A 144179-nucleotide genomic window follows, 5' to 3' on the forward strand; every position below is an offset into this window, starting at 1 on the left:
AAGTGTCAGGAAACCCACCTTCTCTCCCCAATCCTTTCCTTTAATGACACTACGAATGAAAGAAGAGCATCCCACTGATACAAGGCACACGTACTTTGAGGTCAATCCCCTTTGTGGGTTGTCCTAGATCTCTCATGTTCTAGCAATAATGATCAGTTGAAGGTCATTTAGGGACCCACAAAGAGGACTAAATCAATCTGTAATTTTTAACTCTCCAAAGGGGAATTGGAATAATAATGCCCAAATGATGTTAATTAATAAGTTCATATCCCCTGGAAGAGAAGTCCCAGATGTCACCATATGATTTTATCCTTTGCTTGGATCTCAGGAAAATAAATATAGATACTTTTGGTTCCTGAAAGAATCAGGAACCAAAAAGGTACTGACAGGAAGGAGTGGCGAGCCAACTAGCACAGCATTAAAGGAGACAGTGATACATGTAAAAATCTGTAGCTGAGGTTCAAGAACCTGATTCTAAGGGGTATGAATCCAGCACACATGTCTTAATGATGGCATATGCAAGAGTCATCTGAGTGAAAAAGAAGACAATGTGATAGTCATGTAGAAAGTAAGTTCTAGTAAATGGAAGAAGGTGATTATGATTTGCTCTGATTTGGTCACTGACACTCACCACATGGAGAAACAGAGAGACAAGCAAGTGGAAGCAAGCTCAGAAGGATGGCTAGGGTGGTGACGGGACTTGAAACCATGTCATGCAAACAGTCAAGAAACGAAGGGTACTTGGACTGGGAAGACAAGACTCAGAGACATCTTAGTGTCCAGCCAAGAGGCTGTTAATGTGAAAGTTTACTTTAACTTGTTCTGCTTGGCTCCATGTGGTTGATGATGAAAAATGAATAGAGAGAAACTTGGTTTACTGTAAGAAAGGGTGTTTCATAACTGTAATGGCTGATCTGAGAGGAAGTAAATTTTCTGTCACTGGGGGTATTTATGAATAAGCTGAAAGATCAACGATAGTAGGGATTTAGGCATAGGAAGTATGGTTGCATTAATAACCTCTAAGCTCCTATTGAAACTGGAAATCCTGACCATGTGATTCTAACGTTTCTGTGTCTAACTGAACATTTGGTACTTGTGAAATATTGGAATCAGCATGATGAAGAAGGCCCAAACTCAAATTGCGGCATATGAGATTTAAACATTGATCTGGGTAACGTGGCCCAAGATGGTTGGTAGTGTGTAATGTGCAATGGGATTGTATTTTATTGTGGTGGTTCTGCGTATGAGCTGTGCAAAAGTATGCCGGGACCAGTTCACACCAGTTTGTGAGAGTTAACTGTGCACATTTCTTCCCAACTTGGCACAAAGAGACTTCATGTTGGCAGCTTGAAACTGGCCATTTCCCCCACGGAAAGTGGAAAACACTACAAATCAGGGCATGTTGTGCTCTTTGGAAAGCTGATTGTTAAACATTTGTCAGTAGGACCATTAAAACATATATTTTTATATAAACTCTAGTGTATAAAACAAAGGAAGACTGAGTTAGGGGAGTGGGGTCCTAAGCCATACCCTCTTAGCTTCCCCCTTCCTAGTGCATGTCCTTTCCCCATAAAGGGCTTAAAGGCATCTCGGTGGCACCCTATAATTCCATAGGATTTAAAAACCTCCGGGAAAAAATCCTTTCTGCTCACGCTATGACTGTATTCTTCTAACCGTTATTTTCCTTTTTCCTAGACCTAAGAGTACAGACATAAAACAGCAGGATTTCCCTCGGTTTTTATGAGATTGTTTTTAAACTGCAATGCCAAAGGGATCGGTCTGAGAGCACTGGAAATCTGATTCCTAGATATACGAGAAGAGACGTACATAGGAAACAGGGAGCTTCCTCACTTTGTAAATGTTCTGAATGTAATTGTGAATTGTCCCCTGTGATGCAGGCCAGCCCTGTGTGTAGTCATAAGTTTACATGTTGTGAAGACACCCCAAAACTTCCTATTAGCACGTTACTTTTTTAGTTTGTTAGACTAGAAACCTGAGACTCGGAGGGAGTAAGACTTGCTGGGATGTTGCAACGTGTGGAGGGTAAGTGTTACTGAAAGGCGGGTTTAAATGATCAACAGACCTTTGGGTGGGCTCCTAAAAAGGAGAGGGGCCATAAAAGGGTAGCTACCCAAGGGCAAACTTTGTCCACTTGCTCTTTTTTCTTTCGTACTGCAGTGCGTATTTCCTGCAGTGGCTGAAAATGGTCCTACGGGGTCCCACAGAGGCTCTCGGGGTGCTGGGACATCAGTTCTGGCATCTTTTCTTGATATGCTTGAGGTGACTGCGATGTTTTCAGGGTGTCCATAAGTCGGACAATAGGAGCATGAGTGGCACGATCTGCTGCAAAACTTATGAAGTCAAATTGACTCTATCACTGATGGCAGGATCCCTTTTCTTCTCAGAAGAAGTGACATCATATGTGCATATGTTATGTCGGATAATTTCAACTGAATTTCTCTTGTGCTCTGAACTCTGATTGATTTCATCTTACTCTTCCCATTTCCCCAGAATCACAATGGCTTCTTTCCCCTTTCAAGGTCTTTCCTTGACTTTGCCCCTGGTTTCCCTTATATCAGGCTCTCATCTTCAGAGGGAGAGGCCGACTCATGGCTAGCTAGAGTGTAGCTCTTATCTCTTTACCCACACTCCTTCCTGTTCCCTTCTCTTGCCAAACTTCCCTCTTCACTCTGCCCTCTCAGTCCCTCAGCGGGCTGTGGGCTCGAGCCTTTTCCCACCCTCATGCTAGAACCTGTCTTCTAAAATGCATTGCCAAGAACGTTCTCCTTCCGCTGTCTAACCCCTTTCCTTGGGTTCACACTGCTATCTTGTCTTCTGCAGGCTGAGATTCAATCTCGGTTTCTCACCTGATATTTGTGTCTTTCACTTAAGTTAGCTAAAGGAAAGGCTTTTACATTTGCACCAGAGCTATGTCGCTTTCAGATGTTAAGCACACATTGTAAGATGAAGTAGAATGCCCCTTTCTGTATCTTTACAGTTAAGTGGTATGGACTATTTTGGTTTTGAAAATGCATAGAAAAAAAACAATTTAAAAAGTCCCAAATACTTAACAAAAATTGACTTAGACTTATGAAAAGCAAATATTATTCTCTTCTTAGAACACAGATCAGAAGTAGGGGCTGCCTGATTATATTGCCCCAGTCCACAGGGACAACCAAGACAAGCAAAACTCCCTTACCATGCAATGCAATTTTGCAAAGAATTTAGGAAGATATATATATATATATCTATATATCAAACAAAAACTGTGTTCATCAGGCTTAACTTTTCAAATCTAATGATCTGACACCTAGTGTTAGTTTTGAGTACTGCTAAATTTTCACAAAGCATGTTAAGCGAGTCTCCATTTTAAAACTTCCACTTCATTTTCGTACATACTCTGTGAGATTTATTCAGGTTATGGCATAGTCTCAGGATAGATATAACTTACTCTTTGGTATTTAAGTTAAACAGTGGGACTTACAGTCAGGAGGCTGGGCTCTAGTCTTGGACCTGACTAGCTCCTGTGACTTTTGTTAAGTTTGTTTTCTTCTTCGAGTCTGTCTGAGAGTTATCTTTGTTAAATTGTGAAGATCTTATTTATTTTTGGTCTTTTCAAATTTTAGCACCCTATGAGATATCTTTTAACAGATGTATATGCAAGCTCTATTTTGAAGTTTGGAATATGTTGTTCACTGAATAAACTAGCAAATAAAAACAAACACTTATTAATTAAAGAAGCATGGTTGTTATTATTTTTTTTTGCTAAAATAAACCCCAAAACTGATGTTACAGTTATAACAAGGAACTAAAAGAGAATTTTAATGACTTATTCAAAGCCTAACCCTCACAATTATTTTTGTAAGTTAATTTTGTACATTTGAGAGTTTGGTTAAAAAAGAAAGAGCCAGGAGTCTCATAAGATACTGAAATACATTTATTTTTCTATTTATTATGCTGTCTAAAAAAATAAATGCTTAGACAAGTTCTTTCAATTGTATTTAACTTAAATTTTAGCTTTCTTAAAGTCTACCCTGAAAACTCAAGGATTTTTGATAGAAACCTCATTCCATTTTATTCCTTCCAAATTATTTATTATTAGGTATATTTTCATTTTTTTAAAATATATTTTTATTGATTTTAGAGAGGAAGGAAGAGGGGAGAGAGAGAAACATCAATGATCAGAGAAAAGTCATTGATCAGCTGCCTCCTACACGCCCCCTACTGGGGATTGAGCAACTTGGGCATGTGCTCTTGACCAGAATGGAGCCCAGGACCCTTCAGTCCGCAGCCTGACGCTCTATCCACTGAGCCAAACCAGCTAGGGCTTTAGGTATACTTTCTTTTGTTCTCTTGCAGTTAAAATTAAACCCGCTAGTCTCTTTTATTAGCACATAATTTGTCTTGATTTCTTGGCAACGTAGAAGACACTTTCCATTTAACCCCTATTGCCAGATAAACAACTCTTCCAACAACAACAACAACACACACACATACAGTATATACACTCACGTACATATACACAGACATGTTCACACACAATTACTAGTTACATATACATTCATACACATCACATCTCTCTAAAATGTAAGGTGACTGAAAGCAATTTTTTAGTATTTTGGTGTTGAAAAGGCCTCACTCAGCAAGGTGCATATGCATAGGGGATCTGGCCCAGAATGAGTAGAAAAATGACAGGTGACTTATAAAGGTTGGTTTTAATACCTGTAATGAATTTTATCTTTTCCTCACCTACGCCTATTCTACTCCTAATTTCTGCTTTATTTTAAAAGTACTATGCAAAAGCCTTGTCACTCCCATATGTATGTCAAATAATCAGAACGAGTTACTTTGTACATTAAAAATGCAAAACCCATGTGTGTTTCTGTCACCCAATCAAAGAACAGCACTTATCTCTCCTGAGAAACAATAGGTCAAAGCTCAATAGAGTGTATTGTTTACAACACTGTATAAAGGTAATTATTGTTTTCCGTAATGACTGCAGGGCACTATAAAACACTGAACTGCCTTCTGAAATGAAGATTGAACTTTACTCATGAAAAGTTCAGCATTGTGACTGTAATTGAGTTCAGTTCCTTAAAAACCAACAAGCTTCTGTAAACGCATAATTGTATACATGTGCATAATTTATTGTACTTATTTTTAGAATGTGATTAGATAGATTGTCCTATGCTGCAACATTTTGGAAGAAGGAGTTTCACATATCTACCTTTAATATACCACAGGGAGCATAATATGAGTTATCTCTTTTCTCTGACCATATCAAGTTTGAAAATTCTTTTGCTAGCATGAATGCCATGTTTCTATATTCACCAGAGTGGAAAACAAACATTATTCTCTGCAGATTAAAATGAAAAATCCTTAGTAGTATTTCCAGAAAGAATATTGCTGTACTGAATATCACATTGATTTATTCTATGCATCCATCCAGATTCTTTTCTTTATTATAAAAATTACATCTGTATCATAATTTTCTTCTACAATCCTGCTTTTGTTATTAAATACTAGTAGTTTAACTATTGTATATCCTAAGTGTCCAGTAGATGGCAGTACATGCACTATGATCCACAGAACATTGTCTTAAATCCTAAGAGCAGTTACTCTTTTTTTTAATCTGCATTTTGGAAACTTTGATAAAGTCTCACATAGTGATGTGAAACACAATGTTAAGCTATTTTGCTCTTAATTTTGTCTTTAAAGAACCAATATAAATGGAACATATATTTGCCTTTTGGTTCAGGTTACTTGAAAAAGATTTTGGCACAATAAAATAAAAGAAATGATTAACTTAAAACATCCACAAGCCCTGATTGATCAAAGCAATGAACCAATTTTCTGTCCGTTTTCTTAGTGTTTTAAAGAGGAGCAGACTGGAGGATGTGATTTGCAGCTGAGATGCTGCCCTTCAAATGTGACCAGCAACATACCAGGGGATGCTTTGTTCTTAGAAAGTGTCATCTCTCTGTTGAAGAAACAACTGATGAGTGATTGTAGGAATTTGTGTCAATGTTAAATACTGCAAAGTGGCTGTTACACAAACGGCCAATCTGATCTGTTGAAGGGGAAATATGGGGGCTGGGGGAGGGACCTTTGCCTGGGCAGTGGTTTGTTTCTATCTCAAAAGACCCAGGCAGGGGAAAGAACCTATCCTTGTCCACTGGAGAGCACAGAGAAAGAAATCACTGCTTCCAGGTGTCAGTGCATTCCGAGGTCTGTTGTGAAACAAGCAAGTGTGAAGCTGCTGGAGGCGGGGAGGCTGCCCTGAGTGGGAGGAAGGTGGAGGAGAACCGCTCCTGGTCAAAGAATCAGGGAGGTACTCGGAGAGGTCACGGATTCTGTTGGAAGCCAAGGGGAGTGCGGCCTGATGGAGAAGAGCAGGCAGTAAAAATCAGGGAAAGTGAGAGGAGATGACTCAAGGTTAAGTCTTCCCACATGCCATTAGCTTGATTCCAAAGGCTCTTCTCCCCTCCACTTTCCACCAGGCCAGCATAGTCTCAGTCTTCATGTCTCAGCCTCCTAGTAAATATTTATTCGATCAGTGAATGAATGATCGTGCATAGGAAATTATTGGACTATCCCAAGACTAAAAGTGTGAAGATACAACAAGGCAGCAAGTACAACCAACCATGGTAAGAGAGAGCAGGGGAGAGCTTGTCCGCAGAAGGGGTAGCCAGCTCTTGCCACCCTGAGAAAAGCCGTGGAGTCTATGTGGCCCACCATACGGAGGTCTGGAGGTCAGGATAGGAGCTTAAGAAGAGATCAAGAAATTCCACGCTGCATGTTTATCCAAAGGACTTGAAAGCAGGGTTTTGAAGAGATATTTGTACACTCGTTTTCATAGCAGCAGTATTAACAATGGCCAAAAGGTGGAAGTGATCCAAATGCTTTTAAAACTTGGGTGAATAAACAATGTCTGGTATATATGTAACCATGATCATATACTGCATTTTTATTTACTTACTTATTTGAATTGTTTTATTTTTTCTCTATTTTTTTTTATTGTGGTAAAATCCACATAACGTAAGATTTACTGTCTTAACCATTTTAAGTGTACAGTTCAGAGGTATTAAATGTATTCATAAACTTGTACAATCATCGCCATCATCCATCTCCAGAATATTTTTCATCTTGCAAAATGGAAACTCTGTGTCCATTAAACAACACCTCCCCATGACTCACTTCCTGCAGCCTCTGGTGAGACCACCGTTTACTCTCTGTTTCTGAGTTTTGGTTTTTTATTAGATTCCATCTGTAATGAATCATACAATACATGTCTGTCAGTATCTGGCTTATTTCACTTATCATAATGTTGTCCCCCAGTTTCATCCATGTTGTCACAAATGGTAGAATTTCCATTTATTGAGGCTGAATAATATTCTGTAGTATGTTTATACATTTTCTTTATCCATTCATCCATTGATGGACATTTAGATTGTTTTCATATTATGGCTATTGTGCATAATTCTGCAATGAACGTGGGAATGCTGATAGCTCTTTGAGAGACTATGTTCATTTCCTTTCTTTTTAAAACTTTACTGTTGAAAGTGAAAACTTTACTGTTGAATCCCCCCACTGGACCCTCTCTACCCTCTCCAGCCTTCCCTGCACTATTGTTTGTTCATAACTATGCATATATGCATACTAGGGGCCCAGTGCAAGAATTCGTGTACCTTGAACTGTGGGCCTCAAGGCTACAGTGGGCACAGGGGCGGGTCTTGGCCCATCCTCTGTGCCCCCGCTTGGCCCCTCCCGCCGTGGCCTCCAGTCCCCTGTCTGCTGGAAGCCCTGCTCCTGCCGCTGCTGCTCCCACATGCTGATGGTGCCGGCCCCGCTCGCACCCACAGACAGCGCGGAACGACTGGGGCTGGCTCCAGCAGCGGGTGCGAGTGGCGGCTGCTGGCCCCGATTGCCCCTCAGGAGCAAGGGGAAGTGGAGAAACCCTGAGGGGCGATCAGGGTCGGCAGCTGCCGCTCACACCTGCTGACAGCACTGAGCAATCAGGGCCGGTGCTGGCGCCAGCAGTGGGTGCAAGCAGGGCTGGCACCGGCAGCAGGTGCAGGCACTGGCAGCAGGTGCAAGCACCTGGCAGGACTGCGGGAGTAAGGAATTTTCAGTAACCACCAGAGGCTCGCCCCGATGACAGTGACTGGTGCCCTGCCTTGGTCTCGCGCCCTCACTCACCTGCTCCACAATCCTGCTGCAGCCGATGCCTGCCATGTTCCACACTCTGCTGCCTGCTGCCGATGCCCACCATGTTCTGCGCATGCCCCCTGGTCGTCAGTGCATGTCATAGCAACCGGTTGTTCTGTTGTTCAGTTGTTCCACCGTTCCATCTATTTGCATATTAGGGTTTTATATATATAGATAAGTTCTTTGTTTAATCTCTTCTTGTCCCCACCTCTGTCTGAAATACGTCACTCTGTTGCATGTTTCAATGTCTCTGGATCTGTTTTGTTCATCAGTTTATTTTATTCACTAGATTCCACATATATGTGAGATCAACGTGATACTTGTCTTTAACTTGTATAGGACTAATAATAATAACCTCGGTTAGAATATAGAGGTAAAGGGGATCCTAACATGAATTTAGTTATAGCAGAAAGATATTTTAAACCACATAGGACAAACTATGTTAACTTCAGGAAAAACTAGAAGAATCAAGTGGAAACTTGATTCTCGAACTTCATTCATTCTGGAAGGCTGTTCGAGAAGTGATTTGTTCGAAAACCAAACCATTTTTCCCCCATTAGAAATAATGTACATTGAATTAATCTGTTTCAGATGCCCAAATGATTCTCTATTTTAACCTTTCTCAATTGCCTGTGGTTGTTATTTCATGAGCACGTTCATACTCTGAGCAACATCCGCACTCCTGATGGCTTCTTGATGTTTTAAAATGGTGCTAATTTTTTATTTTGCCATGCCATACTAGGTGGCAAGATCAGACACATGAACACCTTTATCATACTTGGCAATTGTTTCTTTTTAAAGCTCTATCATTGTTGTCACAACTTTTCTTTTCACTTTGCTGCCACACTGACCTTCTTGGGACCCATGGTGACTTACTGTACATATTTAATAATAAGAAGAAGCAACAAAAGTAAAAAAGCATGAAAATATTCACAGCATAATTTCCTGAGATGTTAACAAGTAAACTGACTCATACTCTCACATTCTCTCCTTTTTTTTGTTGTTGCCTGAGAGACATGTGACTAATCACACAGGTATCAGCATGAAAGGGTTGTCAGATTCTTTTGTTTGACAACCGAGACATTTTTTCCCATGAACAACTTCGTCAAGAACCAAATTGTTCGAGATGAGAACCAAGGTTTGGCTGTATTAACTTGAGTCATCTAGGTTCTTGCAATAAAATATGAAAATTTTATATTATTCCAACTAACTATAAAACAAGAACCAGAATAAAATGCACGAACACAACCAAAACTCATAAAAGGGAAATTTTATACTAAGTTTGTTTACAAGCACATTGCAGGATTCAGAGTTCCAGTTCCCATATGAACAAGAAATTGCCTGATCACACGATTCCTGCTGGCACAAATCATCCAACTACAGAAATTCATCTAATGCTGGCTAGTTCCAGAATGCTGACATTAAACATCTATATTGGGACCACCAAGAAGACAGCATACCTGTCTGCATCCCCTTACTTCTACCCAAGAATCACTGGCTTGACCTTGATGTTAAGATGGGCTTTGGGACGGGAGTCTGCCATCTTCTCAGGTCACCAGAACATGAATAAACCTCTCTCCTCACCAGCACCTGTCTCACACATATTGGCAGCAGGCAGCTGACCTAGGATTTGGTAACAGATACACGTAATAGAATAGCATTCAGCCTTAAAAAGGAAGAAATTCTGACACATGCTACCACACGTGTCTTTTGATCTTGGTAGAGTGGCCTTATGTAGCAGGTGTCCTGTGGGACCCAGTGGCACAGTCTTCCTGGTCACCTGAGCGGAGTACTCCAGGGGTGTCCTTGTGTGGCTTGTGTGTGCCCTACTGTGTAGCTGAGTCTGGATTGCTGTTGGCACATCAGTGGGTGGGGTTGGCCCTCTGGCTGACTGTCTGTGAGAACTGGCCATGACTATAGCACGTAAGCTGTTGTGCAGGGCCTGATACCAGGGAGCAGGATTTGCTTGGGTGTGTTATTTGTGGTGCTAATTGGGTGCTGTTCTGGTGTGGTCTGAAACGGGCCACTAGGTATGTTGGTTCTGGGGCCTCTCGGGAGTGGTTCCAGTGCTGGTCAACGTCAGCCCCTACCATTGTCCGGCCCGGGGCCACATGGTAGGAGCTATAAAGTGATCTGCAGTTATTAGCAGCCTGTGCTGGCAGTGGTTTTGCTGTGAGATTGGCTTGGGGCCACTTAGCAAGAGGTGGGGTTTGTGGACCTTTTAGAGAGTTTAGGAAAGGTCACAGTGCAGGCCCAGGCTGGCTGCTTGTGTGATTTAGCCTCCAAAAGAGGTTTGTGAATTGGTGGGGCAGGGTCTTGGAATCACCAGGGTGGGGCAATCAGTGTTAGCCAGGTTAATGGAAACTCAGACCTCGTGCCCACCTGCACTTGCAGGCTGTGTGGGGTACGCCTCAACAAAGGAACACTGGCACCTGCCAGGACCTTAGTCCCCTGGAGGGCTGCCCCTCCAGCCCTCTCACTGAAGCCAGACAATTCAGCTCGTCCCCACATGTCCCTGGTGCTTTTCAAGATACTGTTCCTTCTCTGGAACTTAGGGCGAGTGTTTGTGAAGAAGTAAGACTGTGCTCAACCTCTTTAGGAGGACACCTGGATCTACAGCAGTTCTCTGTCTCACCTGGATTGTCCCTACTGATTTTCACAACCAGATGTTGTGGGACTCCTCTTTACAGTACTGGTGCTATGGCTGGTGAGCCTAGTGTGGGTCTAGGATTCCTCACTTCTCAGTGGGAACCTGTGCTGCCCAGATAGTCCTCCTGATTCTCAACTGCCACACATGTGTGGGGGGAAACCCTGTCACATCGTCAGCCCTCCTACCAGTCTTCTGGCTTCTTCTTTATATCCTTAGTTACAGGAATTCTATTAGCTAGTCTTCAGGTCGTTCTCAAGGGGACTTGTTCTATACTTTAGTCATAACGTTGTGGTCATGGGTGGAGGTGAGCACAGCATTTGCTGGTTCTGCTGTCTTGATCAGAAGTCCCACCTGGGGGTCAGAAGCACTGCACTAAAGCCCACTTTTCTAATAGCTACTCAATTCTACCTTCAGACGATAGGAAGAGCTGGGGAAGTAGGACTGAGAGCAAGGATAGAGAGATGAGAAAAGGTACTCAAGTGATCGCCATGGACATAGCCCCAGGCTGTTGCTCACTTCTACTGGTACTGATTGCAGGTGGTCAGATAGGGTTAGAAATGCCACTGTCCTGCTTATTGTCTTTTGACATCTTCCGCTGCTGTCATGTTTACTTACATATGAGGCTTGCTGTGCTCAACTCTCTGTACCTGCCCTTCACAACTGGGCTGGATCAAAATCAGGTCCTGGTCTCTTCCAAAATTCTTGTCTTATAAAAGTTATCCTGACCTAAAAAAAAAAAAAAAAAAAAAAAAAAAAAGACTTTTCTTCTTTCTCACCCAACTCCATGCTTTTTGCCCTATGAAAAGAGACATTTTTATTTATTTATTTTTTAAATATATTTTATTGATTTTTTACAGAGAGGAAGAGAGAGGGATAGAGAGTTAGAAACATCGATGAGAGAGAAACATCAATCAGCTGCCTCTTGCACACCCCCTACTGGGGATGTACCCGCAACCAAGGTACATGCCCTTGACCGGAATCGAACCTGGGACCCTTGAGTCCGCAGGCCGACGCTCTATCCACTGAGCCAAACCGGTTTCGGCGAAAAGAGACATTTTTAGATTTATAGTAACTTTCTGTTTCCTAAATAGAGTTTGAGTTAATAATCCTGTGGGGCTGATAGAAACCCAGGGAAAGATTCATTGACTCTTGCTTGGTGTTCCTTGGCCAGGAGAGGGTTTTTGAAACAGACTGCTCAGCTGGGGTATGGGGACACCTCTGGCCATAGGACAGGGGGAAGCCTTGGATAGGGTCTGAGAGCCTGGCCTCCCCAACACTGGCTCTGGCCACTAAGTCCGGGGTCAGCAAACTATGGCCACGCCACCCACTTTTTTCTAATAAATTGAGTTTTATTGGAACACAGTCAATGTGTGGAATGACAAAGTTGACTAGCTGGGACAAAGACCATATGTTCTGCAAAGCCTAAAAATATTAACTATCTGGCTCAGAAAAAGCTTGCCAACCCCTGTCTTAAGTTATTCACAGATTTAGAAGATAATTAGTTAAAAAATATTCAATTTGTCTCTAAGGTATTTTCAAGACCAAACCAAAACAGGCCACCACTTGAATGTGGTGCCTCTGCAATTTGAGTCAGCCCCTCAAAGGCGGCGAGACAGTGCTGGTCTGTAGTCGGCACTCACATTTTCGTTTGGCAAACACTCATTATAAAAATGGGCTTGTGTTTTTCAGAACACATTGGACATTATAAACTAGTGCTTGGTTCAATTTGGATTTGTGCTCTGGCAAAAAAATAAATAAATAAATAACTTAGTGGAAGCCTTCTGGAAAAGTTTTCCAGGACCTTCATATTTTTATTTAGCCTGCAGTAATGCTCAACTGTTTCCTTTATTATTATTACTTTTTGGAACTCTCTTGTCCCCATGGGTCTTATTGTTCTCAAAAAGATATATTTTTTTTAAACTAGTGAGTCAGAGCCTAGCTACAATGAGTAAAACATTTGGTCTCACAGAACTTTGCTAGCGTGAGAGATGACGCTGAGGTGCAAAGATGTCACAGGGTGAGCTATATATAGGGCCTGCAAGGCCTCCCAGGCCCGGCCATTTCTCTGCAGACAGAGGCCTGCTCCATGTCATGAGCCTCCTCCCCTTTCTCGGCCTTGTGCCTTTTGCACTACTCTGAGGAATGTTTCTCCTCAGGGCAGAGCCGAGGAAGCAGTTCCTAAATTCCCTGCGGGAGCTACGTGAACTATCCACTGGAGGAAGCAAGCTGGCTGTGGTGACCAAGCACAGAGTAGGGAACCTCAAGACATCCTGTTAAGACATGTTTTTTCCAGTTTTTAAACTAATTTGCTATGCATTTGGATGGCAGCACTTAGCTGCTAAGTGTGGTGACACCATAGGGTGGTACTTTTTAATTTGTTTCTTTGTACAAAGGGATTGGACAAGGCAGTTTACAGATGGAACAATGAGGATGGTGCATTTTTAATGGCAAGAAAATACTGATGAGATAAAGTCACTTGGCTGGGTTAGAGAACAGTCCTATATTTAAACTAAAAAGGGATTATCCAGCTGATTTCAAAGGGTTTTCTTCTTGTATGTTTTTATTGATTTCAGAGAGAGAAGGGAGAGGGAGAGGGAGAGAGAGAGAAACATCCATTTGAGAGAGAATCATCGATCGGCTGCCTCCTGCATGCCCCCTACTGGGGATCAAGCCTGCCACTTGGGCGTGAGTTCCCACCAGGAATCAAAGCAGCAATCTCTTGATTCATGGGTCGACATTCAACCACTGAGCCACACCAGCAGGGCATGTCCAGCTGATTTTAAACTTCCTTACTTGTTGGAGGTTGGTGGGCTTAATGTCTCCTCAATGTTCTATGTTGGAAGGTAGGATCCTGGTTTCATGACCTTTCTTGTGATTGGTTCCCCCACTCCCCTAAGCACAGATTCTAGACCCCATTTTGCATTAGAGAGATAGCCCTGCAGAGGGAGAACAGGAATCTTTGCTTTGCCTCTGACTCACTGTGACCATGGAAAATTCTGATTACAAACCACGGAAAAGTCGAAGTTTTTCCCTTGAGAAACATTTTCTTGATGGTGTCTCCTACCCATCTGCACACCCTTAGGAAGTCAAGAAAGCTGGGACCTCCACAACTGCAAGTGAGAGACAGGGTGCAGACACCCGGGGAGTCAACTTGGAGGCAAGCCTCGCCTTTGTCATGGTGGCTACATTGGTTAATGTAAGTGCCGTTGCTGTAACAGATACATCCTGAAATCTTAATAGCTCAGCTTTTACTCATTTAAGTGTCCATTAGTGTTGGAGATTGGGGTGGGGCATGGCATTTTCCTCTACACAGTCTTTGGAGGATCCAAGCTGAGAGATGCTTTGCCATTTGAACACATGGTTTTCATAGATGCCCATGGTCTAGACATCCAGCCAACAGATGGAGAAACACATGGGAGGTAATTATGACTCAGACCTGGAAACAAAGCATCTAATTTCTGCCCAAATTCCAGTGCCAGATCTGAGTCACATGGCCATGCAAGAAAGGCTGGGAAATGTAGTCTAATTGTATGTCCAGGAGGGAAGAGAAATGAGTTTTTTGTACAAACTAGCCAGTCTCTGCCCCAGTGACCGAAGTCCACTCTCCAGTAGGGCTGGTGTTGATGTCAGGGATCTGGTGGGTTCAGCGCAGATGCTGGTCTTCAAGCAATGGGGCGTCTTGGAGTAAGATGGTAAGCTGTGTCTGCTTCTAAGAGTATAGGTTTAGTTTGAGGAGGCGAGTGGCAGAGACATGGAGAATAGGGCTCAGGCCCCTGTGGATGGGAGAGAAGGCTTAGAAGAGCCATGCAGGGCTGCAGGGTGAAGATCACAGCCAAATGCTCTGAACCCAAATGGGTTTCAGTCTCAGCAGAAGCCAAAGTGATCTCAGGAGATCCAAGGTGGAAACTAAGTCAGGATTTCTTGGCCAATACAACAAATTAGGAGAAGATGTTGCCTGGGCCCTGGGTAGGTGCTCAGGGTCTGGGACAAATGTTCTGGCATTGTGACTCAGTCCACATGGATGAGCATAAATAGAAATATGGTCTATGAAGACACACTAGAGAATGGCTTAAATGTGTTATGAAGAGCAGGACAGTAACGCAGAGGCACTAAGGAGAATGACAGGGTGATGGAGTAATGGGCTGTCTGTAACTTTATTTTTTAAGATTATTGTATTTTATTAATTAACTAGAGGTCCAATGCATGAAATTCGTGCAAGAGTAGGCCTTCCTTCCCCTGGCTGCCGGCACCGGCTTCCCTCTGGCACCCGGGACCCGGGCTTCCCTCACAGGCCCGGCTTTGTCTGGAAGTTCGTCCGGAAGGATGTCCAGTTTAATTAGCATATTATGCTTTTATTATTATAGATTTTTTTTCTTTCTCATTGAATTTATTGGGGTGACATTGGTTAATAAAACTATATAGGTTTCAGGTGTATAGTTTTATAATATATCATCTACATATTGTGTTGTGTGTTTACCACCTACAATTCAAGTCTCCTTCAATCACCATCTATCCCCCCTATAATTCCCACCAGATGTGGCTCTGTTTTAGGCATTTTCACATTTTCATTTGAACCACAATCTAATGAGGTAGGAGGTGTTATGGTAGCTAGTTTAAGTGAATATATGTAGTTATGAAACTTATTCAAGGTTATACAGATGGTTCTGAGTTTGGCTGAGGACTTAATTACAGGTTCCTGCCTCTAAGTTAAAAAAAAAATTGTTTTTTCTATAGGATGGCTTGTTATTTACATTTATTATTGTTTAAGATTGAGGGTGAAAGATCTAAAGAAATTGTCCTAGCCCAATGTAGATACTGAAGGGTTATATTCTATTTTTAAATTGCCTTGAGCAATATTTGACATCATCTGGATATTTTTCCTAATGCCCAAAACTTTACTGTTAAATTATTTCCTCCACAGGAATAAAAATGACATTACTAATTTTTTCCTACTCATTCCACTCAAATTATTACTCATTACTGTTAGAACTGAAGCTTGAGTTTGCAAAGCTATTATATATTTTAATTGGTATTTATTCATGGTTTTTATAAATATTTTCTGAGTTTGGTTATCTCAGTTGAGAATGCATCTTCCAAAACACTATTGGAACATATTTGAGTGACAATCACAAAAGCAAGCAGTGACATTTCATTTAAGATCTAAGTTGGTATAAAATATGCATTTATTTCACCAATTCACTCAATGTTTTTTTTTTATTTTATCGATCAATGGTTTTAAAGTTTTCTTAATGATGGAACTATATAGTCAAAGACAAAATGATGATGAAAATTAATATGAAAAGCGATTAAAATGGGGCTTGTCTGTTTGAAGGAAAGTGGTAGATGCTATTTTTCTCATCTCTGCCCCTAGCCCATCTCTGTGTTTTAGGGGAGTTAGTTATTATTTTGGGTTTCTTTTTTTGTTTTAAATATTTTTTATTGACTTTTAGAGAGATAGGAAGGGAGAGGGAGAGGAAGAGGGAGAGAGAGAGAGAGAGAGAGAGAGAGAGAGAGAGCGAGAGAGAGAGCGCAAGCGAGCATCCTGGTGATGTTGATCGGTTGCTTCCTGCACACCCCTTACTGGGGATTGAGCCCTCAACTCAGGCATGTGCCCTGACTGGGAGTCGAACCAATATCCTTTAGGTGCATGGGACTATGCCCAGCCAACTGAGCTACACCAGCCAGGGCCACTTTTAGTTTCCACAGGGCATAGTTTTAAAGCTGCTATAATAAAACCATAACATTTATTGTCAATAGTTTTTATTAACCCTTTCCTGGAGTTGCCTTCATTGATGCTTCCCGGAGCTTCCTGAAGACAAAGGCCTTTGTCTTACCCATCTTTGTCTTACCCACTTTTCTTTTCTCTACTATGCCAAATAGTTGCTCCATAAACACCTGTTGAAGGAATAAAGTGAACAACTCTGTGAAAAGAACCTTGGATAAGGAATACATTATTTGCATGCATGGCTTTTTACCATTTACTGGGTGTGTTTTTTTCTCCTGAATGACAAACAATGCTTTTGTAAACCTTTCAGATGTTCCACATTTTCAATTTCTCTCAAGAGCATAGTGAGTTTCTTCATAAACAAGAGCTTTGGAGCTAATACTAGTAGTCATGGATGTTAAACTTGCTGGTTAACCTTAAGTTACTTAACTCCTCTAAGCTTCTATTTTCTGATCTGAAAACAGAATAATGGTGTTCATTTGATTTAGATAATTACACGTAAATCATAGGGCTGTTGTTAGGAGTATTATCTGTAAGATGCTTAGCACACAGCTTGGCATAAGGTGTGTGCTTAGTAAATTAAAGCTATTTTTATTTTGAGGGCAACATGAATGCAGTGAAGCAAAGAACAAAATCGTGGTGAAAATGCAGTCAGTGTCAAGCCAAATGGGAGCCGTCAGTGTGAACACTGTGCTGTGCGCTTCACGGGACACTCACCAGTGCTGTGCAGTGGACAGAGCTTCCTGTGGTAGAGTTGGCAGCTAACCACATCCGACCTTTTCTAAGAGGCTGTGCAATGTGACGAAGGATTTAAGAAATAGCCTTCCAAAAAGCGTTTTGACTAATGCCTCGGATCATCTCATTAATAGTTGTCATCATATTAGTAAAAATGAAGGCGAGGAGGTTTCTTTGTTACCCATTCACAGAGTAGCTCGGACTAGCAGCTGTTGCCTTTTATACTAAAACAATAACAACAAAAATGATTGCCTTCTTCCTGTTGCAAATGCCCCACCCTCTATGCCACTTTTCACATGGTGTTTTTTTTTTTTTTTCTCCAGTTGTTCTGTTAAAGTACTAGGAAGGTGTACAGTGATTTTTTTCTTTGTTTGTTTTTTCATTTGACATACAAATTATTTAGCTTTCTATAGCATCAAATTCTCATTCCAGTTGATTTTATTCACTTTGCCAGGTCTAACTCTTCCCACTCCTCTCTCATCACAATAAAAACCTCCTTCTTCCTCACTTGTAACGTTTAACTGTGGAAGTTTGAGTGACTCATCACATAGTGGAACTGGTGAACCCAGCAGCTGCTGGGAAATCATTTTCCCTCTTAATAACTGTATTAACATGTGGTTGCTATCATTCAAGTAAAAAAAAATATGTATGTCAAATATCCATGGTAGTCTTTGCTAAAGTTTTTATTGGGGAAACACATGTTTTGACATATAAAAATATTCAAATGGGTACTATACAGAAGGTTTTGATGGGGGAAAAACATCATGGAAAAATAAGGTGAAGTGGGAAAAAAATGGCAAGTATGTTGTTGCTAATGCTGTGATTTATTTCAGAATGGGTTGGTGACTTTCTTCATGACACTCTTAGTGCTAAAGCAGGAATTTGTCACTTCATGACTTCGTAGTTTCTAGTATAGTCTGACCATCAATCCATTCATCCATCCATCTAACCATCCAACAATTTTATTTTTTTAACTCTCCTCACACAGCTGTAGTCCACTCTGCCCTCCTTCCCCTGGAGCTCAGGGCGAGTGGCTTCAGATGAGGTTTTGTGTACTGGCCCTTCAGTAGGGCGCCTGTGTCTCTAGCAGACTCCTGTCTCTCTCTGGCGGACAGACTCCCTGCTGATTTTCATAGCCAGATGTTACGTGGGTGCTTCTTTCTATCTCTGGTGCTTTGGGTTGGGGAGCCTGGCTTGGTGGGAACCCCCCCTCCCTCCCCCCCCACACACAGCTGAGATATCCCTCCAGAATCTCAGCCCCCTGTCCCCAGCCCTCCCCACCCCCACCCGTGGGAGAAGGGCCAGCCCTTTTCCCACTTCCACCTTTCCTACCAGTCTTGATGTGTTTTCTTCTGTAAATCCTTGGTTATAAAGCTTCTTTTCAGCTAGTCTTCAGTTTGTTATTTAGTTTGCTTGCTCTGTGTTTCTGTTGTAATTCTCCTTTTGTCCTGGGAAGAGGTGAGTATAACATCCACCCACTCAGCTGCCATCCTGCCATCTTATTATTTTGTTTCTTTCCATGATTGAAATGTCTGTCCTGAAGTCTGTACATTAAGTTGTCACTTGGTCATTTTATTGTCCCAAAAGTCATTAAACTAAAATGTGATTGAATGTACACTATTACAAAAACACATTTTATGTTTTAAAAATTATATTTAAATTTTTATATCAAAATTTGGGTTAATCTGTGAGAGAAATTTGATTTTTTATATTTTAAATGTAAAATGTTTTAATTTGCATTAGTTGTTCTCAGTAGAGACACAACTTGCTTTCTGGTTGTTGGCATTAATAGTAATTCTGTTGTTGATTGCTATGGTTCAGATTCCAGACTCTGAGCCAGTCTCCAGGTCAATTACTGGCTGTGTGACCTTGGGCAAATTATTTGACTTCTCTGTGCCTAATTGTCCTAATGCCTCAGACTGACCGGTTGACAAGTCCCAGCTTAGAGGGCCCAGCCCTCTTAGCATAATTAAGCTTGACCTTATGACTCTCCCTAGATCCTATTTGGGTAGCTAATGGGCTGTGGGAGGTGCAACAAGTGCTGCCAAACAAGTAAAACTCACAAGAACATTGTAACTATGGTGACCACTACCTTGTTTACCTCTGGCTATAAAATAAAGGCTCAGCTGGCCATCTGGATCTTTCTCTGTGGCCTTAACCATACACAGGAGATCCACGTAGACCCAGCTTATTCTCTTTGTCTATCTTTTCTTCAATCCTTCGCCACCCCCACTCAGGTTCACTGAACCCTTGGCTGTGCTGGCCCGGCACAATAATACATGCCACATAGGGTTATTGGGAAGATTAAATGAACAAATATATTAAAGTATATAGAATAATGCTTGGCATGCAGATATTATTCTGTTTTAACTATTATGTAACTATTGCTAAAGTTTATTCTAATTCTGCTCACAGTACTTGCTGATTATGATTCCACAAGCCAGTAGGAAAAGGAAGCCTTAAGAAGAAGAGGCAAGCTTAGGGCTCAGAAATCACTGGGCAGGAGGATCGAGAAGAGGAAGGATCGGGGCTTTAGTCTCAGACTCACCTGGATTAAATAAGAGCTCCAATGTTTATTGTATGTAACTGGTGATCTCTAAGTCTGTATCTCATTTGTAAAATTAGAACAGCAATTCCAGTTTGAAATCTTGTATAAATGACATAGCGCCTAGAAAGTGCCTGTTGGGCTCTTGGAAATGATATAATGATTCCTCCCCCCTCCATTTGTTTTTAAACAAAAAAGTAGCAGCATATTTCACATACAATTTTTAACTTTACTTTTAAAGTTAACATTATAACATAAACCCATGGACACAGACAATATAGTGGTGAAGGCCTGGGAGGGGCAGGTGTGGGGTATAGGGGATCAATGGGAAATAAACAAAAGGGACATCTATAATACTTTCAATAATAAAGATAAATTAAAAAACATGTAAAAATAAACATATTCCTATGCCATTAAATATTCTACTACATAAAAACATTTAAAAGCCTATTTAGTAGTTTATTAAATGTATATACCATCCTTTATTTAACTGTTTCCATATTTCTGAATATGTTGTTTCCAATATTTCCTACTATTGACAATCAACTAATGAGCATCCCTGATGATGAACCTTCGTATGCCTCTGTTATTTTTAGTAAGTGACATTGTTGGATCCATCATGTGTACATTTAATTGTTCTCCAGAAGACTTGCACAATTGTACTCACCAAAGCACTAATGAATGTGCCTGCTTCCCTGCACCCTCACCAATCTGGGTATTATTTTTATTTTTGTTCACTGAAACCTTAGGCAAAAATTATATCTCATTGCTTTGATTTTTATTATCTCACTAAAGGCCCAATGCACGAAATTCGTGCAAGGGGCTTGTCCCTCACAGCCCTGGCTTTGTCTGGAAGGTCGTCCAGCTGTCCAGTCTAATTAGCATATTATGCTTTTATTATTATAGATTATTAATACATTTTTTTCATAAGATTGCCATTCACTCTCTTGTGTTATGTTAAGTGTCCTTCTTTACCTCTCCTCTCCACTCCCAATTTTATAAATACGAATTATAATTTATAATCCAGACATTTAAATATCAGCACCTGCATCAGAGAAGGTCTGAGTCAGAAGTACATGTCCACACTGCATACTAGAAATGGATTTTTAACATAAATGCCAGACAGGGTTACTAAATAAGCAGACTTAGTGCTTTCTTGAGAGCCCAGCGAAGAGCGGGGACTGCATGAAAGAAATTTCTGGGTGAGAGGAATTAGATCACCTTTGCAAAATTGTGTTTGGAAACTGTGACGATTAATTATGCACGTGGACTAGGATGCCAAGATATCTGGTCAAAAATTATTCCGGGTGTTTCTGGATGAGATTAACTTTTAAATCACTAGACTGAGTAAAGCAGATTTCTCTCCTTATTGTGGGTGGGCCTCATCCAATCAGTTGAAGGACCGAATAGTACAGAAAGGCTGATCTTTTTCTAAGTAAGAGAAATTCTTCCTGCCTGACTGACTTTGAACTGGAACATTGTGATTTATTTTTATTTATTTTTTTTATTTTTTGCTGCATTTGAACTAACACTGAAACGTCAGCTTCCCCTGGGCTGGCGCATGCCCGCTTTTGGACTGTGACTGAGTCTCCAGTGTGTTGACTCATCCTGCAGATCTTGGGCTTCTTCACCTATGTAAATTGTGCAAACCAATTTCTTATAATAAACCTCTTTAAATACATACTATTCCTTACATATTTGTATACATTTTACATACATACATTTTTTATTGGTTCTATTTCTCTGGAGAACCTCGACTAATACAGAAACTCTGTTTTTAAACTTACCCAAGACCAAAAAATAAACTGTTTCTGAAATATGCCTTTTAAAGAAATTCTAGTTACGACGGGGCAAAATTCAAGGCATACCCCCCGAATGCATCATTTACTAAACGAGAATATTAATATCCAGCACACAAAGTTATTAGGGGCTCAAATTAGATGACATATAATAAAGCATTGGGTAAACTGCTAAATCCATTTTTAGTATGCAGTGTGGAGATGTAAATCTTTCTTATGAATTATAACTTTTCTCTAAAGTAACTCATGAAAGGCGATGGCCTTAGGAGAAAGATTCCACTTAAATGACTGTAATATTTGAAAAGTGGCAGACTACCCCCTCCCACAAACACCCTACAAACATGTACACACACTATGTACTACACAGACACGCACACAGGCCCTGACATGTATGCATTTGTTTCGGGGGGCGGGGGGCGGAATAATAAAAGCTGACTGCAGAACTGTTAAACATTTTTATTGTGTAGACTTATAACCTTTACAGGCCATGCAGATAAAAAAGTGTAAAACATATCAGTAAGCATATAAAAGTTCAGCCATCTTTCAGGCCAGTATTTGATTTGCACAGGAAACTAAGCATATATGTAGAACAGACATGTCTTGGGACACACAGTTTACAGGTTGAATCACAAAGCCATTTCCCAAGTGATCTTCCTCACATAAAGATAAACATATCTTTACACTTAAAAAGTATGCAGTGTAGTACATCTTCAGTATGTACACAGATTAAAGGTAAAACTATGTCCATGCCAGTGTCTGTTTTAAATGCAAAGCATCAAAGTCAGTAACAAGTTGGTAAGTAAAGTGTCAGGAAAACTGGAAGAGGCAAAAAAAAAAAAAAAACACCAACCAACCAACAAAAAACCATCAAGCAGAGTTCCCACAAGTGTATGGAACTAAAAGTGAAAGCATACCTGAAGGTTAAACATGAGTTCCCCAAGGGCAGAATCTAATATGAGCAGGAGGAATAGAAAGCTTTCGGGTGTACCAGGCCGTTTGGCATGACTCAGGTTTACAGGTAACATTCCTCAGTTTGAGTTTAGAAGAATTTGAATTTATTCCAGCAAAACGATCCCAATCTTTTATTACTGCCTCCTCCCCCATCTTCTCTCTGAGCAGAGTGATGCTTGGATTAGGCCCAAAGCTCCTGGCAGGTAGAGGGGCCATGTGTCACAGCACAACAGGCGGTTGCCAGTGCTTTACTTCGAAGGGGTCACGTGTGCAACAACTCTGACCGGCTCACACAATGGCCTCCATTTTATGAGCCTTTCCCCGGAGGCCCCCTGATCAGCTGAAAAGGGAACACAATGTTCGGCCACTAAAACACCCAGTGATGGATTAGTTTGGAGTCAGGAAAAGCGTGATTATTCTTGGAAAAAAACGAAGCTGAATAGACATGCTGACCTCATTCAGCTGAAGAGGCAGGAAAGCTGGCTTCCACGCCTGCCAGTCCAGAGAGGACTCGGCCCCATTTGTCCTCCTTAATTCATCTCATTGGGCTGAGATGGGCCATTCTCGATATGGATAACGATGGTGTGTGATCAAGTGCAGACAGGAACTTCATCCGACTCTGTGCTCAGAGTCAGAAACAAGTGTGGAGAACTAGGTAATGGATTTTCTAAATTTGGTCTCCAGAGAGGTTGCTGACTTAATGAAAACTGACCAGCGAGACCCCATTTGAGAAGGAAAATATGATGAACAGGAAGGCACTTAAGTCTCATTATCTGTGTAACAGGAACAGAGAGTCTCACATTTTCAGAAGGGTAAGGCAGTCAGACTGTGTGAATGCAGAGTAGGTTTTCTAATTTGATAAATACCACTAGATCCCATTGGGTCATTAAAATGAGTGACAGCAATCCACTAACACTTCAGATGGTAAGGGAAGAATTTGTTTAAAACCAGCCACATACCTGTACAACAAATGGCCATAGCCCGGAATTCTTCCCTTACCATAAAATGATCAATAGGCAGTTGAGGTCACTGGTTCTTCATATTTCTCTCATTCATATCTCAGGCAATAAAACAATGACCCCACATGCAAATAAAAATGCAAGGAAAACATTTTAAATGGGTTTAAAAATTTAGACCAAAAAAAAAAAAATAGATGAAATAGCTCAGAAGAGACACATAATAGTTATGAAAACTAAGAGAGTGATTTCTTTGTTATGAACCAAGAAAATTCACTCATATATTGTTGCCGTACTAGCAACTTAAAACTTGATATTGGCACCAAGAACATTCAAAGGAAAAGAAAAGAATCAGGTATACTTCTATCCTTGAAATGTCATTTATATTTCTTTCTGTACACTGATGCGGACATTGCTGAATATTTTGCCAGTAGCCTCAAACAGTGGGTCAAAGAGGGTGTGGATGCAGATGGAATAGATACGGCTGAAGCACTGAATCTCAATCAGGAAACTCTTAATGTATGGTACAACCACCCAGATGTGCACGAAAGAAACAATGGCGAAGTAAATGCCCCAGAGAAGGGCCAGTGGGATGCCCACGAGGGCCGACAGCAAGCGGTAAAACCAGTATTTCGTCACAGTGAAGGTGGTGAAGCTGGCCTTCCAGATGCCATCGAAACTGTGTATTCCTTCTGGTTCGGCAATCACATCTTCAAAATCAATCTAAAAGGAAGAAGTGACAGAATGTGAGGTTGAAATGGGAGAAAAGAGAAAAACCGCACTACTGAGTATCCGTAAGTATAGATTAGCTTTAATGTACAGCGTGAGATGCTTGATAGCACCCAGCCATAGCAGCAGCAGCAGCAGCAGCACTTCGAACTTCTTGGAAAAACAGATACTTGGGTCCCACTCAGATCTTATTGCATCTCTGGGGGTGGAATCCAGGAGGATTTTTAACATGTTCTCCAGATGTTTCTATCCCAGGTGAAAGGTTGAGAACCACTGCTGTAGGGAAAACCAAATGGATATTATACATTCCTGCCTTCAAGTAAAAACTAGCAACATGGATAAGTATGCAGGGCCCTCAATAAACGATACTATTTAAGTTAACCTTATTCTGAGACAACTATACACAAAATATTAAGGGGTAGTTAGTTAATTGATTATTAACTTTTTGAACACTCCACTATTAGAATTTCTTTGTTAAATGAGATCACTGTGAACAGTGAGGGCCCAAGAAATCGTAATGGGGTGGTGGGTCCTGAGCTGGGCTTAGAAAATGGGGTATGATTTGGAGAGGAAGGAAGCAGGGGCCTTGGAAATGGTGTGAGCAAGAAGGCAGGAATGAGGAAGGATAATACAGTGAGTGTCACAAGCAGATAGACCTGTGTGCCCACGGCTGGGAAGGCATGTTGAGGCCAGATTCAATACTTTTTACGTACAGTGTGGGGATGGGAAGTCAATTGAAGATGTTGAGGTGGGAGAATGTAGCCTGCAGCCACAACCAGTGGTCATTTATCAAGATTGATTTGATAGCCGTGTGGAGGCTTGGCAAAAGGGAAAAGAGACTTAAGGCAGAGAGATTGTTGCTGTGTCCCAAGTTTGAGATGGTAGGCCCCAAACTGGAATAGTGGCTATGGAGGAAAAAATAAAAAAATAAAAGAAAGAAAATGATGAATTTTAGGAATGTAAAAGGAAGAATGCTCAGGACCTGGTTACCTCGAGGTTGGGAAAGAGAAAAGCCTAAAGTGAGCTCTGAACTTTCAATTTGCCTTCTAGGGAGAACAGAGGTGACATTCACATCAAGAAGAAAGCGAGAAAGGAAGGCAGTTAAAAATGTTAAGAAGGAGCTTCATTTTTGAACTATATGTACTTTATTTGGCAGGTAAGGGAACAATAAAGTTTAAGGACAGATGCAAATATCAGTGGTCCACACCAGATGGATCCTGAGGTAGTCCTTTCGGTGCCACTGGGTAGTAATCAAATGAGTTTGCAGTCACGTGGCCCTGAACCGTTACCGAGTGCTACTCCATTGTTTCCACGTGATCTGGTGTCTCAAACCAACGTGGAAAGGTAGGTTGTCCTATCACAAAGGTGGGGCCAGAAAGCAAACGTGGCCCCTTTCCCAATAGCATTCTCTCCCACAGCACATGTTCACATAAGCAATGAATTCTCAAGAGCTTTTATCCCTCTGGAAGGATTTATATAAACAACAACTGAAGCACTGGGGAAAAATTACTCCCCTAAGTGTGAGACGGAGCCAGCTCAACTGTTTGGTGTTGGCAGATGTATGAAGAAATCTAAAGTAGGTCCCCAAACAAGTGGATTACCGCTAGCAGCAATACAGCCAAGCTCAGGATTAGGTGATTCCACGGAGCCTCTCCGTGCCAAGGAGCCACCTTGAAGTCAACACTTTTGAAAGAAGTGCATGCTTACTAATAGTTAAAGTATGTTTTCTACAACATCCTGTTCCTTGATCTATTGTCCAATGTCCTAATGAGGTAATATGTAAAAATGGTATGTCCACAATTATGTAAATGAACTTAGATTATCATCCTGATTTTTTTCTTTGCTCATTTAGATATAGATTCAGCAGTAAGCATTAACTTGTGTGTTTTAAAAGGTTGTACAAAATATGTGGCAAGTCAGATCAATCCTTCAATGAAGTTTCTGTGCAAATTTACTTAATTGTCTACTATGGGGTTTTGTTCTAACACAGATTTTCCCAAAGCTATTAAAAATAAAGGCCAGGCCTGGCTAGCATGGCTCAGTGGTTGGTTGAGCGTTGACCTATGAACCAGGAGGTCACAGTTAGATTCCCAGTCAGGGCACATGCCTGGGTTGTGGGCTCAGTCCCCAGTGTGGGGCATGCAGGAGGCAGCCGATCAATGATTCTCTATCATCATTGATGTTTCTATCTCTCTCTCCTTCTCCCTTCTTCTCTGAAATCAAGAAAAAATATATTTAAAAATAAAATATTATTAAAAAAATAAAAATAAAGGTCTGTAGTTTTCCTTCATGGAACTGCATGATACCAAAAGAACTTTATTTTTAAAAGATAACCTTGTTTTGTAAGAGGATATGGTGACATCAAAATTAATACATTAGAGCAGGCATTTTTAATTTGGGTCAAAGGATGGGCAACGGTGGTCCATGAATGCTCTGAAATGGGTATACGTGTTTTGAGGGTACAATGTACAAGAGTACAATACATTTATTTGAAAATAACGAGTCTATTACCAGTGGAGTTTGGGAAGGACTTTACTGAAGCAGAGGATTCCTTGCTCTTTACAGAACAGACTTGAAGCACATCTTCCTTGAGATTCTTTTCCAAGAGAGGTTACTAATATTTGCTGACTGGCTGTTAGGATCAGACACTGTTCTCATTTAACCTTTTGCACTCGGATGTCAAGTGTGACTCGACATGGTTAGCATTAGAATAAAGGAATCGAGAAAAAAGCAAGCGAGTGCAAAGGGTTAACACACAGAAACCTAGTAATATATCATTTCCATTTGATAGAAAAACTAGTGGCCCGGTGCACGAAATTTGTGCATGGGGTGTGTGTGTATGGGGGGGGGGGTCCCTCAGCCCAGTCTACACCCTCTCCAATCAGGGACCCCTTGGGGGATGACTGACCACCGGTTTAGGCCCGATCCCACAGAGATCGGGCCTAAACCGGCGGTCGGACATCCCTCTTGCAATCTGGGACCGCTGGCTCCTACCGCTCACCTGCCTACCTGCCTGATCGCCCCCAACTACCCTCCCCTGCCGGCCTGATCACCCCTAACAGCCTCTGCCTCAGCCCCCACCACCATGGCTTTGTCCAGAAGGAAGTCGGACATCCGGAAGATGGCCGGTCGACCTGGTAATTAGCATATTACCCTTTTAGTAGTATAGATAGATTATATAGGATAGGATTGCTTAAATGGGGGTGGGGGGGAGAGACTTTTTCATCAGGAGGAGATGCTCTTGGCAAACAAAAGTACATAATCCCTGTATCTGGACTGATAGCCAGCCATATGCACTATACTGCCAAACCGATCATTAAAAAATTGAACTGCTTTCTTACACCTTACACCAAACAGCTGTTGCCCTTAAAACCCCTCCTCAGCCCCCACCTTAGGTTCTGCCTTTGCAGTTCACCCAGATGAGGTTCTGATTGGTCGGTTTCTATGCCAGTCAGCGTCAAAAGCTTTGCCTCCTAGGCAGCCATTGGCTCCTCACACTTCACCCAGATTTGGTTCTGATTGGTCAGTTTCTATGCCAGTCAGTGTCAAAAGCTCTGCCTCCGAGGCAGCCATTGGCTCCTCACACTTCACCCAGATTTGGTTCTGATTGGTCAGTTTCTATGCCAGTCAGCATCTCTGGGCCTATCAACGGCCTAATCAGAGATGCGGGGCTGATCAGCAGCCTCAGCGGAGGCCCAAGAGAAAAAGAGGCACAGCTGCTGGCCAGGCCCGGAGCAAAAGAGAGAGGAAAGTGCTGATCAACAGCTGCCATGGAGGCTACGGATCAGACCCTGCTTCTCTCTCTAGGCCTCTCTTTGGGCCTGATCTGCAGCCCCCTTGGCAGTCAGTGCTGGGTCGCCATGGCAATCCAGCACTGACTTCCGGTCAGTCCAGCCTTCAGTCATTTTGGATGTTATGGATCCTGGGTTTTTATATATTAGGATGGGAGGTTCAAAATGTTAAATTGTGCTGGTAAATAAGAGGATTTGAGTGTTGAATCTGGTCTGAAAAAAAAAATTCTTTCTTTAATACCACATTGCTTTAAAAAATACTTATAAAAGTTTCTCTAAGGCAATTATAGTATTTCACAACTAAAAGCACATTAACAAAAAGTTTGCTGAATTTAACCCTCCTGGTAACTTAGAATTCTGCAGCAGGGCATTTGAGGACAGCATCATGACAAGGTCATATACATCATATACACAATTGATTATTAGTGAAGGTCTACAAGCATATGCCTGTGCGTAAGAGTTCTTGATAATAACTCTGTTTTTCTAAGCATAAATATAAATGCTGTTTTCAATGAACATAATGGAAATTCATAAGCTTTTAGTTGCTTAGAAAATTTCAGGGTGGCTGTTTTTCCAGTGCTTTCCAGAAACTGCCAGTGAGCACGATTTATCCTCACATATCCAAGTGAACTTAGAGCAGGTCTCCAGGGCTAGACAGCAACATGACAGAAATAACATGTTATTATAAATGTATTCAGTTAGTTGCTGCTTTAGTCTTAAAGGTGGCTTAAGAGAACATGAACCGCCAATTAGAAAGAACAGCTGAGAAAAAGAAAGCAAAGCTGGTGAAGGAAACACAGTGGAGCCAGAAATAACGTTTAGCTTCTCTCTACTTCCATTTCTGCAACAGGAACAGTGATAGGTTTTTGTGAGGAGTACATGAGATCATTTATATAAAGTGCTTAGCATGGGGTTAGAGCATTGCTATATAGTAAATGCTCAATATATAGTAACATTAAAAAATTCCTTCTGGGTGACTAAGATAGTCTGGGCAATAATTGTAATAAGAGAAATAAGAGAAACGACCAACAGCAAAGTTCATAGTGGCTGTGAATTCAAACCCCACCAGCGGCTCAGAAGAATTAACTTGCAATTGTAATCATCTTTACCACAATCCTCTGAAATGAATGCCATTATTCCTATTATACAGGTGACAATAGAGCGGGAGGGTAAGAAATTACTCAAGGTCACACAAGCCTGATCTCTTTTTAATTATGCATTCACGGGGTGACAAGCCCTTATGATAGACTTATTTGCTTAATTTTCACCCAGATAGACATACTTCCTAAAACATTCACATTTTGATTATTAAAGGAATTGGCCTTGTTGACATTTCCATTTTAAGTCAGGACATCTGGTAACTAGGGTGTTTTCCATTCTTGGGACTGGTTGTATTTTCATGGCCCTGCACAGTATGTTCTCACAATCCTGGGCACCCAGCCAAAGGACTCTCACTCTAATTAGCAGGTAAGGAAACTGAGGCACAGAACAATTAAAATGGGCCTGACATTCTCAAGGTCCCAAGGGAATCAGTGGAAAAGCTGAAATTAGAGTTCTAACTTCCTGACTCCATGCCTAGGTCCAGGTCTGCTCCACACAATTTCCCCAGGAACTTACATCTCTCTCCGCATCCCTTCTCCACCTACCCCATTCCTATCTCCAGGTCGCATGTAAGTCTCTCATTGCTTTCTAAGAGACACTGACGTGAAAGCTATCTTTGTGTGAAGTGAGGAGAAATGTCCCTTTCACAGCATGAATAGGGACGTTTCCATACATTTATGCAAGGTGAATAAACAGGAGGGAATTATAAAATATCTTCATTGTATCTTTTGACATATGTTGATAATGCACTGAACCCAACAAAGTTCTGTTAGTGATCAGTCATTCCAGGTAAAGGCAGTTAGTTCAGCATTCCACATCAATCTGAGTACAGTGGCTTCAACAGATTCATAAATACTTAAAGCTGAAGGGATCCTTAAAGAAACGGAGTCTCATTTGAGATAGAAACATTGATGGCCAAAGCTGTCAGATGACTGGATCAAGGATACTTTCCCATGTAAAGGCAGATCCAGGATTGGAATTCAGGCTTAGGAACGGTCCTGGGCTCTTCCACTCCTGCCTTGGCTAACACCACGCATCTTCCATCAGCCTGGCTGCTACCTTCCATAGCCAATGCAAAAGGCAGTGAGGCTTGCTTGCCTCTCACCTTGGACACCATCTTGTTCTCAAGGGGTCCTGCTGGCCTATTGTTGAATGGATGATAGTGTCTCTCTCTCTGGCAATCTCCAGTGTGCTCATGGCTCCCATGCAGCATTGGTGTGATTTATTTCCCATCACAAAACTATCAACCTGGAGTTCTATTTGCTCAGGAACTCACTCCTCTTATACTTCACAGGAGGGCAGGTCTTTTCTGGACCTGAACTTTACCTGCTTACTTAGATTTGGAGCAGAACAGAAATTAGAGATTTGCTCTTTAAAAACAAATACAAAAAAAAAAAACAACCAAAAAACAACATCCCCCAAACAAACAAAAACACAGAAGTGCATTGCCATTTAGTTTCTTAGAATGGGATCCCTCAGATGAGGTTGAGCTACTGGTCCAAGAACTGATTTTCTGTCCTGAAGTCTACGGAACAAGTTGTCCTTCTGGCAAGAATCATTATGTAGCTCAAGATCAAAGGCATAAATGTGGCTTTAGTGATGTCTGTGTCTTAATAGATGCTTTATAAGGAGTCAACAGTTTATATTACTAGATTTTTATAAATTACATTAAATACCTTTGTGCAACATTGACTTACGATGTTACAATTTCAGAAACATAAATTAACAAAAATCTAGCAGCAGACGTCAGGAAAAGCAATCTTTCTTGTGTTTTGGTAATACTGGGCTAATACAGTAAATCTCAGAAGATTTCATCTTGTTAAATGTATCTGATGGCAATATTTAAAAAATATTTTATATATAAATATTAAAAAACATGGGGTAATTTTTTTGTCTAAAAAATCTAGACACTTTATTTCTGAATGAGGAATTTTTTAAGAAGGAAACTTTAAGTACATCTAGAATCTCATAAGCAATGATGCTTGCAAATTCTGTTTCTATGGGAAGATACCTTTTTAGACTCTAGTGGAAATTGTGATTGTATTGGATATATGGAACATATAAATAACAACACACAAGATGTTTACCGAAGACTTGGGGGTTGTCTGTCCAACATCCACAGTTCTACTTCTTTGCCCAGAATCTTCATTATCCAAGTAATAGCAATAATTCTCTGATCTCCCAGATAAGTCATAGTTGGTTTAGATTGCTGTAGTAATGTTAGTCTCCCTCTTGAGTGATTGGTTTATGGTACGCAGGAGAGCTAGTTCTGGCCAATGGATCTAAGTGGATATCTGTTGGATGGGATTTCAAACAAAGCTTTATATTCCTTACGAAAAGAGACAGAAACATACAGTGTGGACCTTTGCTTCTTTAATCCTGCTTAGAATATGATATAGAGCCTTAATGTACAGAAGTCATCTTGTGACTTCATGGTGACATGCCTGATTAAAAGGCCAAGAGAATAAAAGATGCTATCTTTGCCATTATCAAGATGTAAAAACAATGCCAGTACCTGTTCATCTGTAGATTTTTCCTTATGTGAAATATATATATATATATATATATATATATATATATATATATATGTGTGTGTGTGTGTGTGTGGTATGTGTGTGTATATATATATATATATACACACACACTTAGTTTTAAGCCATAGCTATTCAGATTTTTAGTTACCTATAGCAGAAAGCATTCCCACGTGGTAGAGTAGCACTCTTTCCTATTGGTGTACATCTCATTTAGAAACCCGAGTTCAATGTCTAATCTCAATGAATCTTTTCAACACTACTAAACCAGTGATTTTCAACCTTTTTCATCTCATGGCACACATAAACTAATTACTAAAATTCTGTGGCACACCAAAAATATATTTTTTTGCCAATCTAAAAAAAAAATTAGGTATAATTTTGACTAATTCACACCAGACGGCTATTGTTGCATTGATTGTTGCCATTTTTAAAATTTTGACAATCCAAGGGAAAACAGGTCCATGTCCCTGACTAAATAGTCAGGTATTGCATATTTTAAAAATTCTCGGGGTACACCAGTTGAAAGTCTACTATACTAGACTTTCTTCCAGAATGTGCTGCCTGACCTGTATGAAAAAATGTTTCCTTTACGTTAACATTTAGTTTTAGCAAAAAATAAAGAGGATGACAAACTCACTATGAAAGAAACAAATGAGTGTATTCTGTAACAGCATCTAAGATGGCTCCCAATGGTTTCCCCCTCCTCCACTTCCCGGTATTCATGACCCGTGTAATGCGCCCCCTTTGAGTGTGGGCTGGTCGGGTGTCACTTCCAACGTCAGGTTGTAAAAGTCTGTGCACCCATCTTGCGTCCCTCCTTGCTCTCTAGGGAGCTTGCTCTGCTAGAAGCCGGCTGCCCCGTGGCGATTGTCCTCTGGGGAGGTCTGTGTGAGAGGGACGGAGGGAGGGCTCTGGCCAACAACCAACGGTTGAGAAGCTGAGACCCTCCTGAGAGGCCCTGAGCCAGACCACTCAGTCACGTCCACCTGGGTTCCTGGAGCACTGTCAGATGATAAATGTTTGTTTTTTTTTTCAAGTCATTCCATTTTAGGGTAATTTGTTATGCAGCTATAGAAAACTAATACAATTAGCAGAGCAACCACTTTTATTCTTAGAATCATTTCTTGTTTTCTATGTTCTTGCTCTATTCTACTAGTGGATTTGATTTTCATGCTGATAGAAAAATGTATACAACGAATGTGCTTACATACTCAGGAATGTGGTTCTGGGGCAAAGTCCAGAAATATATGAGGAGGAAATACAGCATTTTCAGCTTCCTACCATTCACGTCAAACAGAACATTAGAAAATTTTTAGGCCATTGGTAGTGCAATTAGTTCATATACCTGAAGTGGCTTGGTTGATTGTATCCTGAGATATGCACCAAAGATTAAGAGCCAGCTCCTTCTAGAAAACCCATCATGAATATGGACTTCTGACTGTAATGCACTGGCCCAGGGCCCTCAGTTCCCAGCGGCTCTCAGCAGGCACAGTGTGGCAAAGGACCAACCTTGGGCGTGAGTGGGCGGTGCCTGTCAAAATGCAGATACTTAAGCCCCATTTCAGATTCAGATCAGATTCTCGGGGGGGGGGGGGGGGGGGGGGTTGGGGGGGGAGGGGAGGAATCTATATTTTTAACAAAATTTATCCTCTTTTTCCACGCAAAAGTCGAAAGTATTTTTCATTTAGTGTCAACTCCTTTTTTTTGGTCTACACTGCTCCCTCCTCTATGCCTCCAAGCAGGTTTGTTTCCTGCTTCTTTCTGGGAGCTCCTCGTGTGCTGGATGGCATCTGGAAGTTGGTGAATAATAAATGGATATTCTCTTTGAAAAGCTTTCCCTAATTTCAGCCTATGAAGATGTATTATTGGTAAAGGATGAATGACTACGATTTATTATGAAAAACACACAAACTGGCAATAGAAATCCTGGTTCATTTTCATATAAAAAATATGCATGTTTTAAAAAAAATCAAATACGCACTTCTAAAATCCCAAGGTATGTATGCACCAAACCCAGTCAGACAGAAGGAGGGATTCGACATTTCAAACCCCCCTCGCTGTTCCCACGCATATTTCCAACATGTGGAGCAGCCTTTGAAGTCCATGGAATAAATGTGTGTGTGGGGGTGTACTAGCACAATTAAATGTTTCCAGAGCACAGAAACTTTGCTCTAATGCCCATGTGTTTACTGGGCCAAACTGGCACCACTGGGGAAAAGGCTGCAGTGTGCTCACAGCCCTGGCTGGAAACAGGCAGCCTGGATTGTGTTGTTGATGCCTGCGTTGCTTGGATTCCCAGAGGATCCTCAGGCAGCCTTAGCAAACATGGACACCTGGGTGGCAGCCCTGGCATGGTCGTGGGCTGCCTGGGGGTGGCAGGTACTAGGCAAATGGCCTTGCACAAGAGCGCAGGACTCTCGCTTGAGGAGAAAGGAAGAGGGCTGGGTTTCAAGCAGGAGAGGGTGAAATGCAGGTATTTGTCTCCCTCTGTGAGCAGGAGCAGAGGGCTGGGTGCAGGAGGAGTGGTGCCCGGGGATCTGCAGTTCCGCCTGGGCCTTCAGCTGGAAGCATTGAGTCTTGCCTTTGGACTGACCTCCCTCTTGTTGCTTTCCAGACATAACAGAGACTTTAGAATGAAGCCTAATAAATGATGGTTTACATTTATGGTGCCCACTCATCTGCTTCTCTTCACAAACTCGAGAAGTTCTACGTTAATTTCATAATAAGAATGAAAAATAGTCTTTTATTTTCCCACTAAAGAAAGATTCACTTCACTAATAAACGGCTGGACCAAACCAGAACTTGGGGCAAGTCTGTGCACTTGTACCCATCTTGGTATCCTCCGCGATACCTGGTAGTGCTATACACTATTACTTAGCAAATAAATGCTTCTTCAATATGTATAATACTTTAAAAGAGCTGTGTGTCTACTGTAAAGGCATAGTCATACATAACATTACACTAATCAACATATTATCTCTTATGAATTTTGGGCCTGGTATCTCAAGTTTACTTTAATAACTATTTTTTTTGGCATCCCATTTTATTCAAAACAACCTTATTTACCAGAGCTCTACAATACCAAGACCATTCTGACCAAACTTAAGTGGAGAGTTGGTTATCATTTAGGTGACTTGGAACGCTCACAAAAGAGGGGGAAGTTCAAATCAGAAGTCTTTACCTTTAGGGAAAGATTATTTAGGAAACATTGAGGAAAGCATGTTTTTGCTTGCTTGGGTTTTGTCCCAATGATCTGAATAACTACGGTTGTGTAGACCTGGCCCCGAAGTAGGGGGCCCACTGGAGTACGATGGGGAGGGGCCTCCAAGAGGAAACTGGGGTGGAGGTAGAGGAGCAGCTGGGCTCATCCCGGCAAGGCATCGGCAAAGCGCCCCGATGGGGAAGGGAGAGGCTGAGGAGCGTAAACTTGTTCTCTGGTGCCTCTATTCTCCACTTTTCTCACGTTTGTGTGTGTGTGTGTGTGTGTGTGTGTGTGTGTGTGTGTGTGCCCAGTTCAGGAAAGAAGGCTTACAAGTAATTTGTACTTCAGAATGCACTTGGGTGACTCTTCTCTTTCCTGGCAGGGATGCAGGCAGATGTGCAGGGAAAGGCAGAGCATCATTGCCAATTGTCCTTTTGTGTCAGTAATGAATTTTTGGCATCTGTGGGGCAGACTCTTACAGAGGCCTTCGACTCGCAACGCTTTATATTATAGGCCCTAGATGCCTTCTCGAGTTCACATCGCATCTTGTATGGGAGGACTTGGAAGGTGTTATTTCCTCCCTTTTACAGACTAGGAGACTGAGGCTCAGGGAGGCTGTAGTCAGTGACTGGATCAAACAGGACTTAGGGCTCTTCGTTCCTCATTTAGTTCTCCTGCCATCACACCACGCTTTTTAAGGCCACACCTCATTCTGTTTCTGAAACCCTGCTCATTCAAACCTCACGCAGGGGTTTCTGAATCCGCATGCTCTCCCTTGCCTGCACCAAGCTTCCCATCCAAACCAATAGAAAGTGCCTTCCCTGTCTCAGCAAATGACCATTTCTACCAGGAAAGGGTGTATGATCCAAGCAAGAGGATGCAGCTTGCCTTCTTCTACCACCAAACCTCCCTGTTCATTATTATTCTCCCTCACAGCAACGGTGCTCCTCTGGCCAGGACCCCTGGTTCATTTCACTGACCAGGGTCCCCATTGCCTTCTCATCTCTCCCTGGTTTTTCCAGGTTTATCATAATACTAGAGGCCCGGTGCATGAAAATTCATGCACTGGAGGGGGGTTCCCTCAGCCTGGCCTGCCCCCTCTCACAGTCCAGGAGCCCTCAGGGGTGGTAGGTGACCCGGCGATCAGGGGAAGGTGATGCCCCATCACACCTCTGCTGCTGCTACTGCCAGCAGTGCAAGCCTCGACCAGCCCTGGTTACCTGAGCCTCAGGCAGCCCTGGGCTGCTGGGCAGCCACCACCTGAGGCTCGCCTGTGCCTCGGGCCAGCCTTGGACGGCTGGGGGGCTGAGGGGACTGGGGGACTCCAGAAGCAGGCGCGTGGAGCACGGCCTTGCCACGCACCTGTTGCCCCAGCTGGGCTGAGTGGACTGGGCGCCACCATCTTGTGGCTGTGGGTGCCGCCATCTTTGAGGGTGTGTCAGTCAATTAGCATATCCCCTCTTTATTAGATAGGATTGTACCCTTTCCTTATTCCATTCCTTTAGGGCCACTGGTTCTGGAACATTCATATACTCAAGAATTTTCTGGAGAATATTTGTTAAAATGAAGATTCCTGGGGTTCTGTAATGTGTTCTAAAGGAAGAGTCCAGTTATCTATACCTTCTCCCCCACCCTCCCCTTTTGATTCAGGTGGTCTGGGAAGGACACCTTGAGAAACAAAAAGTTGCCTCAGCCTTTATTCTCTGCTAGATGTGAAGATCTGATGGACATAATACTAGGTTTGTTACTGTGTTGCTTCCTACTTTTTAAAAAAAGGTGTTTTTATTGGTCAGAGAGAGGAAGGGAGAAAGGGAGAAAGAGAGAAGCATCAATGGTGAGAGAGAATCATTGATTGGCTGCCTCCTGCATGCCCCCCACTGGGATCGAGCCTGCAACCCAGGCATGTGCCATGACTGGGAATCAAACCAGGACTTCCTGGTTAATGGGTCGACACTCAACCACTGAGCCACACAAGCCAGGGGCTTGCTTTCTACATTTGAAAAGCAATTATGTTGACCTGCTTGACAGCAGGAGGGCCGGGTTTGATCCCAGCTCTGCTGTGTTTTCATATGCTACTCCACCTCTCTTCAGTTTCTCATCTGTAAAATGCAGGTATAACAGTACCTACTTCATAGGGTTGTACAAAATGTTTAGGGCAGTGCCTGGGGCAATGGTTAGTGCTACATCAGAAGCTTTTGGCCTAGGTGCCTGGACCAGAAGTGGCAAAATGTCAGAGATTTCAGGAACAGTGTTGGGAGGACAGAGGAGATCTTTGGAAAAAGGAGAACCTCTTGGCATTCCTGAAATTGTTTCATGGAGGTGGCTGTTTATTTTTCATTCTACCTTTAAGTGAGCAAGAAGGATTAGCTCATCTCTAGCAAGTGGGTCAGCCTTCTGGAGTTTATTACAAACAGGAGGCACAAGGCGACCAAATGTGCCCCGGGGTAGAGGATGCCCCAGCTGACCGTGCACCTGGACATGTCAGAAAGCGGCACCAACACCCACGAGATGGCACTCTATTTGCTTTGGGTTAATTCCTTTTTGCTTTATTTTTCCTTTCCTTTTGTTTGAAGGTAACTACTAGGTTTCTCCATCATTTGTTCTTGGAAAGGAATATGAATTCCCCTAGGGTTTGAATTATACCTCAAAAATGTAAGTTAAATTTTCCTATTTTGATAGCAAAGGTATACACTCTTAGTTTACATGTAGTCATGCATTGAATTGGGTCCCCTTCTAACAGATATGCTGCAGGCCTCATCCTAATCCTCAGAGCCCCAGATGGGACAGGGTCTTGCAGGTGTAATTAGGATGAGGTTACACGGGTGTAGGGTGGGCCCCCCATCCAATGTGGCTGGCATCCTGAGGGGAAGATGGCAGTGTGAAGACACAAGGAAAAAGGCCATGAAATTGGAGTCACACGGCTGCAAGCGAGGGACATCCAAGATTGCCAGCAATCCACCAGGAGCTGGGAAGAGACGAGGAAAGGATTCCCCGACAGGTTTCAGAGGGAGCATGGCCTTGATTTTTGACCTTTAGCCTCTAGAACAGGGAGCCTGGACACTTCTGTTGTTTTAAGAGACCCGGTATGTGTTCCTTTTGAAGGTAATCCTGGGCAATGAATACGTGCGCATCCCTTTGAAATAGCTAAAAACCGTCCTCAATGGCACAATGGTATGAGGGTTCCTACTCCTTGAGTAGGCTGCCCACCTCTTCTATGGGGATCCTAGGCGGGAACCTAAAGCCACATTTGATGTACTTCAGATAAGCTGGCCCTGGGCCTTCTTCAAGAGCCCGGAACCATCTCTCCTGTCCACACAGTCTCACGTTTTTATTATCACAAAAAGTGGATGGTGCCCTTGCTGGCATGGCTCAGTTGGTTGGCCATCATCCTGTTCACAGAGAGGTTGCTGGTTCAATTCCCAGTCAGGCAACATGCCTGGGTTGTGGGCTGGATCCCCAGTAGGGGGCGTGGAGGAGGCAGCTGATTGATGGTATGCTCTCACATCGATGTTTCTCTCTCCTCCCTTCCTCTCTCTCTAAAAATCTATAAACTATTCTTAAAAAAAAAAAAAAGAAGAAGCAGATGGCTCAGTACAAAGCAGGCTGCATACCTTTTGATCCCCTTTTTAATCTTCAGTCTTCTGGTATCAATTTGGTGGCACTTGTTGATGTTGAGTGTCACCAAGCAATTGACATGGAACTGTGAACAGTGCAAAAATAGGCCACACAAAAGCGAGTGATAGCAGCATTGAACTTGAACAGGGCGGAAGGATACTTTGGGGGAGCACTTATGTTGCTCTCCTTTAGGAGAAATAACTACAGCCCTTCAAAGTTTTGAGAATTATCTTCCCAAATGGAAAAGTCCTGTATTTTTTTCACCCATTTAAAGTGTGTTTTTTAAAAAAATATATTCACAGTTGTGCAACCATTGCCACAACTAATTTTAGAACATTTTAACACCCCCAAAAGAAACCCTATACACATTATCAGTCACTCCCAGTCAGCCCCCCTCTCCCTGCAGCCCTAGGCAGCCGCATTGTTTAATGCACGGAAATCTTATTTTATCCAAACATACAATTAAACGGCTTCATCTGGAGGCCTCACGAGCTCACAAAATTCTGTGTTTACACTTGGGAGTTTGTTATTCTTTAAACTTCTGGGTGTGTCATGGGACAAATACGAATGATTACCGCACTAAAGAAAATAAAAGCTCTTTTCATTCTATCAAAGACACAAGAAATGGACATGTCCCCCCCACACACACACCCACCCCCATTTTCAGGCTACCAATTGGTCCACATAGACATCTGTTTGAACGGAGCTCTTTAAACACTTTTCACTTCTTTTCAGTTTCTACAGTTCACTTCCTGAGGACAGAGGTTGTTTCCTACCATTCAGTTAAGTCAAAGCAGGGTTACTCGTAGCTTTTGTCTTACGTCACTACTGGAATATTGTTCCCTTCAGTGCTTTGAGTTTGTTTATTAAACAGATAGAGAATGAGTGGAATAAATCTCTGCAGGTTTGAACACTGCTTTGCAAGTGAGGAAAAGGATCTACACCCAGGTTCTTGTAAGGTCTAAGCAAAGACAATCACAGCCCACAAGCTCTGCCACAGTTTCTTCCTCTGAGCTCGACTGGCCTTTCGTCGTCAGGGTGAGGGTCAGGGTGCTGTCCTGTGTGCTGTAGCATTCCTGTCCTCTACTCACTAGAAGCCAGCAGAAGCCCCTACATTTCCTCCAGATTTTGCCCAATGTTCCCTAGGAGGGAATGGGAGGTAATTATCCCAGGTTGAAAAACTCTGATCTAGAAAATGAGAATATGATGTAATGAGACAGGACCTGAAGTGTAGAAATATTTGTAGCCTAGAATGCTTGCTTGTTAATTGCAGAAATTTGTTGTTTTTAGTACATGGCCTTGTAAATTCATTCATTCATTCATTCATTCATTCATTCAGTATTTATGAAGCACCTACTTTTTGAGGATGGAATCATGAAATGAAAAAGTAGAGCCAGGACAAGGGTGATGAACTGGGTACATGTCACTGGAAAGGGGACAGTGCCAGTCACATGGAGACAGCATCTGGCGGTGCAGCTCACCCAGGAACCACACCAGAGGGGCGATGGCCTTCCCGGCTGCACTGCCTTACTCTTAAGGTCAGAGAGGAAGTCACTTTCTTGCACCTTCCCAAGTCAGCGACCTCTTAAATTTAGACCGGAATCTTGAATAATTTCTCCCGGGACAATGGCCCCAAGAACTTTCTTGCTTCAGGCCCTTCCCACTTGCTGTTGGTTTTACAAGGATCACTCCTTCCATCACGTTTCACTTGTCTGAGTTGTTTGTAATGTCTTAACCTAAGTCTTTTTCAAAGACTTCTTTCTAGTCCACATCCTTTTTCTCACCTGGACTTTTTTTTTTTTTTTTTCATCTAGTCTATCACACACATATTAATGTGATGTGATGTGTGTGTGTGTGTGTGTGTGTGTGTGTGTGTGTGTGTGTGTGTGTTTCTGCTATTAGACTGTAAGCTCCTTGGAATGTAGTAGGTGCTAAGTTAATATTTGTTGACCAAATGAATGAATTAGTGAATGTTACCATTTGCTAAGTTATATTTCCCTGTCTCATTTCCAAGAGCACAAGCCTGATAAAATCTTTAGAAAAGAAAGCTCTGAATGTTCATATCTAGCTGAAGGGTAAGTAATTGCATGCATTGATTGCATTCATTTATTTTAACCCAGTCACAGTAATTTTGGTAAAAGAGTGGACAAAAGATGACTGATTAAATGGAAGACAGATCAATTCAGTTTTTGCTTATCATGAAATTTGGATTCAAATGTACAGATTTTGACATAGCTTTGCTTAGGGAGCAGATGCGTTCCTTAAGAATGTTTAGGTGGTCTGGAATTCAAACAAATTTATGTTTACAGAATCATACAGCTGGGGTGCCAAGTGATGGGATTAAAATCATACAGGATCCTCAATGCTAAACTTTATATAAGTCAGAGAAAAACAAACTCTTTACAGCTGGGTAATAGGAAAATCTGCTCAAAGTAATAGTGTTTCTGCCCTGTAGTGCTTAGTCACTTGATCCTATTGCTCACAGATGGCCTGTTAAAAGAACTTCAGCCCTGGCCAGTGTGGCTCAATTGGCTCGAGCATCGTCCCATAAAGGGTTGCAGGTTTGATTCCAGGTCAGGGAACATACCTAGGTTTCGGGTTAGACCCCGGCCCGTACGGGAGGCAACCAATTGGTGTTTCCTTCTTACATCGATGTTTCTCTCTCTTTTTCTCTCTGTCAATCTCTCTCCCCTCCTTTCTCTCTAAAAATCAATAAACATATCCTCCGGTGAGGATCTAAAAAAATAAAAAAGAACTTCAGAAACGTGGCCCCATGAATTAGGTGAATTTGACAACTGTCAGCATTTAGAAAGTCTGAGCATTTTCTGTCTAGCTAGAGCTTTTTAAGACCATCGCTCTAACTAAAGTTGCAAGTAATTATGCATTTCTCTGTTAAGAATGTCTGATTACCAGAAAAAATACTGACAGCTTGTAACCAACTTTGATACCGATTTTCTGACCCATCTTGGAACACAAACAGCCAATTTGGAGTTAAGGGCAATAAAAGGGAAGACCACAGAGTTCTGAGCCCAGATGAGACGAGGACAAGAACCCCAGCTCTTGACCTTCTTCAGTAGCAAATGTTCATCTGTGGTATATTTGCAGTCAGCATGCATCGGTAGCTCAGTATTTCAAAGACCAGTTCATTAAGCCCAACAGTCTGAACATGAAGACTGAGAGTGACAACTGGGAAAGTCTAAGAAGAAGGTCTTTTTCAGCCTTCCATTCTGTTATGAATACTCATCAATCAGAACCAACGATTTTAGAAATGGAAGTGACCTAGAGATCTTTAGGTTCAACGTCTTCATTGCTCTAGATGCGGAAACTGCTGCCTGGAGGGTACAGGACTCTTCCAAGGCCCAAAGTCACCTCCAGTGTCTTGGAAACTTCCTCTGGGGCTTAGTTTACCCATCGGCTCTGACAAGTGACTGGCACCAGTAAAGCACTTCTCAGTGACTTGGGGTCTCTTCTCTGGGCCAGGCCCTGGAGACACGAAGGACACTTGCTTGTGCCCAGGTCCAGGGAAACTTCGTGTAGCCACCCGCAGCACAGGAGCGTTGACGCACCATTAGGAAAAACAACCAGTGCATGTTGTGAGCTCCATTCTTAGGATGCCTGAGCCATGGGCTGAGGTAGGAAAGGGGCACAGAGATGACATTCTGACACTCTAGCCATCTGCTCTTCCTCTTTGCGAATAGAAAGAATGAGAAAAGGGGAAAACAACAGGACTAGATTATATAAGGGACATGAGGTTTACCTCACATACAACAGAGTTCCAGAAAGTATTTTTTTTTTTTTTGTAATGGGAATTTGAATGACAAATATAATATTCCAATAAAAATGCTTAGTCCCCGAAATGAGAAGTAATGATTTCCTCACGGTGGCCGTTATGGTCCTGAAAGTTTTATCATGGCACATGGTTTTATTTACTCTGAGAGTCAAAAACAGACTCCATTCTGGCTGTACATTAGCCTCATCTGGGAAGCTTTCAAAACAGAAAAAAGGAAAAAGAATACATAGGCATGGGCCCCACCATAGGTCAATACAATCAGAATTTCTAGGGAGAGAGCATATACAGCACTGTATATAAACATTGCCCAGAGGATCTGCAGCCAGAGTACAGAACCACTGGTCTAAAGTCACAAAACAGCCACCTCGGCAGAAACCGCACTCTCTCGTGAGTTTAAATCACAATAGGGGTTTATACAAGCTGCAGAACTGTGTGCATGTGCAGCGTGTAGGCGTGGATGGGCACGCTGGCCATAAAGACAATGTTTCATACTGACCTTTTGGTACATACAATGCAGTGTTCTGCTTTCAGATGTTTACCACTTGCATTCTTAACCACAGTTGCGTTGCCACATAAATCGCTCTTTGCCCCAAACACACCAGGTATCTTGAGGGAATAGAGGCAAGTGTTCATACCTGTGCCTATGCTTAATTATGAGGTTGTGTGTAATGTTGTTATACACCAACTGTAATTGTGGAGATAGGATTTGAGAAGTTACACAGACAAGGAAGGGATTTTAATGCACAACTATCCTTCATAATAAAAAAGGCAATATGCAAATAACCATCACTCCGCTACGCCCACGATTGGGCGGTGGGAGGCTGGGGGGCGGGACTCGGGGTGGCATATCCGGCCATTGAGAGGCGCGGGACTCCCGCCCCCCCCCACCCCCCGCCTCTCAACGGCTGGATTGGCGGCCGCTGAGGGGGGCTGCCTCGGACACCCTGGACACCCAGCTCCGCTGCCATCGGAGGCAGGGAGCCGGTTGTCCGCACCCGGATCCCCTGCCGTGCTCCCCTTCGTCAGCGCCTCAAGCCCCAGCAGCAGCAGCAGCGGCTGGGGATGAGCTGGTGATCCCAACAGCCTGGCAGCTCAGTGGCGGCGGCGGAGGCAGCATTGGGCCTGGGGACTGGCGAACAGGCAGAAGATGGCCCTGATCGCAGGAGGCTAGGCCTAGGGACCCTACCCGCACGATTGAATCGTGCGCTGGGCCTCTAGTTACAAAATAACCTCCTGTGACCCAGTCCTTATCTGGAATCTCTTTTCCCATGTAAATTAACCCTTTAAAAAAGGGTACACCCCTTCCTCCTTTTCCTTGTCTGAATGGTGATTGTGTCTGAGCAGTATTTTTCTTGCAAGTCTCATAATAACCTGGCAATAACCATGAGCAGTTGTCATTCCATGCTCCCTTCCAACTCTTCTAACAAATCATTCAGACAAAACAGTCCTGCCCTAGCCCCAGCTGGGGTTTTCTCTCCATCCCTTATCTCCTTCCTTTTGCTCTTTCCAGCATCTCTACATCCTTCATAAGATCAAATCAGGAGCCCATTTTTAATGTCAAACCAGTAGCAAATACTAGTAAAGTAGAGAATCTTGTATATGACATTTCTTTGGATCCCAGTGTCCTTTTGATTCCATTCATTAAGGCTTCCTTTAAAATATCATTAACTTCTTTAGATGTTTCATGGTCAGGAACAATCAATAGACTTAGTTCAGGTTCCCTATTGCCCAAAGGGTAGGAAGTGTGGTGGATTCATTTAAGGGTGAATTTTAAATAGTGATTTTCACCTCGGAGATCTTGGTGTCTTGGAAGCTGTGGGATTACTACAAGGGCTTTCAATATCCATTATGCTCACGAAGCATCTTGGTTTTCCACATCACAAGCTCCTACAGAAATGACAACCCTCTTCTCATACTAGTATTTTTTTATTTTTCATGTATTTACCTATTTGCTTCCTACTTAATATCTCTATGTTTTACTTCTGCTCCTAAAGCATTATCTTACTTTGTATTAGTCTTTATCTTATTTTTATGGGCTATTTGTAATTTGTCAAAATCACTTGGATGTTTTTCTTATCACAGATACTAACAAGGTCATTGTGATCAGTGTCATTTGTAAGTTGAGAGTCCTCTTAACTTGTTCATTCTGGTCCCTGATAAAACAGTAAAGGTGCAAAAACTGTAGTCCCGGCTATATATCAGATAAGAGTCACACCTGAAATTCACATTGCGCGTCACCACCCTCTTTTGATGGCTACTTCCGAGTCCTACATATTCTTATCTGAATCCTAATCCTGATTTCCTATACTTAGCTTGTTGATACATAAACTATTTGGGGTCAAATGGACAAGCCTTACTTTTATACGTATTACAATAAACCCATCTCCTTTCATAGGAGATGAGAGAAAGAAAGACATCTGCAAAAGGAGCTAATGGTCCCTTTACTTGGCACAAACATCAATAGTGAAATGAATAATGTCTGACCCCTTTTAGAGGCACTTAAGCATTTTCACTTTTTTTTTTTTTCTGTAGAAGAGATCTGAAATCTATGTGAGCCCACCTCTGAGGTACAAAGAAACTTCTATGTTGTTGGAGTAGTGGGTTAATGGTCGCCACCTTCCAGCTAGTAAAATCTCAGAGATCTGTGTACTTAATATCTAGAAGTAGTAAAGCCAAAATAGAAGGAAAAAGAGACTCAGGGTATCAAGACTGTTGTCTCCTTCAGGCACATAGGATTTTAGCATTTTCTTCAGGGATGTCTCCTGACCTAGATGTTTGCCATTGTCTGGGGAGAACATGTCAGGGGTTCAACAGGGAGTCTGTTTATATCTCTCATGTGGCCTGAGAACCAACTCTCAGCCTTAACTCCTCTGGCCCCAGGGGGCAATGCCAAGCAGCCGAATGGCATCTCTTGGAATCCTGGGAATTTGCCTGCCTGGCCCCAAGATACTTAGGAAATTAGCCTTGACCTCCAGGCCCTGGGATGCCACCGGACACATGTATTATTCTAAAAATGGAGACTAAAAATCTTAATAAATATATACACATATTAGAACACCTTTTCTCTTTACGTTAGTAAATAGAGCAAATGCTTTTGGATTTCTTTATTAATTAATTGGATATACTTTTTCTTATAAGATTTTAAATGTGGCTTTTGTAGAGAAAAGTGGTAAAAGGAAGACACTCAATAATGAATCCCACTGTCTTTTTGCTTAGAGGAGACCTTCAGTTCCTTAAAGAAGAGTTTCAGATTACTTTCAGCAGATTCAGTTGGTTATCCATTTTCTAACGGCAGACAGTGTAGGGTCCTGGGGTGGGCACTGGGAAGCTTTGAGGAACTTAGACCTGAAGTGGGAAGAGAAGCAGGGGGGAGAGGCATGGGCAAGAGAAGCAGAATGCTTAGAAGGCTTTGATACACGCTAAAATAGAAATAAAAACATATGTGGTGGAAGCCAAGAGCAGAAGAGCAGTTCTGATGAGGCTGTCAGGGAAGGCTGACAGAGGCCCAGAAATCTGAGCTGAGCCTTGGGCGTGGCTATGGGTCTGCCAGGCAGGCTCCTGTGCAGCAGGACTCGGGCCATACTCCATGCCTAGTCCAGAGTGTGTGCTTCCTAAATATAGGATATCCCCCCATAATGTACACACACACTTTGAGTAATTATAAAGGCAGTGTTTATTAAAATACATTTCATTTTCAAAACTGAGCCATCAGCTGTTAAAGTGTGTATACATTTTTGGGGACACCCTGTATTTGTTGAATGGCCTTTCTGGAAAGCCCATGATCTGGGAATGACTCTCATTCCACCTTTATAACTAGAGTAGGTAGAGGCACTTACCCAAAATAGTTTAGTAAAGAATTTCTCTCCCTACTAAAAAGCCTGGTGCTCAGGAACAAGCAAGGAAGAGAGATCGGTGATGAAATCCAGTGAATGTAATTCCATTTTCTTGACATATTGTGGTATGCCATTTCCAGCTTTTATTATTATTGCTAGTAATATAGAAAAGGCAGCCCTAGGTGGTTTGGCTCAATGGATAGAGCATTGGCCTATGGAAGGGTCCTGGGTTCAGTTCTGGTCAAAGGCACATGCCTGGGGGTGTGCTGGAGGCAGCTGATCACTGATTCTCTCTCATCATTGATGTTTCTATCTCTCTTCTCTCTCCTTTCCTCTCTGAAATCAATAAAATAATAATAAAAAGGCAAATAGTGAGCCATGATTGACAGGACATTTTAACTGTTCTGAGAGATTCACTTAACAGTGTAAAATGCACTATTAAGTCTCTCCCTTATGTCTGGCATTTGTTTTTGAGAACAAATATGTAACAACTAGGGAGGAAGTCTAAGAGAAACTACTTTCAGAACTAAATACACATTTCTCCCAGTAGCATAAAACTAAGGTTTTTCTCAATTGTTCCCTGTTTTCACAACATATTACGATAATGGCACAGATACCTGTAGAAATCCAACAGGCAAACTGAGAAGCTGTTCTTGCCCAGTGCCTGTCAGGACCTGCTTCATTCTCTGGCACCTACCCACACTCACGCAGGATCAGCTGCGCCCCAGGTGCTGGCCACCCTAGGCAATGGGGGTGCTTTAAAAGGCTCAGGTGATCCAGCCTCTGCCAGGTGGCTCAGTTGGTTGGAGCAACGTCCCTTACACCAAAAGAGGTGGTGGTTCGATTCCCGTAAGGGCACATACCTAGGTTGCAGGTTCTATCCCATTCTGAGCATGTACGGGAAGCAACCAATTGAAGTTTCTCTCTTACATCGAAGTTTCTCTCTCTCCCTCTCTCTCTGTCTCTCTCTCAAAATCAATAAAACAAACAAACAAACAAACATATCCTCTGTGAGGACTGAAAATAAAATAAAATAAAAGATTCATGCAATTCAACCCAAGCTAGGATTGTAGCTTGTCTGGTTCTGAGAGGGTGCTCCACTTCTAATCACTGAGACCACACCCCACTCTGTACCCCACTTCTGGACTTTGGGAATTGACCTTTGCTGCCTTGTTGGGAATTCACCCAGCATCTGCATTCCTTGAGGTTTGGGGTTTTACCTTCGTCTTTACATTGGTCCTTTACTCCTTTCCCAACCCACCTGCGGGGATCCAGAGTCTGGCCTTGGAAGTGCAGGCCCGTCACTCCCCAAACAGATGACTTCTGGAATTCCCCTTGCTAAATGCTGCCCACCCACCGCAAGAAAACCGTCATTTTCCTCGATCACTGTCTGCTTGGATCGTGGCCAGTTTTAAAGAGAGGCTCTGTGGCACAGTGCTTAAGGCCCTGGGCCCTGGAGGGCGCGTCGTCTGGATTCAAACTCTGACTCAGAGTTTGACTCTGCCACCTCCGACCTGTGTAATCCTGCGCAAATGGCTAAGCCTGCGTTTCCTTATCTGCAAAATGAAGAGGCCTGGATAGCAACAAAAGCAGCCTCCTCAAAGGACCACTGGAGCAGTAAGTAAGCTGTGCCACCGAGCTGGCCTATAGGAGAGCGGAAGGAGGCAGCCCCCTCCTGTCTCCCTTCCCCCTGCATGTTTAGCGCCACGGGGTTTGCCCCACTGCACTGAAGTTAGGCCTTTTCATTGGTATCGGCTACCGCTCATCAGGTCCCCTCCTGGTCTGAAAAGAACTCTGAGCTGCTGTGGCCTGCAAGGGGACAAAGGCCTTGGTGGCGCACAGAGGCCCTGTGGATCTGGCTCCTGCTAGTGTCCCTTGCTCTGACCACACTCACTTGCCACTGGTGCCCAGAACATGCCAAGTGTCCTCCGGTCTCTGGGCCTTTTTCTCCTGCCGTCCCCTCTGCTGGACCAAACCAGGGACCCGCTTACTGCCTCCAGTGCCTGGTGAACATGTGTTTCGGCTTTGGAGACTGTTGAAAATCCTCTGCTTTCTGCCCAGTGTTGGCCTGCCCCTTAGTTACACGGCCTCACTTGGATGTGTTTACATGTGTGCTTCCCAGATAAACGCTAAACCTCTTGGGGGTAGGAGCAGTGAGTTAACACTCAGCCCACGCCTGCGTCTGCGCCTGCCCATACCCTCCCCTGGCAGCCCTATGCAAAGCAATGGGTGTGGGATCCTGAGGTTGGCATGTGAAATGTCCAGTCCCGCACAGAGCCAGAGGCAGGACAGGGAGAAGGGGCCTTGTGGATTTTTTCTTTACCTTTGCTTCCTTTCCTCCCAGTCTCCTCCTTGTTTCATGACTTGGGTCCAGAAATCAGCATACTTTCCAGTTAATCATTGTAAACGAGAAAATGTAATTGTGTTTGATACCCACAACGTACATGAGATGACCCAGTGCAATGTCTAGATGCAATTTGCCTTTTTTACATAGAATCTATCAATGTCCATTTGTATCGTAATGTCGTTGCTGGGCTCAGGAAAAGGTTTATACATTGAATGCACCTTTTACAAATTTTCCTGTTAAATTCCTACTCTGAGATTAAGCACATAGGTACACCATCAAAATGCCTGCCTCTTAATGACCTAAACAGCTCCCGTGGCTAAGGGGAAGCTCAGTTGTGTTTTTAGGAATATGCACTTCCTCTACTTTGAAATAATGACCAATAAGAGACATCTTCGCAAGTTTCGATGAAGAAAACAAGTTGTGTTTTATATCTGAACCATCAGCATGTTCCCGTGAGAGGCAGGAAGTATGTACTTTGTGCAGGTGTCAATCTGTTCTACCAGTTAATTCCCCGGGTATTTGCACAGTACATGGGTCATGCAGATTTCCTTTAAGACAAAATTAAAAAACATTTCCTCCACCCTAAACAATGGTTCATATGAAAGCAGGCCATTTTTTTGTTTCCTGAACTAACTGAGAAAGAGTTTAAACTATTTTAAACATTTTAACCTTTGATTGAGTAGTTGACAAAATATGTGATGGAAGGATGTCAGTTTAATTAAACCTGTGTTGCAAGGAAAGAAGCTAAGGGGTCGGGTTAGATTGGCAGTTAAGAGCTCCTCCTCCGAGTTCTAGTGCAGCTTGAAGGCTGTGACGATGGACAGGAGAGAGGTAACACTGGAGAGTGGAGAGGAAAGAAAACAGGTCTGGAATGTGGAAATTTTGCTCATTCAGCTAAAAAACAGTGTACTAGTATGTAGGGGCTTCCAGTGCATTCCAGGTATAGGAGTCCGTGGCAGGTCATTGCCAACCCATTTGTGACCATATAGTTTTTCTTCCAAACTTGGGCACTTCTAGGCATGAATGGGGACACTACTACTAGTTAGTTACCCAGGGCTGGCCAGTAGTAACTGGTTTATGCAGGGCAACCTAGGACATATGAACACCTCCCTCCTATGTCACCATGAGGCTCTGGGCTTGCAGTTGGCTGTAAGCCCAAGTGGCCTCAAGGGATGGAGGACCATTGAGCATGGTTGGTTTGGGAACCCTCTATGGTGTTTCAAAACTCTCCGGTTTAAATGGGCCCGACTCCCAAGTATTTTCCTGGCAGGAAGAACATCTGGAGCTATACAGGGTGACTCATCTGTTATCTTTGGGTGAAACCATCTAAGGTGTATATCTTTAAGCCAACCTTGGGTACAATTACTTCTAAACCTGACCTCACAAATGTAACCACTAGTGAGCTTTGAAAAACAAAGACTCTTAGGCCCCATCTCTAGAAGTGCTAATTTAGTAGGTCTGTAATGGGCCCAGGCATCAGTATTTTTAAAAATTCCTTTGGTTTGTCAGCTGTTCAGCCAAGTTTGGATTTGTAAAGATGCTACGAGGTTTTAAAAAGGCTGAAAATGTCAAATTTTCAATAAGAATATTAGAAATTGAGCACCAATGTGGGAAGAGAGAATTTTAGAGAATTGGAATATGGTCCATAATTTAATTGCACTTTTTATAGGGCCCAAACAGGGGCAGATTGTATAAAAAAATATGCCTCTTATTTTGCCCAAGCCTTCTTTACTGGCTCAGGAACAACTGGAGGCATTAGAGGTGAGGTGTTTTTGAACTAAACCCTGAAGGTTCTAAGGTTTTAACAGACAGCAGAATTTGGTAAAAAAATTTCAGCAAAAGTTTTCAAAGGAAACTGCATGAAGGGAGGCAAGCAGATAGCTATAAACTCTGGGTGGTGCTCCTATCTATCTTATTCCTTATTGTAGCCCCTGACACATAATAGTAGATGTATAATAATCATTTATTGAAAGGTGAATAGTTTTTTTAGGGGGACTCTATTATAGTATATGAGAATGACTCTCATTACTTTTATATAGTTGGAGAAATTGAAGCATACAAACATAAAATAGCTTGCCCAAAATATTTTTAGGACTGGTGTTTACTATATCCAAACAAGTATACTCCCTGTTTATAAACCAGATTCTCTGGGATGACTGAAGAAGAGAAATCTATTGCCCTAACATCCTTCACCCTTCCTTCCATGGTGTGCAGTACCACACTATTGAGACTCTAAGCATTCTAGCTGGAAGAGGCCACAAAAGCATTAGGCCCTTATATTGAAACCAACTGATCTGATTACTATATGCATGCATTTTCCTGACTGTTAGAGAAAAAGAATTTTGTGCCTGCATATTTAGGAATGATCATACTCAAGTTTTAGAAAAAAAAAAAGTTGCAAAAGTATCTTTTCTTATTCTGGCACAATACTCTTTCCACTCTGTCAGGGTGCCTTTGAGTACCTATGTGTTAGGGATATTTCTAGGGGCCGAGGGCTTATTTTTTAGAAACTTCTTTAAAAAGAAACATAGCATGCAAATTTTTTCTTCAGGAGCTCTGTGTACATTAATGAAGATAATATACTATTATAGTATATACAAGGTCCAGAGTATGGAAGCGTGTGTTTCTTGGCATAAACCACCTTTGTATGAAAATGGCAGCCCTGCCCTTTCCCCACTGCAAACCCCGCCAGCTGAGTCATGAAAAGGCCCAGAACCCCACAGGTGCGCACAGCCCAGGTCTCCTAGGGCCCAGTTCTCTCTCACCATTTCATCATAGAGAACTTATGTTGAAACTAGGGCAAACTCAAAAGCCGTTTCACTTGAAATATGCAAGTGTCTGTTGTTTCTATGGTCTTGAGTGGGCAGGCTGCATACTGGACTTTCCAGATGTTACAGCCATTCTTACTTTAAGCCCATTTATGTATGTATGTATGTATGCATTTACTTATTTATGTTAATCCTCACCTGAGGATATTTTTCCCATTGATTTTTAGAGAGAGAGTGAAAGGGAGGGAGGGAGAGGGAGAGAGACACATTGATTGGTTGCCTCCTACCCCCAACCACACTGGGGTGGGGATGGAACCTGCAACACACGTACACGTCCTTGACTATGAATCCAACTCAGGGTCCAAGTTCTAACCACTAAACAACACTGGCCAGGGCTAAGCCCCTTTAAAATGTAGCTGACACTGTTATTAATTGGGAGAATTACCCACATCACGAACTTTTTTACAGTTCAATGCTATTTAGTGTATCTTATCCTATCTAATAAAGAGGGAATATGCAAATTGACCATCATGCCATAACAAAAATGGCTGGGCCCACAGTGGAGGCAGGGATTCCATAACACAAGATGGCTGCGCCCACAGCAGAGGCCGAGTTCCCGTAACGAGCCTTAATGAGCAATCAGCAGGGACCTGAGGCTGCGCCCCCCCGCCTGGTAGGGCTTGACAGGGGACCTCAAGCCATGCCCCCCACCCGGTGCCAGGCCGGGGGACCTCAGGCTGCACCCCCTGTCCAGCAGGGCTTGACAGGGGACCTCAGGCCGAGACCCCTGCCCCGGCACTGGGCTAGGCGACCTGAGGCCAAGCTCCCCCCCACCCAGTGGGGCTTGATGGGGATGGGGACAGCCGGGTCTGGATCTAGCCCAATGGGGTTGGGACCAGTCGGGTCTGGGTCTCGCTCAATTTCGAGGCGCACGTGGGTAGGTGGGGACTTGACTCTGGTTCCCGTGGCACGCCCCAGACTCTGACAGGAGGAAGATTTTCATATACATTTTACTAATTTTCTTTCATCTCTGACACTTCTATTATAGAGAAAGGGCAAATAGCAATATTAAAATATTTCCTCTAATTCCCTTTTAATGTGCACAAATTTTGTGCACCAGGTCACTAGTCTTAAATAATATGACATTTTATTCACTTAGAACCAAAGTGGAGCTAATTCTTTTTTTTTTTCTTTTTCTTTTTACCACAATTAGGAGGTAGAGAATATAAAAAAGACTTTCCATAAGCATTTAAAATGTATACCACTGTTGGCTGAACTTGAAAGTGTTTCAGATTTTTATGAATGAATAATATCTCCCCATTTTATTATAGTTCTTTATTCAATGATGTGAGGATAATTTCCCACCAAAGATGACTATAATGCTCTTTTATAAGCTGGGGAATATCCATCACTATCTCCCAAACAAACACACAAACAATAGTCCCAACAGAAGATAATATTACCAACTAGAGGCCCAGTGCATGAAATTCGTGCACGAGAGAGAGAGGAGTCCCTCAGCCTGGCCTGCACCCTCCCCAATCTGGGACCCCTTGGGGGATGTCCGACTGCCTCTTGCAATCCAGGACTACTGGCTCCTAACCACTTGCCTGCCTGCCTGATCACCCCTAACCACCTCTGCCTGCCTGATGGCCCCTAATCACCTCTGCCTGCCTGCCTGATCGCCCCTAACTGCTCCCCTGCTGGCCTGATTGCCCCTAACCACCTCTGCCTCACCCTGCACCCAGGCTTCCCTACCTCTGGCCAGCTGCAGGCACCCAGGACCCGGGCTGGCTTCGCCCACACCGGCTGCAGCCACAGGGGACTGTGGGCGGGTGGCTTCGCCCGGGCTGCAGCCACAGGTGCCCAGGCAGCGGGGTGGGCAGCTTGTCCCTCTCCCAGGCTGCAGGTGCAGACATAGCCGCTGGCACCCAGGACCGCAGAGCAGGCGGCTTGTCCCTCTCCCGAGCCGGGCCGCGCCGCAGGTGCAGGCACAGCCACTGGTGCCCAGGACCTCTTGTCCCTCTCCCAGGCTGCAGCCTGGCTGGTCCCCATTCTTCTCTTGCAAGCTCATTTGTGCCTGGCTGGTCCCCATTCCTCTCTCCCCAGTGTTGAGTGTCTGAGCAGTTACAGCATGATGGCATGACGACCATTTGCATATTAGCTATTTATTACATAGGATGTGCTGAGTTCTTTGAGATAATTTATCTTTTAAAACTTATGCTTTGATTATAGCTATATCGAATAAAGTTAAAAATTACTATTATATATATATATATATATATATATATATATATATTTTTTTTTTTTTTTTTTTAATATATTTTATTGATTTTTTCAGAGAGGAAGGGAGAGAAATAGAGAGTTAGAAACATCGATGAGAGAGAAACATCGACCAGCTTCCTCCTGCACGCCCCCTACTGGGGATGTGCCTGCAACCAAGGTACGTGCCCTTGACCGGAATCAAACCTGGGACCTTTCAGTCCTTAGGCCGACGCTCTATCCACTGAGCCAAACCGGTTTCGGCTAAAAATTACTATTATATTGATATTAATTAGCAATCACCCTAGAATGATTTCAGGTTGAAAGAGATCACAGAGGCTGTTATTTTGAAACCAAAACAGATCTGATTACCATGTGCATGCCTTTTGCTGACTACTAAAAAAAATTCATGTCTATTTAAGAATCATTACATTCAAGCTTTGGAAAAGAAAATTACAAATGCATATTTGTATTTTCCAACAAAGATCTCCTCTAAGATGTCTTGATTTGTCTCAGAACTAACATCAGAATTATCTCAACTAATTTCTCTCCTCCTGACAATAGTCCAGGAGAATCACATAATCTTGTCTTTTCTTCTCTTGTGATAGATTTTAAAATATCTTTTTAGACAGTAACCATGTGAAAACATGGATAACATTTTAAACTTCTTTAGCCCTTAAATTCCTGTTAATGTTAAAAAAGAGGAAGTGGAAGTTAGCCTCATATAACCACTCCGTTCCCTTCTAATTCTAAAATTCCGTCATTTTGTGCTTATATGATTTTATTCCCAATGCTACCATATACTGTCCTCCCATTTCGTGCAATTATAGTGTAACTGTTCTCTGCTCATCCAGACTAGCTATGCTTTATTACATCCTGTGCCCTAACCAGTCATCTTCCAAAATGCCTACCTTCAGCATGCCATCCTTATGCTTGAAGGGCTCCTGACCACACTGCTGACCTGGTAAGAGTTGAAACTTATCATGTGTACTAGATTCAGGACTCTGCCACCTGGCCATGATGAGTCTTTTCATCTTATGATCAACCACTCTGTCACTAAATTCTATTCCAATAAAAAATGGGCTATGAGGCATTGCAGGCTCATGACCTTGGAGAGACATTCTCGCTCCCATGCTTTGCTCATTTAGAATGCCCCCCTTTGCTTCTCTCAGATATTTGCATTCCATTTGTCCTGTATGACCCAACTCAGACTGCATCTCCTTCATTCTCTTCTCCATTAACCTTTCTTTAGTGCATCCTCCTTCTCTTTCCCTAATGCCCTCTCCATAGTAGGGCCTCCCTAACACTTAATACCATTCACTTAAAACAAACTTTATTGAGGAATGATTAGCAAATATAATTGTATATATTTAAAGTATACAATATGATCATTTGATATACATCTACATTGTAGAATGATTACCAAAATCAAGATAATTAATACCATTCACTTTTTAACCTTTTGCACTCAGATGTCGAGTGTGACTCGACACGGTTAGCATCGGTAGCAGCTCGTATGTCGAATTGTATTGAATGTATCAATAATTTGAAATATAAAAAAATCCAAATAAATAAGTTTGTATGAAAAGAAACTCCAGTTTTTTATTCTACTGCCACACTTTGTAAAATCTGGGGTATTTAAAAAATTAAATCCCGAGTAAAATAAAGGAATCGAGAAAAAAGCAAGCAAGTGCAAAGGTAACCCTTATTATGCAATAGTCACTGTTACTTACTTTTGACTTATTATTATTATATACTAGAGACCCAATGCATGAATTTGTGCACAGGTGGGGTCCGGCCAGCCCAGCCCCAATTGGGGTGGATCAGGGTTGGGCCTGCTGGGGTGAAGGGCTGCAGGAGGTTGGCCAGGCGGCCCCACCCCCGGTTAGTGTGTGTGGGGGATCAGGGGTGAGGCCAGCTGGGGGGGGAGGGCCCACAGAAGGTTGGTTGGCCAGCCCCACCCCTGCTCCAGCAGGTTCGCAGGCCGAAGCGGACGTCATAGCAACTGGTCATTCTGTCGTTCTGATCATTAGGGCGTTCTGGTCACTGGCTTTTTATATATAGACTAGAGGCCCGATGCACAAAGATTCGTGCAAGAATGGGCCTTCCTTCCCCTGGGCCTTTTCACTCTGGCCTGGAGCCGCCTTTCCGCCTTCCCACGCTGCCTAGAGGCCCGGAGCGGCTGGGGCGGTGCGGAATGCCTGCATCACCATGGTGACAACGCAAGCATCCTGCCCTGCCCCAGGCCACTCGGCACCTGTGTATACAAATTAACCTGCCATCTTTGTTGGGTTAATTTGCATACTCACTCCTGATTGGCTGGTGGGCATCGCGAAGGTACGGTCAATTTGCATCTTGCTCTTTTACTAGTGTAGATATTTGGTCTATTTCCAAAATGATGATGAGAGAGCTTACTATAGTAACTGCATAAAACAGCATTCCAGTTGGAAATGAAAGTGAAAATTAAAATCCATATGTGGGAGAGAATAAATAACATGGGTCAATAAAACTTAAAATCTAGTTATATGTTTCCTGGCAGTCAAACCAAAAAGAATCCATTAGTTACCATGTGGCAGTGACTTACTGTTGTGATATTGTATGTGTGTATTTTTTAAAGCTTTTCATCTGTATGTATCTTGTCTCATAATTCTAATCTTTGTGATTTCTGGAAATTATTTTAGGAATTACCCTTTGTAGTATGTGTTTAGTTCAGCATATAAGACTTGAATAAGTGAATTAATTGATGGCTAATGTGATATCAGAATTATAAAATTAAAGCCATTTTATTTATCTAGAAATTCCAAATATGTACATAATAAACACATGGATGGAAATGGGAATATAAAAAGAAGACATAAAAATCTTGGAAGGAGAAGGGTCTGAAGTTGTGATCACTTTAATTAGAGGAAATTTTAAGAAGCATTCAGAGCCCACTCTTTTTAGGTAAATATCAATATAGATATCTCATTTATAGAGCAGCAAACCTTTAGTAATATAAGAAACAAATTCAGTGGAACTAAATGGTATAGGCTAATTTATGCCATTAAAACCAGTGGAATAGGTGGTAAAACACCTTGAAATAAAAAATCATGACACAGCCAGGCCAGTTCTGAGTTTCCTTCCCCTCCCTACGTGGCTGTTTTTTTGGATGGAGAGGATACTGTAGAACAAGCATGTCAAACTCAAAGGCCAACACAAGCCAAATAAACAAGCTTTAGGTTTATGTGGCGGCAAAAAAACAAAAGCTTCATTTTTCATAGAAATGTAGGTTTATTTCGATAGAGACATGCTGAATACAAAGGGCTGAAATAAATGGGTAATCATTAACATAAAATAATAGAACATTTTAATAAAAATTAATATTTTTTCTTGAACATTAACTTACCAGACACTAAATAACTGCACAAATTACTAAGTGTGACGCAAATAAACCTATTTTTCTTGTTCTCCAAAAGTGAAATATTTCCTGTTGCGCACACCAAACAAGTCAGTCCAAGACTAATGACGTGGCCATCGGCTGCTAAAATGGTGCTCTCGTGGGTAAGGTGCGTAAGGGAAATGAATGCAACACAATTATAGTAATCAGTCATTAGCGAACGTTGTACAATATCCTATAACAGGCTATTGTAAAAATTAAGTTATGAAATTTTTATTAAAACGTTTCTTACATACCATTATATTGGCTGGGCCACAAAAATGTTCCTGTGGGCCGGATGTGGCCCGCGGGCCGCGAGTTTGACATGCTTGCTGTAGATAATACTGTGCTATTCCTCTCACTGTACATCAGGGTTTAATTTCTTCTACAACCAGAGTTATTATTCTAACCTTGGCATAGGAGCCTTTTGTAAAATGCAGGGAACACTCTAGGCTGGTGCTGTCCAAATGCTCTACATCTATGCTGACCCATATGGTAGCCCCTAGCCAGTGATGGCGAACCTATGACACGCGTGTCCGTAGCCATTTCTGATGACACGCGGCCGCATGCTGAGGATGAAACATTTGCTGCTCCTGAGGATGAAACATTTGCGACTAGAGTCTTGGAGTTAGTTTTCTCCTCAAAGTGACACACTACCCGAGTTATGCTCAGTTTTTTGGCGAAGTTTGACACACCAAGCTCAAAAGGTTGCCCATCACTGCTTAGTCTCATGTGCTGGGAACTCTTTGTGGCTGGAGTGACTGAGGAACTGAATTTAAGTTTTATTTTATGTAAATTACTTAAACTTAAATTTCAAGAGGCTAAGTGGCTACAGAATTGGACAGGGCTCCTTTTACCAAGCTGCTTGCCTTTAGACCAGAACTTCCCTTACCGGATTTGGTACCTTTAATAATAGATTCAATTGATTGCTGTTTATTATCATGTGAAATTTTAAACTACCATGTATTAACAGTGAGGCTTTGGATGTCTTTATTCTTTTAAGAAATCTATGCCATCAAAATAAAATTTAGGGAAATTCATTATTTATTGTCATGGTAACATGAGGAGGATCACCCCTGTTTCTGTCATTAGGTTTATGCTTGTACTCAAAGAAAAGGACTAGGAGTCTCTGTAAGATGTAAGCACCCCTCCTCTGCCTTCTGGCACATGGCACTCTAGGTCTCTCTCCCTCTCTGCAGGGCATTCTGAAGCCCTAAGTGGGGCATCTGAGTGAGCGGGCCTCCCAAATTCTTCTCAAGGCAGATTTTTTCTGTTGGTCTTGCTTTGCTCACAGTTCTATGAGCAAGTGGGTGGGGTTTGCTTTCTCTAAGCCAGCAGGAGCTTGCTCTAACGCTCCCTTTTAATTTCTCTAATATGAGGATCCCCACGCTTGCTCTCTGAAATGCTATTTTGTAAACTGCTATTCCCTCTAACTGTTATGCCCTTTTTCCATCTGCATTGAAGTCTCTTTTCCCAGAGGGCTCTTCTTTCTCAACTTAGTCATGCTCTGTGTGGAGAGCCACATCCACACTCCTGGCCTCTCTGACTCATCGGGGAGGTTTGCCCGCTCCGGGAACCCCACTCACACTGTGGTGGAACAACAGGGAGGCTCCAGCGAAGCCAGCCCTTCCTGACTTCTGCCTCTTTTCCTGGCATCTCTCCTTCTTGCCCAAAGCTACAGGAGAAGGGGAAAAAGCAAAAAAAAAAAAAAAAAAAAAAAATGCCCTTACCCCTTTTAAGGTAATGTTTTTAGTAAATAGTTTATAGCAATTCCCATTTTCAGTTTATAAGCTACTTTGGTTATTGCTGCTACCTTTAAATATTCCATGATCTGGCTAGCAGAAAAACCTGCCATGGCTCCAAATTTCCTTTTCCCTCCACCAGCAAGCCAAGAGAGTCCATTCTGACAGCTACGTTTTCCTTCTAGTTACAGGTTAAATTGTTCCCCTTTTAGAAATCTATTATTCATGAATGTGAACAGTCTCAACTATAGCTTCCTCCATCGATGGACGGGGAGGCCCAGGGGGTGAAGTGGTTCATTCACCCCATTGACTGCTCTGGGACAGTACAGAACTGGGTCTTCACACCCTATCTCCCAGGCCAGGACTTTTCTTGGGCCTCCTGGCCCCTCCAAGAAAACCCTCTGCCAAGGATGGCTCACGCCCACGATTTCACAATCCAGATGGGTTCAGACAATAAATTCCTCTGACTTGATTTGCTAAAAGGGTCAAAGTTAAATAACATCATGAAATAAAAAAACTGACCCCTAAGTCAGATCTAAGTTTGGCCAATAACCTGTTCAATTAACCTATTTTTAATCTCACCAAGTACATCCTGAAAGCATAAAAAGTAACTGCAACGGGAATGTCCCTGTAGCTCAGCGAAAGCTGACGCAGGTAGTCACTAGAGAAGCAACTTTCCACATCTAACTTGAGGTTTCTGTGGGAGAAACCCAGAGCTGGGCATTATTTTTGACTTGGTAGTTTTGTTCAGTTGTGCACAAGTGCCATGTTTTTACCAGTTAAAATACCCTTCGTATATGCATCTATATGAGTATGTATGCATATATATTTGCATAATGTCTTTAGATGCAAGCACTTCTACCCACTTCATTGTGTTTAAGAAAATCACTTCAGTTACTTGATTTTAGCTGAGGGGAACATGCCCACTCTGTAGCCCAGCTTTGGCACAGGACCTCAGAAATGACCGCACTGTGTCAGTTATCTGTGCAGTGGGCACCACCCTTCACTAGACTTTCAACCTGGGAATGGAGAGGGTGACCATTTCACCCTTTCCAGGAGTGGGGTCTGTCTGTGGCTGTGATCAGGAGCTTCGTTTGCCAGAAGAGTGCAGTTATACGAATGGCCATAAAACTCAAGTTAGCTAAATTCCACCTGAACTAAACAGCAGGGTGGGGGAGGGGAGATCAAGCCCAGAAAACGGTGTGTGTGCGCGCTCGCGGGAAAGTGAGAAAAGAATGCACAGGCTGCTGGCCAGAAGAGAGCTGTCCGGGCCCTGACAGCGTCCCCTCTGGGGACAGACCTCCCCTTACCTTGACCACGTGGTCGTTGAGATGCTTGGGGTCACGGTTCACCAGGTCGATCTCCTTGGTATGCACGTCGTACACTTGCCTCTCGTTCATGTCGTCTGCCATGGCCTTGTTGTTGGGCTTGTAGATGTTGCCCTGCTCCCGGGTGGGAACAGTGTAGAGATGTCCCTGCAGAGGGCGGGCGGCCACGGGAGAGAGAGGGGCACCAGCAGTTGGAAGAAATTCTCCAAAAGACAAACAAGCGATCAGAAGTCAGCCTGGCGGCAGAGCAAGCCTCCGGGCTCAAAATCGAAGAAACCGCTCCCGCAGCCGCCAGCTTTTTAAGAGGATCGCGGAGAAGACACCACACCCCTCCTTACCCGGCGGGAGCTCCAGCCTCCCGCGCCCGCCGCCAGGGGTCAGGGCAACCCCCGCCGCGCACCGCCCGGCCCCCGCCCTAGCGCGCCTGGCTCCAGGCACCCCGCCTAGACCCGCGCGGCGATGGGACCGACCCCTGACTTCTCTGCAGCCAGCCCCCCTCTTCCATACCCCGGGTGCTTCACCTGTTCAATTTCCTCGTCCCCGGCCGCTCCTGCCTATCCCCCCTCTCTCCACAATTCCAGTTTCACCCTTGAGATTCAACTTGAACCCCCGGACTCATGGAATGTCCCCATTTCGTGGCTTCCCGGCTGCGTTTCCCGGGCACCTGCCCGCGTCCTCCACCCTCCTTCTGCCCTTCGCTCTCCCTCCGCCCCCCCCCCCCCCGCCCCAACTCCGCGCGCTCCAACCTCAGGGCGGGGCCGTTTCAGACCCCGAACCTCCCTAGTATCTCTCACCTGCACCACGACTCCCACCCACCCTCGGCGCAACGGCGTCGGCGTTTGGGGAAACGAAGTCTCCACACCCAGGCTGGAGGGGGGTGGACGGGGTGGTGGTAGCTGCGGGGAGGGAGGTGCGTCCCGCTTCCAGCACCCCAGCCCGGCGCCGAGGTGCGGGAAGAGCCCTCGAGGCGGCCTGAGAGCTTTGCAAAGTGCAAACACGGCGCGCGCCGCCGGGAGGGCCAGGCGCCCGGCGGGGAGTCGCCGGGACGGTCCCCCGGACGGCGCGGCGGGTGACGAGCTCTCACCCTGCGCCCCAGCTCCCGCCTCCCAGCCGGCCAGGGCCCGCCGCGGGGGGATCCCGCCGTCAGGTAGCACCTGGACCCGCGGAGAAACTTGTCCTCCGACCCAACCTCAAACCCCGACCACTTTCTCTGTACCCCTCCAGCTCAGGGCCCCCGGGTCCCCCCCCAGGAGGAAAACATGAACTACTCCTGCCTCCTCTTCACCTCCCCGCCCAGGCCCATTCCTCAGCCGCTCGGCGCGAGGGCTCTCCAACGTGGAGAGAGGGCTGGGGCGTTTGGAGAGGCAGATAGCAGAAGCAGGCACCCCCCGCGCCCGGCGCGGCGCGCACCCCCGCAAGCCTACCTCGGAGTCCACGTATTTGCCCCCAGACATGCTGGCCCGTGGCTGGATGAAGGCTCTTGAGGTTTCCCCGGGCTGTGATTTAAGGGAACAGAGGAAGAAAGATCTTGTATTGTATGGGGGGCGGGAGGGATGGAGCTGCCGGAGAGGGGGGGGGGGGGGGGGGCGGTGGCTGGGAGGGAGCCTCCTGGCCGCCCGCCCAGGGTTTGTTCTGCTCAGGGTTGGTCAGGACCTGCGCTGCGCCGGGTCTAGGCACATCCCCAAAGTTCCCGTGCGGAGGGCGGGGAGCGCCCTCGGGGGGGAGCAGAGAGCAGGGAGGAAGCGCTTCACCCACGCTGGGCGGCTGGGGCAGATATTTTAAACCCGGGGCAACATCTTCCCAGCGGGGAGCCACTGAGAGGCGTCCCGAGGAGAGCGAATGTTTTCTTGGTGCATCATCCCAGCAGGGGTGGGGAGTGGAGAGTTCCCACACGCCTGCAAGATAGATGCCCAGTAAGGGAGCCAGAGCTTTAGAAAGAATTCTGCCCTTTATAAGCCATTTCTTTTTTTTTTAAATTACTTTATTGATTAAGGTATCACATATTTGTCCTCAACCCCCGCCCCCATTCCCATCCCAAACCCCTCCACACGCATGCCCCCACCCTCCTGTTGTCCATGATCACTGGTTAGGCTCATATGCAAGCACACAAGTCCTTTGGTTGATCTATCTCCCTTATATTTCTTCTCACCGTCCATGTTCCATCGTTGCCTAAGACACTACCATCTCCTTGTTTCTCACAGAGGAAGGGATAAAAAAAAAATGGCTGGGAGCCTTTAGGTGCAGTTCACATCTAAACACAGGCAGGAACCTGCGGGCGCATGTGTGGTGTGCTTTAGTGTCTGGTCTACATCTACCAGCAGTTGCTGTGGATGGAAACTTGGGAGAAACAGGCATGCAGAATAATTGAATCTTTCCCAATCACTTCTAGAATTGCTCCCAAATAATGTGAAATATTAACCTTTTCTATAAACTTATTACAAATCTTTTCTGTAACAAAGGGAATTTATGCCAACAGGTTATGCCATAGTTATACAATATTTGAAATTGTTAGTAAAATATGTTATCTATTCCTGAATTGGGGGCTTCTCTCCTTACCTTATTATAAATCAGCAGAAGATGGATTAAACAATGATCAGTCATTTTTACTTTAGGAAATTTACTCTCCAAGAATGGAAAGGATTTTTTTAAAACCTAAGTTTCCACATGCAATCAAAAGTCAAATTATGACTTGGAATAAAAAAGTTGGAAATACACCCGAAAGGGCACATGTTACGTTAAAAGAACTGACAGTCTAGAAAAGGAACTATGGGAGAGCACAAAAAGAGGAGAAAAAGGGGAATAGAGGATGGAACTTTTAGAGCCGATTACCTAGTTGACTATCTGTAAAGTAGAACTACAAACGACAGCCTATTGTTGATAGCAAAAGGCAATACAACTTTTATTTTTAAAATATATTTTATTGATTTTTTTACAGAGAGGAAGGGAGAGGGATAGAGAGTTAGAAACATCGATGAGAGAGAAACATTGATCAGCTGCCTCCTGCACACCCCCTACTGGGCATGTGCTGGAAACCAAGGTACATGCCCTTGACCAGAATCGAACCTGGGACCCTTGAGTCCCACGTTCTATCCACTGAGCCAAACCAGTTAGGGCGGCATACAACTTTTAAAAACAAGGCAGTTTTAACTATGTGGCAGGGAAAATGTCACAAATATTGGCATGACTTTAATTATGCTGGCTAATCCTCATTAGAATACTAAAGATCTTCCAAAAGTTGTTTTTTAATTTTATTTTTTAAATATATTTTATTGATTTTTTACAGAGAGGAAGGGAGAAGGATAGAGAGTTAGAAAGATCGATGATTGATCAGCTGCCTCCTGCACACCCCCTCCTACTGGGGATATGCCTGCAACCAAGGTACATCATGCCCTTGACCAGAATCAAACCTGGGACCCTTTAGTCCATAGGCCGACGCTCTTTCCACTGAGCCAAACCAGCTAGGGCAAAAAAGTTTTTTGGTTTTTTTTTAAATGTTATTTCTACCAAATTTCATTTCTAAATTCTTTGAACAAATTGTGTATCAACAAACATGCTATGCTAGAAAAGGGTCTTGTCAGGTTCAGTGTTGTGTAGCGCCCAGTCTGTTCATCTATGTCTTCCTTCATAAATGTTAGCTGCAAAGCAGTTGGGATTCACTTCTATGGAAAAATGTGGAAACCGGTTCCCATCTATTGTTATTCAGTCTTCAGCTGTGATGAGTAATCTTGACTGTGAAAAACGTCAACAGGAACAGGGAGAGAGCATGTCCTGCATTCCAGCAGGAGATAGACTTTCTGGGGAGGCCTGTGGGTGAATGCTTAACTAGCACTGAAAGAAGGGAAAGCAGCCGGGCTGGGGAAGTCTACATCTAAGGGGAATCAACAGCCGCACACAGAATCATAATGATCAGTGAAGCGTTGTCAATGCCAAAATGAATTCCTAATGAGAGGAAAAACCACAAATCTTCATTAACCTGCCTCAACAAGAAGCTGGCACAAAAGAGAAACAGATCTTTTTGTGATTATAATAGTTGAGTTCAAGAATTGACTCCAACTTTATGAGAAATAAAAAAAAAAAAAAGATGAAGAAGAACATTGTTAGCATAGTACTAGAATTGAAATGAGTAGATGATGTAAAAACAAAACATAATGTTTTTTCTTTGATTCCCAGATAGATAACGTTAGGCTTGGAGGCAAGTTAATAACTTTCTCCAAATCATTTACTAAAACATGGGTAAATGGCAATCATTTGCCCTCTATTGTTTTTAAAGAAGCAGTCTCAAAAGTCAGCCCGCATATTATATGTTACTAAAAATATACAGCTGGAAGGGACACAGATTGTGCAAACCAGCCATCTTAGAGACGAGAAAACCGAAGTTTAAATACATGAATGTTATTTATTCTTAAGGAGTTTTGTAGGGTGTGGACAAAAAAAGGGGCCCCACATGCTAACCTGACAAGTTCAGGGAAATCTTGCAAACTCAAAGGCCTAAAGTAACCACAAAGGATGGTCTGAAATTAAAACTTTAACTAAAAGCAGTTTATAGTGGGTATCATGTCCTAGGCTAGTATCTTCCCTGACAAAGGTCAACCTTTACCTTATCAGAGCCTATTGTCTTTTTAAAAATATATATATTTTTATTGATTTCAGAGAGGAAGGAAGAGGGGAGAGAGAGAAACATCAATGATCAGAGAAAAGTCATTGATCAGCTGCCTCCTGCACGCCCCCTACTGGGGATCGAGCCCACAACCCGGGCATGTGCCCTTGATCAGAATCGAACCCAGGACCCTTCAGTCCACAGACCGATGCTCTAACCACTAAGCAAAACCAGCTAGGGTGCCTATTGTCTTTTTACATCTAAGATAACACATCTGTGAAATGTCAGAGTAACTTGAAATTTCCCTTTTTCTGGACTCCTCAGGGCACAACCAAATGCGCCTGGGCTCCAGGAAGGAGATCATAAATGCCTTCATTGTTATTGTTATCATGCTAATTGTTGACTGTGACCTATTCTGCACCCACCTACCTAAAAGAACTATGTGTCTATCATTTTACGTCTTACCCAATCCCAAAACTCCCCCCCTTTGCCTTCTCCTGCCTCCCTAATCTATCACCAATGGATTTCATGTAACCCACTTACATCTCCTTCTTTGATTGCAATGTATAAAACAGGGTGAAGAACTGCCATTCTCCGGAGCTTTATCCCAATCTGTTGAGATTCTGCTTCCTGGCAATTGTCAACAGTTTGGCTCAAATAAACTCACAAAAGTTCTTTACAGGTTTGAACGTTTTTATGTTAACTGGGGGTAATGGAACATTTTAAAGTTGATAAATACTAGCACCTGTTCACAACTTACAGGACATGGGATTCCTATGAAGTCTAGTGAGATGGTGAAGTTAGTTGCCTTTTGTGTCCCCACCTTCTCAAGGCACATGGCACAGCTTCCTTTTCCAGTTCCTACCCTCTAGGTCCTCTTCACACTTTTAGGTGGCTCCATCTAACTCCCACTTTAGGATTAGGAACCTAAGGTTTGGTCACTTAAATGGTGTTGAGGTTTTAAGAAGTAGGTATTCTTCCAATACTTCCCAGCACTCAGAAGTCTGAGGCTGCCCAAATGTGCCTTTGTTAATGAGTTCAGAAAGGAGAGTAGTTTGGATTATCAATAGGGTTATTACTATGTATAATATACTAGTAAAGAGTTAATGACCAGTCTGGCAGAGACACCCACAGTCATTCCAGACTTGGGCCCCAGCTCTGGAGCTGAGCCTTAGAATCTTGCTGGCTAGTGGCTGGCTCATTGGGAGGATGGGCACCCTTGGGGCAGGGTGAGAGGGGAGGAGGCAGAGAGTACTTCAGAGAGTGACTATTTGCATGAAAGTACACAAATGTCAATATTTTTACAATCTGTGTGTTCAGCTGAATATTTACCCTAATTACCACCATCATCACCTCACATATCTTCCTTTAGTCACCCTTATTCACTTCCATTCCATCCTCTTTCCCATCCTTACCATACTTCTTCTGTATTTTCCACTTGATACATGGAAAGATACTGCTTTCTAGATCAAGACTTGCTTGATCACCTGATCCCTTCCTCTTCCATCCTGGCTTGAATGCCCCACTGGAATCTTCCTTGGTTTGAGCCTTTCCATTTGAGTATTTGAAATGATTTTTTTAAAAAAATTGTTTTCCTAAATAAATAAACAACTATTTCTATACTTTAAAAATCTTTCTGATCAAGGTGGCTAAGAAAGTAGTCTTTTCATACTAGTTTTTTTAAAAGTTAGCTCTACTTTATAAATTTGTAAAGTGAAAAATGTAATTTACATCTACCCAACAGAGATGCTTTAAAGCACTAAAGATACTGCCTAGCCCATAACAGATAAGAATTAAGGGTATAAATTTCAGTTCACAGATTCAATATTAGAATATATACATTTTATTTTAAAGTATTTTATTATAATATAGTTCACCATCTAAGAGAGCAAATAGTATAAAGAACACCTGCCATCAAGCCTGATCAAATAATAAATTTGCTTTATTTGTTTCAGATTTTTTAAAGGTTGAAAACATCATAGATACTATTGTTCCTTGTAGGATGCAACTTTCTCTTTTTCTGTAACTGAATTTAATTTCTTTTACAATCTTGCATTCCTTCAGGTGGCAGAACCTTCTTCTCAGGCAATTCTTTATTTCTTCCATTTTGTTGAGGTTGCATCTCTACATTCCAGAGACTCCAAATTGCCAAGGAATCTCAGGGTAGGTTTGTGCAAGAGAGGCTCTTTTTTTATTGTATATCTTGGATCTGTTGATCTATACTAATAAAAGCCTATGTGGTTGCCACGCCCTCATGCCGTGATGCCCTCACACCATAACAATCCATCACCAGGAGGTTATGTGCGCAGTGGGTGCATGCGGGTAGGCGGGGACCTGATGCTGCATGTGGGGCGTGTGGCGGTCCCGTGGCTCCACATGGTGCGGAGGCGGGTCCCGGTGGGAGGCTCTACACAGAGCCACGGGGGCAGGTCCTGGCGGGAGGCTCTACGTGGAGCCATGGGGGCAGGTCCTGGCAGCTCCACACGGTGACGCTGAGGACAGAACCCCCAGCTCCAGCCTACCTCTTTGGGGCAATCCATCGAGGATCCCCAGATGGGTGGGTCAGGCCTACCTCTTTGGGGAGATCAATCGTGGGGCTCCTGCCCTGTGTGAGGGCACAGGCCAGGCTGGGGAACCCCCCGTCCCCCAAGCGCACGAATTTTGTGCACCGGGCCTCTAGTAGGTACATAATTCTGTCCTTGGTCATTGGTTCATTCATGACATTGCTACAATGTCCTTCATGCTTATTTCACAGGACCCTAGAGTTGGAGAAACTTTTGCTAACTTCTGTCTTTCCCTTGGACTCTATGCAAGTCTGAGGAATCTGAGTGGGTAGGCGGAGCACAGCATCATGGAGCCTCCCATATGAATGTGGTGTAGAGAGCAAAACAAACACCGGGCCATGGTGCAGAGAAACTCCAGGAGGTAGCTACCTCCATGGGCCCTGCCCAGGAGGAGGAGGCACAAATATCTCTGTTCTTGGATCCTTTTAACTTATCTCAGCCTGTGCTAGGGATACAGGTGTGTCAAAAATTATTTTGTTTATTTTCCCAATTTCTTCTCCCTTGAGCAGGACCAGTCAGAAATTAAACATACCGTATTTTCCAGCGTATAAGACGACTTTTTAACCCAGGAAAATCTTCTATACGCCCAGTCGTCTTATACGCCGGAAAATATGGTACACTAATTGAAATAAATAATAATTTACAGGGATTCAATAGTAGAGAGAATTCTGAGAATCAAACCAATGATTTGAACTATGAGAAAGCAAAAACACCCAATCAGAAGAGCAAAAAGAAAAAATAATCAAAAAATATGAAGACAGTATCAGGAGCCTCTGGGACAACTTCAAGTGTACCAACATCCAAATGATAGGGGTGCCAGAAGGAGAAGAGAGTGTGCAAGATATTGAAAACCTATTTGAAGAAATAATGACAGAAAAATTCCCCTACCTGGTGAAAGAAATAGACTTACAAGTCCTGGAAGTGCAGAGAACCCCAAACAAAAGGAATCCAAAGAGGACCACACCAAAACACATCATAATTGAAATTCCAAGGGCTAAAGACAAAGAGAGAATCTTAAAAGCAGCAAGAGAAAAGCAGTTAGTTACCTACAAGGGAGCGCCCATACAACTTTCAGCTGATTTCTCAACAGAAACTTTGCAGGCCAGAAGGGAGTGGCAAGAAATATTCAAAGTGATGAATAGGAAGAACCTACAACCAAGATTACTCTACCCAGCAAAGATATCACTTAAAATTGAAGGTCAGATAAAGAGCTTCACAGACTATAAAAAACTAAAGAAGTTCATCACCACCAAACCAGTATTATATGAAATGTTGAAGGGTATTCTTTAAGAAGAGGAGGAGGAAGAAGAAGAAGAAGAAGAAGAAGAAGAAGAAGAAGAAGAAGAAGAAGAAGAAGAAGAAAGAAGAAGAAGAAGAAGTAATATGAATAATAAAATGGCAATAAGTACACATCTATCAACAATTGAATCTAAAAATCAAAATAAACGAATAAGAAATCTAATGAACAGAATAAACTGGTGAATCAGAGGCATGGGAATGTAACAGACTGATGATTCTCAGAGGGAAAGGGGTGAAGGGGTGGGAAGAGATTAAACAAAGATCTTATATGCATACTAGTGACCCGGCGCACAAAATTCATGCACATTAAAAGGGGATTAATTAGAGGAAATAATTTAATATTGCTATTTGCCCTTTCTCTATAATAGAAGTGTCAGAGATGAAAGGAAATTAGTAAAATGTGTATGAAAAACTTCCTCTTATCAGAGTCTGGGGCACACCACGGGACCCAGAGTCAAGTCCCCGCCCACCCACATACACCTCAAAATTGTGTGAGACCCAGACCCAGCCAGCCCCCCCCCCCATTGGGCTAGATACAGACCCGGTCAGTCCCACCCTTGTTAAGCCCTGTTGGGCAAGGGACATAGCTTCAGGTCCCCTGACCCAGCGCCAGGACAGAGGGCATGGCCTGAGGTCCCCCAGGCCAGACTGGGGTGGGGGGCATGCATTGAGGTCCTCCATCAAGCCCTGCCAGGTGGGGGGGCGCAGCCTCAGGTCCCCCATCAAGCCCCACTGGGCTGGGGCGTGGCCTGAATTCTCCCGACCCAGCACTGGGGGAGCACCTTGAGGTCCCCCATCAAACCCCACTGGGTGGGGGGCATGGCCTGAGGTCCTCTGTTAAGCCCAGCCAGGCAGGGGGGCACAGCCTCAGGTCCCCTGGCCCGATGCTGGGTGGGGGGTGTGGCCTGAGGTCCCCTGTCAAGCCTGGCTAGGCAGGGGGTGTGGTCTGAAGTCCCCTGGCCTGGTGCTGGGGTGGGAAGCATGGCCTGAGGTCCCCCGACCTTGCGCTGGGGCGGGGGGAGCACCCTGAAGTCTCCTAGCCCAGCACCAGGATGGGAAGTGCACCTTGAGATCCCCCGTCAAGCCCTGTCAGGCGGGGGGTGTGGCCTCAGGTCCCCTGGCCTGACACTGGGGCAGGGGGTGGGCCTAAGTTCCCCCAACCTGATGCCAGGGTGGGGGGCGCAGCCTGAGGTCCCCTGTCAAGTCCTGCCAGGTGGGGGTGTGACCTGAGGTTCCCTGTCAAGCCCCACGGGGGTGGGGGAGGGTGTAACCTCAGGTCCCTGTTGATTGCTCGTTAAGTCTCCTTATGGGAACTTGGCCTCAGCTGTGGGTGTAGCCATCTTTGTGACGGAGTGATGGTCAATTAGCATATTCCCTCTTTATTAGATAGGAATACATTAACTATGGACACAGACAATAGGGTTTCAAATGCCTGGGGTGGGGTGGGAACTGGCTGGAGGGGGACAATAGGGTGAAAAATTAGGGATATCTCTAATACTCTCAACAATAAATATTTTAAAAATAAAATAACAACAACAACAAAAAACTAAATTGGGGAACATTCACATGGAATTACCAACTGCATTCCAGCTGAGGAGACCTATATCAAGGAAGGACAGAAAACACCTGGAGACTGGTAGGAATTCTGAGGTCATGAGAGGGGCGGACGCAGCTTCCACAGGGAGCAGGCTGAGCGTGAAGAGGGATCTCTCGGCTATCGGAGGGTCTTTTTCCTGAGAAGATTGTGGCCTGGATCCCAGGCTGGGCTCCACATCCTAGACTCTAGGATGTGCACATTACAAGGGGATTAATTAGAGGAAATAATTTAATATTGCCATTTGCCCTTTCTCTATAATAGAAGTGTCAGAGATGAAAGAAAATTAGTCTAGGTCCTCAAGGACCGAGAGCAACACAGCTGAGAAAAGGGGCCCACGTAACATCCAGCCATGAAAAACAGCAGGGCTTCTGGCCTCTGAGGAGACCGGAGATTGTCAGAGATAAAGACACAATGTTTGTTGTTGTTTGTTTTTACATCCAGAGCACAGGATTTTCATTTGCAGCTACTTACCCAAGGCTCCAGTGGAGGGAGAGCGGTATGGACTGAAGATGCCTGAGGAGAAGCTGGGGTAGGAAGCATTTGGGGGAGACATGGAAAAGAGGTGGCCAGGAGCCGAAACCGGTTTGGCTCAGTGGATAGAGCGTCAGCCTGCGGACTGAAAGGTCCCGGGTTCGATTCCGGTCAAGGGCATGTACCTTGGTTGCGGGCACATCCCCAGTGGGGGGTGTGCAGGAGGCAGCTGGTCGATGTTTCTCTCTCATCGATGTTTCTGACTCTCTATCCCTCTCTCTTCCTCTCTGTAATAAAATCAATAAAATATATTAAAAAAAAAAAAAAAAAGAGGTGGCCAGGAGAAGTGCATTTAGTCGCACCCTGCAAACCAAATGGCCATTTTTCCTGAGGCACTGGCCTTTCCCAGAAGCCATATCTCAGGAAAAGGAAAAAAAATCCACCCTAGGTGATTTAGCCTGCCCCACCCTCAGGAGCCCTGCCTGCCACACCAGGCATCATGACCTTTAAAAAGGAGACAGCAGCAGAGGCCACGCCTACAGGTTTGAACAGTTTCAGGGAGCGTCAGTGACTGGATTGGGGGTGGGGCTGTCCACCCCACTATCCCGGGAACTTGACTGGAGAGCTGATAGAATCTCCCAGTATCCAGCTGATCCCACTGGACTGCATACCGGGATCTCAGCCAAGCTGAGGGCAGGGATATTCTGGAACACTCTCAGGAGTAGCTCTGGCATGGGGAAACACACCCAACCACTTTCCTGAAATCTGAACATCAGCTTCCCCTCAGAGGAGACCCAGGGGGCTATGCTCCCAATTCCACCTAAATCCCTTTCAGAAACAGCCTTTTGAGTGATTAAGATTGACAGCCAGCAGGCAGGCAAAGACAGGTGGAGGTGAAGCACTGGGATCCTGGGGAAGTTTGCTCACCCACCCCTGGGCCCCGTGCTGCTAACAAATCTGCCTTTACGGGTTGGCCCCTCCCACACATGGCCAAGTCCTGTGGAGCAGACACAAATTGTGGATCACACGAAGCTTCAAACTAGTTGCTGAAAGCCAAAGGAGGAGAGTTTCCAACAGTGGTTACTACTAAGTACCTCCCAGGAAGCCAAGAATTGGCAGGCAAAATGTCAGCCACAGTCATCAGAAGAACAGGATCCAAAGGGAGCTCCCAGGAGGCACTAAACTTTGCTGAGATGAATAGCATTTCACTTTTCTTTTCCTCCCCTTTTTTGTCATCTTATTTATCTTTCTGCTTTATTGATTTGTTGTTATTTTAGTCTCAATTTTTTCTTTCATATATCTAATGTTTCTCTTCCCTTTTCTTACTCATTTAAAAAATTTTTTTCTCTCTCTTTTTTGTTTTCCTTTTCTTATTTTTGGTCTATCTACTTTTTACTCTATTTTCCTTTTCAATTTTTTTTCTTACTCTTTTCTTTTATACCATTTTCTTCTCTTATTCTTTATTCTAATTTTCCTTATTTCATCTCTGCTTTTTCATATTCCATTTTCATGCTATTTTGTTTCTCCTTGTATTTTTTCTTTATAATTTTTTCTATCATTCTTGCTCTCTTTTCTCCTTCCTAATTCTCTCTTCTTTTGTGATTGCTTTTATTGTTGTTCTTGTAGTGGCCTTGTGTATATTTTTGTTCTTTTTCTTGTTTGGTTCTGTTGTGTTTTGATCTGTTCAGTCTGTACCTCCACAACAACTAGCACAATATGGTCAGGGGTGACCCTCATAATCAGCCAGACTGAAAGGAGATTCCATCCATGAATGGAACAACAACATTCAAGACCAAATTACAACAGGAGAGCCCAAATAACTCACACAAGGGACATTCCTAGAGCACCCAACTAAAGAGATCTAAGAGATTGCACCACTGGTCTCACAAAAACACTTACTAGATAAGGCCCTCCTTATCAATGAAGATTGGGAGGAAAAACAGTTTGATATAAAACATAGAAATAAATACAAGGGAACATCAAAATTAGGGAGACAATGACACAACCCCAAAATGAAAGCAAAGGAGGAAACACCAGAAAAGGAATTATATGAAATAGAGACAAGCAATTTGTCAGATAAAGAATTCAAAGTAGCCTTAGCAGGTTTGACTCAGTGAATAGAGCACTGACCCAAGAACTGAAGGTCCTTGGTTTGATTCTGGTAAAGGGCATGCATCTTAGTTGCAGGCTCGAACCTTGGCCCTGGTCAGGGGGCATGCAGGAGGCAACCAATTGATATATCTCTCTCACATCTATATTACTCTCTTTTTCTCCCCTCCCTTAAACTCTCTCTAAAAATATTTGGGAAAATGTCATTGGGTGAAGATTAACAAACAAACAAAAAAGATTTCAAGGTAATGGTTATAAGTGTGCTTAAACAACTTAGTGATAACTACAAGAAACTTTATGAAACTAAACGGAACTTAATGAGAACTACACCAGAATGAAAAAAGTGGTAGAAACCATGAATAGGAAGCAATAAAAAATGAAGAATGACATAGCTGAAATAAAGAATACCCTGGAAGGACCCAACAGTAGCGTAGAAGAAGTGAAGGACCGAATCAGCCAATTAGAAGACAGGGTAGAAAAAGACAGCCATTTAGAGCAGCAACTGGAAAAAAAAATTTAAAAGCAAGAGGAGAGTAAGCAAGCTGTGGGACATGAAACATAACAATAGCCACATAACAGGGGGATTAGAAGGAGAAGAATATGAGCAAGAAATAGAGAATCTATTTGAAGAAATAATGACAGAAAATTTCCTTAACCTGGTGAAGGAAAAAGTCACTCAAGTTTGGGAAACACAGAGAGTTCCAACCAAGATGAACCCAAAAAGACCCACACCTAGACACATCAAATTAAAATGGCAAATGTTAAAGACAAAAAAAGAATTTTTCTTTGTTGGTTTGTTTATCCTCAACTGAGGATATTTTTCCATTGATTTTTTAGGGAGAGTGGGAGAGGGAAAGACAGAGAGAAACATCAATGTGAGAGAAACACATCAACTGGTTACCTCCTGCACAGTGGCATAAAATTAAAAATCAACTACAGTAAAAAACACTCAAAAACATTCAAACAAATAGAGGCTAAATAACATGTTATTAAATAATGAATGGGTTACTAAAGAGATCAAGGAAGAAATAAAAAACTTCCTGGAATCAAATGAAAATGAACACAAAACAACCCCCAAATCTATGGGACACATCAAAAGCATTCCTAAGAGAGAAGTTCATAGCACTACAGGCCTACCTCAAGAAACAAGGCAAATTTCTAATAAACTATCTCACCCTACAACTTAAAAAATTAGGAAGATATCAACAAGAAAGAAGTCCAGAGTAAGTAGGAGGAAGGAAATAATAAAGATCAGAGCAGAAATAGATGACATAGAGAAAAAAAAAACTATGAAACCAAGAGCTATTTCTTTGAAAGATAAACAAGATTGATGAAACTTTAGCCAGAATCATGAAGAAACAAAGAGAGAGGACCCCAAAAAAGTAAAATCAGAAATGAAAAAAATTTAACAACAACTGACACCACAGAAATACAAAGGATTATAAGAAAATACTATGAAAAACGTTATGCCAATAAGGTGGATAACCTGTACAAACTGGAAAAATTCCTAGAAAAATACAATCTTCCAAAATTGAATCAGGAAAATAACAACAAATAAAATTGAATCAATAATAAAAAAAAATTTCTAGCAAACAAAACCCTGATCTAGAGAGCTTCACAGAGTTTTACCAAATATTCAAAGAAGAACTAACACCTATCCTTTTCAAACTATTCCAAAAAATTCAAGAAAAGGGAATGCTTCCAAAGTCTTTTCACAAAGCCAGCATTATCCTAACTCCAAAAGCAGATAAAGATACTACAAAGAAATAGAATTTCAGGCCAATATTCCTGATGAACATAGATGCTAAAATCCTCAACAAAATATTAGCAAATAGAATGAAACAATATAAAAAGATCACACACCATGATTACATGGGATTTATTCCAGGGATGCAAGGCTGGTACAATATTAGCAAATTAATAAATGTGATACAACACATAAACAAATTGAAAGACAAAAATCACATGACCATATCAATAGATGCAGAAAAAACATTAGACAAATTTCAACACCCATTTTTTATTCAAACACTCAACAAAGTGGTAATAGAGTTATCTTACCTCAGCATAATAAAAGCCATATATGACAAACTTACAGCCAACAACATACTCAATGGGCAAAAACTAAAACCAATCCCCCTAAAAACAGGAACAAGACAGGGTTGGCTGCTTTCACCATTTTTATTCAATACTAGGGGCCCAGTGCACGAAATTCGTGCACGGAGGGGGGGGTCCTTCAGCCCGACCTGCACCCTCTCCAATCTGGAAGCCCTCAGGGGATATTCTACTGACAGCTTAGGCCTGCTCCCTGTGGTTCTCTGCTCTGCAGACCTGCCTGCTTGACGCCACCACAGGCCCTGGCGTCTGCTCTCTGTGGGGGCCTGCTTGCCCTTAGCCGCCGGGGCCAGGGTCAAGCAGGGCCCTGGTGTCTGCTTTCTGTGGGGGCCTTGCAGGGGACTGCTTGCCCCTCGCTGCCACAGCCAGGGACAAGCAGGGCCCTACTGTCTGCTCGCTTGCTGCGGGGGATGTTCTCACCCCGCCCCCGGCTGTTCCATGCCTGCGCACGTAGGCGTGGAGTGGCCGGGGGTCATTCTGGGACCCCAGCTGCTCCGGGCCTACGCACGGGCCTACAGGCTCAGAGCGGCCTGGCTCCCGAGGATGCCTGTCCCCGGGCCACCCCGCCCCCAGCCACTCTGTGCCTGCATATGCAAATTAACCCACCATCTTTGTTGGGTTAATTTGCATAGACACTCCTGATTGGCTGATGTGCATTGCGGAAGTACAGTCAATTTGCATATTTCTCTTATATTAGTGTAGATAATACTGGAATTCTTAACTACAATGATCATAAAACAAAAGGCATCCAAATTGGGAAGACAGATATAAAACTGTCATTATTCACAGATAACATGAGATTGTACATAGAAAACCCTGAAGACTGCACCAAAAAACTACTAGATTTAATAAGTAAGTTTGGCAATGTAGCAGGATACAAAATTAACACCCAGAAATCAATGACATTTTTATACCCCAATAATGAACTCTCAGAAAAAGAAACTAAAAAAACAATCCCATTTACCATGGCAACAAAAAAATTAAGATACTTAGGAATAAACTTAATCAAAGAGGTAAAAGACCTGTAATCATAAAAGTATAGAACCTTGAAAAAGAGATAGAAGAAGATGTAAACCCATGGATGTATATACCATGTTCATGTATTGGTAGAATTAGCATCATTAAAATATCCACACTCCCCAAAGCAATCTACAGATTCAGTGCAATCTCTATTAAAATACCTGTGGCATCTTTTACAGATTTAAAACAAACACTCCAAAAATTTATATGGAATCACAAAGACCCCAAATTGCCTCAGCAATCTTGAGAAAGAAGAACAAAGTTGGAGGGACCACAATATCAGATATCAAGCTATACTGCAAAGCCACTATAACAAAAACAGCCTGGTACTGGCAGAAGAACAGGCACTCAGATCAATGGATCAGGACAGAGAACACAGAAGTCACCCCAAGTCATTATGCTGAATATAATTTTTGACAAAGGAGGCAAGAGCATACAATGGAATAAAGACAGTCTCTTTAATAAATAGTTTTGAGATAATTAGATAGGTAAATGCAAAAAGAACTAGACCACCAACTTATACCATAAACAAGAATAAACTAAAAATGGGTAAAATACTTAAATAAGTTGTGCATTCATAAAAATCCTAGAAGAAAACGTAGACAGCAAAATATCAGACATCTTATGTTGGAGAATTCTTACTGATACCATGCCTCATGCAAGAGAAACAAAGTAAAATAAACAAATGGGACTACATCAAAATAAAAAGCTTCTGTACAGCAAAAGAAAACAGCATCAAAATGAAAAGAGAACCCACTGTATGGGAGAACATATTTGCCAATGATATATCTGATAAGGGGTTAACTTCCAAAATATAAAAAGTAGTCATACAATTCAACAAATGGAAGGCAAACAATCCAATTAAAAAATGGGCAGAGGACCTAAATAGATACTTCTCCAATGATGACATACAAATGGCCAAGAGACATATGAAAAAGTGCTCAACGTCACTAATTATCAGAGAGATGAAAATTAAAATGACAATGAAGTACTACCTCACACCTGCCAGAATGGCTACCATCAATAAATTGACATACAACAACTACTGGCGAGGATGTGGAGAAAAAGAACTCGAGTACACTGCTGGTGGGAAAACAGACTAGTACAACCACTATGGAAAACAATGTGGAGTCTTCTCAAAAATTAAACATGGAACTGCCATTTGACCCAAGGATCCCACATAGGAATATATCAAAAGAAGCCAGAAACACCAATCAGAAAGAAAATATGCATCCCTATCTTCATAGCAGCCTTATTTATAGTAGCTAAGACATGGAAACAGCCCAAGTGCCCTTCAGTAGATGAGTGCATAAAAAAGCTGTGGTACATCTACACTATGGAATGTACCATTGTGTAAATGTATGCAGCTGTAAAAAAGAAGGGTCTCTTACCCTTTGAGACAACATGGAGGGACCTGGAGAGTATTATACTAAGTGTATAAGCCAGTCAGAGAAAGACGAATATCACATGATCTCACTTATGTGTAGAATCTAATGAACAAAATAAACTGACAAAGAAAATAGATCCAGAGACATGGAAGCATGCAACACAAGGATGATTCTCAGAGGGGAAGGGGGGAGGGGCAATTGGGAAGAGCTTAACCAAAGAGCTGATATGCATATATGCATTACCAATGGACACAGACAATAGTGTGCTGAAGGCCTGGGAAGGGGGTTGGAGTAGAGAGAATGGGATTAATGGGGGAAAAAGGGGACATCTGTAATACTTTCAACAATAAAGATAAATTTTCAAAGAGTACAATTCTTTTCAGGGTCCTAATTATAATTGGTAAAGGTACTGTAAGTAATAAATTAGTGTAGATAAATCTTTACAGCTAATTAAAAGTGAAAGATGATGTGACAAACACATTTTGTCATCATATATCCAACACATTTTAAAACTGAATTTTAATGGATATGAATCAATTATTGCTACAGTAATTCAGCACAATAAATTACTACAAAACTCAGTGGCTCTAATGAGCAACCATTTATTTTCACAGCTCTATGAATTGGGTGGGCTGGGGTGTGGCTGATCTGGACTGGCTGGGCAGCTCTGATTCTCACTGCAGGTCTGGGCTGATTCTGCTCCATTTGTCTCCTATCTTGTTTTAACCAGCAAGCTAGTCGGGGCAGGTTCTTCTCATGATCCAAGAAGTAGCAGGTACACAAGAGGACAAAGAAAAATAAGCCAGGCTCCTAGAAGCCTAGATTTGGAAATGGCACACCACTAATTCTTCTCCTTTCTGTTGGCCAAGGCAAGTCACATGACCCAGCAAAAATCAAGGATTGGGAAGTGAATTCAATGATGAGACCCTGGCAAGGATGTGAAGGGCCCAAATCTACATAAAGTGTGTTGGTCTTCAGGGGCTGGTGTTTGGCTTGCAATTTTCTATATTTTAATCTAACTTCTGAGATATACCTTTTTGCCATCTTTTATTTTATCTCAGGAAGGTTTATATAGTTTTAAAAATCTTTCAATTGAACTGTGGTAACAACAACAACAACAAAATCCCTTAATTTTTATACAAATGCAAACTTTTGTATGAGGATTCTCAAATATGATGTGTGACAAGATATATTCTCTTGCCTTAAAATAGAATGTGATTTTTCAAAGTAGTTGACAATTTATCTTACTTTCAAAATTTTAGACCATCATCTTATGTCATTACAATTATTCTTTTTCTGAATTTAGAACTCAATCTGATGAAATTTGTGATTTTTCTTTGAAAATAAAGCAAAATTTTATCTGTAAAAGTAGTATGCAAAATTTATAGTCTTGCTTTTTCTTTCTTTTAAAAAATTATATTTTATTGATTTTTTTTTACAAAGAGGAAGGGAGAGGGATAGAGAATTAGAAACATCGATGGGTGAGAAACATCAATCAGCTGCCTCCTACACACTTCCCACTGGGGATATGCCTGTAACCAAGGTATGTGCCTGTAATCAAGATATATGCCCTTGAACAGAATCGAACCTGGGAAGCCAGGCTTTCCACACACCCTGGCGGGCCCAGGCCTCCACTCAAGGGTACAAAGTTTCAATTATAGAAGGTAAATAAATTCCAAAAGAAATGGCGGCAGCCACGGAGCTGGAAGAGCAGGAGGCTAAGGTTTCCCCAGGCAATGGAGGAAGCCAAGCTTCTGCAGCCCTGGATGGCTCAGGCCTTCACTCCAGGCTACAAAGTTTCAATTATAGAAGATAGAAAAATTCCAACAGAAATGGCTGCTGCCACAGAGCGAGCAGGAGGCTTGGCTCCACTCCAGGCTACAAAGTTTCAATTGTAGAAGATAAATAAACCCCAGATACCAGGGCCTCTGCTTGGGTCGCCAGGGGGCGTGGCCAGCCTGCAAACCACCACAGGCCCCTCGCCCAGGCCACCCCATGCCCCAAGGGAACCCCCACCCTGATCAGGGACATCCTTCAGGGCAAACCAACTGGCCCCCACCCATGCACCAGGCCTCCATCCTATCTAATAAAAGAGTAATATGCAGATTGACCATCACTCCAACACACAAGATGGCTGCCCCCATGTGGTCAAAGATCCTGCCCCCATGTGGACACAAGATGGCCACCACAAGATGGCCAGCAGGAGAGGGCAGTTGGGAGGCACCCGGCCTGCAAGGGAGGGCAGTTGTGAGGGACCAGGCCCACAAGGGAGGGCAGTTGGGGGCAATCAAGCCTGAAGGGGATGGCAGTTACGGGTGACCAGGCTGGCAGAGGAGGGAAGTTGGGGGCAAGCAGGCTGGCAGGAGAGCAGTTAGATATCAATCAGGCTGGCATGGGAGTGGTTAGGGGGTGATCAGGCTGGCAGACATAAGGGGTTAGGGGCAATCAGGAAGGCAGGCAGGTGAGCAGTTGGGAGCCAGAAGTCCTGGATTGTGAAAGGGATGTCCGACTGCCCGTTTAGGTCCGATCAGGTCTAAACGAGCAGTTGGACATCTCTCGAGGGGTCCCAGATTGGAGAGGGTGCAGGCTGGGCTGAGGGACACCCCTCCCCCCGTTCACAAATTTTGTGCACCGGGCCTCTAGTAATATATAATACTAGAGGCCCGGTGCACGAAATTTGTGCACAGGGGTGTGTGTCCCTCAGCCTGACCTGCACCCTCTCCAATCCGGGAGCCCTCAGGGGATGTCCTACTGATGGCTTTGGCCTTCTCCCCGTGGTTCTCTACTCTCTGCGGGGCCTGCCTGTTCCATACTGCGGCAATGGCCAAGCAGGCCATGCTGGGTGCTGCTTGCGGGCTGCGCTTCACTGCTCCCGGGTCACTGAGGCCATGCTGGGTGCTGCCTGTGGCCGCGCTTGCCTGTTCCTGGGTCGCCACGGTGAAGGCCAAGCAGGCCGTGCTGGGAGCTGCCTCCTTCCTGCTGTCAGTCTCCACAGAGGTGATGAGGTTAATTTGCATACTCACTCCTGATTGGCTGGTGGGCTTTGTGAAGTGATGGTCAATTTGCATATTTCTATTTTATTAGTGAAGATAACATGGTATGATATAATGTACTATAATATAATCTGAGATATTTACCATTTTATGTTATACTAATAGAATCTTTAAACAGCATACTAGAAGCATCACATTTTATTTTAACAAATAATTTAAACATTTCATTTTAACTATAATGAAATTTTAAAGAATAAAAATGATTTTAGCCCCTGGAATGTAACACGAAATTATATATAAAAGTTCTACTTTTTTCTTAAGTTAATGAATGTAAATATTTGGGAGGACTCCTCCACAAAAGCCTATTGTTTTGTACCAACCCATCTGGCTTTAAGTCAGAGCTCCATTATTTAACAAAGGAAACTGTCTTTCCTTTTGGCCCTTTCCCTATAAAATAAACTATTTATCAAGAGTTGCTTTGGCCTGGGGGAAATTTATCTCTACCACCACTACATTCAAGGCAATGATGATAAATTATAAAGTATTTCATGTTGTAAAAAGTATATCTAAGTTCTTATTGACTGGTCTTTAAGTGGTCTGGTCTTTATAGAGAACTTTACTTTCTTATAATCAGATGAGTTTCTTCTTTTCTCTGCCTGCAACTACTTTGTCTTCATCTCTCTCCTTGTCTTGCTCAAGCTAGTTACTTGGATTTGGTGAAATGGAAGTTTTGGACTGGAACCCAGATTTCTTTGTCCGCTGGAATCGAAGAATGAATCCACCATCAGAAAGTGGTATAGGAAAGGTGGAGATTTATTGAGGAATAAGTACAGACTCCCACATGGGGAGCGGCAAGGAGTCCCACAGAATTGACTCCCAAGTAGGGAGCGGGAAAAGGGTCCCACCGAGTTCCTTTCCCTATGGCTTATAAAGGCTGCAGATCCTGGTGCCCTGATATCCCCTCTGATTGGTCACTATTCCCTTAGACTGGTTACCATAGTAACTCCTGGGCTCAAAAGTTGAACCCCACATGGCACATGTGAGGTTCCCCCCCTCCTTCCTTTTTGTTTTTCAATTCCCTTTGGGCTTTCTTCCTCTCCTTCTGGATGAAGGGCTTCCTTCTCTTTATTTTGTACATATAGACCTTTTGCTGTTCCCAGCTCCCTCATTCTATGGAAATATACCTTCTGCTGCTCTGCAGCCCTGTGCTTCCTCCATGGTCCCCTTAATTTTCAAAATTTCTAAAATTTCCTAAACCTGTCCTCCTATTTCACCCCTAAAATTCCTGTTTCATTGGTATTCAGACTATGGTCTGGGGACTGGAGCATCAGCATACCTGGGAGCTTGTTAGAAACCAGAATCTCAGGCCCAATTCCAGATGGACTGGATCTGAATCTGCATTTTAACAACATCCCAGGTTATTTGTATGCACTTTAAACTCTGAGGATCAGTGATGTAGGGGAAACTTGAAAAGGCACATTTTCTGAAGGCATTTTAAAAGGCAGAAGTTATGCCAGCAAATACCATTGTCCTCTATAAGAACCCCTAGTGAAGACAAACTTCCCACAAATACATGCATCAAAGAGCCTTTACATCACAAGAAGAGCAGTAGAACTGCAGCCTGAATGATTTGCAGGGGAACACCCACTCCACAAGAGGAAGCAACATACTATTAAAGAAATATTTGTAAGCAAATTGATGGAAGCATCATTTAAGGGGGAACCCTACAGGCTAAGTTGGCCAAGTTGTTTGCAGGGAACTGGCAGTTCTTTTCATTTCTATAAACTGAAGGCTTCTTGGAATGTGAAATCAAGAATGACAAACTGGGCAGCAGCCAGGGTGATTTCTTGATTCTCTGAAAGGGCCTGAGCTATATTAAACGCTCACACCCTTACGGTATTGGCCCATGGCAAAAGTTGAGGCCGCAGTGGCCTCTTACTTTTCAAGAAGACAGCTAGGTTCCTTAGGCCCTGCTTCAAGGTAGCCGAAGCCCATCATGTGAAGCATTTCATGCTGGGCAGACTTCATTGCAGATTTTAGGACTTTGGGGGGGGGGGGGGGGGGTTCGCTTCTAATTCTGACTATTCCTTCAACTCTAAGAATCATAAAATCTTTCAATGAAACCCTAGTTCATTATGCCGTATAGAACCTGCTTGCATCTGAACTGTCTCAAATACATTAATGCTCAACATTCTCAAAGTTCTTCCAGGAATATCTTACAATCTTATTTTGGCCATTTCCCCTTGCTGGAATATATTTCTTATCACATTTTTTTTGTATGCTTACTCTAATAAAATGATCACTTAAGATAACTCCACTGAGGCTTTCTCTCAGAAAAAAAAAATAGTTTCCAGAAAACTTTTTTGTACAATATTTTTCGTGTCTCACGAGGCAGTTTACTCACCTTTAGAACAAATAATACTTATAACCCAGGTTCTTTTTAATCATTATAGAATTTTCCTCTTGTCTAAATAAAATGAATATAAGTCAGTTGAGTGCTCACTTGTTTCTTCTACATGATAAGATGTCTTGTGTTTATTTCTAATGCTTTATTTATGCCCCTTCCCCGACACTCCTTCCAACCCCTTCATGACCTCTACACACAGAGTCCATGAAATTGATTGAGTATGCTACATACCCTTGAGATTTTCACTTTGTTTATATTACATAACTCTAAATAATGTGTGTTATTCTGGTGACTGCCTCAGCAAAGTCATATCCAACCTGGATAGGCAAAGTTGGTTTCATTTTGTGCTTCTTTTTATATATTTCAGTGTCATGGCTTCTCGTTTTCAATATTTCTCCCTATTTTGGTATTTACTGCTGCCATTTTGTGAAAAACATGTACATAAAAAATATTTGCCATCACAGACATTTTCATTTGGTGATTTCTTCATTTTGGTGCATTGCAGTTTATAAAGTTTCAATTAGAGACAATATTAAACTAGATAATTTAAGATAAAGTTCTCAAGATATTAAGATAATATTGTGTGGTGTAATTAGTTTTTTTTGTCTCATAGCAAAATATTGTAAACCTTTACCCTTCGAAGCCATCTAAAATATTAATTATCGGCACTGAGTGAGAGCAGTGAGAGGAGAAAGAGGAAAGGGAGAGGAGAAAAGTGGGTGGATCTGTGGTAGCCATTGCCAATGATGGAAGGATGAAGTCCACGCCCTCAAGACTTTATAATGGTCCAACAGAACCACTATTGCAAAGAACAGAGAGCATTACTATTTTAGATGTGAATGAAAAATTAGAGAAAAAATGAGTATGGGCATGACAATAAAAGAGAAAAGTGTTTATTAAATTTTTATCACTATAGAAAAGTGTTTGTTAGATTTTAAATATGTAAAATGGAATACTATGATGTTCTATAACACCACCCAATACCTTAGTAAAAGATATATATGTCTATATAGACATGTACATATATGAATTTTACTGCTTTAAATTTACACACACACACACACACACACACACACACACACACACACAAATGCTGATAATTTGTAGACAAACCATCACACCTTACTATTGTGATTAAAAATTGTATGCACCTATGGCAATTTACTAATATAATTATTTACTTTAGTCCAGTTTTTCTATTTTTGAAAATTTATTATGTGCAAACTAGGGGGGGCAGTCCCCTCAGCCCAGCCTGCCCCTCTCACAGTCTGGGAGCCCTCAGGGGCGGGAGGCAACCTGGCGATCAGGGGAAGGCGATGCCCCCATCACACCTCTGCTGCTGCCACTGCCAGCAGCACATGCCTTGGCCAGCCCTGATTACCTGAGCCTCGGGTGGCCCTGGGTGGCTGGGGGGGTTGAGGGGACTGGGCACTGCCATCTTGTGGCTGTGGGCGCTGCCATATTTGAGGGTGTGACAGTCAATTAGCATATTCCCCCTTATTGGCTATGGGCGCTGCCATATTTGTGATGGCATGAGGGTCAATTAGCATATTCCCTCTTTATTAGATAGGATTATCCTATAGGAGGAAAACAAATTTGTATATGGTTTTCTCTAGTATTTCCAAAATAAAATAACTGATAATATATTAAAAGATGTACAAACTGACAATAAATTTCCAACTAAATGAAGAAAAACATAAAACAAGGCCTCTAGAAAAATATATACATAGTCTAAACAGAAATTATTACTATAATTATTAATATTTTATGTATGAAGATGTCTAGTACTGAGGAGAAATATCATCATTGTGTTTATGGTACATATTAAAAAGTCTTTGTTAAAGGCAGTACATTTTATAAAATTTGTGAAACTTGGCAATAATGGCATTTGAAAAAATATTTTTGACATTACCTGGAATGTAGGGTCTAGAGCACAGGTCATATAGGAAAGGGGTGCCCAGGAAAGTGGGGTATAGGGCTGGGGGAGGGCTCAGTATTGGAGGGGGCCAGAGTGAGGAGGGGCGCTCTCAGCACAGAGGGCTGGGAACTGACTCCATTAGAGGAAGAAAGGGAAAACAAATGCTTCTCAGAGCGTGAAAGGGGGGATGAATGAGGAGTGAAAAAGAAGGGAGAGCAAGTCATTGGAGCAGCCACACACGTATTCCAGAAATAACAGATAATCTCTACAGTGATCAAGAGCCAGAACTCTGGTGTCAGATTCTCCTGGCTCTCATCCCCGAGTCCCAGTGTGATTTTGGGAAAGTTCTTTAACTACACGGCGTCAGTTTCCTCATCTGAAAAATGTGCGTGATAATAGAACGCACCTCATAGAATTATTGTGCAGATTAAATAAATGCCCAGCAGGTAATAAATGTTCAACAATTTGTAAAGGCTATTTTTTATTTTTATTTTATTTTTTGTACAGGAGATCAGGATTCCAACCGGTTTCCTTCTCTGTCAAAGAAGCATGTTAATCCTTGCCACTTGCCTCCCTGGGAAATGGTGTGTTTATCTCTGAAACTTTCCAAGTGACTCCTTGTTTCCCTGTCCCAGTTAGCGGAGCCAGCCGTGGGCAGGCCCTGCTTACTGCCCTTCTCTCCCCTTTTGTTGCAGGCAGGTGCTCGATGACAAGCTACCCAGAGTCAGGGAGAGAAAAGAATGCTCCACCGATGACCTGCCGCTTCAATCCCTTCCTGAGCCATTTGTGTCTGGGAGAAACATTTGCCCTGGGTTACGTGCTGTTTCCCGCTCTGAGTCACAGCTCTTCCTTTCTCTCATTATTCTCCACGCCTACCTTTTCCGATAATGGCAAAATGACTTCTCGGGGTGTGCAGCCAAGCTGAGTGACCTAGCACGTCCTTGTGCAGGCAGATAGGTGTCTGTCCTATTTCTGGATGCTTGTTGAAGTGGTGTCCTCTGATTTCTCTCCCTGCTGCGTGGTCTCCTTTCTTTGCCACAGATACATTGCAACGGTCAACAGCACAAGGAAGGGAGGTGGGAAAGAGATGAACGGTCACAACCTGTACTTCACTTTTTATTTTAACTTTTGCCTTTCTGCCATTGTATTTCGGATACTGTGATTCTAGTAGAGCCCTCACACCTCTTCCCGGGGCGCTTTTTATTCCATTAGACCTTGGCGATGTTCCTATGGAAAAGTCTTTAGCCGACTTCAGCTCCCTTCGCCCTGTTTAATTCCCATTGCTCCCTGCACTAGGTGTTTGGGACAGGAGTTATCCAACAGCAAAACTGTGACGGTGACGTTTGTGTCATTGGAAACTCCTGTTTCCCCTTTTCTGTCCTGGTTTTGTTTGGTGGCATGCCTTTTAGTCAGGGCATGGTGTTCTCATATGGCTCGCAGCTCAAGGCCCTCATCCTAGGGTCCCTTATGTAGTTTTTCAATATCCCTTTCTCAGACAATCCATTCACATTAAAGTAGTGGATGACTGCCAAAAGAGGGAAATGTTACCCCACGCAAAGGGTATCTTTTCCTTAAAAAAAGCATCAAGGTATAAGGTCCCAAAGGTGGCATTTCAGATACAGTCCAAAGAAAGTAGCTAAGGAGTGGGTATAAAATATTTTTTAAAAATACAAGTGCCTCTTTTGCTCATTTGGCTATTTAGGGGTGAATGGGGATGGGGTGGGGAATTAGGTTGATTAAATTATGGAAGCCCAAATTGTTTTTATTCCTAAAAAATATAACCTGTGCCCTAGCCAGTTTGGCTCAGTGGATAGAGCATTGGCCTGTGAACTGAAGGGTGCCAGGTTCAATTCCTGGCAAGGACACATTCCTGGGGTGCAGTCTCAATCCCCAGTGGAGGGTGTGCAGGAGGCAGCCAATCAATGATTCTCTCTTATCATTGATGTTTCTCTCTCTCTCTCTCTCCCTCTCCCTTCCTCTCTGAAATCAATAAAAATATATTAAAAAATAACTTGAATATCTTGTATATCCTTATCCTGCGTTCCCTCCTCCTTCAATTCCTTCCCTTGTCCTCCCTATATAATATATACCTTGAAGGAAAAAGATATACCAAATCCTGATTTGTGATAAATTGCATTAGCCTGGTAATTTTTTATTGCAGCACTACATAATTTTTAAAAAACAATTCTTATAGTAATTTGTAACCTTGTAAAAATTCTTTAAGTTATTGTTATCTTAAATAAACATTCTAAAATGACAAAGTTTCCAGCTACAGAAATAGAGCTATTATTATTTTTAAAAAAATACATTTTTATTGATTTAAAAAAAATATTTTATTGATTTTTTACAGAGAGGAAGGGAGAGGGATAGAGAGTTAGAAACATCGATGAGAGAGAAACATTGATCAGCTGCCTCCTGCACACTCTCCACTAGGGATGTGCCCGCAACCAAGGCACATGCCCTCGACCGGAATCAAACCCTGGACCCTTCAGTCCGCAGGCTGACGCTCCATCCACTGAGCCAAACCAGTTAGGGCTTTATTGATTTTTTCACAGAGAGGAAGGGAGAGGGGTAGAATTAGAAACACTGAAGAGCGAGAAACACTGATCAGCTGCCTCTTGCAGCCCCCTACTGGGGATTGAGCCCACAACCAAGTTATATGCCCTTGACCAGAATCGAACTAGGGACCCTTCAGTCTGCGGGCTGATGCTCTATCCTCTCAGTCAAATCGGTTAGGGATAGAGTTATTATTTATATGATTTCTCTGCTCTGCAATTTAATTTGGTCTTGGTTTAAATGAGACAATGTATGGGCCTGTGTTTTCTGAAGTGTAGAATGCTATAAACACAATGCTTTAGTATTATACGTTTGAAAATGGGAGATAGGATAGTTAAAGAAATAGCAACATTCTAAAATGCAAGAAAGTATGCTTCCAAATAGTTTCTAAGTGTTAGTGTTTTATATCCCTAAAGATGCGAAATAAATTTCAGATAAGAGAATCGGGAGTAATTACTAGAATTAGTACATTTCAAACCCCTCTTGCAAATGAAGAAATTTTTGAAGTCAAAACATGATTTTGACTAGCTCTGAAATCAAGTTTTCTTTAATTATTTATTCACACAGTCATTCATTCAAAAATATTGAGTGAGCTCACTAAGTGTTGGGGCACCATTTCAGAATCGCAGGAAACGAAGATGAAGTCATGCTTTTCATTCTAACTAGTAACCAAGTAGGGTTAGTTAACAAGGGTTAGTTTTACTGTGTGGTAAGTGGTATTTGGAGTTTGTACAGGATTTGATATGAAGACACAGAAGAGGCACTTAATGAGGAGGAGTTTTAGAAACAGAAGGGGTTAGACTGCCAGGAGGAGAAGAGGGATCCTGGCCCGGGGCAGGAAAGAGCTGGCACTTCAGTGAGGGCTGCAGATGACAGTGGAGCAACAGTGAAGGCCTTGTGTACGCTGTTCAAGAGTCCGGATTTTACTGTAAGGGCGAGCACATGCAACTGATAATTTTGAGCAGGAAGTCTTGATGGGATCACTTGGTTTTGAGGGGAAGATGGATTGGAGAAGGTCATATTGAGGGCTGGGAGTGAGGCCAGTTAACAGGCTGCAGCAACTAGCTGGGCAAAGGATGAAGATAGCAAAGATTATGACAGTATAGCAGTGATCTTGGTAGAGAAACCTTCAAATAAAATAAATTTTAATTAACTTAAAATATAGAGTAACATTATTTTTTGGGAAAATGTCATAATGATAAAGACTTAAAATTGTTATAAATCTAAGAATCCCTGTCATGAAGAATCAAAGCCACATACACAGTTTCACAATCAACTGAAGAATGAAAAACGAATGCATTATGTATTATGTTTATAGCACCCAGCCCTATAATTGATAGAAAATCCATGATTTAAAAAAAATTCCTGGACTGAACAGATAGATTGGTTTTCATATGTGTAGCCAAGTCTTCATCTGACGGAAGCTACAGAAAAGAAGGAGCTAGAAAGCTCCTGAGAGATTTTTTTAGTCCAATCCTCCCCTTAAAGATAAGAAAATTGAGACCCCTGAGATTAAACCATTTGCAGTAGGTGGCACACCTCAGTAAAGGCAGTGCTGAGACTGGAATCCAGATGCTTGATCTTTTCTCATTACATCCAATAGCTTCCCAAGAAAGGCCTCTAAATAGATTCATGGGATGTGGATGACTGAAAAGAGGGACTTTCAAAGTTCTTTGAAACTATAAAGAGCATTTTAAAAAGCCAGACACCTGCCTTGTTATTAGAAGTTGGTCAATTTTCCAGATAAACTGACAATAAAAAATCTATGCTAAATCAGCAAATACACTTCACATACTCACTTTCTAGAAATAATTTTAGACTCTAGTCTGGCTTCATGGTACCAGTATCCAAGAACATGTGATTTATATTGTTTTACTTTCTCATTAAAAAAAATTGAAAACAGAATATCAGTTTATTCAGGATTAGGAAGAGAGTTTATTTTATGAAGAAGATGAAATATAGTGGGTTTATGAACAAGCTATTCCATACTTTTCATCCAATGATAGAAAAATTAATAGGAGACCTCTTTAAGTGCTGGAAAAATAAAGAATTAAATTACCAATCTCATAATTTTTCACCAATACATTCCCAAATAAGCAACAATTCATGTTTTTTAATGTATTGTGTGTTTTTAAGAAGGTAATTAGTTTGAAAAGAATCTTTATTGATCAGTTCTATATTTAATGTAAGAAAAGCAATGAATGTGTCTATGGGTTTTTAGAAAGTTTATTATGGATATTGAGAAAGTCTCCAAATCACCCACCTCTCATGGACACCCAGCTAAAGAACAAACATGTTTGCACATGTGACCTGGATTACCTTGGTACAAAATTTCAGTTTTTGAAATAGTTAATGGCAAATCTCAATAAAAATTCACTTTGAAAGTATCCAATGCTATTAAGAAATAAGGAGCTCATATTTATGATTTTTAAAAGTTACTTGGTTGTTATATGACTTTGTGTATATATTTTGATTTTAAAACTCGCCAAATGAGTGGAAATGCTTTCAGGTAATGATCATGAGTGTCTTTTCTAAGGATGCTACCATGGCCTAAGACAGCTTTACAATCCTCTTTTGAGGTTACTTTCAGAAAAATACAAGTCTCATAATTTAATCATTAATTTGCTTTGGTCCCCAATAATATTCCAATAAATCATCTTTTATTTCACCAGTCCTGGCAATTTGAAAAAATAAAATTAATATTTGAATGAAGATTTGTCATCTATGAAGATATTTAAAGGAATGTTAATTCAGGTTCTTATAGTAAACCTGAAATTTGAGCATTTCATACTTTTAAGATGTGTAAATTGTAGTAACTACTCACATAATAGACATCATTTGTGTAAGTTATCATTTTGGAATAATGAGATTTCTAAAACAAAAGCAATGCATAACATTAAAATAGGATTCTACAGTTCACAATGATAAGAATAATTCTATACTGTGTAACAAAACCCATGTTAGACAACATATGGAAAGTTTATAGCTGTTAGTGTTTAATTTATAAATAATAGCTCAGTAGCATGGACCCAACAAATTGACAACTTTCTTGGAAGTCTCTCTACATGAATCACTGCGGTACTTAAGTATAAGAAATAGGCTTTATTGTAAAATGTTATTAAATAGCACCAATATTATTTGAAGTTAAAGGGAAACATTAATAGGAATGCAGCATACTGGTTTAATTTCTAACTATAAGAAAGAAAGCATATCCTAAACAAAATAAGAATTGGATACAGATTATTTTGAGATAAACATTACTTATAAAACATTTCAGGGTTTTGCTTGTAAAGTTAGAAAGAAAAGCCAGTACATTGGTCTTTTACATTCTGTTCCCAAAGGAGACATAAATGCTTACATAATCAAGACAGTGCAATCTCAGCAGTAAAAATTCCTGTGGGAGATACAGTTACTCATTCTATATATTAGCTCAACAAGAACACAAATATAATAAAAGTGCTTTAAAGCAATCTGATTAGAGCAACATTTACATTAAGTACAAAATATACAGTAAAATGAAATTTCTTGTTAAATAGGATTATAGATTAACAATACTTTATTTAAAGGAACACATTTGCATGAATCAATTTTCACATTTATTATATTTGATAGCCCCTATCACTACCGTATGCTTTCATTTCTGCAATTTCTAGAATCTTTGTATATCTTATTGCTAAGAATCCCTATGGCTTTTTCTGCAAAGGTAATTGTATTACTTTTAAATTACCTTTAAATAAAAAATAAGAAATAAGAAAATAAGAAATCCCTTATTTTTATGGCAGTTGTGCAAAAAACCACTGTAGTATTTGAGAGAAATGTATCTTGATCATTATAAATTCATCATGATAAAAGATATACTTTTGTACTAAAGCAAAAAGTGTTTGCCTTTAAAAATAGTGTTGTCAACCTATTGTATAATTCTGGTTATAAAGTTAGATATGAAATCTGTGGTTATTAATTATAAAAGCATTATTTGAAAAAAAATTTGCCAATAAACATTTCTAAATGTGGCTTTCCATCTTAATAGTTTTCTTAATGAGCACAGTTGGGGAATGAACAGAACAGTAGTCGCTTTATGCTGTAACAACAAAGAAGTAGGACAGTATCCAAATCTCCAGACCTGGGAGCAAGTGTTCAGTCGTGGCTCAGCTGCACGCTGACAGAAGAGAAGATGCGTCCTGCGCTCATACACAATGGGGCAATGACAACGTCTGTCACACTCTTCCAGATTGTCTGCACTGAAGGCTGGATCATTAGGCAGGTCTTTATGAAAGGCATTATAATCCTGGAATGGAGGAAGAGAGATGTGTAAGGATTACTGGTGCTACCAAATAAGGCCACTGGCTCTTGCACATGCGTGAAAAGATATAACAATGGCCTAACTCACCTAAATTTGGCTGAACTTTTGAAACAAATAAAATAAAGTGACCCACATAGTGATAAGATGCACAGAAGTTGCTTAAAAAATAAACAGGCAGGTAGATGACAAACAGTAATCTTATTTCTTTTGGTGGTATGCTCTCTGAATCAGTAAAACAAAAAATAGACCAAACCGTAAATTTATCTGACTTTCACCCCTAACCATTAACCTGCCTAACCTTTCACATTTCTCTGTGGTTTTAATTCCTGGTAGCCTTTCTTGTTGCCTTATTCCACTTCCCTTCCCCTTAGGACAGGCTGGGCTGAATGCTTGAGTGTGTGTGTTTGTGCGTCTAACATATTGAAACAAACTTTAAGTTCTTTAAGTGAGGACATCCTTGATCCATAGTAAATGTTTGAGGTGAGGTGAATTTAGCAATCTGTTAACATTAATATTATTGATTTTTCACAGAGAGGAAGGGAGAGGGATAGAGAGTTAGAAACATCGATCAGCTGCCTCCTGCACACCCCCTACTGGGGATGTGCCTGCAACCAAGGTACATGCCCTTGACTGGAATCGATCCTGGGACCCTTCAGTTCACAGGCTGACGCTCTATCCACTGAGCCAAACGGTCAGGGCTATATTTTTAATTTTTCACAATAATTACATGTACTGAAAAGGGTTGTGTGGTATAGTTAAAAGAGCCCTGCAATGTCTTAGATGAGAAAAACTAGACGATATTGAAATTACTTTATTCATATGCCTTTTCTTGAAGTAACTGCATATTCTCATATTACTGTGAACGTGGCTTTTCTCTGTCACCCTGTGGAGAATGTTTCCTGCGGCAGTGGTGCTCTTTGAGCACAGCGGTGTTTGTGAATTCTCAGGCCTTGATGGCAGCCTCAGTGGAATTTTTATTATTACCTGGGTGGGCACAGGAAGTAGGGTTGATTTTCTTGGCTTGCTTTTACAATGTGACTTAAGTAAAGGTCTGTGGTACTTATTCCAAAGAGAAGGAAAGATCAGGCAACTGTCTGATTGCAATATTTTTAGAATACTGAATTATTCATATTGATTGTTTACAGATTATACTTATCTTGTGTTTTGTTCTAAGTACTAAAGACTTGATGCAATCTCGCAAGAAAATTAATTACTAGGTGTTTCAGAGCTAAAGAGTTGAATAGAAACTTGAATGATGGCAACGTTTGGCTTCCTTATTCCATTAGTTTCTCATTTTATGTGTGGCTTTGGGTAAATGACCACAAATTAAAGTATGGTTTGGAAATCTTAGGGAGTGGCTATCAGGATTATGTGCCCTTGAAATGTCCAAATGGTGCTGTCATTATAATAAATAGAACTAGTTTGAAGTCAGAATGAAAACAATTATATCAAAATAATCTCAAATTGACATCCTACAAGACTTAACTTTAGATCAGAAAACTTCTTAATCAAATCCACTTCATTCAAAATATAATTAACTTGCCTTTCTTCCTTAGGCTAAGAGATTTATCATCTTCATAACTTGTTAGATTTCCATGTCTTAAGAGGGAATTAAGCTCGGGACAAAAGTGGATTTTCCAGTTCAGCAGACTGCAGTAGCCCACACTTGAGGACGTTAGTTCATAGGATGTGCTGAACTCATTATAATGTTATTTTCTTTCAGTTGTTGTTCTCTCACTTTGGGTCAAAGAATCCAAAGATCTTCTGATATCAAACAAACTGTTTCCTCAACATCCTAAATAGTACCCCTTCAGAAACTCCAGGCAATTTGGAATAACCCAAAACTTGGTTGAGGCTCAATGTGGCCAACCTAAATACTTCAGATCAATAACTTGCAATTGCCAAATGGTGGCTACCTCAGCCTGAGCGTGGTGTGGAATCAAACCAATTCCCTGGATCCTAATGACCTGAACTCTGGCCTGGGATACATCGCCAGACTGAGTTCAGGGTTGTTATTGTTTTGTTTGTTTGTTGTTGTTGTTCTTATTTTCACTTGTTTCTTTAAAGAATTTAAAAATCAGACCCATTGAGATCATGTGATGTTTTCATAGCTTTGGTCACATACTCCCTATCAAAAGAAAAAAGAGAAGGAGCGAGGCAAGAGCGAGTGAGAGAGAGAGAGAGAGAGTGCACAAGCTTACTCAAATATGTTTGATATTCTCTAAGGTCTCTACTTGATCCATTCTTATAATGTCTTGTAAGCCACTAAAGATTAATCTATTTTATCCAGGTATAAACTAACTTTTAAGCTAATTTTTGTTAGAAGTGACTTCTCTACTTGCAATCAAAGCTGTCTGATGACAAATGTATGATGGTTAAATATTAATGTCCCACATGAATGCAATCTGAGAAGAAAGCTGAAGTTAAATAATATATTTCATGTGGCTGAAAAAGAACTGGTTTGATGATTCACCAGACACAAAAACCCCCATGGGTCTCAGGACAGCCAGGTGGAGAGAAGCATCATTTGGTTAAATGCAGTTTTACTTACATCTTACAACCATTTAGAAAATGAAAACCTTTTTGTTTTCAAGTCTTCCACAAGTGCTTTGGGAAAACCTGGCTTTGTTGGCTATGAACATGGCACTCTACATTTCCAAACAGCTCCATAGCCAGCATTTCACAATATGCTGCAGCCTCTCAGTTTTGCACATTTTTGAAAGCGAGAAATCTAACACAGAGGTTAGATGACTGGTTTTAGTTCATTAGGAATCCAAAATTTTATATGCTGAATTTTAAAAAATCCACGTATTGCCCTGGCGGGGTGGCTGTTAGTTTCAGCATCATCCTTTACACCAAAAGGTTGTGGGTTCGATCCCTGGTTGGGGTGAGTATGGGAGGCAACCCATCGATGTTTCACTCTCTCATTGATGTTTCTCTTTCTCCCTTTCTCTTTCTCTACAAAATTAAAAAACAACACCACCACACACACACAAACATCTCCTCGAGCGAAGATTAAAAACAATCCACGTGCTAATGTCAGAATATGAACTATACATCTGGCCTTCGTGGACCTGCTGATGTATAAAGGCAAAGGTTTTCATTCCTTTAGCAGTCTTGCGGCATTTTCAACATAGTTTAGTTGTTTACAATCTTTAGTGATCAAACTGAATTGATGCTCATTGTTTATCCTTTGCCTATTTGGTGAATTTTTATTTACTTTTTTTAGACTCTTTTCTCTGTCCACACAGCCTTCCCTGTGCCCCCCCCCCCTCCTCCTCAGGTTTAGGTGAGTTTTCTCAGCATCCACCTTCGTACCCAGCCAGCTGCCCTGTAGTGCTGTGAAGTAGCTGAAGGCAGACCCTGCATCTTATTCATGCTGGGCCCAGTGCCCTGCACAAACTAAGCATTCAGTAAAGTTTTTTTTGGTTGAACTAAACAGCTAGCTAATTGACTAAAGAACTTGATTCAGCTGGTAAAGGGGAATGGAGACTAATTTTTGTAACTTCTAACAGGGAACACACTATAAGTGAGGGTGCAGCAATACCATCTAAAGTGATTAGGGAAGGCATGGCGGCATCTGGGGTTACATATTTGACCAGGATGGACCTAAAGCACAAGCTTGGCAACTGCTGCCTCTCAAATAAAGTGGGTATCTTTTAAAACGACAACAACAAAACTTCTTGGTAAAATATGGCATTTTCCCTTAAAAATGTTTGATACTTAAAACTGTTCTCCAAAGCTGTATGATGCCTTTTGAGTGTGAATAAAGTTACTCAAAGTATCCTATCAATGTCCAGTAGGTTTGCTGTATATATTTTCCCTTGAACCAGAATTGCTGTTTATAAGTGAAAAAGGAACCTGGGGGCCTTGTCATTTCATTATCCCGCAGTTTGAATTTCCATTCATTTGGTCTCATTCTTGCCCTTTGCCCCTGGCAGGAAGCAGGTTTTACATCCTTTTCCAGTGACACTGTCGCTGGCATTCTGCTCCGAGATCACTTTTGTTTTACCCCAAGCATAGGTGGTGACTGCATAGACAGTGATGGAAAACACGAAGAGCCCTGCCCAAAGCCAGAGGCACAAGTCCCAACAGAGCTAGGAGAGAGCGCAGCCTGTGGCAGGAAACACGGCCTCCAGGTTTCCACCTCCACAGGCCGCAGGGGCCCAGCCTTCAGACAGAGGGACATTCCCTCTGTTTAAACTCTTAACCCAGCCCCTGCCTCTCCTCGCTCCCACCCCCACGATATTAAAGAAAACACACTTCCAAGGCCTCCCATTCTCGCTAGGGTATGAGGAGCTGACGTGCGTTCTCCCCTTGCATGCCAGCCTGGGAGAAGGGGCGGGCAGGGGCCAGGTGGCAAGGAACAGGCCCCTGTTTCAAACAGCTGGCCCACCCCCCGGGGGGCCCCCTCTCACCAGATGTGCAGACAGCTGAGGGTGGCAAAGAGAATCCCCGCGGCAAAGGCCAGGGGGATAGCCAGGAACACTGTCAGGAACTTGTAGATCACGTATTTGCTGACTTCGAAGAGGGCATGGCTGCAGATCCACACCTTGTCGAAGGAGTGCGTGGACTCGGGCTCTGCGATCACATCCTGGAAGTCCACCTGCGGAGGCGAGGCGCGGGGTTCTGAACCGTCACCCAACCCGCGCCCCCGGGAACCCGGCGCCCTCCGGGCGGGGAGAGCAGAAAGGAAGGGCTTGGCAGGGGTGCCCACCTTCTCTGAGGGTCAAGGTCGGCGCCCAGAACTGTGGCTACCAATTCCTGGCCCCGCAGGCGGCCCCGCGGCTGGCGGATTCTGGGTCCCCGGGCCCCGCAGGGCTGACCCAGTGGCGAGGGCTGGGGTTGGCAGAGGTAGAAGGTGGGGGGTTGGGGGGACCGCACCCCCTGGGCCGGGTGGGGGCTGGGACTAGCCTCAGGCCCAGGTTTTGACCCACCCCGGGCTTCACCTTGAGATGCGAGTTGAGCTGGTTGGGGTCCCGATCCGGGTCCGAGTCCACGTACTTCTCGGGGTGGGCGTAGTCCAGGCCGCTGTGGTGGCTGTAGGCGTCCTCGTCCATGAAGAGCTGCACGTCCGCCTTCTCGGTCTCCAGCCCCATCGTGGCGCTCGGCGCGCGGCGGCTGCACCCGGCGGCTGGCGAGGCGCGGCTCCGGCCGCCCGGCCGCCCCTTCGCGTCGCGCCCGCCCGGCCCCGCCCCGCGCGCCTCGCCTCCCCTGCGCGGCCGGGCGGCGGCCCTTCCCTCCCCGCTGCCCGCTCCGCCGCGGCTCCGGCTCCGGCTCCGATCCGGCACCGGCCCGAGCGCCGCCCCGCGGCCCGGCCCGGAGGGCGGAGCCCGGACGCAGCGGCACAGCTGCTCCGGCTTTGCGCGACCCGCGCCCTCCCCGACTGGTCCCCAGCCCCCCGCCCCCTGCAACCTCCCCAGCTCCGGTCCGGGAACGCGGGGAGTCGCTCCACCCCGGCAAAGGCGTGTCGCGGGGACCGGGACGCGCACCCGCCCCACGGATGGGGCCGGGGCCCGGGGCCCGTCGCGGGAGGCTAGAACCGGGGTGCGGCAGGCCTGGCCGGTTCCCAGGGGTGATGGACGTACAAAGGGGCAGCTGGAGACGAAGAGCGGGAACGGTATCCGAGGTCTGGCTTCATCTCTTGTCTCTACTGGTCACGGTGTGAGCTTCGGCCCGTCTGGGAACCCCAGCTGCCTCCCCAAGACGTGGAAGCAATGACACCTGCTTCACAGAGCCTTCGCGTGAGAACGAAAGGCGTTAATGCATGTAAAACCCGCATGCGGTCCCTAGCACACAGCAGGCTCCCAAACCGCGTGGTGTCCTCGCACTGGGAGATGAGGAGCCATCCGCTGATCGCCAGGCAACCCGGCACGTGCCAGGGGCTCTGCAGGCACATCAGCTATTTAGCCAGTCCCTTACCCACAGCGTGGAGGGTATGGGGTTGGGTAGGTGAGCCTCCTGCCCCTAGGAGTTTGCACCTTCAGACCTGGAGGGAAGGTCTGATTCCCTCCCCTCTGAATTATAACTCAAGTTTCCTTTGAATCAGACAGACCCTGTCAAAAATTCCTGGCAGTCACTTCTGTAACTGCTTTGTGGGAATCACGTAAACAACCCCCGAGCATAAAAGCCACCCGCAATGGACGAACCAGCCTGCTAACTACCCACTCAAAAGCCTTTAGAAGGGAGGGGTTTGAATGTTCATGAAGGGTCTAAGGTCTGGTGGACTTAGATGTGTGATTGGAGAGGAAGAGGAGTAGTAAAAACTTGCCAAAAGCTAAATGATGGGTTCTAGACTTGAGGGGGTGCCTGCTCAGAGCCTAAGACGCAGTGGGAACCCGCTAAAGTGTTGCTGAATATAGTGCATATGGAAATCGCTGTCCAGACCAAATCCTCTCGTGTGACCTGGATTTGAAGAATGACCTCTTCTAAAAGAAACAGGCTATTTTTGAAACAATAACAATTATAAAAAAAGAACAGGACTGCAATTGGAAAACTATTTTGGAGCCAAACCTTAGGATTTCTAATAATTAGGTAAAAAGTTGACGCACCACTACTGCTGCGCGTGGAGGGCGGCGTGGAAACACTGTGGAGGGTTAACGTGGATCTCAGGCTTCCAGGCCCCTTCTTCTCCAGGGGTGGTCCTCCTCCCCCTTCCCCTTCTTTCTCACTGTTCTTTCCCAGTGTTATTTATGTTTGGTTAATTCCAAAGTGATGAGTTAGACGTTCTATTTATTGCCTTTTCTGTCCTTCTCTACCTCCTCCATTCACCCAAGAGGCAAACTCTGAGAGCTGGGACTCTTCTAGAGATTTTTTCCCCCCCAACATCTATTTATCAATGTGAATAGAGGACTTCAATCCATAAGGAAATCTGTAATATCAATGACCAGGACGTGGAAAAGAAGTGAGTTTACAGCGAACTAACATTTTGTAAAAATTTAGTTTTCTTTAAATTATAACATCAGATGTTAAGATGTTTCATCCAAAGAAGAAAGTCATTCCTGAATGCTAGAGTGGTCTTAGGCAGTGGCTGAAAATCTGACATTAGGGCTTATTTGCTTATTGATTTTTTGTCCTCTGACCACATTTAAATTTCTAGTGGGATTAGTAAGACCTTTGCAATAATTTTCACAAGTAATTGAGTTATTATTATTACTAGAGGCCCAGTGCATGATTGAATCATGCACGTGTAGGGTCCCCTACACGCTTTCGCTTTCAATCGCGGGGGAGCTGGGTGCCTGTCCGCTGGTGCACCAGGCCTTTCAGAAGCCTCCGGCGCGGCAGAGGCTTCTGAAAGGCCTGGTGCACTAGCGGACAGGCACCCAGCTCCCCCGCTTTTGATGGTCCGCGGTGGGATGTGAGCTCGCTGCCCCAGAGGCCCCTTCTGTGCCGCTGCACAGCCATGGTGCAGAGGCTGAGCTGGCGCCACCGCTAGTGACAAGAGCTCAGCGTCCCGCTGGCCCAATCTGCTACCCGGGCCACCCCGAGTCCCGCCCCCTGCGCCTCCCACTGGCCCAATTGTGGGCATAGTGGAGTGATGGTAATTTACATATTAATGAGACAGTTTAGATTACAGACTTATTTGTAAAATGATAGCTATCTATGAAAGTGCCTCTAAAACCTAAGTTAAAAGAAACCCATGTAGGTTTGTTGCATGTAGCATAGAATTTCAAAGAGTAGGATGCATGCATGAATTCACTCATTTACCAATTTTTTATTGGTAAATGAGCACCCTGCCCGCCCCTCAGTGGGTATAGTCTGTGTGAGGTTCTTATTTTGATGAAATTCTTGTCCATTTCACCATTTTAATACATAATATTCTCGAGAGGAGCTATCAAAATGATTTTTCTTATCCTATTAGTAAACGCTTAGAAAAAATGTTAGCTGCTGTTGCTCTCAAGGAGTTTAAACCAGTGATGACTACAGCAAAGGGTATCCTATCTCCACTAACTGGAGGAGAGAACTACCAGGAAAGCAGGAAGAGAGGAGGTGGATTGGAGCTCTATGTCTGAGCACACTCTAGTATCTCTCTCCAAATAAAGCCTCTTTTATTAAAAAAAAAAAATTGCCCTATGACCAAGGGAACTGTCAACATAAGAAACATTCAAACCTGTGAAGAATTTTTGTGCGTTTATTTGAGCCCAAACTGTCAACAATTGCCGAGAAGCAAAATCTTAATGGATTGAGATCATACTCCAGAGAATGGTAGTTTCACACCTTATTTTACACATTAGTATAATAAAAAATAGAAGACGTATGTTGGTTACATAAAATCCATTGGTGATAGATTAGAAAAGTGGGAGGAAGCAAAGCAGGGAAACCTCTGGGATTGGATAAAAAATAAAATGATAGACATTTCTTTTATTTAGGTGAGTGCAGGATAGTTAACAGTCAACAACTAACTCAATAACAATGAGGGGATTAGTGGTCTGTGCAGAGCGGAGCCTGTGCTTTGAGAGGCCCGGAAAAAGGATAATTACTTTGACATTCCAATGAGATGTTATCATAGATGCAAAAAGACAATGGACAGGCACACATAAGGTAAAGACTGACCTTTGTCAGGGAAGATGCTGGCATAGGACATGACTACCCACCATAAACTGCTTTTAGTTAAAAAAAAAAAGCTTTAATTTCCATCCTTTGTGGTTACTTTAGGTCTCTGAGTTTGCAAAGCCACCATGCAGGCCTTCCCCGAGCTAGTCAGTTTAGCATGTATCCTCTTTTCGTTCACAGAAATAAAAAATTTTGTAATAAATCTATACCAGTGCATTCATCTTCTGGCTGTTATCATAGATTCTGACAAGATGGCTGTTTTTCAGATGATTTATTAATATAGTTGAAGATTAACAACTTGATAATGTTTTAGGCAGTTAGACAGACATGAGCAGAGCAAGGACCATGAGCCAGGTACAGAAACTCACCAGGGCAGACAGCCCCAGATGCCTGGCAAAACTGGGAAAACAAGAACCTCACCCCCAGGGAGACCTATCCACCCCTAGCATGTTCCTGGTCATGCGATTTGGACCCCCTGTCTTTTCGTATCACTAGTCATGCAGTTTAGACGCCCTGAACTTTTCCCCCCTAAAGATAATTCTAGGCCTCAGTTATATTTCAGCTCCAACCCAGAAAAGCAGGAAAACCAGACAACTGATGCCATGGCTACCTCAGAACCAGCTACATTGATGAATAACCCGCTGCCTTGGCACCGACCAATCAGTGGAGACCATGTCCGTGAAAGAGCACACCTGATAAACTGCTGAATATTCTATTGAGACCCTCCCCTGAGACTCCCCTATGATTTCCACCTGCAAGAGAGATAAATACGCTCAGGATGAAGAACCCAGGGCACACTCTCCCCCACGGGAGCACAACCTTGCCATTTTCTTCCACCTTCTTTCCTCCAAGGGACCCCACCAAAACTGCAACCAGGGGAGCAGCAGGCAGCTGCATCTTGTCCCGGGCTACCCCCCTGAACCTGTCTCCAAGGCCCCCTTTTCTCTGACTTCTCAGTGAGCCAGAGCAGCCCAGCCTGGGCTCTCCTATTGCTTCTTCTATGCCCGTCCTTGTTTTACTGTCCTAAGTATATTTTATTTTTTGCTGTGGCCAATAAATTCTCACTTATTTTGCTACACTTTGTCTCTTGATTGAAATCTTTCCTTCAAGAAGACAAGAACTGATATCTTAACGTCTCCCTGGTAACATACATTTGGTGCCGTGACTCGTATAGCAGCCATACAGCTCCAAATGGTACTGTCTGAAGGATACCAAGCCCTCACTCCCACAGGACAGATTCCTTATTTTGGGCCTCTGGACAGACATCAGCAGCCAACTCCCTCCTAGAAAGTATGGGAACCCAAAGCCCACAGTGACCCCAATCAGCTTGAAGCAGCCAGAGCGGTCTTTGCTCAAAGGACTTCAAAGAATGGGGTCCCCATAGTTTGAGGAAGTTAGATATGAATGGCTGGGGTGGGGCCTGCCCTGGGGTCCTGAACAGGGGTTGGACCAACTTTGCCCTCAGACTGCCTCCCTATGGGTGGCCCAGCAGCCAGCAGACTGCCAGTGGGCAGGTTCGGAATCAGGGGGTTCTTGGCGCAAGCTCAGAGGAAAACAACATGATTCAATGCCACCTTACTAGGGCCCTGGACTAATTTAATAAAATTTGCATTGCAGTTTTGGTCCTCCCATGTTATTTTCTGTATGCATTATGGGTAAGGGCATGCTTAGAAGAAATGTAGTTATACTAGGGGCCCAGTGCATGAATTTGTGCACCTTGAAAGGAGCTGTGGGCCGCGAGGCTGCGGTGAGCACAGGGGCGGGTCTCAGCCCATCCTCTGCGCCCCCGCCCGGCCCCTCCCACCTCGGCCCCCAGTCCCCTGTCTGATGGCAGCCCTGCTCCTGCCGCTGCTCGCACCGACTGATGGCGCAAGCAATTGGGACCAGTGCCAGCAGTGAGTGCGAGCGGGGTCAGCGCCAGCAGCAGGTGCAAGCACCAGGCAGGACTGCGGCGTGCAGGAGCAAAAGAATTTTCAGTAACCACCAGAGGCTTGCCCCGATGACAGCAACCAGCACCCCGCCTTGGTCTGGTGCCCCTGCTCACCTGCTCCACCATCCCTCTGCGGCCAACGCCCGCCATGTTCCACACTCTGCTGCCTGCTCCTGCACCCACCTTGTTCTGTGTGCGCCCCCTGGTGGTCAGTGCACGTCATAGCAACTGATTGTTTGGTTGTTCCGTCATTTGATTTATTTGCATATTAGGGTATATATATATATAGATAACCCCTTTCTGTCAACTATCTCTGAATGGAAATGAAAGTCTCCACCCAGCCCTAACTGGTTTGGCTCAGTGGATAGAGCATCAGCCTGCGAACTGAAGGGTCCCAGGTTTGATTCTGGTCAAGGGAACGCACCTTGGTTGCGGGCACATCCCCAGTGGTGGTGGGGGGGGGGAGGATAGTGCAGGAAGCAGCTGATTGATGTTTCCCTCTCATTGATGGTTCTAACTCTCTATCCCTCTCCCTTCTTCTCTGTAAAAAATCAATAAAATGTATTTTAAAAAAATGTGTCCACCCAGAAAATCCCTCATTTAAACTATATAACCCAGGAGTTTGGGGCCATTGTCTCTCTCAACTGGCCTTGGTTTGAGTGTATTTTCAATAAATCCCACTTTGCTTTACTTTCATCTTCATTGACCTTAAAATCTTTTCTGCATCAACAAGAAGAACCAAGGTTCCAGCTGGTAACCCTGATTGCTAACAATAATAGATTAGTATTTGTGAATAGGATAGTTTATAATTATTTTGTTACTCACTGTTCTCACCATAGTATCTAAGAAAAAGGGGTATTTTTCTTGTTCATTGAAAATGGTATGTGAATGCTTTTATGAATAAAATATGTAAGTTCTCTCTTTTTTTTTCAAATTATAGATGTGTCATTTCTTTTTCCTGTATAGTTTATATATAATATTTGGCAGGGTCTGTTTTCAAGCTTCCTTGTGCAAATTTGTTATTACTTAAAAATAATACTGACTTATTGATTTCACCATTATGATCTAATGATATTTAAAGCATTGGGATTAGACAGGGTTTCTCAGCCTTGATACTATTGATATTTTGGACCAGATCATTCTTTATTTTGGGGGGCTATCCTGTGCATTGCAGGAGGTTTAGCCGCATCCCTGACTTCTACCCACTAGAGGCCAATAGCACTCCCCAGTCATAACAACTAAAACTGCATCTAACCCTTGCCAGATATCCCCTGGGGGCCAAAATCACCTTCCCCTCCTTTCCCAGGCTGAGAATTATTGCATAAGACATTGTTGAAACTACTAAATGTGAATGGGGAAAGTCAAGGTCCAGCTGTCCATTTACAAACCCATGCTGAAATCTCAGAATTGTAATACCAATTTGTCAGAAATTCCAGGGATTTTTGATATTTTTTTTGGCCTGGTAACAATTTTAGAAGAACCAGTTACCATCGCTTAATTGCATTGTTTTCAATATGATGTTATTATTTGAGTGATACATATACCTCATTAAGATACCATCAAGAAACAGCTGCTAGGCCCTGGCTACCTTGCAGCCTCCTACACGTCCCTCATAAAGGCCAGGATGGTTTGAATAATTATAGCTGGAAAAACAGAGATTTGGGACTTGATTTCATCTCAGGACTGTAAAATTTAGTAAGTTTTGGCAGTCTTTAGCAACTAAATATCTTTTGCAAGGTTTAAGGGATCTCAACTGAGAAGTCCATGGGCTGGTTAGTGGAACAGCTAGATAGCTGCTTAGCATGTCCTTTAAGCATCCTTAGCAGACCTGCTTGCTTCCAGCAAGGACACAGCCTGAGAATTTGGAAAAACCTGCAGTATCCTATAGGATCCGTTTTCTCTGGAGAGTGGGCTTTGCATAAACTATTACTCTTTCTTCATCAATATGTATTTTTGTCTTCTCTCCTCTCCACCCTCACCCGATAGTTATCCACTACCCAAAGCACAGGATAAAAACGCTTAAAGGAACAGGTAAAAAGGAGTCTGTTATTAAAGTTATTCGGTAATCAAACTTTTGTGGAATTGTGCCAGGGAGTTTAATGTCACTTAATTAAAGTCTGTTAATGTATTTTTTTCTTGCCTATCACTTGTCTTTTTGTCCACATTCTGGGTAAAATTAGCCCTGTACCAGTGAACCAGGGAATTTTTTAATTTAACATTAAGGCATAGTAGCTTTTTTTTGGTAATTGGTGCCAGTTTAATCTTCTGGCTGTTTCAAATAGCACTTCCTCTCAAAAACTTCTTTTCATACACAAGAATTTTCAGAATTAACTGTTGTTTGGGAATATTTCACTCTTAAAATTAGATGGGGAAGAAGGTACACTATTGAAGTCTGTATTCACGATTAGAGCTGATATGATAGGTCATTTCATTCTATTTGAAACAATGTATGACAATTAATTTTAGATGTATTTTATCTTATTTTCCAAAAGTAAAGAATGTTCCTATTTCATAGTTTGAATATCCCATTGATTTTTAGAATTCTGTATATATAAATAAAACATATCCATAGAACTTTGATATTTTATATTTCCAGATAATGAAATAGGCACTAATTGACTTTTGGTGAGCACTAACTTTCAAGTTAAACTCTTTTAAAAAATATATTTTTAAATTTATTTTAGAGAGGAAAGGAGAGGGAGGGAAAGATAGAAACATCAATAATGAGAGATAATCATAGATCAGCTGCCTGCTACATGCCCCCTACTGGGGATTAAGCCCACAATCCTGGGCATGTGCTCTTGACTGGAATTGAACCCAGGACCCATCAGTCCACAGGCTGATGCTCTATCCACCAAGCCAAACCAACTAGGGCTCAAATTAAACTCTTAATAAGCACAACTTCCTCTATATTCAAATGGGAACATATTTCTGCAAAGCTGCATAGTTAAATGATTTCCAAATACCCACTGAAATGTTCAAAATAAGATTACTAGTTACTACAACAATAGAGCTGGAGGTTGATTTCTTGATTAAGGGTTTTATTTGGATAAAAATGTTATCATGGCTCAATTTGAAGTCTTTGTTTTCTCTAGTAATTCTTTTCACAAATGTTATTCTACTTTCATTTAGAGTAAATTTCATTTTTTTAAAAAGAACATAGCTAATCTATATTAGTCAAGAGAAAAAGGATGGGAAGTATTTTTTATTTTATTTTATTGCCTATTTCCAATAGAAGAACAAGGGCAAAAATGTAGAATGTTCTCCACCTGGTTCTTGTAAATTGCTTTTTGGTGTCTCTTAGGTGACCTTGAATGCTGGAGACAGTAACCTGGGAGTGCAGAGCGAAGGGCTGGACGCTGCCAAGGGGCTTCGCGGAAGAAGTTTTGGATTATACTTTCCTATCCATAAACACCTAGGGAGAATTTTGTTTCCAGAAAGTTTACTAAAATAATGTTTGTCTATTTTTGCTCCGTGGTTACATGAAACTGCAGGGCAGATTTTTACATTACATAACAGCATAAAATAGGTTAGACAACTTAGATGCCTGTGTCCACTCACGCTGGGCCACTGAAGCCCAGATGGGCCCTCACTATCTGTCAACTGCTTAGTAACTTCCGGGTTCCTTGTTTAGAACAGCGAGGTTTGGATCTAAAGGCAGATATTTAAAAGGATACCCTATTAAATACATTGTAAGTCAGACTATTGACATTCTTGTGTGCCTGAAGAAGACATTTCTTCTTTAATTAAATAATTAGGAAGCAAATAAATGTCTATTTCAAAAGCAATTTTATTAGATGTTTGCATTTATTAAAAAAAAATAGGATTCCTTCAGAGCATTCAGAAAACTCTTATTTTGCTAACCTCAAGAGAAACAACTAAGTTTCCATTGAAATATGCACTAATTCCCATAACATCTGTATTTATGTCACTATCTAACTTTTGGGAAATGATAGCAATTATTTGCCAAATAGACAGAGTGCCTATTTTCCCTTTATTAAGGAATGAAGATAAAATTCTGCAGGTTACTTGTTATCACTCTGTATACATTCATAATTTACCAACAAGTATGCATTTTTCCTTTCTAAAAACGATGTGGTCATTGGATAAACAAGTCACTGAAAACAAACTTAGATAGGAAAACACTCTGGTTCTAAGAAACTGCAAACTACTTTATTTGGAAATAGTAGAATTTGCAGAATGTTGCCGTAAAGGGCATGCTACTCAAATTACTTGGTTCTGAAGAATCTTACTTTGAAAGCGGAGTATTTTCTGAAGGAGTGGAGTGCAAAATAGCTACATGGTTGGGCAAAAAATAGTTATTATTTTATCATTATGTAAAAACCTGTTCAATTTTCTATGTATATATTGCAAGTATTTTTCGTTAAAAATATAATAGAAGACATAATGAATGACAAATGAATGACTATTAGGTTTAAATTATTTATAACTACAGGATGCCAATTAACAGAGTTGGGCTGTCCTTCAGGAAAAGATTAAAATGTAGTTAAGTTTCTTTTAGGTTTAGGGATATGTTTTAGGACAGTGGTCGGCAAACTCATTAGTCAACCGAGCCAAATATCAACAGTACAACGATTGAAATTTCTTTTGAGAGCCAAATTTTTTAAACTTAAACTTCTAATGCCACTTCTTCAAAATAGACTCGCCCAGGCCATGGTATTTTGTGGAAGAGCCACACTCAAGGGGCCAAAGAGCCGCATGTGGCTCACGAGCCGCAGTTTGCCGACCACGGTTTTAGGAGATTGAAACCTACTTTAGAAGCTCACACTCCTGTCATGGATCTTATTTTCCCCTAAGTTTCTTCAGTGTTTTCTTGTTGGTTTGTTTTTTTCCTGCCAGCAAAAGTGTTTCCATGATGGAACTGTTACCCTTTTCCTCCCCTCCACTCCTCTTCCTTTCTCTCTTTCTTGCTTTCTTATTCTCTCCTTTTCCAAAATGTCATTTTTCCCAATCTTGCTCATTAACAATATCTCTGGGTTGGGAAGAATTTTGGAGGTTCTAGATCAGTGATCATCAATCAATGACTCTTCATTAAGTAGCCATACAGGCTGTGTTGAAATATTTAGCAAAGGGGGATTACTTTATAAAGCAACCCAAATATGTCTGTTATAAAATTCTTCATTATTTGTGCAAATATCATTTATTTGAAATTTCTTTCTCTTTCTCCCCCTCCCTCCCTCTCTCCCTCCCTCCCTCCCTCCTTCCTTCCTTCCTTCCTTCCTTCCTTCCTTCCTTCCTTCCTTCCTTCCTTCCTTCCTTCCTTCCTTCCTTCCTTTCTTCCTTCCTTCCTCATTCCTTCCTTTCCTTTTCTTTCTCTCTCTCTCCCACCCCCATTAGTCATCTTCTAAATTTGACAGTTTATTTAAAAGTATAAAATGTCAGCCCTTGACCCTACTGAGATTCATTTTTAGCCAGATTAATTTCTTTAGTTGTTCTTCACATTTCACTATTTTCAAATACTTACAATAATTTTTCTCACTGAACCTGTTTCATGTCTCAAAAATCATACTTAAGGTATAATATATGGTCTGGGTTCTGAGCACCAACCTTTATTTCAAGTGCTCAGTAAATCTTTTCTGAACTGAACTACAGCCCCTGCTGGCCACCATCGAGCTCCAGGCCTGTTTAACCTATGTGTTGGCTTGTCCCATCGACACTTGAATCTCATCATGTCAAGTAAGTAGTGTATCATCATCTTGCCGTGATCTTTTCTTCCTCCTACATTCCTTACGTTAGAAAATGTACTTCATTGAGCTGCTCAGGACAGGAATTTGGGGATAACCCTTTTTCTTAATCCCATATTCATTTTGTCACCAAGCCTTGTCAATCCTACCTTCACATGCCTCTCTAATTTTCTTCTTTCCCTCCTCTCTCTACTTAGTTCAGGCTCTTATTAGTTCCTGAATTCCTGCAGCAGCTTCCAAATTGATTTCCTTATCTCCAACCTGTACACACACTGTAGCTATCCTTTCTCCACACTGTAGCTAGAGAGTGCTTTTCAAGGTCACTCTCCTCCTTAAATCCTTTGATGCTCTCCATTCCCTTGTCAAATGACCTTTGTTGGTTGTAGGACCCTTCAAGTCTGCCTCTTACTTATTTCTTTAGCTCTCTCTCTCTCTCTTTAGTTTTAAAATTTTCAATTACAGTTGACAGGTGCGCACCCTAGTGATTAGACTTTACATAACTTACTAAGTGATCATCCTGATAAATCTTGCACCCATCTGACATCATACATAGTTACTACAATAATATTGACTGTATTCCCTATGCTGTACTTTATATCCCCATGACTATTCTGTGACAACCAATTTGTACTTCTTAATTCCTTCATCTTTTTCACCCATTCTCCCAACCACCCTCCTCTCTAGCAACCATCAAAATGTTCTCTGTAGCTAAAGTCTGTTTCTGTTCCGCTTGTTTGTTTATTTTATACTAGAGGCTCGGTGCACGAAATTCGTGCACGGGGGGGTCCCTCAGCCCAACCTGCACCCTCTACAATCCAGGAGCTCTCAGAGGATATCCTACTGATGGCTTAGGTCCACTCCCCATGGTTCTCTGCTCTCTGTGGGGCCTGGAGGTTTCCCTGCAGCCATGGAGATGAAGCCCCCATGCCCTGCTGTCGCTCTCTGCCTGCTGCCGCCCTGCACCATGTGAAGGAAGCCCCAATGCCCTGCAGTGTGCTCTGTCTGCCCAGCCTGGGGGCTTCCCAGACATGGACACACTAAGGAAGCCCCCATGCCCTGTTGTCCAGGCTCTGTCTGTGGGGCCTGGGGGTGTTCCCACCGCCACTGCCCACTAAGAAAGCCCCCAAGCCCTGCTGTCTGGGCTCTGTCTGCCATGTCTGGGGACTTCCCTGCCACTGCCCCACTAAGGAAGCTGCCATGCCCGGCTTTGCAGGGCCTGGCGGCTTCCCGGCTGCAGAGATCGGGAAGCCGCCATGCCCTGCTCTGCTGGCACTGGAGTCTTCCCTATCGCCCACTGGCTCCGTGTGTGCAGGGCCTGGCGCCCTCCCGATCGCCGTGGTGACCATCAGGAAGGCCCCAGGCCCCGCTCCTCCGCCAGCTCCGTGTGTGCAGGGCCTGGCGTCCTCCTGATCGCCACAGCGACCATCAGGAAGGCCCCAGGCCCCGCTCCTGCGCTGGCTCCATGTGCGCGTGTGCGCAGGGCCTGGCGTCCTCCCGATCGCTGTGGCGACCATCAGGAAGGCCCCAGGCCCCGCTCCTGCTCTGGCTCCGTGTACGCGTGTGCGCAGGGCCTGGCGTCCTCCCGATCGCTGTGGCGACCCTCAGGAAGGCCCCAGGCCCCGTGCCTCCGCAGGCTCTGTGTGCGCGTGTGCGCAGGGCCTGGCGTCCTCCCGATCGCCACAGAGACCATCAGGAAGGCCCCAGGCCCCGCTCCTGCGCTGGCTCCATGTGCGCGTGTGCGCAGGGCCTGGCGTCCTCCCAATCGCCATGGGGACCATCAGGAAGGCCCCAGGCCCCGTGCCTCCGCAGGCTCCGTGTGAGCAGGGCCTGGTGGTTTCCCGCTGCCACAGCACTAAGGGAGCCGCCATGCCCTGCTCTCAGTGCTCTGTTTGCTGGTGGGACAGGCCAGACACTCCAGCAGCGGGGCTGAGGGGACTGGGCGCCGCCATCTTGTGGGTATGGGGGCTGCCATTTTGTCGCGGAGTGATGCCTAATTTGCATATTACTCTATTATTATATAGGATTCAATTCTTGGTATGTATTTTTTTTGCCTTCCCCTTCCCCCCTTCTCCTTCTCCTTCTTCTTCTTCTTCTTCTTCTTCTTCTTCTTCTTCTTCTTCTTCTTCTTCTTCTTCTTCTTCTTCTTCTTCTTCTCCTTCTTCCTCTTCTTCTTCTATAAGACCCTTTAACATTTCATATACTACTGGTTTGGAGGTGATGAACTCCTTTAGCTTTTCTTATCTGAGAAGCTGGTTCATGGGTCAACATTCAACCACTGACCCACACTGACCAGGCACAAATTTATAATTTTGATGTCTATTGCTGACAGTTGAGAAGTACTGATATAATTTCTTGATGGTTCTGATTAATCTTCATGATGTAAAGCCAGTGTTAGCATCTTAGGTTCAAATAAAAATATTTTTTGAGAGTGAAAGGAGGCTTCTGTTGATATTACATCAGGACAACCAGCAAAGACAGAGATTGTCTTGGGGATATTGGGACCTATTGCCATAAAGCTTGGTTATAGTCCTCAGACCATCTTTCCTAATTTCTGAGGACTATGAATGATGGAAACTATAATTTGTTTACCTTAAAGAAATGGGGGTTATTAAGAAGACTGAGGCAAGAAGAATCACCCCTCCAAAGTATCATGTAGTAGAAAAAGCATGAGTTTAGAGTTAAGTTATAATTTCTGTCCTGAAAATCACTAACTGTTACTCAACCTCTCTTATCTTTGGGTTCCTTGTAAAATGGTAAAGACGTAAGAATGAAATAGAATGCAGGAGAAAGTGTTTAGCTCTGCTATTACCAGAAAAGATACTCAATACATTTTACCCTCCGAAGATAAGAAGATAACTGAAGGAAGGGGGTGTGACCTCATACTGATTAAGGTCCAATTCTCTGACCCAACTCATAATTTTTAATATTGTATACTTATTTTATATTTTCTCTATACCTTCTTTCTTAATACATTTATATTTGTTGCTAAGAGCTATCCTGTGCATTAGGCAGGGCAATTATTATTACACCCATATTAGAGACAAAGAAAGTGAGGCTCAGAGAAACTTTCCATGGTTAAATATTAGGTCCAGGATGTAAATCCGAGTCTCTTGAGTCTTGGTCCAGGGATTTTTCTAATATGCCAGGTTCTACCTGACTCTTTCTGGTGAATTAACTTTGGTCTCCAGGCTTGAGATAATACCCTGATTTGAATAAAATTTTAAATAAGAATTTAATAAAATATTTAAGGTGTATTTGTTTGTATGACATGCTTTAATTTATTTTTTGACACAACTGAGGTGTTGATTATAATTCTGGAAGTAGCTAAAGGATAAAGCCATAATCCTTTCAGAATCTGCATTTCTGCAGCTGCTTTTCCCTGAATGCTAGAAGTACTTCATATAGTTTCCCTTCAACCCGCCATCCAGTCAGAGCAGTTATGCTCTGAGAATTCTGATATTACATCCAAAATAGAATTAATAATTTCAAGCTGTGATAAAAAGCACATAAATAATTTCAAAGCCAAATAAAAGGTAAATCATGGGTCAACTATTGTTTAGGATTATTTTTCAGTGCCTTCTTTAATTGATAGCAGGAAAAAATGAGAATTAACCCTAAAACCTTTGGAGCTTAGTAGTCAGGACTTTGCTAGTTCTTCAACAACAAAGGAAAGAAGGGGCAACAGGTGGACAATGTTCCAAGTCAATGGGAGTGGCTCATGCCTCTCTAAGGTGGTGGACTGACCCTGAGCACAGGGAGGGAAGGGACCACCCACATTGTTGCAGGTTCAGCCCAAATAGCTTTGAAGTGCCTCAGAAAACACTGGACTAAAAGGAGAGAAGAAAATACATGTACTTGCAGGATTTGGGAGAATGGTCTAAATGAATATGGAATTCATCTGGAAAAATATTTAGACATTTTTAGGTTTATTTTTAAAAGTAATAGCTTTATTGAGCTATAATGCACATACCATACAATTTACAAATTTAAAGTTTACAATTCAGTATATTCACATAGTTGTGCAACCATCACCACAATAAATTGTAGAACATTTTCATCACCCCGAAAGAAACTCTTTGCACATTAGCTGTCATCCCACAATCCTTTCATCTCCCCAGCCCTGGACAACCACTGATTTACTTTGTCTCTGTAGATTTGTCTATTCTGGGTGTTTCATATAATTAAATTTATACAATATCTGTTGTGTGAGTGTGCGTGTGTGTGTGTGGCTTCTTTCACTTAGAATAATATTTTCTTTCACTTAGAATAATATTTCTAAGGTTATCCATGTTGCATTACAAATCAGTATTTTTTCTTTTTTATTGCTGAATAATATTTCCTTTATTTATTTTTTTTAATTTTATTGATTTTCCACAGAGAGGAAGGGAGAGGGATAGAGAGTTAGAAACATCGATGAGAGAGAAACATTGATCAGCTGCCTCCTGCACACCCCCTACTGGGGATGTGCCCACAACCAAGGTACATGCCCTTGACCGGAATTGAACCTGGGACCCTTCAGTCCCCAGGCCGATGCTCTATCCACCGAGCCAAACCGGTTTCGGCAAATATTTCCTTTCAGTAATGTTATTTATTCATTAATTGGTGGACATTTGGGCTGTTTCTACTATTTAGCTATCATAAATAATGCTGCTATGAACATTTGCACACAGGTTTTTATAGAGATGTGTTTTCTTTCTTGCGTATGTACCTAGGGGTAGAATTGCTGGGTTCCATCACAAATCTATGTTTGGTCTTTGGAGGAGCTGCGAAACTTTCCCAAAGTGCTTGCACATTTTACATTCCCACCTGCAGTGTCTGAGTATTCCAGCTTCTCCATATCCTCATCAATGCTTGTTATTTATATTTTTGAATAGTGGATGATAAGTGGTATCTCATTGTCTTAGTCCTTTTGGAATGCTATAACAAAACACCATACACTGGGTGGCTTATAAACAACAAAATTTATTTCTCACATTTCTGGAAGCAGAGAAGTCCAGGATCACCGGTAGAGCCAATGTTTACTGAGGGCTCCCTGGTTCATAGACATGCTTCTTTTTGCTTTCTCGTCCATGGTGAAAGGGGTTAGGGAGCTCTAGGGGCCTCTTTTATAGGAGCAATAATCCCATTCATGAAAGCTCCACTCTCATGACCTAAGGATCTCCCCAAATTCCAGTTACTACCAGCACATTGGGCATTGGGATTCCAATATATGAATTTTCAGGGGACACAAACATTTAGACAATAGCACTCATTAATTATAATTTTTCTGATCTCTGATTATTGATGTCATTTTTTGTCTGGAATGTTAGCCAACACATATGCCCTTCAGGTGCAATATTGAATTTATAAAATACAAATTTGAATAATATTATTCCAAAATGTTTTCTCAATTGAACTGTAAAAGTTCTTTGTTTATTTCATATAATTCATATTTTATAATTATGCCTTTCCCCTGGATCTGCCATGTAACAATTAAGTTATAATGTATTTATTATATCATAATAGATTGTATTGCATTTATATACAGGGTGGGGCAAAAGTAGGTTTACAGTTGTTTGTATGGAAAATAACAACAATAATCCTATCTAATAAAGAGGCAATATGCAAATTGACCATCACGCTATAACAAGATGGCTGCACCCACAGCAGAGGCAAGTTCCCATAATGAGCCTTAACAAGCAATCAGCAGGGACCTGAGGCTGCATGGCACTGAGCCAGGGCAGGGGACCTGAGGCTGTGCCCCCCCACCCAGCGGGGCTTGACAGGGGACCTCAGGGTGCACCCCCAACCCCAGTGCCAGGCTGGGGGACCTCAGGCTATGCCCCTACACTGGCGCTGGGCCAGAGGACCTGATGCTGTGCCTACCACCCCTGTGCCAGGCTGGGGGACCTGAGGCTGTGGCCCCCGCCATGTGGGGCTTGACAGGGGACCTCAGGCTGCACCCCACACCCTGGCGTTGGGCCGGAGGACCTGAGGCCACGCCCCCTGCCCCAGCGCTGGGCCAAGGTACCTGAGGCTGTGCCCCCAGCCATGCGGGGCTTGACAGGAGACCTCAGGCCACACCCCCTGGCCCAGGCCAGGGGATCTCAAGGCGCGCCCCTCACCCCAGTGCCAGGCCAGGTGACCTGAGGCCATGCCCCCCCATCCGGTGGGGCTTGATGGGGGTGAGGCTGACCGGGTCTGGGTCTTGTGTGATTTTGAAGCACACGTGGGTGGGCAGGGACTTGACTCTGGGTCCCGCGGTGCACCCCAGACTCTGACAGGAGGAAGATTTTCATATACATTTTACTAATTTTCTTTCATCTCTGACACTTCTATTATAGAGAAAGGGCAAATATTTCCTCTAATTAATTCCCTTTTAATGTGCACGAATTTCGTGCACCAGGTCACTAGTTAATAAATAATAATACAAGAATAAACCCTGTGTTTTGCCTACTCACAAATGTAAACCTATTTTTGTCCCACCCTGTATATTATATTAAGTTATAGTGCACTGTCTTATTAGTTACATCTTTTCTGGGGGCAATATATTATTTTTTTTTAGGAAGACTGCAACTCTCAAAGGACAAGGATTTGCCTTGTATTTATTTTGTGATCCTTTAAGACCAAATAGAAAGGTGAGCATGTGATTGGGTCTGACTAAGAATTTGTTTATTGTCTAGTTCAGTTGATTGCTCATTTTTGCTAGGCAGGTTTAAATTGTTGTAAAGTTCGAAAGAAAATAACTGAATCAATATCCACAAAAAACAAGCGTCCTCAACTATTGGGTAATGGGATTTTTCCAAATTAATTTTTTAAATTCATAACTTAACAGAGCTTGGTGATTACATAAAACTGCACCCCTATGATAAGGAGATTGGGGTGAGTCCCTGAAAGGGAGGGTGTGCACAGGTTTTTGTAGAGTTAAGTGGGGAGTTTTTCTCATCTCTCTCATAGGACAAATATAATCACATTTCATGGTTGTACTGGGGATATTTGGGGGCTTACCAAGTGGGACATGAGCAAAAGTAGTTTGAAGGGAATCAGTTTTCATTTGTTCCACCTCCATATGTCCTCTAACAAAATCAATTTGCTTGATAACTCATCTGTCATCTTTCTTCCCCACCTCCCCTTTCAAAGTTGCCCCCTTTCCATTTTGCAGCAAAGAAATGAAGACTTCTCATTCATCCTGAACTCATTATGCTGCTGAGCGCAGTGCTTTTAAGCCTCTGGGGAAGAGAGAATGGAGAAAGGATGCCTCTAAGAAAATAAGGGAAGGAAGCCTAGAGGTGGTGGGGAGAGTGGTCAGATCACAGTGCAATACGAAGGAAATGGGGTGGGAAGAAGAGTTGGTTAGGAAGTCTCCGACTGCAGCAGAGTTATAAGAAAACTTTGGTTAGCCCCAGGATCCCCAAGTTATTGTCTGGGGACAATCAGTGGAAAGTGTGGTCTCAGATTCAGAAAGCAGCCATCTGTTACTGAGAGCAGAAGATCTGAGTGGTGTATTTTTGTGGCCACAGCGAGCTTTTGGTGTGGATTGGATTAGAGGCAGTATTCCAAATTCCATTGTCAATGGGATGAAGCAAACCTGGTATCTACCAAGCTGATTATGAGAAGTGGAGTAGAGAAATCCAGAACAGGGGAGTTCGTACTTGTGTTCTTGTCCTCCCAGTTCTTCAGTGATCTTAGAGTAATTGTGTGATGACCTTTCTTGTCACAACCTGATTGTATCAATTAAATTATTTTGTTTTTCAGTATGAATGTACTAAGCTCACTTATATTTAAGATAATACATCTTATCATAAATTCCCATTTTCTTGATTTACTTAAATCTGTGGGTGAATAACTGACTATAGTTTTTCTGAAGTTTCTACTTATCAAATTGTGGCTAACTAGCAGTAATATAACACTAACATTAAGTGTACATTTGTATATATGTATGTGTGTGTGTAATCTAAAATTAACATTTTTTGAAAAATACATTTATATAAAATAATTTTAATTTAATTAAACTTTATTAAAAAGATTCTTATGAATTATAAATTTTCTGTAAACAGTGTAAATGCTTTGCAAAACAAATGTTAGATATTCTCCATCTTTTACATAGAATGATAAATTTTGGTATTTATTTACTTTAATTGTGGCACTGTAGAATTTATTATAGGGTTCTCCAAAAGTTATTTTCTCTGATGTATTTTTCAAATTTTTGCTGTCTTCTAACTTGCACATTCTGTAATCCATTATAATCCTTTGTATTAAGATGACATCTTATTGTGCAGATTTTTACTCTACATAATGTCTTAAAATGATCATTATTTTAGGATATTTTAGAGTCCTTGGGATTTTGACAATGTTAAAGGGATTTGAAAAGAAAATGTATACATTATAAAAGGTAAAATATGTAGGCACTATTTTGAGGGTCTCTGAAATTTCAATGAGTAGTTAATGCACTATACGGTAAATATTATTTTTCACTGTCTGGATCGGGATGCAGATATTTCTGCAGTATAAAACATCCGTAACACTCCTCCAACTCTTCAGTCAACACACACACACACACACACACACACACACACACACACACACACACTGACATACCAGTGTGTCTATGATCTATTGGCATTCATGGAGCTTCTATTTTGCTGCCAAGCTCTAAGTTTGGTTGAAGGAAAGGATCATAAGAAATAGAGCAAGCAGGAGGATGGCAGGATGTCACAGCTTGGCTCTTTGGACTAGAATTGGGCCCTTGGGGTGAGAAGGGAAGAGCTAGAAGTTGGACAAGCTGTTTGCATGAAAATCTTTATAAAATTCTGGACATATTAGACCTATTTTGGAAACCATTCTCCTTGACTTTTTGTGAAGTTCAGTCCTGCTTGGCAACCCAAAGTTTAAAGTCTTTGTGAACTGCAGAAATCAACACATTTTGCATAGATTTAGGGTTGGTGGGCATCACCAGCAGGAGCAATTTTAAGATTCTTCAGTAAGGTTCATTGAAATGGTGGGGAAGATGATGTTGCCATGAGATGACTATAACTAATGAATATTGGTCAAGTGAAAATATTGGTGCCATCTATTTGGGAGTATTAGAAATAATCAGATAACACCTTTGAATGGGTTAGCATTCTTAATGGAGCCATCACAATTTGGGTATATACATATACACGCTGGTGAAACAAAGTGACAATTCATTTGTACCATAATAATAAATACGTGTGTGTGTGTGTGTGTGTGTGTGTGTGTGTGTGTGTGTGTGAAATTATGAATTTCTTTGGAATAATACATTTCTTATAAAATGACTTTTAAATTAATTGAATTAATTTTAAATGGCCCTATTTTTTGCTTAGGATGTATGGGACTTTTGAGCTTAGTGTTTAGTTAGAGGTGATTGCTGACAAGTTATGACATGACAGTGAAAGTCTGTGTTCAGACATTCAAGTTGTAATTACAACACATTGCTTCAGGCAGCAATTTCTGGAAGAAGTTGCCACATAAACTCCATCCAGTATGAGTCTATACTCACCATATCGTCCCACCCAGGAATAAATCCTGTACCAGGACCATATTAAAAAACAAATTGTCAAAGACCAGCTCTAACCTCCCATACATAGCAAACAATAAGACCACTGAACAAAATAGTGAAACAACTCTGTAGTGGTTGGAGAACAAGGAGCACAGAACTGTGATCCCTGTGAGAAAGAAGCAGCTATAAATCTTCTGATCTTCTTGGCTTTCTACCCAGAGTCAGTTTCCAACTGTGGCACTGAAAGGGAAACCCACACAGATTCTGGAAGCCTTGCTGACTGGAGAAGATGGAAATCCGTCTGGGGAGGCTGAGGCAGCTGCAAGCTACAGGGCAGAGTTTGGGAAAGGGAGGCACTCTATAAGGAAAGAGTTCCATAGAAATGCATGGGACCCAGTCTTTATTAAGTGCTAGGCTGTCCATGGGTAGAATAGAGCTTCACAAAGATGGGCGAAGAATGACCATGGAACTATCAATGGAAATATTCTCAGGGTTCGTAAAGGACAGGAAGACTTTTGAGTTCCGACCATCCAGTATGGAGAGCTCTTGATGACCATCTGGAAAATGTAATGAAGACCCCAGGAGTTCTGCCTTAGAAGCAGGGGTGAACTAGCACCCTGAATGGAGACTATTCTACACCCACTCTAGCAAAATGTATAAATAGCCCTGGCCAGTTGCTCAGTGGTTAGAGCATTGGCCCAGGGACCAAAGGGTCACTGTTTCAATTCCCAGCCAAGGGCATGGTAACTTGGTTGTAGGTTTGATCCCCGGCCCCAGTCAGGGCAGGAGGCAAGCAATCGATGTATCTCTCTCATATCGATGTTTCTCTCTCTTTCCCCCTCCTCTCCCTTCCTCCACTCTCTCTAAAAAAATCAATGGGAAAAATATCCTCCGTGAGGATTTAAAAAAAAAAAAAGTATAAATAGACCTCAAAGGTGATGAAACTGATCTCTAACTTAACTTATTTAACTCTGTAAAGGAAGAAAACAACATACAAGCACTTAACATAACTTTCACAATATCCAGTATACAATAAAAAATTAATAAAAAATACAAAAAGAAGGAAAACGTGGCCCAATAAGAGGAAACAAATGAACAAAAAAGATACAGAAACATTGAAACATGAAAAATAATATTTTAAAGGCAACCAAAAAGAAGACATGATATACAAAGAAGCAAAGACAGAAATTATAGCAGATTTCTCATCTATCCTAATATATAAAAACCCTGGGTTGTAATGACCAGTAACGACCGGAGGCTGACCAACTGGAAGTCAGTGCTGGCCCTGCCCCCAAGCAAGTGGTAAGGGGCAATCAGGCAGGCAGGCAGGGGGGTTAGGGGTGATCAGGTAGGCATACCAGTGGTTAGGGGAGATCAAGTAGGCAGGCCAGCTGTTAGGGGTGATCAAGTAGGCAGGCAAGTGGTTAGGGGAGATCAGGTAGGGAGGCAGAGTGGTTAGGGGTGATCAGGTAGCAGACCAGCGGTTAGGGGAGATCAGGTAGGCAGACGGCCCCTCACCAGGCTGGCCCCATCCCCAAGCAAGTGGTTAGGGGCAATCAGGCAGGCAGGCAGAGTGGTTAGGGGTGATCAGGCAGGCAGAGTGGTTAGGGGTGATCAGGTAGCAGACCAGCGGTTAGGGGTGATCAGGTAGGCAGACGGCCCCTCACAGGGCTGGCCCTGCCCCCCAGCAAAGAAAGAGGGAGGCCCAGTCCAGCCAAGCCATTGCACCCCAGCCTGTAGCCTGCAGAGGGAGGCCACCGGTGGCAGGGGAGGGGGTGCAGCGCTGCACAGATGGCAAGCAGTGGCAGCGGCGGGGGTGGGGGCAGCTGCCTGCAGCCAGGTGAAGGAACGCCCCGATAGGCCCTGATCTCAGGCCAGGCCTAGGGACCCTACCTGAGGGGTCCCGGATTGTGAGAGGGTGCAGGCCGGGCTGAGGGACAACCCCCCCCCTCCCCCAGTGCATGAATTTTCATGCACCGGGCCTCTAGTAATTATATAAACCAGAGGACAGTGGAAAGACATTTTTAAAGTACTGAATGAAAACAAAAAGCGATTGATCTAAAAGCTTATAAACAGCAGCATTGCTCCCCCAAATAAAGCCAAATAATGACATTTTCAGAAAAAAAAAATAAAAGAGAACATTTGTTTTCCACAGGCATGAACACAATAAAAGTTAAAGGAAGTTCTTCAGGTGGAGAAGAAATGATACCAGATGGAAATATGGATCAATAGAAAGAAATGAAGAGCAGTAGAAAAGCTAAATATATACTTAAATGTAAGGAACCTTCCCTTTAACTTTCATATTTTAAAAGTATTTAATTGCTTAAAATAAAAATGATACAATGTATTTTGGGGGAGGACCAATATGTAGAAATACAATTTATAACAATAGCAGCAGAAAGGAGAGGAGGGAGAAGCAAAAGGAGGTATACAGATGACCAATAAACACATGAAAATATGTTTAACATCATTAATCAATATAGAAATACAAATTAAACCATTATGAAATGCCACCACATGCCTACTCGATTATCTACATTTAAAAAGACTGACCATGCCAAGTGCTGGCCAGGATGTAGAACAATTGGAAGTATCATGCATTGCTTTGGGCAATAAAAATGGTACAGTAATTTTGGAAAGTAGTTTGACAGTTTCTTATAAAGTGATTTAAGAATTTTACTTCTAGCTTTTTACCCAAGAACAATGAAAAGTTAAGTTCCCATAGACTTGCACATGATTTACAATAGCCTGAAAATAACCCTGGTGTCCATGAAAATGTGATAAATAAATAAGTGATACTATATTTATAACATAGAGTATTATTCATTAATAAAAAGGAAATGAAGTACTGGTACATGCAACAACATTGATAAATCTCAAAAATATTAAGCTGAGTTACAAGAACAAAATTCCAATGAGTACATACTATAAGATTCCATTTATATAAAACTATAGAAAAGACAACATTAATTTAAAGTGACAAGATAAAGATCAATGAGTACCTGAGAACAAGATGGGGGGAGTGGCCTGCTTGGGTGGCCTGGGTTTCAGCACTTGGGACCCAAGGAACTTTCAGAGGCAATGGATATATACTGTATGTTGACGACAATGGTTATATGGTATATATGTTTGTCAAAATTCATTGAAATGCACATTTAAAATGGGTGTATTTTACATATGTAAATTACACTTCCATAAAGTTGATTGAAAATATGTCATCAGTAAAACAGAAAGGAAGATAATTTAGTTCTATTTGGTTAAAGAATGGAAGCATTTTGAAGAGTCCAATAGAAGACATGACTAAGACTGCCGTAAACTTGTTTAGTGCAAGAAGCATAGTACAGAAATATGTAACTATGGTGAGAAAGTAATTGCACTCATTCACTAATTTTATTCTTGATCTTGTATGTACTAATAGTATTTGTTTCTGGTCTGAAGTGAAAGCATCCTTGAATTAACTTGGCATGGTCCTTCTTGCTCATCTCGGAAACAGGTCCAGTCTTTTGCAGTTTGTTGTAACTTAGGTGTAACTTAAGCAATCACCTGAATTAAAACAATTATTCTGTGAAATAAAAATAGTATGTGAACATAAGCGCACCATAGAATAGTAGAATAATTAAGTAACAAAATCTTAGAACACTAAACACATAGAAATTACTTTTCCTACTATCTGAAGCCACAGAAGGTAAAATTACTGTCCAGAGTCATAAAACTAGTGAAAGACAAAGCCTTGATTTTTAAGCTAAAATGTCCGCTTTTAATTAATATTGAACTTTAAAATATAATCCTTTATTCCTGCTTCTTCTTATTCTGTCCTTGTCCATTCTGCTCTCGTCTAGATGATACTTCTTGCCTTTCTTTTGCGTGTTTGCCCTGCTCTCACCTCTGCCTTTGTTTATATTACTCCCTCATCTGGAATACCCTTTTGATTCTCAGCAAATACAGATGGTGAAGGAAAGTTGCCATAATGTTAGAGCACACCATAAATTTCTCTCTCGTAATAAAAATATATTGACATATTTAATAAAATACATTCACCTGTATTATTTTCATCTAAATCTTTATGTCCATTTTTCATGTTATGGACTAAATTGTGTTCCTCCAAAAGGTATATGTTAAAGCCCTACCCTTCAACATGATTGAATATGGATATAAGGACTTGATCGAGGTGATTGAGTCAAATTAAATCAGAAGGAGGGGGCCCTAATCCAATAGAACTAGTGCCCTTAGAAGAAGAAGAAGGCAACAGGAGTGCGCATGCATGGAGAAAAGGCCGTCTGCAAGCCAAGGAGAGAGACTGTTGGAGAACTAACCCTTCTAGGATCTTCATCTTTGATTCCCAGCCTTCAGAACTGTGAGAAAATAAATTTCTGTTTAAGTCACGCAGTCTGTGATATTTTGTTACACTAGCCCTACCGGACTAATACAATTCTTTTTGAGCACTTTCTTAGAATTCATCGACTTTAAGAAAAATATACCTAACCCACACTTAGTGTTTTCTTTATCTTTAGTTTCTATTTTGTAATTTATTATGTTTTATTTGCTTTTGTTTTTTTTATAGTGGGAAGTTATATCATAAACTATATATAAAATAATGCTTTTAGAAGTTCATTATTTAGTGTCCATTGGCACTTCTGGTGTAAATTGGAATTATTTGCTGGTTTGACCTGAGATTCATGAAGCCTGAGTTTAGGCATTGCTTATGATTATAAGACAAATGTACTTAAATTGAATAGCTGTGTTTGAATTGTACAATTGACTTTATTATCAAAAACTCATCCTCAGTCAATACATTCATTAACAAATTATCCAGTAAAACACAAGGTCTTGTTACTTTTCATAGTACAATGGAAACAAGACCCCAATTAGTATGCTTCCCCCTCCTTTAGATGTCTTTTGTACAAAAATTATTTTAGAATTCTTTAGATTTATATAGGCATGTCTCATCTCCTGTGAAGACACAACAGCACATCTTTTATTTCTTTTGTATTACATTACTTACTGAAGGGATAAAGGCAGGAAGGAAGGCAGGGGGGTGACAGTGAGGGGCGACCAGGTCGGTGGGGGTGGGGGGTCAGTTAGGGGTGACAAGGCTGGTGGGAGGGGGCAGTGAGGGGTGACTAAATGACTCAACAGCAGGCTGGGTGGGGCAACCAGGCCAGCAGGGGGAGCAGTTGGGGGCAATCAGGCGAGCAGGCAAAGGCGGTTAGGGGTCATCAGGCTGGCAGGGGGGCAGTTAGGGGCGATCAGGCAGGCCAGCAGGTGAGCGATTAGGAGCCAGTGGTCCAGGATTGTGTGAGGGATGTCCTGATTGGAGAGGGTGCAGGCTGGGCTGGGCTGAGGACCCTCCCTCCCCCATGCACGAATTTTATGCACCAGGCCTCTAGTATATATATAAAAGCCTAAGCAACCAAATGACCAAATGACTGGTTGACCAGTCGCTATGACATGCACTGACCACCAGATCAGGCTCCTTTCTGTCTGGATTGTGCCTGCAGGGGTCAGGCTGACACTGGCTATCCGACATCCCCTGAGGGGTCTTGAATTGCAAGAGGGTGCAGGCCAGGCCAAGACACCCCACTGGTGCACAAATCTGTGCACTGGGCCTCTAGTATATATAATCTTAGTGGTTAAAAGTATTACAGTATCTCCCCCCCTCCTGCCCGTTTTTGTCCCCTTGAGAACTTTTGCCCATTGAGTATGATGTTGGCTGTCAGTTTGTCCTATGCGGCCTTTATTATGTTGAGGTATATTCCCACATTGCTGAGAGTTTTTATCATGAATGGATACTGGATTTTATCAAATGCTTCTTCTGCATCTATTAATATAATCATGTGTTTTTTATTCTTCATTCTTTTTATATGGTGTATCATGTTTATTGATTTGAAGATGTTGGCCCAACCTGCATCCCCATATTAAATCCCACTTGATCATGGTGTTTGATCTTTTTAATGTATTCCTGGATTTGGTTTGCTAATATTTTGTTGAGGATTTTAGCACCTATGTTCACCAGGGATATTTGTTTATAATTTTATTTCTTTGTAGTGTCTTTACCTGGTCTTGGAATTAGGATAATGCTGAACTCATAAAAAGAGCTTGAAAGTGTTCCTCCCTCTTGAATTTTTTGGAATAGTTTGAAAAGGATAGGTGTTAGTTGGAATGTTTGGTGGAATTTGCCTGTTAAGCCATTTGGTCCAGGACTTTTGTTTGCTGGGAGTTTTTCGATGACTGATTCAATTTCATCAGTTGTAATTGGCCTATTTAGGTTTCCTAATTCATCCTGATTCTGTTTTGGAAGATTGTATGTTTCTAGGAATTTATTCATTTTACTGAGGTTGTTCAATTTGTTGGCATATGGTTGTTTATAATATTTTCTTACTTTCCTTTGTATTTCTGTGATGTCAGTTGTATCTTCTCTTTATTTTCTGATTTTATTTATTTAGGTCCTCTCTCTTTTTTCTTGATGAATCTGGTTCAAGTTTTATCAATCTCATTTTTCTTTTCAGAGAAACAGCTCTTGGTTTTATTGATCTTTTGTATATTTTTTTTGTTAGTTTCTATGTCATTCATTTCTGCTCTGCTGTTTATTACTTTCTTCTACTTACTCTGTTACTTATTTATTGTTCTTTTTCCAGTTTTTTTAGGTGTAGGGTTAGATTTTTTATTTGAGATTTTTCTTCTTGAAGTAGGCCTGTAATGTTATAAACTTCTCTCTCAGGACCATTTTCGCTCTGTCCCATAGATTTTTAGTTGTTGCATGTCCTTTTTCATTTGTTTTCAAGTGTCTTTTGATTTCTTCCTTGATCTGATTGTTAACACATTCATTGTTTTTTTTTTAAATAAATCTTTATTGTTCAGATTTTTACAGTTGTTTCTCTTTTTTCTCCCCATAGCTCCCCTCCACTCGGTTCCCACCCCACCCTCTGCCTTTACTCCCCCCCCCCCCCCCGCCCACTGTCCTCATCCATAGGTGTACGATTTTTGTCCAGTCTCTTCCCGCACCCCCCACACCCCTTTCCCCCTAAGAATTGTCAGTCCACTCCCTTTCTATGCCCCTGATTCTCTTATATTCACCAGTTTATTCTGTTCATCAGACTTTTTATTCACTTTATTTTTAGATTCACTTGTTGATAGATATCTATTTGTTGTCACTTTGTTGTTCATAATTTTTATCTTTACCTTTTTCTTCTTCTTCCTCTTCTTAAAGAATACCTTTCAGCATTTCATATAATACTAGTTTGGTGGTGATGAATTCCTTATCTTTTTCTTATCTGTGAAGCTCTTTATCTTACCTTCAATTCTGAATGATAGCTTTGCTGGGTAAAGTAATCTTGGTTGTAGGTCCTTGCTATTCATCACTTTGAATATTTCTTGACACCCTGTCTGGCCTGCATGGTTTCTGTTGAGAAATCAGCTGACAATCGTATGGGTACTCCCTTGTAGGTAATTAACTGTTTTTCTCTTGCTGCTTTTAATTCTCTCTTTGTCTTTTGCTCTTGGCATTTTAATTATGATGTGTCTTGGTGTGGTCCTCTTTGGATTCCTTTTGTTTGGGGTTCTCTGTGCTTCCTGGATTTGTAAGTCTATTTCTTTCACCAGGTGGGGGAAGTTTTCTGTCATTATTTCTTCAAATAGGTTTTCAATATCTTGCTCTCTCTCTTCTTCTGGCACCCTCATAATTCAGATGTTGGTATGCTTGAAGTTGTCCCAGAGGCTTCTTACACTATCTTCATATTTTTGGATTCTTTTTTTCTTTTCCGGTTGGGTGTTTTTTGCTTCTTCATATTTCAAATCTTTGACTTGATTCTTGGGATCCTCTAGTCTGCTGTTGGATCTCTATATATTATTCTTTATTTCAGTCAGTGTGTGCTTAATTTCTAGTTGGTCCTTTTTCATATCCTCGAGGGTCTCACTAAATTTATTGGCGGTTTCTAGAAAATTCTTGAAAAACCTTATAACCATGGTTTTGAACTCTATATCCAGTAGTTTGCTTTCCTCCATTTCTGTCATTTGTGACCTGTTTCTTTGTCTCTGCATTTTGGCTGCTTCCCTGATAACGTGGCTTTGTGTGCTAGGTTTCTTTTAGGGCCCAGTGGCTCAGCCTCCTTAGTTGCCTGATGTGGACACTCTTGGTTCCCCCCTTTGTGGGCTCTGTGCACAGTCTTGTTGTAGTTAAGCCTTGATTGTTGTTGGTATCACTGGAAGAAATTGGCCTCACCTGGCCAATTGGCTGTGAGAATCAGCTGTGTCTACGCTGGGAGAACTTCTGTGCTGGAGACACCCTTATGGGGCAAGACTTGCTTCAGTGGGGCTTTGGTGCTCACTGAGTCTGCCCCTTGAGTGTGTCCCTTATGGATCTGAGGAGTTGTAATCTGGATGGTCCCACTCTGACCACTGGGTACACTGGCTCTTGGATCTCTAAGGAGGTGCTAATTTAGCCTCTGCCTGAGGCCACCCAGCAGGAGCTATGGAGAGATCTGCAGATTCCTCTTCTTTGTTGGGTTTTGGAGGTGCCCAGGTGAGGCCCACCGGTGAAGCAATGCAAGCTGCTGTGGGGTCTTGGCCCTTCTTTTGGATGTTCTGGGTCTCTCTGACCCAGCTGCAGTTTGTTAGGTAATTTTAGATTGCGAAGAGCCAGGCCATTCATATGCAAAAGCCTCTGCTCACAGCTTGGGTGGGGCGGGGTCTCAGGGAATTAAAAGGGCAGAGCAAACAGCTATGGCTGATCCTCAGCCCTGCCTTAAGAGGCCCCAGGTCTCAGTGTCCCTAGTTAATCGCTGCAAGCACCTCTGAGAGAAAGCCGCCCTCGAGTTCCGCCCAATGCCAGACAGTCCAGTTTCTCCCCTTATGAGTCTGGGTCCACAGAGTCTCACCTGGAACTGGATTCAGAGCAGTCAGGAGCTTGTGTCTTCCTCCAGATTGAAAAAGACAACTGCGTCTTCAGCTGCCAGCCCTTTCCTCGAGCGTGCTTCCATACCTCTGCACTTTACTTCCGTACCTCCTCTGAGTCTCAGTGTGCTTTTCTCTTTCCTTCTAGTTGTAGAATTTCCACTCAGCCAGCCTTTCTGTGTTTCTGGATGATGTCCGTTTTGTCTTCTAGTTGTAGTTTTGAAGTGGTTGTGCAAGGCAGCAATTTCAGGTGTTTACCTATGCCACCATCTTGGTTTCTCTCTCATTGTTTAATTGCCTTATTTTGTTTTTCACTTTTTTTTTTCTTATTATTCATTTTTGGTTTCATACTATTATGGTCAGAGAAGATACTTGATATGATTTCAGTTTTTTTTTAATTTGTTGAGACTTGTTTTGTGTCCTAACATGTGGTATATCCTACAAAAAGTTCCATGTGCAGTTGAAAAGGATATCTATTCTGCTGGTTTGTGTTGAAATTCTTTGATGATATCAATTAAATCCATCTGATCTAGTGAGTCATTTAAGGCTGTTGGGTGGAGAAAATTTTAATAAATTTGAATTACATTTTGCATATGGCTAGCATATTTTTAAAAATTTGCCTTTCTTTTTAATCTTGGATATAAGAAAGGCATCATTAAATAAAAATCTTAAGTGATGCATGATCTTCACATGTGGTTTATGAGCACAGACCACAAATGACTAATACTGGCTTGTTTATTATTTCCATCCCTGGTGGAAACTTTGAAGAATAGAAAGTTAGATTATGAACAAATTGTAGCATTCCTGAAAATAAGCAATTTGTATTATGGTACAATAAATAAATATGCAAATTGATTTAAGGCACATCTTTATACTAGCTTTGTCTTGAAATTGTTGTTTGTCTACATCAGAATTGTTTTTTATGGAATTAATTGTTAATTCAAGTAAAATGAAACCACTAACGCATGCTAATTTGGTATTTTAATATAGAGTATAAGCTAAGAAATTAGGTAGTTTAAAAATTGTAGTTTCAAGGATTAAACTATGTAGTAAATTTAGAGTATTAACATTTAGAGACACCTCTGTTATATTTGTGATATTGTGGTTTTATATCTTTTTGTGTGGATACATTTATTAATTGAAGAATTTTGGACATGTCTCTACATTGTTTCTGAGTCTATATTTTTTACCTGTGAAATGTAAAAATATGTCTGCCTCACCTACCTTAATCCAGTATATATTTATTTAACTCCTATTATGGGACATACAGTGTTTTAAGCATTTATGTTACTTTTCATTTATCTCTTCTTCTGGAGAATTCTTTTGTTCTTTCATTTTGGGATTATTTCTTTGTATCCTCATTTTGTCTGCCTGTTTGGGTTTGTGACTATGTATTAGATAGATCTGCTATGCCTCTCAGTCTCTAGTGCAGGAGTGTCAAAAGCTGTTTCTGACTAATTACTAGGTGTACTGGTTAATAATAGCAGATTTTGTAATAAAAGAAAATACGATAATTTCAAGAGAAACATCAAAAGTGTTTTATTCAAAGTAATGTCTGTGGTTAGCTACACATTTCCCCATCTTTCAGGTAATTTGTGGATACCATCCCAATAGAACTTTTCTTAGTTTGAAGCAAACCATTCAGAGACCCAATTTTCTACTTCTTCTTATGTTTTGAAGTGCTGCTCAGAAAGTGCATGTGCCATCTATCAGAACAAGTGGTAATCTGGAGGAGCAAGGTCTGGTGAATATAGCGGGTGGGTTAGTACTTCCCAGGCAAGGTCTTTTAATGTGTCTTTAACTGGTTTTGAAGTGTGTGATAGTGCGTCATCATGAAGCAAAATTACTTTACTGTGTCTTCTGGCACTTTCTGGTCATTTCACGATCAAAGCGTGGTTCAAATTAATTATTTGTGGTTGGCAGGAATCAGTATTAATAGTTTCACCTGGTTCTAGAAGCTCATAATACACCACACCTTCCTGATCCCACCAAACACAGAGCATTGTCTTCTTTCTGAAGCAATTTGGTCTTGCAGTCGATGTTGATGGTTGATCTGGATCAACCCATGATTTTGTGCATTTGGGATTTTCAAAATAAATCCACTTTTCATCACCAGTCACAATTTGATGCAAAAAAGACTTTCTTTTGTGCTGTTGAAGCAACATTTTACTGATGACTTTTTGATTTTTCATTTGTCTTTCGTTCAGTTGATGTGGCACCCATTTTCCTTCCTTTAAAAATCTTTCCCATTGCTTGTAAATGATTGGAAATTGTTTGCTGAGCAACGTTTAATCTTTCTGCAAATTGTTTTTGAGTTTGACATGCATCTTCATCCAATAATGCTTGTAATTGTTGGTCTTCAACTTTTTCAGTTGACCTGGATGTTCTTTGTCTTTCACATCAAAATCATCACTTTTAAAACATTTAAACCAGCATTCACAAGTATCTTGAGATGGAGCATGTTCACCATAAGCTTCCCGAAGTATTCAGCAGCACTTTTATTCAAAATAAAGTAAATAATTAAAACTTCCTGCAAATGCTCTTTTTTTTGGTACAAAATTCGACATTTTTAAGTGTAAAAATATCTATGATGTTAACACCTTCAGCAAATGTGACATACAAAGGTTTGAAGCTTGTTGTCAATGCAACAAAATAGCATACATATCAAATCGCATATATATCAACATATGTGTAACTCCATCTATTGAAAAAAATCCACATTATTAACTGGTATACCTAGTAGATCAGGCAAAGACTCAAAGCCTTCAGAGACTATCTCTACCTACAGACTGATAGGATTCAGACTTGAATTGCCCTCAGGCAATCATCCTCAGGTGTGCTGAGAGTTTTTTTTTCAACAGGGTGGGGCAGTTGCTTCTGCCTGGAGGCTAATTGTTATTTTTAGTCTCTTAAGTGGCCTCAGAAACTCTGCAGTGTGGGGCAAGTTGTTTTCCAATAAGGTGGGTCAACTATCTTCTCCCCAGGCAAGGCCACCTGTATAGTAAATGTCTGTGTGTGAAAGATGTCCTCTGCTGCATGAGGGAATGACTCAGCAAAGGGAACTGGGGGTGTCTGCCTTCCGAGTTCTAACTCCTGAGTCCCCAATCCTGGCTTCTGCTCACACAGCTCCAGTCCACTCTGCCCTCCCTCTGCCAGAGCACAAGGTGGGTGGCTCCACAGGGAATTTTGTGCATTGGCCCTTTAAAAGGGTGCCTGAATTTCCAGCTGTCTCTCCTTGGCAGACAGCAACCCTGCTACTTTTCAAATCCAGCTGTTATGTGGTTACCCTTCTCAGTTCTGGTGCTCTCTGCTGGGGGGCCCAGCTTGAGGATTAGGTCCCAGAATTCTCAGTGGCAACCCCCCACAGCTGAGATATCTCTCCAGAACTTTAGTTGCTGTCTGTGGGCGTTTGGCCAGCCCTTTTCTCCTCTGCCCCTCCTACCAGTCTCTATGCAGTCTCCACTTTCGGTCCTTGGGCATCAGAGTTCTCTCTAACAAGTTGTCCGTTGATTATTCAGAAAGTTTTTCTATATTTTAGTTGTAATTCCAGTTTGTTCCTGGGAGTGTCAAGCATTTATGTTACTTAATAAAAGAGTCACAAATGAGTAAGAGACACACAATAACCACAATAAATTGGCAAGTCAGCAGATGGGAAACAATATGGAAAAAATTAGAGCAGGGTAACGGCAGAAAGTTCCCGGCGGGAGGGATGGGCTCACTGCAGTTTAAAATAGAGTTTTCAGGGTAGGCTTCAGTGAGACGGTGGCCTCTGAGAACACTCAAACGATATAAGGGAGTCAGTCATCAGGGAACAATTCCAGGCTGGGGGGTTCACTAGGGCAAAGGCAGTAAGGTATATGTGGTGAGTTGGCAGAACAGCAAGGAGCACACCGTGGCTAGAATGGAGAACAAAGTAGTAGACATCAGAGAGATAAGGAGGATCAGAGTATAGATTGGTCATGTAAAGTCTTACAGGATTTTGCTTTGATTCTAATGGGACATGGCAAGAATTGGAAGGGGGTTTGATAATAAATGATATGATTTAAATTAGGTTTTAAAAGGACCATTCTAACTACTCTCTTAGAGCATATTATAGAGGGCAAGAATGGAAGAAAGGAGACCATTAGAAGGCTTATTATAGTGATCTGAGAAAGATAATACTAACCAACAGACTGGAATGCTAGGACTTGGAGGGGCTGTAAAGTGCTTGAATTGTAGAAACGTTTTGAAAGCAGAACCAATAGAATTTCCTGATAGATTGGATGTGAGATGTGAGAGGAAGTGAAGAGTCAGGATGGCTCAAATAATTTCACCTCAGCAACTAGGATGATGGAGCTGACATTAACTCACACGGCAAACCTATAGATGGAGTAAGTTTTAAGGAGGAACATCAAAAATTGAGTATTGTTTATGTTAAGATTGAGATGTCTATTTGACATCTTATTTAGGACCATCTAAATTATGCTAAAGTTGAAACTAAGACTCAATATGTCAGTGGCCTAACACATTAAAGGGTTACTTCTCACTCATGTTACACATAAAACATGGGTGGTGAAGTCTCTGCTTCACATATAATACTCAGGGACCAAAGCTTACGGAAGCACTGCCATATTGTAACTGACTTGGAAATATATGGCTTCCATATTATCCCAACGACACCATTCACTTCTTCTAATTGCCAGTTGATCAAAGCCAGTCACATGGTACTACCTAACTGCAAGGGGCTAAAAAATAGGGACTTTGATATAAGAGCAGACACTCAGGCCAGAGATCTGTGCCTGTGAAATGAATTTGAGAGTGGTTGGTCATAGGTATAGTGTTTAAATCCAGGAGATTGTGAAGTTACCAGGGATTAAACAGAGGTAGAGGAGAGAAGAGGAAGGAGGATGGGCCCGAGGGTGCTATAATGTTGATAGGTTTGAGAAAAGGAAGACAAGACAGCAAAGGATGCTGACAAGTGAGGTAGGAGGAAAGCCAAGAGACTGAGTTGCATTGGAATTCAAGAGGGGAAAGGGTATCAAGGAGAATAGAAGGTGATGGACTATGACAAAAGCTACTGATAGGATGAGAACTGAGAATTGACCATTGCATTTGCAGGTGGAACTCACTGGTGTGCTTCATGTTTTGGAGGTGTGATGAAAACCTGATTGTAGTGGATTTAAGGGAGAATGGAAGGAGAGGAATCGGAGATAGTAAGTTTAGCAACTGTTTTTGGGAAAATTTAATATAAATGATGAGAGAAATGGGGTGGTATCTAAAGAAGGAAGAGTTATTAAGAACATTTTTTGTAAATGGAAAAATAGAAGCCCGTGTGCATGCTAGTAAATAGAATGAGAAACATTGATGATGCAGGAGAGAGGGAAAAATTGCTGAGGTGATGCTCTTGAGCAGAGGGGAGTAGATGTGTCTGCTGCACAAGTAGAGAACTGATTGGCTTTAGCTAGGAGTCTAGGGAGCTTATCGCTAGTGATGAGCAGGAAAGAAAAATTGAAGACCGAAATAGTGGGGGTCTCTGTACATTTGGTGAAGCTTGTGTGTAAGTGTCGATGAAAGGTGTGTCTTAGATTTGTCACGAGCACCAAATGAAATGAGCTCCAAAGTAATAGATAAATATGTGATTATTAATTTGCTATCAGCTTTTAACAGGTTTGCATTAGAAACAATCAAAGTTGGCAGACCAGGCTCATTTGGAAGAAGACAAAGTCTACCTACAGGCTCTTGGCACTAGAAAAGCACGCGGGCTTTCTGCACCAATCACCTCTACAGAGATGCTGCTCACCAGGGGAACATGGGGAGAGTGAGGATGACCCTGAATGAGTCCTATAGAAAGATGAATTAGGAATTGCATGGCATAGACCTATACATCTGTTGCTTGACAGTGTTTACATAGTTGTGTTAACTTCTAAGTTAATCTCTAGCCAATAGTTACAGTAATTTGTTAACTCAGTCACATGGGTATCCTTTGGATGTGTCACACACAAGATAGCGGCAGCCATTCACAAAGGTCAATAACTTGGGAACAAGCAGACTTCATTTAGGAGAACTGCACCTTCTAAAGTATATCATTTAAATATTCATTTTAACTATTTATCTGACAACAGCTACATCCTGTTCCGTAATAATAATTAATACCTTCTTAATATGGGATAAATTTTACTTTTTCAGGCCCAGAGTTCTTTCCTGGATCATGACAGGCTGTTGACACTTCTGTTGCCTTATGCATTATTCTTTTTTTTTTGGGTGGGAAGCGGCCACAAAACGAAATAATACAGACATTCGTTCCAGTGTGTATGCCTGTGTGTGTTTTTCTGATTGATTCAAGGTGACAATAATTGACCAATTAAATCCAAGAATCATTGGAACTTTTCTAGCTTTTTGCACCCATTAAAATTTTTTTTTCTCTTAAACTAGTAGATGCTATATCATGAAACTAACATGTTCTGGAAAAATAAAGCTACTTTTGCTGCCACAATTCTAAACATGTCCAAAATACTACCAATTGCAGAATTACAGGATTAGCCAGAGAGTTCCTACACTGTAGAGATTTGCACCCGGAGAGGTGAAGGAAGGATTTTGGAGGCAATGATCTGTGTTGCCGAAGAAAGGAAAGACTGTGAAATAGTTTCCAGTGGGGCCTCTCTCTTGTATGAAAAACACAATTCATGAATTTTCTACTCCAGACCTTTCCACATGATAACAGTTGACAAACTTCCAGGCTGTGTTGGGCAGAACAGAAAGAGACATCACTATGTCATAACACTTAGTCCTAAACAGGAACTTCTATATGCAGAGTTTGGAAGTCCTGAATTTTTGATGCATTTTCTTTACTTTTCCACCTTACTTATTATCAGGCTTAAATTGATATACTAAACATCTAGGGATATTAAAACCTTCCATTTTTTTTCAGACATACATTTAAAATTCTTATAAACCTAATGCATGCCATGTCTATAAATAACATATAGAAGAGTTTGTAATTAAAAGCATCAGCTCCCTGCCCCATCTGTTCCTACACATAATTCTTTCTCCAGAGGAAATAGTTTTTACTCTTTTAAGTGTTCCACATTAAAAATTATTTGGTAGTTCACTTCATATATCTACATTCTAAGTTACTATGCCACTACTTCTTAATTCTCCACAGAGACATTGTTCATGGACTTTCTGATAGATGCAGATTTAACTAGGTTGACTCTTTCACACCCTTGCCAATTCTACCTTCTAGTTTTGTTACAGAGCTATTTTATGACTTCGATTGGTGATATGTGTTATCTACTGATTACAGACAGTATCTCTGGACTCCTCATTTTATGAAAGGGCATTAGTGCCCTAACCTTGATTTAAACTCTCTTTCTTGTTTCAGTCTCCCAAATTACATCATTTATACTTTCACTTATACATGTCAAGTTTAAAGCATTTACATTATGTTCTGCACCCATAATTAACACCTTCCTGATGTATATATAGGTAGATCCTAAAGTTGAAAATCAACATATTCTGGGCTGTGACTGTTTTCTAATCAATTTTTCAAGTTATTCCATCATTCTACTTTTTGTCACCTGCAAACTCATTGAGAACTTTTATTTGCTCATGGTCCATCTCTGGTTCTCTTTGTTTTTGTGTTTTTATAGTTTTATACCTTCTTTATTTCTTTGGTTTTCATAAAATCTAGAGAAGACAAGAGGACAAACAAGTGTGCTCAGTCCACCATCTTGTACCAAGGCTCTTTTAATTTTTTAAAATTGAATTTACTGGGGTGATGTTGGTTAACAAAATTCAGTTTTAAATTTGTGGTTTTTTCTCTCTCTGACACACAACAAAATAAAAGTGTTGTACCAGCAAATCTAGCTAGACTCTAATATTTCTAGTAATGCACTATCGGAATATATTTTATTCATACTATCTTTTTACTTCTGCAGTTTAACAGTTCATTATTGCTTTAAATTTAGCAAAGAGAATCTTCTAATCCAAAACACTGAGATAGCAAATTGGAAAAGCAAACACATACTTTGGAAAGCTTAACAAAGCACATGAAAACTGACCATCAGTTTTAATTGTCTTTTTTTACTCTGACATTCTTAAAAAATATTGAAAACAAAAATGTTTTCTTTTAAAGTATTGGCATGACATCTTGATTCCTTATTTAGTATCCTCCAATTACAGTTTATAATATCCTGGCAGGCAATCTCCCGATTTGATATCTTCATCTACACTGCAGGATAAGATAATAACATGCTTTCCTCTTGTCCCGGTCTTCTGTACAGTCTGGCTTACAGTTTTAATCACTCCTTGGAACAAGTTACTGTACAGCATAAACATATATTCCTGTTTATTCAGAGTGACAGTTCTGTTATTGCTATATTATGAAAACAATTGTGATTCTAAATAAAATACACTGAGTGGCCATATTATTATGATCTCTGAATGCATAATAATCTGGCCACTCAGTGTATTTGTATCTCAAATGGGTACCAAAAGTATTCTAGACTTTTGCTGGAGATCAACCACCTATTTGCCCTGAGCTTTCTATCAGCCAGTGCAAAGGGGAAGACTGATCAGGTGCACAATTTATAGTATCTTTGATATCAAATAAATGAGATACTCAAGAGAAGTATACTGAGTGGCCAGATTATTATGCTTTCAGAGATCATAATGATCTGGCCACTCAGTGTATACTCACAAGTGAAAACCAAGAGCTCAACTTAACTACAATGTATACACAACTTAAAGTTTCAAGAATTTTGTTTTATAGAATTCATCTAGCCTGAACAGTCACCTACAATGTCTTCGTGATTCATTTTTTTTAAGTCTGTCAAGTTTATGTCTCCCTATTTTCTTAATGCCCTAAGAGTGCAATCTTTTTGATATTTTCATTACCACTTTGTGAGGCTCAGGGCATGTCTTGATGTGCCAGCAGGAGAGACGGCTTTCTCCTGGACTGAAGGTAAAGCTGATTTTAAAAAAACAACAACACAGAAATAGTAAGGCTTAGTGGTGAGGGGGCCTGGCTTGGAGGCAGGGCAGTGGGTGCCTGTACGGGCTCAGCCTCTTACTGCCTAGGTGACTTTGGACACTTGACTTACACTCTTGAAACTTGTGAAACGGGAATGGTAATAGTATTTACCTTAGAGAGCTGTCAAGAGGCTAAAACAAGACAATGCATGTAAAATATAGCAAAATGCCCGTACTTTACACATTGGGTGTTAGTTATTTTTATTCTTACCGATGTGATTTGCTAATTATTCACAAGTGTTAATCTTGTCTTAGAACACAGAATTACTTACACATGATTTTCTCCTTAAGTTTTTGAGGACCTAAAACACATTCTGTGGATAGCTTCTCAGTGTCAGGGATGTTTCTTGTTTCCCTTTATGGGCATAATTTACATTTGGGGAATTACTTGTACAATGTGCAGATAGAAATATTAAGTTCTATTTTCTCCCACTTAGGAGATCAAGTTTGTATATAGCTTATTTATATCTAAACCCATCTTTTAATTAAGGTAACTTTAGTGGTTTAACATGGAGAAAAAATATTAAAAAAAATGAATAAAAACTTTCCAAATTTAGTGTCATAAACATTAACTTTTACTTGTTAAAGTCAACTGTTAAACTCTCACTTCACATAGCAAATGAATCCCAATATGTCTATGAGGGAAGTCTGTGTATCCTAAATGAGTTAAAGGAGGAATAGTAAACACTCAATTATTCTAGCTCTACCACTAACTTCTTTGTGATTTAAGTCAGGACACTTTATTTATTCAATTCATGTATGTTTATCCTGTACTATGTCCCAGGCACTAGAGTAAACAGACAAATACAATCCTTTTCCTTAGGAAACACACAGTTTGGTTTGGAAGGCAGACTAAGTACAATATAATGTATGTGACAATGCACACACAATGTGGTAAGGCACACATCACTAAATGATATGTATACATATATGATGTGTTAATGTATAAAGTATAATGTGTGTACTATGAAATTTATCTTACTATATTTTATTAGGTTTTTTTTTCATTTATGTGTGTGTGTGTGTATGTGTGTGTGTGTGTGTGTGTGTGTGCACTACATCCTACATGATATTTGATGAGTTTCTGGAGTCTTTAAATTTATATCTTTGATAAAATTTGGGAAGTTTTTATTCATTATTTCTTTAAATATTTTTTTTCTGCCCCATTATCTTTCTCCTCTCCCTTCTGGGTTCTGGGGGACAACACATGACAAGTATAAGGAAATCTTTTACTATTTTTCTCACAGATCCTAAGGCTTTATTTAATTTTTAAAATATTTTTTCTCTTTTTCTTCATATTAGATAATTTCTATTATTCTATTTTTGAACTCTGCTATTTAAAATATTAATAAATATTAAAATTCATCTGTCTTCTCTAGTGTGCTTAGTAGGTGATCCAGTGAAGTTTTATTTTAGATATGTAATAATCCTTTCTAGAATTTCCATTTGGTACTTTCTTATAGTTTCAATTTACTTGCTGACACTTATTACATTTACTCATTCATCATGAGCATATTTTCCTGTATTGAGTATAGTTATGACACCTGCTTTAACATACTTGTTTCTAACTCCAAAAGCTGGCTCATCTGAGGGTCTCTGTTCATTGATATTTTTCTTGAGTATGGGTCGTGCTCTCTTATTTCTGTATATGTCTAGGCGTTTTGGATTATATCCTGGACTTTAACTTTACTAATGATGTGTTCAGGAGACTCTGGGATCCTCTTATATTCCTCAAAAGAGTGTTCTTTCTTTTTTTTTTTAAGCTGGTAATAAACTTGGCTAGACACATACTCTCTGCTGTCTCAGCTACAGTACATATTTAGTTCTTTTGCCTTAGCTGGGCTGCTTGCAGTCTGTCCTATGTGTGTACAGTGCAGTGTGCAGCCAGACATTTGGACAGGATTTGGAGCTCGCCCTCTCTTGCTCTCTCCTTTTCAGGACTTACCATTCACTTGCCAGCGGCTGTGCTCACTTGATCTCTGTTCACTCATTCTTTGCATGAGAAAGAATGTTGGATTCTGTGTTCTAGACACCCAGCACTGAGTCACACTAAATCCCGCCTTCAGACAAAGGTCTGCAAGAATGAGAAACTCACCCAGTGGATTCCTTCTTTGTGTAAATCCCCCCCAGATCTAGATTCTGCCTGCTTTGACTTATTCTCTAGTATTTTTAGGTAGTTTTTGTGTGTGTGTGTGTGTGTAGAGTTGTTACGTATAAGACGATTGATCTAATAGGAGCTCCTCAGTCATTACCAGAAAGAGAACCCTTGATTTATATTACTATGCATAGAGCTAGAGGAATTTATTTGCTTCTGTAATTGGCACTGTATCTCAACAAGTAAATAGTGTATTCTATGTGTTCAGTTTATCTTTTTTTATAAGTACTAAGTCAATCCTTCAGGATTAGTCTGTTACTATAGACCTAGGAAGTGCAGCTATGCTAAGGTTTAGGTTAGCTGATTTAAACATACGCATACTGTTAGCTCTGATCAAATAACTGAATCAATACCCTCTCTCCTGGGAACTGACCTTTAGACCACTTCACAATGGACATTCACTTTCACTTAGACCACATTCCACTTGCTAAGACCACATTCCACTTGCTAAGACCACATTCCACTTCCCCTATGGACCTTCCCAGGATTCAGACCTGCCCAGAGAATGCCCTGCTCAGAAAAAGCCCACCTAGAGTCCTTTAAAATCTATGACTCCCCATCCCTGGGTGCTGGCACCATTTTGGGGCTCAGCCCATCTGATACCCAGATGACCTAATCTACACTAATAAAAGAGAAAGATGCAAATTGACCTTACCTTTGCCACGCCCACCAGCTAATCAGGAGTGAGTATGCAAATTAACTCACCATCTTTGTTGGGTTAATTTGCATACACAGGCGCCGAGCGGCTGGGCGGGGGACGATGCAGGCATTCTCCACCGCCCCAGCCACTCTGGGCCTCTGGGCAGCATGGGAAGGTGGAAAGACGGCTTCAGCCAGAGTGAAGGCGGTGCCGGCAGCCAGGGGAAGGAAGACCCATTCTTGCATGAATCTTAGTGCATTGGGCCTCTAGTACATTTATAATCTCTTACCACCTTTGTCCTCATGCGTTAACACATATATCTATGCTGGGTTGTAGTATGCTGTAAGTTAAGGGCAATACAAGGTATTTTTAAATCCCTTTTTAAAGTTTATTTATTTTTAGAGTAATGTAGAGTGAGGGAAGAAATCGTTTGTTTTAAATATATGACTTCAGTATGCTGTTTATTTATATTTCCCTGTGGGATGCTATCCAGAATGGTAGTCATGCCACATGTGGCTACTTATCCTATATAATAAGAGAAGAATATGCTAATTATCCATTCTGCTGTGAGGCGTAACGACCGACAGCGTAATGACCCAATCACGGATCTGCAGGAGGGTAGGGCAGCGAACTACAAGCAGGTAGCGGAGAGCTACAGGAGGGGGCAGGGCAGCAAGCTATGAGGGGGGTATGGGGGGAACTACAGGAGGGCGGGGCAGCAGGCAGAAAGCTATAGGAGGGCAGCAGTGAGCTACTGGTGAGCTAGTATTTAAAATAAAGTAAAATAGAAGTTTAACTTCTCAATTATACTACCCACATTCTAATTACTCAATAACCACATGTGGCTAGAGGCTACTATATTGGACAGAAAGAATAGAAATTTCTATCATCAGAGAAAGTTCTACTAGATAACACAGTTCAACAGAATGCTGCTGTGTACAGCAGACACATGCATTTATTGGGAATGAGGTTTGTTCAGTTGATCACCTGAATTCCACAGGTATAGAATCTATTACCATCGAGAGCCACACCTTGATGGAAGCTAATGTTTATCTCCTTTTGCCACGTGGGCTATATTGTCCCTTCATGGGTTGACAAACTACACTGCTTTGTGCCTGTGAAGCATCTCGGTAACCTTAAAGGCAGCAACAGATTGAAATTATTGAAACTATATTCCAGACCCTGGGCTCAGAACTTTATCTGCATTATTTCACTTAATCCTTATAATAACTTTTTGTCATAGTTGTTATTAGTCTCTCCATTTTTACAGGTAGGGAATCCAAGACAGGGAAGCTGGGTAATTTGCTCACAGTCCTATAATAGGGGAGAAAGCCAGGGCTTAATTGTGAACAAATAAGGGAAGTGAAAGAATATGTATTTTTGATATTCCCTGTGGAAACTTTCCAATTATTAAAACTTGGTGATAAAGCTGTTCTCCTTTCATGAACAGAAATATAGCACAAAAGAAAGAATTACAAATATATTAGTCATAACTTTTTAGACTCATATAAAACTTCAGTTATGTATCATGCCTTAGTCACATAAATTCCTGATCTAGGAGTGTTTGTTGAAAAATATTTATCTTTCCTTCCCTCTTCCACCTCTCTCAGATGCCAAATTTCCTTTCAAATGACCAGCTTCTAAATCGCAGAACATCTTTCTAATTCTGACCCACATCTCTCTAGGCCTAGGGCCCCTCATCCTGTTTCATACTCTTTTAACTCTATAATCTTTTGTGTGTTTTTTAAATTTTTTATTTAAAAATAACTTATATTTTAATATTGCATACCAAATATGCATCTTCATGTTTTAAACTTCTTTATTTTACATGAAATAATTTTTAAAAAATATGTTTTTATTTATTTCAGAGAGGAAGAGAGAAGGAGAGATAGAAACATCAATGATGAGAGAGAAACATTGATTGACTGCCTCCTGCATGCCCCTACTGGGGATCAAGCCCATAACCCAAGCATGTGCCCTGACCGGGAATCGAATCAGTGACCTTTTGGTGCATGGGACAATACTCAATCCACTGAGCCACACCATCCTGGAGATTCTTGTATTATTATTTATTAATTATTGTATTATTTTCTATACAAATAACTGTAAACCCACATTTGCCCCACCCCATATGTGTAATGCAAGAGTAACATCTGTAAAATATATTTTGCTCAGCAAAGGAAAGTATGACATTATTATGGTGACGTACTTTTTCTTAGATGTAAATAGAAGAAAAAAGTTCTAAAAGATTCAAAAAGATATGAATAAAGAGTAAATAATAAAATCTTACAAAACACTAAAAAACAAGTAGAACAAATATTTTACAGTTACCCTTGGCCTCAAGTACTGAAGTAACCTTACCCTCATCAAAGCACTCTTTGCTTATGATATAGCCATCATATAAAGGAGGAAGAGTCTGTAGGTTCAAGTCACTGAACTCTATCTGTACTTAGAGACAAAAACAGGAGAACCCTCATAACTCCATCAAGAACCACAAGAACAATAGTTTTAGAAACATGCAAATTTCCTTTGATATTCAGCTGCAAGGAACTCTTTGAAAGAATTTTCCAGCATTCTTATTTTGGAGATGCAGCTGGATAATCATCTACATGTGGAAGAAACAGGAAGGTCTCATTTCCTCAACATTTTCCCAGAGGGCTTTTTCAAAGGAACTGAAAATATTTTTGTAAAAAAAAAAAGGATTCCCTGGGTTTTCTAATAAATGAAATTAGCTATTCTTCATTGAAGTGTTACATTTTTCCCCCCCTGGCTGGAGAGCCTCTGTTTCTGCTAACCTGGCTTTCCCCACCCCAACCTTTTTAATTAAACAATTTTAATAATTACTTGATTAATGAGTATATTAATAGGTAAAATTGTAGATTTTTGTGAAGATCACAGGAGATTATTTTATTACCTATTGAAAGAGTCAAGGAAAATAATACCTTAAGCAAAAAATTGGAAGAATCAATCACTACTCTATTTGGAAATGAATTTCAACCTCAAGGTAGCATCACTTAATTTAGGGTGATTTATAATTTACTTCTTTTTCTTTTTTAGTTCTTTGTACTTATTTGTGTGATAAAGAGAAAGAAAGAACCTCCCCTGAGACAAGGAAGGTAAGGTTTAACAACCTAAAGGACTTTAGGATGGTCCTTTAGGATGGTGCATCATTCTCTCTGATAAACATATTTCACCATTATTAGCACCATTGGGTCAGTGTTGTCCAATGTAAATTTTTGTGATGCTGAAAACAGGCTGCTGAATACTCTAGCCACACGTGTCTCGTGGCTACTGGCCACCTACAATGGAGCTATTGTGACTGGGGAACTGAATATTTAATTTATTCAATTTTAATTAATTGATATTGGTATAGCCATGCGTGGCTAGTGGCTTCCCTATTGAACAATTTAGACTTAGATATATCCAAAAAAATATCAGCCACAAGCACCTAAAAAGTATTTTAGCCCTATTTGTGACTACACAAACCTGCATTTATTTACACATAGTTCTTACTTTTCCTATGAATAATCATATGATAATCAGCAGAGAGCAAGAATGTGTGTGTCCAGAATAATCAACTCTGGAAAGCAAGGGTTTTGTTAAATTCATGTCAGGAATGCTATTAGGATTAAATTTAGGCATTTTAAAGGTGCATTTTTATAAAACTGTATTTGGCATAGCTTAGACCAGTGGTCGGCAAACTGCGGCTCGCGAGCTGCATGCTGCTCTTTGGCCTCTTGAGTGTGGCTCTTCCACAAAATACCACGTGCGGGCGCACACGTACAGTGCGATTGAAACTTCATGGCCCATGCGCAGAAGTCGGTTTTCGGCTCTCAAAAAAATTTCAATCGTTGTACTGTTGATATTTGGTTCTGTTGACTAATTAGTTTGCCGACCACTGGCTTAGACAGTTATCTCTTTTCCTTTCCCATGTTCCTGTTGAATTATAAGAGGGTTGTTTCAAAGCAATGCTTTCTTTAGTAATGAAGGATAATGAGCAAATACATTGGGCCAGGTGAGAGGGGTGGGGGAGTCCCTGGAGCAGCATGAAGCCCCCAAACCAGAAGATAGGCTGCTGGCTTCTGCATGCTGCCTGGCAGCATAGGCGATACGGTCTCCCTGATGACAGACGGTAAAACCCTATAGTGGATGCCTGCAATCATGGAGAAGCAAACAAGGGATTCTCAAACACACCGAGTCACCAAACAATTGAGAGAAATCAAATTGGGGAAATGGAACTAATAGAGAAAACAGAACATCAAAAAAATCTTCAGAGACATTCAAAAGATACCATATCAATAAAATAAGAACAGAGATTCCAAGAAATTAACAAAAATTTCAAAAAATGAAAAATATGATCATTATAATAGGTATCAGTCAATGGCTACTAAAATAAAGTATAGGGATGTTAATATCAGGTAAAAAATATAATCTAAGGATTATATTAATTTAACATCGCTATTTCATCTTTGTTCTAAATTAATTCTTCACCAACTATTGTTCACCATGGGACAGAATCTGTCTTGTTCACTCTAAAATCCTATACACTTAATATGTACAGTAACTATTTTTTTAATTGAATTGAGCCTAAATCATGTGGTCTCTTTTTTCAGCAAGATAGACTGAGGGGGATGGCATATTATTTAGGGGTGTGTGTGTGTGTGTGTGTGTGTGTGTGTGTGTGTGTGTGTCTGTGTGTGTGTGTCTGTGTCTGTGTGTGTGTGAGATAGGGGGATAAATATTAGTGAAAATTTCAACCTCTTTGATAGCAACTTCATGTATATAGTGATGCCATTTTTAAGTTTTATTATCCATCCATATTTATGTACTTTATAATAGAGTGTCAGCTACCTTGCAATGCTATTTTAAATTTATCTTCATGATTATATTCCTGAAGTCACATGACTCACAGCTATGCTGGGTCTGTTAAGGCAATGGTGACATTTATATATATAAAAGCTTTGTCTTCCTGTGAGTGGAATTCCTGAGTCACACACATCCTTGCCCTGCTTCTTTGCAGATGCATCCTTAGGAGATGAGAGCCTTTCTTTTTTTTCTATTCTGAATGTGCTTACCTCTCCCTGCCCTCTCCCACCCTCCCCCAATAATCTGGTACTGGAGGGCACTGGAGGGTGGACTGCTCCCTACTTGCGGGGGCAGGGGAGGGTTGTGAATCCCCTTGGAGGGATAATGCTGCTATCCCTGGAGTGTGTGAAGCATCAGTTTCCGTGTTCAACAGGCTTATGTTCCCTAGTTGATTATGCTTAACAATGTCTGATTCCCTTTGCTCCCTTTCTTTATTAATATCTAGTCCCCTACACTAACATTTTGAGCTGGTTAAGAGTTTGGGTTTTAGAGTTAAGCTTCTTCAAGCTCAGATCCCAGCTCTATGATTCATCTTTGGCAAGTGAATTCATTTCTTCCTGTTTTAGTTTCCTCATCTTCAAAATGTGGATAATAATAGTGCATCTCTCACTACAGAGTTGTTTTAAGGACCAAATAAGATAATACATAAAAAACTCTTAGCATAGGGCCAAATATAATACACAAAAATGTCAGCTATTACCCAGAATCCTTGGGAAGTTCCCACTGGCTATAGGGTAACCTAGAACTGAGCAACCTGACAGGGTATGGGGCAAAAAAGGAAGTTAGCAGAGACCACAACGAAATGATGCTTTGGCACATTTCCTTTATTTAGAGAAATAATACCACCCTGCCGGTGTGAAACCAGGGATATAAACATGGAGAGAAGTCACAATGTGGGAGATGATGAGATTAGCGAACATCTGTGCACACAAACAAGCAATCTCAGAAACACCATTTTCTGTGCCTCTAAGGGACTATTTTAAACTGAAAAAATTTTGGGGGAGGGTAAGTAGAAGGTGGCATTTTGAGAATAGCTGTGGAAGGTGGAGAAAGAATGGGATTTAGAGGTGTTTAATTCTTATCCATTATTTGGCTCTATATTTAGCCACTCACTTAGTGGAAGCCCAAGGAGAATCTAATCTTATATAATAAAAGCCTAATATGCTAAGTGTCTGTTTGTCCGTTTAACCAATCAAAGCATAATATGCTAATGATATATTAAGGCCGCTCAGCCGCTCACTATGATGTGCACTGAGCACCAGGGGGCAGACGCTCTGACTGGTAGGTTAGCTTGCTGCTGAAGTCTGGCTGATGGGGACTGAGCGAGATGGGCCGGACACACCCTGGAACCCTTCCACAGTCTCTCCCTGGCTGGCCAACCTCCCACATCCCTCTCCGGCCCTGATTGTGCACCTGTGGGGTCGCTTGGCCTGGCCTGCACCCTCTTGCAATCTGGGACCTCTCAGGGGATGTCAGAGAGCCAGTTTCTACCCAATCCTGTCAACACAGGAGCTGCCCTCTGGTGGTCAGTGTGCTCCCACAGGGGGAGTGCCGCTCAGCCAGATGCTGGGCTTAC

General features: G+C 41.9%; 2 protein-coding genes and 1 long non-coding RNA gene across 5 annotated transcripts; 1 reads left to right on the forward strand and 2 right to left on the reverse strand.

Annotated features, from left to right (window-relative positions):
- The first annotated feature begins 1919 nt into the window (after window positions 1-1919).
- On the forward strand, window positions 1920-22515 carry LOC307108215. Its single transcript, XR_013814290.1, has 3 exons — window positions 1920-2043; window positions 13941-14054; window positions 17185-22515. It is a non-coding gene; the product is annotated as an uncharacterized lncRNA (long non-coding RNA).
- CAV1 (caveolin 1) lies at window positions 22104-61695 on the reverse strand. Of its 3 annotated transcripts, XM_079786012.1 has the most exons (4): window positions 61677-61695; window positions 61448-61519; window positions 60006-60170; window positions 22104-24292 (listed from the first exon to the last, which is right to left on the reverse strand). In XM_079786012.1, exons 2-4 carry the CDS (start codon window positions 61475-61477, stop codon window positions 23951-23953), a joined length of 537 nt encoding a protein of 178 aa, XP_079642138.1. In that variant the 5' UTR covers window positions 61478-61519; window positions 61677-61695; the 3' UTR covers window positions 22104-23950. The 3 variants fall into 3 exon arrangements, with proteins under 3 accessions (XP_079642138.1, XP_079642139.1, XP_079642140.1); XM_079786013.1 differs by lacking the exon at window positions 61677-61695 and having other exon boundaries at window positions 60006-60226; window positions 61448-61597; XM_079786014.1 differs by lacking the exons at window positions 61448-61519; window positions 61677-61695 and adding an exon at window positions 60818-61109.
- A 27570-nt stretch (window positions 61696-89265) lies between these two features.
- CAV2 (caveolin 2) lies at window positions 89266-96558 on the reverse strand. Its single transcript, XM_079785445.1, has 3 exons — window positions 96307-96558; window positions 95776-95963; window positions 89266-91342 (listed from the first exon to the last, which is right to left on the reverse strand). The coding sequence occupies exons 1-3, from the start codon at window positions 96454-96456 to the stop codon at window positions 91192-91194; spliced, it is 489 nt and encodes a 162-aa protein (XP_079641571.1). The 5' UTR covers window positions 96457-96558; the 3' UTR covers window positions 89266-91191.
- Window positions 96559-144179: the final 47621 nt, after the last annotated feature.

Source organism: Cnephaeus nilssonii (assembly GCF_951640355.1).
Source record: "Cnephaeus nilssonii genome assembly, chromosome: 12".
In the NCBI taxonomy this organism is placed as follows: Eukaryota; Metazoa; Chordata; class Mammalia; order Chiroptera; family Vespertilionidae; genus Cnephaeus; species Cnephaeus nilssonii.

Excerpts from the sequence above, each read along its gene's own strand:
- CAV1 (XM_079786012.1), bottom strand. The coding sequence starts at position 61,477 with ATGTCTGGGGGCAAATACGTGGACTCCGAG. Across the intron at positions 60,171-61,447 it reads GCAAATACGTGGACTCCGAG|GGACATCTCTACACTGTTCC; the intron begins GTAGGCTTGCGG and ends CGCCCTCTGCAG. Across the intron at positions 24,293-60,005 it reads TCAACGACCACGTGGTCAAG|ATTGATTTTGAAGATGTGAT; the intron begins GTAAGGGGAGGT and ends TCTTCCTTTTAG.
- CAV2 (XM_079785445.1), bottom strand. The coding sequence starts at position 96,456 with ATGGGGCTGGAGACCGAGAAGGCGGACGTGCAGCTCTTCATGGACGAG. Across the intron at positions 95,964-96,306 it reads AGCTCAACTCGCATCTCAAG|GTGGACTTCCAGGATGTGAT; the intron begins GTGAAGCCCGGG and ends TCGCCTCCGCAG. Across the intron at positions 91,343-95,775 it reads CTCAGCTGTCTGCACATCTG|GATTATAATGCCTTTCATAA; the intron begins GTGAGAGGGGGC and ends CCTCCATTCCAG.